This window comes from Amyelois transitella, chromosome 24, assembly GCF_032362555.1.
Source record: "Amyelois transitella isolate CPQ chromosome 24, ilAmyTran1.1, whole genome shotgun sequence".
Lineage (NCBI taxonomy): Eukaryota > Metazoa > Arthropoda > Insecta > Lepidoptera > Pyralidae > Amyelois > Amyelois transitella.
In genome coordinates, this window is record NC_083527.1 from 1,525,035 (window position 1) to 1,646,930 (window position 121,896).

At 37.9% G+C, this 121,896-nt stretch overlaps 3 protein-coding genes across 3 annotated transcripts; 2 read left to right on the forward strand and 1 right to left on the reverse strand.

The window, feature by feature from the left end:
* Positions 1–16,672: 16,672 nt before the first annotated feature.
* LOC106135895 (orexin/Hypocretin receptor type 1) lies at positions 16,673–90,515 on the forward strand. Its single transcript, XM_060951291.1, has 8 exons — positions 16,673–16,817; positions 64,786–65,285; positions 68,934–69,081; positions 71,066–71,207; positions 77,765–77,877; positions 82,136–82,235; positions 88,855–88,967; positions 90,072–90,515. Exons 2-8 carry the CDS (start codon positions 64,824–64,826, stop codon positions 90,281–90,283), a joined length of 1,290 nt encoding a protein of 429 aa, XP_060807274.1. The 5' UTR covers positions 16,673–16,817; positions 64,786–64,823; the 3' UTR covers positions 90,284–90,515.
* LOC132903342 (ice-structuring glycoprotein-like) lies at positions 38,082–40,814 on the reverse strand. The gene is made up of 2 exons (XM_060951393.1): positions 39,606–40,814; positions 38,082–39,569 (listed from the first exon to the last, which is right to left on the reverse strand). The coding sequence occupies exons 1-2, from the start codon at positions 40,812–40,814 to the stop codon at positions 38,082–38,084; spliced, it is 2,697 nt and encodes an 898-aa protein (XP_060807376.1).
* An 8,189-nt stretch (positions 90,516–98,704) lies between the features above and the next one.
* LOC106135828 (facilitated trehalose transporter Tret1-like) lies at positions 98,705–121,601 on the forward strand. The gene is made up of 8 exons (XM_060951394.1): positions 98,705–98,789; positions 105,686–105,915; positions 107,323–107,493; positions 114,873–115,025; positions 116,182–116,308; positions 117,292–117,527; positions 120,848–121,042; positions 121,338–121,601. The coding sequence occupies exons 1-8, from the start codon at positions 98,705–98,707 to the stop codon at positions 121,599–121,601; spliced, it is 1,461 nt and encodes a 486-aa protein (XP_060807377.1).
* Positions 121,602–121,896: the final 295 nt, after the last annotated feature.

The following is a 121,896-nucleotide window of genomic DNA, read 5'->3' on the forward strand; positions in this document are numbered from 1 at the left end:
TGTCTGTCACTATTTGAAACTCAATTCTATCAATAAGCCTAACAGCTGAACGTGGCCTATCAGTATTTCAAGGCTGCTGGCTCTGTTTACCCCGCTAGGGATATACATAGACGTGATTATATGTATGTATATATAATTTTGCCTTTGCCTGACTCTTCTGTCTGTCTATACAGACGGTAATAATACATATTAAAATTCGAAACATAATTACAAAAGATCAATAGTCTGGCTTAACAAACACAACGTAATTATAAGGTACGTCTGCTGATTCACTTATTATACTCACTCACAATTTGAGACAAGAACAACAAGACAAAAGATAAATTTGAAAAGACTGAATGGCCACGTTCAGCTATTTGGCTCAATGATAGAATTGAGATTCAAATAGTGACAGGTTGCTAGCCCATCGCCTAAAAAAAGAATCCCAAGTTTGTAAGACTATATAAAAAAAATATTTATATATATTTTATCTGAAAACGAAAATCGGTATCTTGATGCTGTAGAAAAATTGTTGCAGGGCTTTTGTAAATAATTGAAAGCTAATACACGTGGGATTCCCTTTTTAGGCAATGCGCTAGCAATGTGTAATTTTAATTTCAATGAATATCGGTGTTCATTCTGACACACAGTCAAACAGCGAAAAACCTAAATCACGCAAGAAGAAGAAGACAAAGATTTCACGAATTGGAGCATATATACAACCTCCGACACAACACCGTCGGAGCCGTAGTTCCCCAGGCATAACACCTAGCCTGGCGGAAGATCTTCCCTTTGGTGGCGGTCGAGCCGAATCATCACTCTCGCTACAAGTTGACAAAAACACAGAGTTCAGCTCGGTCGCCCAGGTCTGGTAAACAGACTTGAAATTTGGCACACACGTTCCTCATGTGTTCTAGGTATACCTACACTAAGAGGATTAAGTCGAAATCCCGCGGGAATGAAAATTAATGCGATTTTTCGTCACACACGGACAAAACCGCAAGCTTACTAGCATTTTAAATGAAAATCCAATACGAAATAGAATAGAACAGAAAAGATTTATTTTCAAAATTGGATACAAGGTATCACTTATTGACGTCACATCACTTAAATCTAATTATAACTACTACCGCTTCCAAAGCGCATGTGTAGAAGAAGCGGCGGAACAAACTACACTGCAGCATTTTCATCGGACGTCAATGTACAAATATAGATACACATTGTCTACATTAAAAAACATGAATGAATGTAGAACTAAATCGTTTTTATAAATTCAAAGTATGATCGTTTGATGGCATCAGTTTGAAGAAAGCATTACAAAGTTTAACAAACGCAGCGCAGGTTTGACTCGCGCGTGATTCGTGTGCTGAAATGGTTGTGAAATAATGGTAAGGATGATTTTGATTTATAAACAAGGTTCCGTACAGCTATTAAATATAAGCTTGAGCGGAGCTACGGTGAGAATATTCAAATTCAAATTTTTACTTGCTTAACATGTCCTAAATTTATTTACCAGATCTTCATGTTTACCCTTTCGGATGTTGCAAGCTTTTCTTATGTTTTAGGAAATAATTACTTATACTACAGAAGGATCTGTGTATGTTATCATCTAAATCGGTATAGTCGTCTTTGAGGTTATTAATTACAAACTAAAACCTTACTTAATGAATTAAGGTTTAAGTTTATTATGAATAGGAGTATAGAATAAAATAAAAATAAAAATATTTTCTTTTATTTATTTAACATTAGAATTGAAAGTAAAGATGGATAAAAAATGTAGTTTGATATTTATACTTACGTATATTTTAATAAGACCCCGTAAAGATCTGACCTGGTTTAACTTCTCAAGAAAAAATAGAAAATGTGCTGAGAATGAAACTGAAAAAATACTTCTAACTACTTATGATTCTTTAAATATAAATCATTTATTTGTTGCTTCAAAACACGCATAAAAGTATAAACATAATTAAGACATTATAAACATACATACATATGGTCACGTCTATATCCCTTGCGGGGTAGACAGAGCAAACAGTCTTGGAAAGACTGAATGGCCACATTATTCAGCTATTCAGCTTAATGATAGAATTGAGATTCAAATGGAGACAGGTTGCCATTATAAACAAAGATTATATTATATTTATCTTTTCGTGCCGTGTACATACATACATAAAATCACGCCTCTTTCCCGGAGGGGTAGGCAGAGACTACCTCTTTCCACTTGCCACAATCTCTGCATACTTCCTTCGCTTCATATACATTCATAACTCTCTTCATGCAAGCTCGGCGGTTTCGGGTATTTTTGACCTGACCCTTTACCAGGACGTCCTTAATTTGATCAAGATACGTTCGTCTAGGTCTTCCCACTCCGACCTTTCCCTCCACACTCTCCTTGAGTATTTACATTTTTATCATTAAAACCTTTCCCAAGGGACCCTAAAACAGTCATGACGTCACGTGACGAGCCCCAGAGGTGGCGTGGAATCGAATCTGTTTGATGGCCGACGGCGGATTTCAAACTTTATGAAAAGGAGTGAATTTATGTTTTAAGACCGGTTTTTTTTTTAATCTTGAAGGTACGGCGCAAATAAAACTGACAAATTTGTACCTACGTGCTCACCAAACCGAATTATCCCAAATTATACATTCATGCATATAATCACGTCTATATCCCTTGCGGGGTAGACAGAGCTAACAGTCTTGAAAATATTGACAGGCCGCGTTCAGCTGTTTGGCGTAATGATAGAATTGAGATTCATATAAAGTAACAGGTTGCTAGGTCTTGTTCTTTTTTCTATTGGTGCCGGGAACCACACGGCAAATTATATCTTACGTAGTCAATTTTTAGATAACTAACCCCCTATTTATTAGTTTTGGTTGTAAAAACAATTAGTGTAATTTTTCTGCCGTCTGGTTTCCGGCACCTTGGTATAAGACCACTGCATCTCATTCCCATGGATTACGTAAAAAACGACGAGGGATATGCTAATGAACTTTGGATTCTTCTTTTAGGCGATGGGCTAGCAACCTATCACAATTTGAATCTCAATTTTATAATTAAACCATACAGCTGAAAGGGTCTTATAGTCTTTTCAAGACTGTTAGCTCTGTCTACCCGTAAGGGTTCAAGACGGTGACTATATGTATAAATGTATGTAAGTAATTTTTCTCTGCATTTAAATGTAGTAGATGGAAATCTAAATAGTTTAAACGTCTTCATAAACCTTCTTGAAAAACCATTCAAAACTGTTCACAATGAAGTTTTAAAACATATTGTACAACAAAAGCGATTTATCCACAGTGTAGAAAATTAATATGTATACTTTTGAAAAAAATAACGAGCACTTTACAGCCAATTGGCATTCGAGAGTTGATTGGACGGCCGGATTCAATTTTTGTATATAAAAACAAAAATTGAAACATGGATACGCTTAAAGATTAACAGCTTTTTAAATAAACCCAACTTCTAATATCTTCTCAAAAAACTTTAACTTAAAAATAACATACATAAATATAATCACGTCTATATTCCTGGTGGGGTAGACAGAGCCAGCAGTCTTGAAAAGATTAGAGACTAGAGAGATCAAGTCAAGAGTAGGTATGGTTTTTGCATTACAGACTACATAAATCCATAATAAATAATGTACTGAAATACTAATTTGGACCCCGGGTACCGAAGCACTTCTGTGGAGGGTGCATACATACATACATAAGATCACGCCTCTTTCCCGGAGGGGTAGGCAGAGGCTACCTCTTTCCACTTGCCACGATCTCTGCATACTTCCTTCGCTTCATCCACATTCATAACTCTCTTCATGCAAGCTCGGCGGTTTCGGGTACTTTTGACCTGACCCTTTACCAGGACGGTGGAGGGCGCAATCGGGAACAAGTAGAGATGAGAGAGAGTACCTATCAATATACTCGTTAATGCACAAAGAAAATAACAAGCACTTAAAAGCCAATTGGAAACCGTGGAGAGCTGATTGGAAGGGCCGGATTAAATTTACAAATGTTAAGGCCATAGAGTTCGAATATGTATGGAGAAGACACCGACTTTTTTTGAAAAAAAAAAAAAAATTAATTAATACAATGTATTGGACTTTCATATTTGTTTTTAAAAAAATGCTTTTATTTTGTCTAAATACAAATATATATTATTTAATTATTGATCTAAAGTTCTCTGTCAGATCCAATGGTTGATTTGTAGATAATGCTTCTAGCATTAAGTCCGCCAATTGTGCTATACATTGGCCTGGGTGTGCGATGTTTATCTACATAAGTATTTATTACAAATTAAGTTAATATCTCGTAATACAATTTACTTCAAGCCTAACCCAATCTGTGTATATTTGTCTCGTTTGTATTTTGTACAATAAAGTTAAAAATATTAATAAATAAATAAGTCAACTTCATAGCTCATGTTTTAACCAGTCTGACTTTCAACTATAAATAAAATAAATCAGTACCTAAATAAATAAAAAGCATAGTTGATGTTAGTTTTCTGAATCCGACCGTCCATTTCCGATATTCTATATTTATATCAACTCTATGTAATAATTTGCATAGAGGTAACTCAATACGCGTTTCATTTCCAGCCAGTGTGCGATTTAAAAGAATTCTTTGAAATGGACATAATGAGTCTGAATTCAAAAGTAATTCAGATTGGCCGTGGCACCGTGTGGTTTTAGTGGGTTTCTACATACATACATACATATAGTCACGTCCATATCCCTTACGGGGTAGACAGAGCCAACAGTCACGAAAAGACTGAATGGCCACGTTCAGCAATGATGGAATTCAGATCTAAATAGTGACAGGTTGCTAGCCCATCGCCTAAAAAAGGATCGCAATTTTATAAGCCTATCCCTTAGTCGCCTTTTACGACCATCCATGGGAACGAGATGGAGTGGTCCTATTCTTTTTTGTATTGGTGCCGGGAACCACACGGCATGGTGGGTTCCAATATTGATTATACAAAATCATTCCCGGTAGGATAGACAGAATATCTCTTTTTCACTTGCAACCATTTTTGCATATTTCTTTTCGGTGTCTCATGTCTGCGCACAGACGAGAGCCTAACCGATTTTCATGAATTTTGGTACAGAAACAGAGTTGACTCTGAGGAATAACATAGCCTATGTTGTTTATTTATTTATTGCGAAAAAATATACCACACGGACGAAGTCGCAGGTAAAAGCTAGTTTCATATAATTTACCTATTCAATGTTAATAGGGGAAAATAACAGGATACAACTGGAATGGTAGAAATTCGTGAACAAATTGGTGTATTATGAGATTGTTACTGATTAGATTAGAATTTACTGTGTCTTTTCACGCAAAATGACGATCGAATTGGAAATAATACTTACCTAGAAAGCTTTAGAATAGAATACAATAGAAAAGAATAGATTTATTTTCACACAAGTACAACAAGGTCTTAAATTTATATACCAGATCTTCATATTTACCCTTTCGGATCTTGCAAACATTTATTATGTTTTAGTACCTAAATAATAACCTATATTACTAAAGAAGGATCTGTGTATATTAGAATAGATTTATTTTCAAAATTGGATACAACGTATCACTTATTGACGTCACATCACTTAAAATTAATTACAATTACTACCGCTTCCAAAGCATGTGTATTAGAAGAAACGGCGGAACAAACTACACTGCAGCATTTTCATCGGACGTCAATATACAAACATAGATCTCTTAAAACCAAACGAATGCATACATACATACATACATACATAAACTCACGCCTCTTTCCAGTTGCCACTTTCCAGTTGGTAGGCAGAGACTACCTCTTTCCACTTGCCACGATCCCTGCATACTTCCTTTGCTTCATCCACATTGTCTACATTAAAAAACACGAAAGAATGTAGAACTAGCCACATGTATTAAAAAATTAATGCATTACTTATGTAACCTTAGAACAAATAAACTTATGCAAATTACTGGCCAATTAGATTAAAAAACAAAATATTTGAAAAAGGAAGAAATGCGATTGTGTTTTGTTATTTTTTTTCAAAATAATTGTCATGGATTAATATCGCACACATAATTTTTTTATGTTTAAAGTTTCTACATTATAGTTATATTTTGAGTTACCAACACGTAATTATTTTGATTTGGCATAACCTCTACTTATACACCACCTACTTAAAAGGTAGGTTATAATTTTAACCGCCTACAAAAAAAAGAAGTGTATAAGCACTATTTAAGCTTGCGTGCACTACCTTAGGACTCATCTATATCTACATACATACATACATATAATCACGTCTATATCCCTTGCGGGGTAGACAGAGCCAACAGTCCTGGGCGGACTGATAGGCCACGTTCAGCTATTTGGCTTTAAGATAGAATTGAGATTCGAATAGTGACAAGTTGCTAGCCTATCGCCTAAAAAAAGAATCTCAAGTTTGTAAGCCTATCCCTTAGTCGCCTTTTACGACATCCATGGGAAAGAGATGAAGTGGTCCTATTCTCTTTTGTATTGGTGCCGGGAACCACACGGCACCAATACAAACGGCATCTATATCTATATACTATCAAAAACTATAGCTCCCGTGGGATCTGCTAAAACATGTATTCTTTTATAGGTGGCGGTAAATTCGCGCGTGTAGGTATCGCTTAATTCGCGCTTGTAGGTACGGCCAAATTCACACAGGCGAAGCTGCGGTTAGAAACTAGTAATTACAAAAGCCTACCACAATGTAACAAGTGAAATCTAGTGAATTTAACTGGAGGCCATTAATTGAAAGTTTGTGTGGGTAAACAAATGAAGTGTGATCATTAATCAAGTTAATTTATCAATTTGAGCTAGAGCTAAAAAGAGGCTAACTCAATCAGTGTAATTTGTACCGTATATATTTATTTATTTAGAACCACTCCATCTCTTTCCCATGGATGTCGTAAAAGGCGACTAAGGGTTAGGCTTACAAACTTGGGATTCTTTTTTAGGCGATGGGCTAGCAACATGGTACTATTTGAATCTCAATTCTATCATTAAGCCAAATAGCTGAACGTAGCCATTCAGACTTTTCAAGACAATTGGCTCTGTCTACCCCGCAAGGGATATAGACATGACCATATTATGAATGTATGTAATTAAACGTCACCTACACAAAAAGCGACGAATTAAGCGCTACCTTCAAAATGGTACGAGGTTTTTCGCAAATATCACGGTATCTTTAGTTTTTTCCGGGACAAAAAGTAGGTCCTATGTCCTTCTTTAGACTCTTAATTATATAAGTTTACGTAGTAGATAATTCGTGAAGAAACAGACAAATAAATAAACTTACTTTAGCATTCATTAGTTGCGAAAAGAATTCTAGTCTAGTAAACGCTCTGTCCACCCCTTAAGGGAGGAAGACGTGATATTATGTATGTGCATGCGTGTGTAAATGAAGATTAATGTGTTTCAAAGACCATTATAACGAATCCCTTACAAATCCTCGTACGAATCAACAAAAGAGGTATCTATTAGGACAGCAATTCATATTGAATGCCCCATTTACACGTCTATACATTTCCTTATAATAAATCGAAGAATTATATCATGGTCCATATAACTACTATAAAATAAAAAATAATCTCTTCATTTTTTTTATATGCCTTCTTGTTACTATTATATTTATTGATGTTACCTCCAAACGAAACATAATTAACGTTTTAAACCCTTACCTAAAAAAGGAATTGAGATTATAATAGTGACAGTTGTCTATGACACCGGAGGTCCCAGGTTTGAATTCTGGCCGGGTCTGGCTGTTTAACTATATAATTATTTAATATAAAATAGATATGTCATCACTGAGTAAGTATTTCGTCGTACAAGTTTCGAACTTACTTTCATGCTAAATCTCTCTATACAACAATAAAAAAGTTCAAAAGAAAAAGGCCCGTGCCCAGCAATGGGATACTATCAACAGAATTAAAAGACAGAGACATGAATTATTTTCACAAAAATATCATGCCAATATTTATCCTTTATTGAAAAAGTAATATTGAAATTTTCCTGTTTTTTTAAATTTAAAAATCGCACGATTAACGAAACAGTTCGAAACAACGCCATCTCTGCGTTTTATGCACCAATTCTTCAAGAAGGAAAAGCACGACGAAATAATTAAAAAGTATACTAGAAAAAAAGTACTTGAATTATTCAAAAAACGGTTGGTTTTCAGTGCATTTTAATTACGAAATAACTACATCTAGTGACACTTTCAGAAACTACCTATTTGCAAGAAAATAATAAGAGCGCCATCTAGTGACATTTTCACTAACCACTTAGTACGGAAAATATGTGTAATTTAATAACCAGCGCCACCTTGTGACATTTTCATTAACTAAATATCACGGAAAATGCATTTACTAATAGTGCCATCTAATGACATTTTCATTAACTAAATAAACTTTGTAAGGCTTAAAACATTGACCTCTACTTTTATCTAGATTTCAGTCATCTTAAGACTTTTCTCTTTATAAAACCCGTATAAATTTGAGATTCCTAAACCATTTCTTGTATTCACATTAATTTCCAAGTTTCCTAATGTTGTTTTTCGTTTCGTAAGAGACTAATTCAATAATGGATGAATATTTTATGTATTCATTCATTATTTTATTATATTATCAGGCTTCGGGTATGTTTAGGCCCAAAAGAACCTATTAAGCTCATACGACGAAGTTACTTCTTCATTTTGAAACAGATAATATATTTAATTACAATGGTATTTAGTTATATCACTGTCACTATTTGAATCTCAATTCTGATTAAGCCAAACGTGACCTATCTGTCTTTTCAAGACTGTTAGCTCTACCTAACCCGCAAAGAATAGGTATAGACTTGATTATATGTATCTATATTAGTGTATTTAGTAAAAAAAAAACAAATGAAGGAAACAGCTGAGCGTGGCCTCTCAGTCTTTTCAAGACTGGTGGTTCTGTCTACCCCGCTAAGGATACAGACGTAATCATATGTATGTATGTATGTATGATTTTTAGTAAAAAAAATATTTAGCTAGTCATTTCTGTTTTTTATAAGTAGTAAACATATCTAAACTAATGATTAACTATATATATGACATGATTTTCTGATGTATATACCTACTATGTTATGTCAAAATAACCCTTGCATTTAAATAGCCAACAAAAAAAACAATCTTTCAAAGCAAAAAAATTGTATCGCAAATTGCTGATACCTACATTTACACTGAATAAAACAAAAGTACTTATATCAAACATTGCCAACATCGATCACTGATCACACACTCACACACGCAAACTCACACACGCACACACACACACGCACACACACACATCTGAAAATAGTCGCACGAGCTCACTTGACGAGAAAAATATGCACGAATGAACAAAGTAATCCCTTTGAACGACTTTTACAAATAAGTGTAGTTTCCGGATTTTTTTTTATGTGCACAAGCGAATAGATTTATTCAAATCAGATAATATATTTCATTCATGGGAATTTAGTCAAGTGTGAGTTGGAGTGAGTGAAAAATTCTCTCTAGTCATAAATAGCACAACATTTATCTATATATACATACATATAGTCACGTCTATGTTCCTTGCGGGGTATTCAGATTCTTCTTTAGAAGATGGGATGTCACTATTTGAATCTCAATTCTATAATTAAGGCCAACAGCTGATAGTGGCCTGTCAGTCTTTCAAGACTGTTGCTCTGTCTACCCCGAATATATATACGTGATTATATGTATCTTTCACGAGATGTAAGACCATCAAACTACAATTTGGAGTAGCACCATTGAACAAGGGCGTAGCTAGGACGGGGCGGGTTTACGGGGGGGCGTTGGTATTGCGTAGATGCTGCGCAGGCACTTCGGAGTATAAAATAATTTAAAAGCTTACCGGCCGGCTGTTTTAATAGACTAGCCCGCTAATATATCCACATCCACACAAATAATAAAGAAAAAAGATTTATCGATCGACATTATATTCAAAAACTACTGAACCGATTTTGATGAAATTTGGTACACAGATAGAATAGACCTTTTGGAATAACTGGAATTCTGGAATTTATCACAATTGAGCAAAGCAATCCTGGTGAAGGGTCAGGTCAAAAGTGCCCGAAACCGCCGAGCTTGCATGAAGAGAGTTATGAATGTGGATGAAGCAAAGGAAGTATGCAGGGATCGTGGCAAGTGGAAAGAGGTAGTCTCTGCCTACCCCTCCGGGAAAGAGGCGTGATTTTATGTATGTATGTATGTATGAGCAAAGCAAAAGTTAGCTACCCACTAATCATCGACAATTGTGATTAGTTTAGTTATTGAGATAATTACAGCAATATTTTATTATTACCAGCCCCCCACTGCCCATATCTCGCTACGCCCGTGCCATTAAATCTGGCGTCCTGAAAGCGGTACATTAACCCGATCAAAGGGCCGTTGTTTGCGCCTAAGATAAAGCGATCTTTTGCATTTTTTCGTGTAAACATAGACAATAGCGTGGGCAGTTGTTTTTTTTTTTTTTTTTTTAATTAATACCTCGTCAAAAGGGCAAAATTGTAACGCAATGCCGTTACTAAATACGTGGAAAATAAAAGTTGCTGAATAATACGACGGGGCTCCACCCGTGTAAACGAAAGCCACCATAATTCCCGTTCCCGCGGGTATTTCGGGATATCCACTATTATTCAAATTCAATTGAAATCCAAAATTTTTATTCATTATTATAGGACACTTCATATCATTTAATAATTTTCATCTTTTTTTTTCACAACATTGGTTGACGTCAAATAAATTAGATGTACATTTACTTAAAACTAAGTTTACTGCCGCTTCCAAAGCGTCAAGCACAAAAATTTCATACTCAACTCACGCGGATCTTTCAATGTGAAAATAGAAATTTGCGTTCTACATTACTTTCACGGAACATTTCTAAGTAATTATTTTAAATAATGGATTCCCTGAGCCATGCGCCGTCGCCGTCTAGATAATTTATGTCTGTGTGACAGTGATAAATCAATTTGCCAGTCGCAAAAAAAGAGAGGCTGATTGATCTAACGCACAGAGAATCAATAAAACGAACTACCTGATTTGGTGGCGTTACACCTACACAGAGGACATTGCCGACCCCCATAGTATGACACGCGCGACGCCGTCTTTATCGCGCTATAAACTACCGCTGTTCCGCTTTTTATTATGTCGTGAAACGGGACAGCGATAGTTTCTGCATGGTTCTTTTTCGTATAAGTACATTCATAAAATTATTTTAAAATTTTAATTACATAAAATTCTTAAAAAGAAGTTGACTACCGCTTTCAGGCACCAGCTTAAGAAAATTGGAAACACACATGATACTGCTTGAATATAGAATAAAGAATTTCCTTTTTGGAAGTCGATAAACAACGCTTTTCCAACAAGACAGATGAAGCAATAATGTTTATCAAAAACTACTCTTAGAATTATGTTTCAGTTATTATTCCGAGGTATAACTAGCAACGCGTCTAAAGCCTGAAAGCCTGTCGATCGTTCTAGATTTATATCAAGAAAAGCTAGCTATATTTCAATAATAAATCATTCTGAATTACGTAATTTCGGTAAAACGCAACGTGAAACTGTTAATGTTCAGGGAATCGTTGACGAATCCGCCAGTGGAGCACAGAGTCATAGCAAATAATATTACAAATAGAAGGTCAACTCAACTCATTAAAACTACAAAAACTTTGAAGATAATTATATATACTACATTATAATCACAGTCTTTATTCCTTACGAAATAGAGCCGACAATATCCCAAAGACAGAAATGCAAAGTTTAACTGTAAAATGTACATAGTATTTATTTCATTTCTTTTTTATTTTTTGTACAATTTTATGCAGAACCTCATGGTTCATCACAAGAGCACCACATTATTTCAGATGAAGTAGATATTTATTATTCTATCATTTTCTTCTTTTATTAGGTGTATTTCATTAGTTTTAGTTCGTCTCTATGGGCTAGCAACCTGTCGTTATTTGAATCTCAATTTTATCATTAAGCAAAACAGATGATCGTTGCCTATCAGTCTCTTCAAGACTGTTTGCTTTGTCTACTCTATTTGAATTAGTTTGTTTAGATATATTTATAAATTCTATTCAATCAAATAAAAATTAAATATACAACTTATAAAGATTGAAACTTAGTTAGCCTCAAACTAAGTTTTATAATATTGTTATGAGATACTAACTCAACGATACTACCTATATATTAATAATACATACTTATATAAATAAACATCCAAGACTCAAGTCAATAAGAAAAAGTGCGTATCTCATCATGCCCTGGCCGGTATTCGGATCCCTCCTTTCTAATAGTTTAATAACTAATTGATAGTTGACATTCTGTCACATTTGTACTACACACATACAGTTCAAATACTGACAGAGAGCACGTTTGAACATGATTAATGCATGTATGCCTCTACCGCCTCCCCCACCCTTGCTGTGAAATCATTCACCAACGTTTTGTAAGCCGTAAAATATATGGATTATGGGAGATTGCTACATCATCACGTCTCTTTGTTTTCAAGAAGGAAATGCTAGATAGATTTAAGACAGTCTGTTAAGCTGATGATGCACGCATTTACTTATTCACTTTACTGAAACTTGTAAAAGGAAGATACAGATTTAACATACATTCATATAATCCCGTCTATATCCCTTGCGGGTTAACAAAGTCAACGGTGTTGAAAAGACTGATAGGCCATGTTCAGCGGTTTGGCTTAATAATAGAATTGAGATTCAAATACATAGTTACAGGTTGGTCCTATTCTTTTTTTTTATTGGTGCCGGGAACCACACGGTAGTTCTATGAAGTAAAACTGCACTTATTCTTAATAATCACTGCACTTATATATTTGGACTCGTTGACATTTAATGTGGTTTATACATTCCAAATTTAATATAAACTTAAACAAAAAATGTAGCACCCGTGTCATTCTTTTTTTTTCAAAATATATATTTTTTTTATCGGTGGCCAGTTCTAACCTATTTCAATTTGTTGCTTATTTCAGAGAGATTCTCTTCGAAGATCGCGGAGATCAGACGGGAGTCGCTTTTGGGTAAAATTCTGACACCCAATGCAGTTTTCTTCCTTTTTGGCTTAAGCTTTTATAAGTTGAAATATGTCATCTCGTTGTCCGTTTATAGGATCTTAATAACTATATTGACACGTGTTATGTTAAGTCGTCTACATTGACGTAAACATCATCAGAATCGGCCCACGCATTTAGATATCAGTGCAACATAGGCGCAAATGTTTATTCATAGTTATATATCATATTATGTAAGCTCTGTCTAATACATACATACATATGGTCACGTCTATATCCCTTGTGGTGTAGACAGAGCCAAAAGTCTTGAAATGACTGATAGGCCACGCTCAGCTATTTGGCTTAATGATATAATTGAGATTCAAATAGTGACAGGTTGGTATACCATCGCCAAAAAAAAGAATCCTAAGTTTGTAAGCGAGCTTTGTGAGATGGAGTGTACCTATTCTTTTTTGTACTGGTGTATATGTATCACACGGCACAATTCAAATTTCAATAGCTACAAATAATACGCCATAGGCCGTTCTTTGAAAACAACAATCCTAAATCACGCTAACGAAATAATTATAGTTCATCGGCGCGTTCGTTATATAAACAGACAATTTATTTTAAACTGTTTACATTTCCTCCATTAGTCTAATTTAATTCTCATTTCGGCATTTGTAAACAATCAGTTCAATTATTTTCCGGGAACAGATCGCTTTACTCTCCCTTTACGAGAGAAAGGTAAATAGATCAACACATCCCACTACTAGCATTATAAATGAGAAGTAAGTTTGTTTGTTTGTTGTCTCTTCAAGAGTTATCTATAGAATTAATTTTATTGAAATTTCACGTGTAATATACAAGGTGCCACGAGGCACATATATTTATATATACATATGTATATATATATATATAATTATATGTATGTATATATGTGCCGTGTGGTTCCCGGCACCAATAGAAAAAAGAATAGGACTACTCCATCTCATACCCATGGATTTCGTAAAAGGCTACTAAGGAATAGACATATAAACTTTGGATTCTCCTTTTAGGCGATGGGCTAGCAACCTGTCACTATTTTAATCACAATTCTATCATTAAGCCAAACAGCTGAACATGGCCAATCAGTCTTTTCACTGTTGGCTCTTTCTACCCCGCAAGAGATAAATACATGTTTATATGTATGTACATATATATAACTAAAAGTCGGGATTACTGGGATGAAAGTACTATGACATAGAGTACTTTCATCCCGGTAAAAACTACTACAGGATTTGCAAAAAATCCTGTTTTATTTGCAGGTGACGCTGAATTCGCGCAGGCGAAACTAGCAGGTAAAAGCTAGTTAATCATTAAATTTAATAAAAAATTTAGTAAAATAAGTTTTACAGTAACAAACAAACATGCAGTCGAATTGGGAACCTCCTTATTTTAAAAGTGGGTTAAAAACCGAACCTTATCGCGACCTATGACGCACAACTATGTCAATACGGTCTCTTATTTTTTCCTGATAAGTCTTTAGTAAACTGGCCATTATTCTTGGATTAGGAAAATGTAAAAATAACAGACTGAAAATAGTTAATGTTGTCTTTTGAAAATTGTGAATTTTCGTACTTACATACATACATACATATAATCACGTCTATATCCCTTGCGGGGTAGACAGAGCCAACAATGTTGAAAAGACCGATAGGCTACGTTCAGGTGTTCGGCTTAATGATAGAATTGAGATTTTAATAGTTACAGGTTGCTAGCCCGTCGCGTAAAAGGAGAATCTCAAGTTTATAAGCCTATCCCTTAGTCGCCTTTTACGACATCCATGGGAACGAGACGGAGTGGTCCTATTCTTTATTTCGAACATAGTGATTTATTAACACGAAAGTCTGTCTGTTACGTACGTTTCACGGTTACGATTTCCTTTATGGAAATTCCAAAGGGAATTTCAGTTCAACAAGGAAGGAGTCGCGGGCAAAAGATAATGCAAAACAAAATCGGTTTAACCAAATTTAACACGACACCTAAAGAAGTACTTAATATTTGTGATTATCGGAATTTTGAAATCCGAATATAAAGATCTGATTTCCCGTGCCGTGTGGTTCTCGGCACCAATAAAAAAAAGAATAGGACCACTCCATCTCTTTCCCATGGATGTTGTAAAAGGCGACTAAGGGATAGGCTTATAAACTTGGGATTCTTCTTTTAGGCGATGGGCTAGCAACCCGTCACTATTTGAATCTCAATTCTATCATTAAGCCAAACAGCTGAACGTGGCCTATCAGTCTTTTCAAGACTGTTGGCTCTGTCTACCCCGTAAGGGATAAAGACGTGATCATATGTATGTATGTATGTATTTCCCGAAACTCATAGAGAAAAGATTTTTTTTTATGTAGGCGAAAGCAAGATTTTTATATAAAAAAATGAATGTACTCTATCAAATGACTGTTGGTTTTTCAATACGTAGAATCATAAAGTGCCTATGTCAAAGACCTAAGATTAAAGGTTCTTTTATAAAAAGGGGATGACCTAGCGATTTGTCAGTATATCGGGATTTTTATCTTAAGAAAAACTCGACATGAAGTCAAGTAGTTTCCGATATATAAAGAAAAATGGGACTGTCAGATTGTTTTGGCGTTTTATTTGTTACTAGCTGTACCCGCGACTTTGTCCGCGTGGAATATTTATTATGGGCATCATTGAAGCCCTTAAGGATGAATAATTTTCCCCGTTGTTTTTTTACATTTTCCATTATTTCTTTGCTCCTTATAGTTGCAGCGTAATGTTATATAGCCTATAGCCTTCCTCGATAATTGGTCTATTCGACACAAAAAGAATTTTTCAATTCGAACCAGAAGTTCTTGAGATTAGCGCGTTCAAACAAACAAACAAACAAACAAACTCTTCACCTTTATAACATTAGTATACTCTTACCTAGATATGTATTGTGTCCCATCCCTAGAAGAGTTTGTGACTAAAGTGTTGTAGTAACTGATTAAAATGGACGCGGACCGCTTTGAGCGACGCAGATATATTTTCGGCTTACCAAAGACTTTTCTGGGTACCTAACATACATTAGTTTGAGTGCTAATTGTAAGTGAGGGGAACCGACGTGAAAATCTGCACATTAAGGTAACTAGATGTGTGAACATGGTCCAACAAGGGTTAGGTTCGCCTGTCATTGGGACTGGGGTTATACGAGAGTAGCTTCTTGTTAAAACCTAACTTATCCGGGATAATGAGAAGTGGGGATGTATTATTATTTTTTTTTACAATAAGTTTCGGCGTTACAATTTGCGAGCGTACAACCTATTTTATTGACATCATGTATGTATCATTTATGATGCTGTTTTTGAAAAACCCTTCACTTTGAATCCAATAGTATACGTAAAATCTGCAATTTCTATTAGCTTTTTAATATTTTTAAATCTGAATTAATTACCCATGTATGGCGAAAAACATAACGCAACATACTTAATACTAACTTACGTACGAATTAAATACAAGAATCAATCTTATTAATTGATAATTTATTTCTTTGATATAAAACCATTTACCGTTGTGCAAAACTACGTTCCGTTTTTCCGCCTACTGTCCATTCTAAATTCCCATTGAGATATTGGCGTCAGTACTAACTTGATCACCGCTCATCTCACACGAAAACAGCGCGCGCGTATCGGAACGAACGTTTGTGATTTGAAAATAAATTGAAATATTCGAATTGAGGATAAGTTTATTTGTTTATTGATTTGTGCCAGTGTTGTGTCGTGTTTACGGAATTTGAGGTGAGTTTATGAGTGTTCTTTTTTTGTTTTTATGTGGCCATTTTTTTATTTTAAATATGCGCATAGGATTTTAATCGTAATTTTTTTTAATTAAATTGTACTCTTTTTCTTCATAGAAACAGTTCGCTTACTACTTTCGAGAAGGTTTTACTATTAACTTATGCAAAGTTGCGTTAGATTAAAGAAAGTTTCTTACAGCATCGAAAATTCTTCAAAACTTGTGAAATATTTCAGTCGAAAATCTTTGAAGTAGTTTTAAATTAAAATTAAGAATTAGAGATTCTTGTAGGAAATATCTACGTAAAGAAAGTGAATGGTCTAGATCTCAAAGAACAAGTTTAATCAAACATTTTTGAACATTTTAAAATTATTCTAAACGCTTTAATAATTTATGAAAATCAACTGAATTTTTAAGATTCACTTTTTCAAATTTTATATCTCTTTTAGAAAAGTTTATATCCTTTGCTTTAGGTAGAAAGTCTCGAAAAGACTGAAAGACCGCGTTCATTGTGTGACTTCATGACAGAATTGAGATTCTAATAGTGACAACTTGCTAGCCCATCGCCTACAAGAAGTATCCCAAATTTATAAGCCTATCCCTTAGTCGAATTTTACGACATCCATTGGAAATATATGGAGAAGTTCTATTCGAAATTGCCAAAACCACACGGAACATTCAGCTGTAGTATGTATTTTTTGGATAAAGAAAAAACTCAGAGCACTCGTTTTAATGCTATATGCATTTAAATTATAAAATTACTGAATAAAGTATCATGAATAATTCGAGCCTTAATTTGCTCAATGCATAGTTAAACAAACCTTTTTAGTCAGGTATGTTGGTTAAGGTAAAAAACATATATACATATAATCACGTCTCTATCCTTTGTGGGAAAGACAGAGTCAACTGCCTCGAAGACTGGCTTAATGATAGAATTGAGACTCAAATAGTTAATTCAAAAAATTCAAAAATTCAAAATTTTTTATTCATTATTATAGGATATTATTATATCGCTTAATAATTGTCGTATGGTTTAACAACTTGGTTGACGTCAAATTACTGCCTACTACCTAATAGTTACTACTAATGGGCCAGCAACCTGCTGGCCCATCGCCTAAAAGAAGAATCCCAAGCTTATCATCATATCCCTTAGTCGCCTTTTACGACATCCATAGTAAAGTTAGAGTGGCCCTATTCTTTTTGCTATTGGTGCCGGGAACCACACGGCACCAATAAGAAAAAATCAATAAACAAATAATAGAATATTTTTTTTTATATTTGCTATTGAGAGAGTATAGTGAAACAAATGAAATCCGACATTTTGTGACGGCGACCATCTTGGATCGCTTTATCAGGAACATCGACTAGGTATTTCACCTTTAAAAATCATCTCTTTCTCATGGATGTCGTAAAAGGCGACTAAGGGATAGGCTTATAAACTTGGGATTCTTCTTTTACGCGATGGGCTAGCAACCTGTCACTATTTGAATCTCAATTCTAAATTAAAGCCAAATAATTTTCAAGACTGTTAGCTCTGTCCACCCCGCAAGTGATTAAGACGTGATAATATGTATTTTTTTTATATCATTCAGGCTCGTCAATTACGAAGAATTTTGACCTCTCACTAGAATGTTCGGGATTTGATCCCGGCGCGTCTAAGCCTACCCCTTCTTCGTTAATTTACACATTTAATAACCGTACTGGCATAATTTGAACCCCTTTCAAACTAGTTTTGATGAGAGGGTTACGTGTGAGCTCTTAACTTCAATTTCAAGTCAAAGTAAATAGTTTAACTCATTTAGTTTACGCTCTGTATTGAACCGTCAAAATTATTTAGTAATTACTCATTTCCTAGAATTATGGATTCCATACATATAATTTAAATACCTATACCTACCTAAATAAAATAGTAACTGACGTGGTAAATAAAGAAAAGCGTCGGCGTTATACAGCCTAAAGCCTCCCTCGATAAATGGTCTATTCAACACAAAAATAATTTTTCAATTCGAACCTGTAGTTCCTGAGATTAGCGCGTTTAAAAAAACAAACAAACTCTTCAGCTTTATAATATCAGGAAAGTAAATGTCATATTTTGAATCACTGTCCATCTTTGTGTAGGTATATAATCACGCGAAAACTATTTATTCGATTTATAAACGCTTATCTACACTAATATTATAAAGAGGAAAACTTTGTTTGTTTGGTTGTAATGAATAGGCTCAAAAACTACTGGACCGATTTTAAAAATTCTTTCACCATTCGAAAGTTACATTATCCATGAGTAACATAGACTATATTTTATTTTGGAAAAAAATAGGGTTCTGTAATATATTTGAATTTTTCGGACACAAACTGAAAAAAATCAACCAAAAAGTTACTTATTTTGCGTACGCTGCCTAAACTACAAAAGATAGAACCATAAAATGTTTCAATTAATTGTAGATCTTATAAATATCTACAAAAAAGTCCGCGACACACTATACCTATCTATGTCGAGTGAGGCACAACAACCACATTTTTATTTAAAAATCTTGATTTTTTTTTGGTCTACATTTAAACGCTTTTTTTACTCATGCTATTAATCCTTATCAAAATAAATAATTTCATCAATAAGAACAGTTTATGTAGATAATATTTGGTCTTTGAATGATTAAAATTGGACGTTTGGTTTTGAAGTTGTGGTGAAATTAAAATATTACGATTTCTGCTGCACGTCCCGTTGCGAAGTGAGCAAGACTTAGCCGCTTCGCGGGCGGTCCTTTAGTTAGTTCTAATAGAGATATATTTAGTATCGGCTGTGCATCCGTGCGAAGCCAGGGCGTGTCGCTAGTCTAAGAAATGTTAGGTTTGATCCTAATTAAAAACTGGTGTACCAAAATTTCTCCCCCCTCTGAGGGACATTACAGGGGGTCAGTTTTTCAGTGAACTTTTACAGCGAACGATGTCGCGTGCAACAGTTAGTTTTAGTAATAAATTGGAAAGTTTGCGAGTATACTTACGGTATACCCTTTTAGGCATGATCTGTTGAATAGCTTTGAATAAAACTTGATAATTGATAATAGGTTTGATGTACATATTTGTGTCGTGTGATTCCCGGCACCTATAGGAAAAGAATATGACTACTCCATATATTTACAATGGATGTGGTAAAAGGCGACTAAGGAATGTATGCTTATAAACTTGGGATTCTTCTTGAAGGCGATGGGCTGGCAACCTGTCACTATTTGAATGTCAATTCTATCATTTAGCCAAACAGCTGAACGTGGCCTATGAATTTATCGAGACTATTGGCCCTGTCTACTCCGTAAGGGATAAAGACGATATACGTGTATGAATTTAGTCTCTTTAACTATATCTGTGAACTTGCCATAACCCGAAACTCCATTGTGTCAGATTAATCTAATGTAACCTTTGTTCTAGCCATTAGCGATTGTAATTGTCTGCAACAGATTATAAATGACTATCTTACCAGCAACTTCGCCTGCGCAAATTTAGCGCCGCCTACAAGCGCGAATTTAGCGCCACCTTCAAAAGATAACAAGTTTTTCGCAAATCCGAAGGGAACTTTAGTTTTAACCGGGATTAAACGTGTCCTTCTTCAGACCCTTAATTAGGTAGAAAAAAGTTTAAGAAGATATTATTGGTTCTGCAGATAATGTGTAAAATATTACCTGGGACCTTCAAAATCGCGGGCACATCTAATATAATACTAGCTGTGTCCGCGACCTCGTTCGAATGGAATAGTTATTTTGGGCATCATTGCAACCCTCAAAGGTGAATAATTTTCCTCGTTTTTTTTCCACATATTTATTTTCAATTATTTCTTTGCTCCTTATAGATGCAGCGTGATGTTACCTATACAGCCTAAAGTCTTTCTCGATAAATGGTCTATTCGCCGCAAAAACAATATTTCAATTCAAACCAGTAGTTTTTGAAATTAGCGCGTTCAAACAAACAACAAATTCTTCAGCTTTATAATATTACTAAAGAATAAATCTGCCTTTAACAACGCATTGTGGCCCGCGCTCAACAAACCAAAAGGCAAGAGACACTCAAGAAACACTTGTGACAAAAATACCATTTGCACAAACAAATTAAAAAAAAAAGATACATTACACATCTCAAAACCCAAGACCCGATAAAGAATCAAACCTGGGACCTGTGATTCGGAAAGACAAAAGTGCCGCCACTTTACCAAAAGTTCAACACGCACTCGCTACGCATAACTTTAACGTCATGTTGACAGTGTGATGTAGACTTGCTATTTTGCTATGATCCTATTATTTCAACTGTCCGTCTGTCTACCACCCCAGAGCCCTTAAACTAATTGCGGCGGGAACGCTTGTTTTGTAACAAAATATTTACTTTCTCATCTCGCTAGCGGGAATAATTGCTTGTGAGAAAAAATACTTTGCGAATAAAATGAATCGATTTCAAGGATTTTCTTACGCAATTACTCGTAATGATGTTAATTTAAATTCAACGTTTGAGAAGTGTGTTACAAAGGCAAGTGGTTTTTTTTTCTTTTTGGGAATTTGACCTCGTTATTTTTTTTATTTTATTTATCGGGGCAAACGATTGCTTTGGGAGCGGTTTCAGAGTAGATTTTCACTCTAATAATTATTATTAGATCAGATTATAATCTGATCATTGATTTAAAGAAATCTTTACCATTTCTTAGAAATTTTGCGATTACACACATACATACATATGTAAAAAAAAAAGATCGCAATTTTGATAAGTCTATAACTTAGTCTTAGCTAACTTAGTAAAGTTAGCCTAGTATACTAAATTAAACCAGGTTTTGTTTTTGTCCTAATTCGACAAGATGGAAAATTATTTTGTCATTGACACGTCGATCCAACTCGTGACTAGAAACTTCTAGACTTCTCAAAGATGATAAGTTGTCGTATTAAACTGAAATCAACATTAGGTATGGGCCATACCGTTTGGCACAAAGCAAGTGTGATGTAAGTATTTATGCAAAATTATTGTAAAACATTGTATCGTCCAACTCAACCTGTGTAATTTGTCTGTATATAATTAATTTGCCGTGTGGTTCCCGGCACTAATAGAAAAAAGAATAGGACCACTCCATCCCTTTCCTATGGACGTCGTAAAAGCCGACTAAGGGATAGGCTTAAAAACTTACGATTCTTCTTTTAGGCGATGGGCTAGCAACCTGTCACTATTTGAATCTCAATTATATCGTTAAGCCAAACAGCTGAACGTGGCCTATCAGTCTTTATAAGGCCGTTGGCTCCGTCTACCCCGCAAGGGATGTAGACGTGATTATATGTATGTATGTATATTCAACATAATCCACTCTTAAGTGTCGGGAACCACACGGGCCGAAATTCATCGTAGCTATTCGTTTATAACCATCATTTATCAACTGAGAAGGATGTTTGGGCCGACAATAATCCAATATTGCTGTGACCAAGTTTTGTCTGCAAAGTTTGCACAATCGATTCTGATGGCTTAGCTTATAGCGTGTATTGACTAATGATGACATTGTTGTTCGTTTAGGAGATAGATATAATAATGGAGATAAATATTGTATTGGTGCCAATATAAAAAAGAACAGGACCGATGGAGTGGTCCTATGCTTTCCCATGGATGTCGTAAAAGATGACTAAGGGACAGGCTTACAAACTTGGGACTCTTTTTTAGGCGATGGGCTAGCAACCTGTCACTATTTGAATCTCAATTCTATCATTATGCCAATTAGCTGAACGTGGCCATTCAGTCTTTTCAAGACTGTTGGCTCTGTCTACCCCGCAAGGGATATAGACGTGACCATATGTATGTATGTATATACATATAATACCCTTCTTTTCTTGAGTATCGGTGGTCGGAGGTCGGCATGGTGCCCGGTTAATTGCGTGATACACAAAGGCACAGGTTCAAATCCTATCTCGGCCAACCAATGACTACTTTCAAAGTTGTGTACGTTAGTTTTAACACTAACCGATACTCGGTGAGGAAACCTGCACATTCAGGCAACTAGATGTGTAGGTAACCATGGATCCAATACGGGTTAGGTTCACCTGTAAAGGTTGCGGAGGGAGGTCAGATTGGAGTCGTTTCGTGTAAAAACCTGACTAACTTAATCCACGCTCCAAGGTCAAAGGCATACTCCGGACTCCTCTCTAGAGTGGTGTGGATGCAACCGGGACTAAAGCCAGGAGGAAGAAAATTGCGAAAAAGTGTTTATTCTCTTTTTCCAATATGCGGGGACTTTCTCTGACTATATATAAATATATAGTCAAATGTATAAATTTCTCTTTCTTTGTGTATAACAAAGAGAAATTTATACATTTTTTACACATACATATACACACATATAGTCACGTCTATATCCCTCACGGGGTAGACTGAGCCAACAGTCTTGAAGCAACTGATCACGTTCAACTTTTTTGGATTGATTGAATTGAGATTCAAATAGTTAAGTTGCTAACCCATAGCTTAAAAGAAGAATCCCAAGTTTATAAGCCTATCCCTTAGTCATATTTTACGACGTCCATGAAAAAGATTGAAAAGACAAAAGTCCTATTCTTTTTTTTATTAGTGCCGGGAACCACACGGCACATATTTTTTATTGATTAATTCAGGGCAATGCCCAGTAAATTTGATATAGTGACTATTGAACTGTGAATATGTACAATAAGCAAACAGATAAGCTTAATTTTCCTATTATAGATAAGTGGCAGCGAAATATTAATAAAAATATTGTTTAGCTTTCGGCTGATAATGATTTTATCTTAAGTCTGCTTTTGTTATTCGCCGGCTCTAGTCGATTTGCACGTACATTTCTTTTGGTTATCATCGATAGAGACAGAAATCAATTTTCAAAGAAAATGTCTTTCCCATGGATATCGTAAAAGGCGACTAAGGGATAGGCTTATAAACTTGGGATTCTCATTTTGGGCGATGGGCTAGCAACCTATTTGAATCTCTACCATTAAGCCAATTATGTATGTATATATGTTTGTTCGTATGTAAGTATGTATGTACTCCTATCTTATAACTATTTATTATTTCTTGTAAATTTCTGTGCAATAAAGATATAACAAACAAATAAACAAGAGTCTAGAGAAGGTCATAAAGTATCTACTTTTCATCCCGATATAAACTTTCGTGGAATTTGTGAAAATGCTGTATATTTTATAGGTGGCACTAGATTCGCTAAATTAATATAAAATTCATCTTTCCTCTCATGGGTCTACTGGAAGAGATTTCTTTTGAAATAAGTAGCACCTTTGTACTAGAATTATTGTAATAAATGCTCCTGTATATAATTTTGTGTACATAAATAAATAAATAAAAAAAAAATAAAAAATAATATACAGATAACAAATGTCCATCAACTTATAATATTTCTTTCCCCGAAATTTAATTTCCAATAGCAAAAAGAAATGTCATTAATCTACAGCTTTGTTTTCCTGTTTGCATTTTGTTTTGATACTCTTAATCGAATTTTCCACAAATTAAATATTCGAAATTATTTCCATAAATTATTTTCAAATTCCTGCTGATGTCTAATTTATTCTCAAAAAAAATTTAATCCGAGACCTGGAACGCTCATAGATATAGTTAACGATAGATACTGCAAGCGTTTTCCGGACTAAAGGTATCGGCATTCATCGGCAATTTTTCAATACGAATTAGGTTCCTTTACAAAAGTTGTGGAGATCAGACGGGAGACCCTTATGTAAAAACAACTTACTTACATAATGTAAACCATAATCGTGGTCAAATTGTGCACCCCAGGCACCTCTCTAAATACAATCAGAACTAACGCCAGGACGAAGAAGATTGTGAACTTTCCCGCGACTTCCTCCGTATTAAATCACTATAATTTTAAACTTATTCATTCAGTCCATTGCAAAGTCAGTTCAGTAGTTTTAGATTTAAAGAGAAAAAGTAACAAACTCACACGCTACCGCACATTCTTAAAAACTTTCGCATTTTAAAGAGTAGAATTCACTGAACGTTGTGAACCTAAATGGCGTCTCCATTTTATCTCTTATGTATCTCGTATGTATGTATGTTATGGGGTACTAATTGAACAATAAGATAGGTTATAATAAGTCATTTTCAAATGATCTGATTGAAAATCGAACCTGATCCCTGCAATGTGGAAGAACATACACCACTACGCTGAAGTCTATAATTTTATGTAAGTACATATCTATTTTAATCTATGTCAATGATAGCACTCAATCTTGCCGTACAAAATTGAACATTTTGTCAAGGAATTCGTATTATGCGCACAATTTACTTTGATTACGCGAAATAGTATGGAGCTTTGATGAGGGATAATATTAATTAACGTTAATATTTTTGCCGTGTGGTTCCCGGCACCAATACAAAAAATAATAGGACCACTCCATCTCTTTCCCATGGATGTCGTAAAAGGCGACTAAGGGATAGGCTTACAATCTTGGGATTCTTTTTTTGACGATGGGCTGGCAACCTGTCACTATTTGAATCTCAATTCTATCATTAAGCCAAATAGCTGAACGTGGCCATTCAGTCTTTTCAAGACGGTTGACTCTGTCTACCCCGCAAGGGATATAGACGTGACCATATGTATGTATGTATATATATATATATATATTATTCCGTTCGGAATCAATCCGATACGATTAAAGTGTCTAAAATAAGAGTAATTGAGGAAAAATAAGTTTTCATGACCGCCCTTGAGTTATTAATTGCTTCTCCCCATCAATCTTTTCAATCATTCATCATGTTCCTGCAAATAAGCGTGTTTTTTTCATGTCAATCTTAAGCCTCTTACTAAACCGAGTTGGGAATTAAACGTTTGAGTACCTTAAAAACAAGTACATAAATACATGAAATCCGTACGCCTACGTCTCTTTCTTGGACAGCGCAGACAGAGACTTAATGTAATAGCCACGATACCTGCATACTTATTTCGCTTATACATACATACATATGGTCACGTCTATATCCCTTGTGGGGTAGACAGAGCCAACAGTCTTAAAAAGACTAATAGGCCAAGTTTAGCTATTTGGCTTAATGATAGAATTGAGATTCAAATAGTGACAACTCAATTCTATCATCAAGCCAAACAGCTGAGCGCGGCAATCAGTCTTTTACAGACTGCTGGATCTGTCTACCCCGCAAGGAATATAGACGTGATTATATAAATAAATATAAATATATACGGGACAAATTACACTGATTGAGTTAGCCTCGAAGTAAGTTCGAAACTTGTGTTACGAGATACTAACTCAACGATACTATATTTTATAATAAATACTTATATAAATAAACATCCAAGACCCAGGCCAATCAGAAAAAGTTCTTTTCTCATCATGCCCTGGCCAGGATTCGAACCCGGGACCTCCGGTCTCACAGACAAGCGTAGCTGCCGCTGCGCCACAGAGGCCGTCAAATGTATATGTACATATGTATGTATCAGCTGTAAGATGTCCACTGCTAAGCATAGGATCATGCATGTTACGCCTCGCATAGCTAAGCCCTATAAATGAAACCCCAAAAATCTTAGCCTTTATATGTTGTATCCACGGTATCAAACTACATTTGTTCGTATCGTAAAAATATAACACCCCGCTGTTTGCGTGAGTGGTCTCTAATAGTGTTTCTACGCGACATATTTTTATGATTGTAATAATTTTTTTATACACACAAAACATACTAACTTTAACGCCTGGCTTTTATTATCTTGGTAATACCATACACACAGATGCATACATTCATATGTCTCTTTCTCCCGTTCACATACATTCATACATAAAATCACGCCTTTTTCCGGGAGGGGTAGACAAAGACTACATTTTTCCATTTGCCACGATCTCTGCATACTTCCTTCGCTTCATCCACATTCATAACTGTCTTCATGCAAGCTCGGCGGTTTCGGGTACTCTTGACCTGACCTTTTACCAGGACGTCCTTAATTTGATCACATTCTGACTAATGGTCGAAAGACACACCCTGGTTCCTGCACCCACATTGGGTAAGTCAAGTTTTTACAAGAAGCGACTTCCATCTAACCTGATTTGTATTAAATCATGGTTTTTTTTTAATTCTTTTAAATAAGAAAGATGGTTTTGTCACACACTGACTATGTTGCCCCCGTAAGGTTATCCAACAAAAAAAACATGAAACATTCAGGTAATTACATTCAGAGAATTATGTTACAAAACAATTTGTCCGTTTAGTAAATGGTTTCCTCGCTGTAAGAGCATCGGTTGGCACTTAAACTAATGTACTATTTAATGTATTTAGTCTTATTATTAGAGAGATAGAAATCAAAGAAAAACACATTATCCTTGCCGGATTATAACAATAAAATCGTCAAGGGTTAGGTATACAAACTACAGAATGATTTATAATATTTAATACAAAATCTTGTTTTGTGTGGGTCGAGACCGATAGCAACCCTGCATTAGCCTATGTCAAAACTCAGGCTTTTTGTAGCAAAAGCTCTCTGAATAAGACATTTACGGGTTGGGAGCTTAATATAAATTATATCAGCATCATAGTAAGCTCACAACTTTGCCCTCGTAAAACGAACATACATACATACATACAGGTCACGTCCATATCCCTTGCGGGGTAGACAGAGCCAACAGTCTTGAAAAGACTGAATGGCCAATTCAGCTGTTTGGCTTAATGATAGAATTGAGATTCAAATAATGACAGGTTGCTAACCCATCGTCTTAAAAAGAATCTCTAGTTTGTAAGCCCATCCCTTAGGCGCTTTTTACGACATCCATGGGAATGAGACGGAGTGGTCCTATTCTTTTTTGTATTGGTGCCGGGAACCACATGGCACGGTGGTACCCAGGGGCCGCCTAACAAATTCCGCTCTTCACTTTACAAATTTTCTTCTCAGCAACAGCAGCATACTTTTAATTAAGTACATATTCAACGCACAACGAGTTTCTTAAAGATACCATTAATTCCATGATTCAGTTTAACTTGTACCAAACTTTCAGTCTCGAAAGTATACTTTTGCGCATAAATTACGCTCCAATTAAAAAGCGAGTCTCATTAAAGAGTTCAGGTGACTCGGGTGTCTGTTTTGTTAGTGATAACCTGCTTATAACTTTTTTGAAATTAAGTTAAAAAAAGTCGAATTAATTTATTAATTTTTAGTATCAGTGACGCGTGGTTCCCGGCGCTTTGAAATAGGTATAAAGCATGATCGCTTCCCGCGTCTGTCCCTATGTATGTATTCTTAGATCTTTATAACTACACAGCGGATTTCGATACAGTACTTTTTCCAGGGCGTTTCGCTAGTAACATTCCTATTTTTTTTTTAAGTATATACAGGACAAATTACACAGATTGAGTTAGCCTCGAAGTAAGTTCGAGACTTATGTTACGAGATACTAACTCAACGGTACTATATGTTTTTTATAATAAATATTTATATAGATAAACATCCAAGATCCAGGCCAATCAGAAATAGTTCTTTTCTCATCATGCCCTGGCCGGGATTCGAACCCGGGATCTCCGGTGTCACAGACAAGCGAACTACTTTCAAAATAAATAACTTTTATTTAAACTAATAGAGGCCGCCCGCGACTGCGTCCGCGTAGAACCCTTATCGTTACATAACAATCTATCCCGCGGGAAATCCGGGATAAAAAGTAGCCTATATGTTATTCTGGGTCTTCAGCTACCCACATACCAAATTTCATCGTAATCGGTTCAGTAGTTTTTGCGTGAAAGAGTAACAAACATCCATACTGACATCCTGACATTCTCACAAACTTTCGCATTTATATAAGTAGGAAGTAGGATAATGAATACATACATAAAACACGCCCCTTTCGAATGGGTAGGCAGAGACCATAGCTTTTTGCTTGCCATTCCATTCCCTCATACTATCTTTATACATAGTCATTTCTCATATAATTAATAACTGTGAGAAGTATTTTAAAATCACATTTGTAGACGTCCAATACTCAATTCCATCATTAAACCATACAGCTGAACGTGGCTGACACTCTTTTCAAGACTGTTGGCTCTGTGTACCCCGTTGGGACTAAAGACGTGATGCCATATACATATATATGTAGATGTCCAAGGTCAGAACGGAAAGTGTTAATCATTATGACATGACCGAGAAACGAACCTAGACTCAAAGACGAAGTTACCACTGAGCATTAGGGGCCGATAAAAATAAAATGATTTCTAAGGACCCTCATCTGTAATACGCGCAAGGTATGTCGGTATCCATCAGCTCATATTAAATTCCTCATCGAAAATCATTTACGTCTTGGCGGTATTTAGAAAAATGTTTAATGTATGTGTTGTTTACTGGATATTTTGGGGGTCATTAGCTTCCTGTGCCGTGTGGTTCCCGGCACCAATACAAAAAGAATAGGACCACTCCATCTCGTTCCCATGGATGTCGTAAAAGGCGACTAAGGGATAGGCTTATAAACTTGGGATTCTTCTTTTAGGCGATGGGCTAGCAACCCGTCACTATTTGAATCTCAATTCTATCATTAAGCCAAACAGCTGAACGTGGTCTATCAGTATTTTCAAGACTGTTGGCTCTGTCTACCCCGTAAGGGATAAAGACGTGATCATATGTATGTATGCATTAGCTTCCTACTGGACACTGTTAACGTGGTCCAAAGGTTAAGATATACAGATTTAAAAGTGCAGTGCGCTAGTTCAATTCTAGTTCCAGCCATGTACCAACCAATGATACCAACTAGTGCTTATATCATGAAGAGAGAAAATATCGTTTATATTTGAGGAAAACTGAACATTCAGGCAATTGGATGTTTAACTAATACATACATACATACATAAAATCACGCCTCTTTCCCGGAGGGGTAGGCAGAGACTACCTCTTTCCACTTGCCTCGATCTCTGCATACTTCCTTCCCTTCATCCACATTCATAACTCTCTTCATGCAAGCTCGGCGGTTTCGGGTACTTTTGACCTGACCCTTTACCAGAACGTCCTTAATTTGATCAAGATACGTTCGTCTAGGTCTTCCCACTCCGACCTTTCCCTCCACACTCTCCTTGTATAACTAATATGTGTTAGTTTCCCTTACAAAGGTTCCGGAGGTCAGTCACCGAGTAACCTGAGTAAAAACCTGACTTTTTCTTCCTCCTGGCTTTAGTCCCGGTTGCATCCTCACCACTCTGTATAAGAGCCCTTGTCTATGCCTTTGACCATGGATCCTGGATTGGGTGAGTCAGGTTTTTACACGAAGCGACTCCCGTCTGTCTTCCACAACCTTTGCAGGGGAACCTAACCCGTATTGGATCGATAATGGTTACACATACCATTTTCTGAATGAGTAGGTTTCCTCACGATGTTTTCACTCACCGTTATCGGTTAGTATTAAAACTAATGTACATAACTGCGAAAACAGCCATTGTTACTTGGCATGGGATTAGAACCTGTGCCTGTCTGCACATCACGCATTATAAACCTTACCAATTCGACCACCGACCGCTCTCACTTTTCATAAAATTTAAAAGCGCTTTTAAAACAGATCTTCTGGATTAAATTTTGATTGATCTTTTTGAAAATGGGCAGCTACCGGAGTAAAAACGTGGACAAAGTAACAAAGAGTGGATTAACTTAATCTTGGGTATTAAGGTTATGTATTATTATGGATTAAGTATTTACACGACTAGAATCTACCGCGGCTCTGTCCGCGTAAAACGGAAACTCCTGGTTTTTTTTCCTATCCTTTCGTATCTTGATCAAATTAAGGACGTCCTGGCAAAGGGTCAGGTCAAGAGTATCTACCTGAATTTCGGCAAGAATTTTCGGAAAAAACCCCTTAGCGTGTCTAATCATGGATCTTGCACGCCAAATTTCAGATCAGTACGTCTATATTCCAATTTATCAATCAATAATATAGTTAGGTTAATTTATTTTTGTTTTATTTTATGCACTTTGGTTTTAATTAAATAAAAACTTTTTAATTTTACTGTTTACTGTATTTTTTTCATATATTCAGGTGTAAAAAATATAATAATGGATATTTTTTCTCTTCTCGTGGAGATTGTTAAAGTCGACAAAGGGAACGGCTAACGAAATTGTGATTCTTCTTTTAGGCCTTAGGCTAACGACCGGTCACTATTTGTATCTCAATTCCATAATTAAACCATACAACTGAATGTGGCATTTTAGTATTTTTGAGACTATTAGCTCTGTCTACCCCGAAAAAGATAAAAACGTGATGTGTGATACTGACTAAATGGGAATCCACTTTGACGTCACGTAATATGACGTTAAGGCAACCTTTATTTAGACGGCTATTTATTAAATGAAGATTTAATTGGTTAGGTTGATATTTATAGTACTTACATAAATCGACCTTATATACCTACACACATACATATAGTCACGTTTATATCCCTTACGGGGTAGACAGAGCCATCAGTATTGAAGACACTAATAGGCAATTTTCAGCTTTTTGGCTTGATGATATAATCGAAATTCAAATGATGACAGGTTGCTAGCCCATCGCCTAAAAGAAGAATCCCAAGTTTATATGCCTATACCTTAATCTCCTGTTACGACGTCTATGGAAAAGAGAATGAGTGGCCCTATTCTTTTTTTTTGTTGGTGCCGGAAACCACACGACTTAATATAACTTGAAAACTATTTAGCGCAGTTGTGGCATTCTCGGCTCCGAACCATAAGGTCCCGGGTTCGATCCCTTGATACCTAATTTTCGATCCCTTGATTGACTTTTACAATCAAGAAACCTTTTATTTCGATCCCAAACCAGCATCGAAGTCATTAGCACTATATAAATCAATATTCCTTAGTCGCTTTTTAAGACGACTACGGAGTGTCGGTGGTCGAATGATATAAGGTTAACCCGTGAAGAGGAAACAAACAAACAAACTGACTTTAGCATTTATAATTTAATTTTCGATTTTATTTGCAACAAAATCCATGGTTAACCCTACCCTAAAATAACAATGTACATACAGACGTCGCGTAAGTTAGCACAACTAACCTATTGTGTAACATTAAATCTAGATCAGTGGTTCTCAAAAAGTTTTATTGAAAAATATACATACATATATAATATTCACGTTTATATCCCTCGCGGGGTAGGCAGAGTCGCCAGTCTCGAAAAGATTGAAAGGCTATACGCAGCTGTATGGCTTAATGGTGGAATTCAAGTTTAGTACGAGTCTCAAGTTTAGTACGAGTAGCTATCCCTTAATCGCCTGTTACGCCATCCATGGATAAGATGTGGAGTGTACCTTTTCTTAAATGCCGTGAACCACATGGCACTCACGACAGCTTATTTTCATCAAATTCTCAATTTTTTATATTTAGCCATATAGCTGAACGTGGCTTTTAATGCTTTTAAGACTGTTGGCTCTGCCTACCCCACAAGAGATAAATACGTGATTATATCCATGTACATATGTATCTGTCAAAAGTGGGTCGTGCTATGTTTAAAGAACAGAAATCGATATATTAATTTACTCCAATCAATTATGTCTATTAAAAAAGTTTGATCGATTCTAAATAATTATATATCACGGTAAAAAACACTGAGAATATCAATCTTTCGAGAGTGGGTCGCGCCAAGTTTGAGAGCCAGTGTTCCGAGTCTATTAATTTACTCCAATCAATTATGTCCCGACTTGTCCCTGACAGCGAATTAAGGGTGAACTCTCACTTAGCGTCGTATTGCGATTGGCACAGTTTGGGAATCCTTGAATTTGAGTTTTAGTAATATTTTTCACTTAGTCTAGATTTTTTAAATTTACCTAAAAGAGGACACCGGCGGTCTAGAAATTTAAAGTTAGGCTTTATAAGGTAAGTTTCTTCAGAAAATTAAACTAACTTTGCAATATTTCAAGAAGATAGGTTCAGTAGATCCTAACGCGTGAAGAGGTAACAGATTGATTGACAAATCAACGCATAGTTCAAATCGCGGGGATTAGAGATTTAAAAAAATTATTATGTGGTCTATCCCCTGTAGCATAAAACGCGCGACGCCGTTTTCACCGCGCGATAAAAACTATCGCTGTCCCGTTTCACTTCATAATAAAAAGTGAAACAGAGATAGTTTTTGACGCGACAAAAAACGAAGTAGGGCCGGGAATGCACTAAAAGAGGGTTTTCTGAATTTGCGAGCCGTGTGGTTCCTGTCATCAATATAAAAAATTACAGAATCACTCCATCTCTTTTACCACCCAACAAACATTTAGGCGACGATTAGAGCTTATTATGTTACTTAGTGGGCTACAAAGGCATTACAGTAGCAACACTTATGACTATTGGCGATAAAGTGGCGTACCAAGTAACGTATATCACTTCTACTTATAATACAGAGTTACAAGCGCGACAATTAGGCGAGCTTAAAGGTTATGGATGTATTATGGCAAATCTTAACACTGTTGTACATGCACAGCATTTTGTGTTATAGCTTTAAGTGAATCTTAGAACTCTAAGATCTAAATAAGAATAAGAATTAGCTACTACCTCCAAAAGTGCTATGCAGGTGATAATAAACTCTTTACAAGAACCTAAAGTTGCACAATAGCGTTAATAAGCGCTACCAGCCTTACAATAGTGTTTATTTAATCTTATATAGAACCAAATGCTTGAAGTTATACAAAACTCTCTTGCATTACCTTAAGTCAAATAGGAGTATAATTTTTCGCTATAACAGATCCTATAGCGTCTATTGTTACTTTTTTGTGACTAAAGGTAAAGTAATAGCGCTTAAGGTCACTACTGTATTTCTTATATTGACTACTTGTTTTTGACAATGGCGTCGCAACCAAAATAAACAAAAATTGTTGTAAATACGTGGAAAAGTTTTCAGTAAATAGACAACATACATCGGGCGCTCGAATTATTTGCCAATAAATATGTAACATATTCACAGTGTACTTCCCTTCGCAGCAAAAATATGCTTCCTTTCTCACCATACAATATCACTTTTTTTTGTTTAATAAAAAAATCATTAGTCGTAAACTTATAGCCATTGAAAATAAAATTATTTATTATTAGATCACAAAATTAGTTTAATTATCTTGAATAGCGTTCAGACCGTTACAAAACACCTATTTACCTCCCTTTTAGCGCTTGAAAATATAATTAACGCCTTTGTATCTCTACTGTACCGCTTAAGGAGTCCGTTGATGCTTATTTACCCCTCTTGTATCGCTAAGAGATCCTGTTACCGCTATAATAACTTTCTTATAGCACTAATTGTACCTCTTAGCCAATTACCATAACTCTTGTATACCGTCATTATACAACCTTAAGTAATATAAAAATTGTGCCCAATTCGGGGGTAAAGTAGGGTTAGAGCGCGCTCTAACACTAATTTGTTACACCCATAAACCACTTTAGAATCTAGTTAGCGCTTTTATAGACTTATTATAAATCTTACTTTAGCGCCTAATTGTTACTTGGGCATGGATGTCGTAAAAGACGACTAAGGGATAGGCTTATAAACTTAGGATTCTTCTTTTAGGCGATCGGCTAGCAACCTGTCACTATTTGAATCTCAATTCTATCATTAAGCCTAACAGCTGAACGTGCCTTGTCGGTTTTTCAAGACTGCTGCAAGAATTATATAAAAAAAATAATGAATGTTTTTCGAATTTCCCGCGAGAACGTGAATAACATGATTTTTAGTTTCACGCGGGCGGAGCCACGTGTGTACATAAGTATAAGACAAATTGATTATCCGTTACATATACCGAAATCAAGACTCAGCGGCTTACTAACCTAATTACAGTTAAACCTACTTAAGACTTCATCAATGCTTAGCTATCTAAACCTCCTACATGATATGCAAATCTATATTCAACGATGCGACTTCGACCGTGTGGAATAGTTATTTTGGGCATCATTGAAGCCCTCAAGGATGAATAATTTTCGCAACGCAAAAGAATTTTTCAATTCAAACTAGTAGTTCCTGAGATTAGTGCGTTCAAACAAACAAATAAACTCTTCAGCTTTATAATATTAGTATAGACGAGCTGTGCCCGCGACTTCATCCGCGTGGAATACCTAGTTATTTTGGGCATCATGGGCATGGGCATGAAGCCCTCAAGGATGCATAATTTTCCCCGTTTTTTTATTTCACATTTTCCATTATTTATTCGCTCTTTAAAAGTTGAAGCGTGATGTTATATAGCCTAAAGCACTCCTCGATAAATGGTCTATTCAACACAAAAAGAATCTTTCAATTCGAACCAGTAGTTCCTGAGATTAGCGCGTTCAAACAAACAAACAAATAAACTCTTCAGCTTTATAATATTAGTATAGATATATATGTATGTGTAGGTCTCGATATTTAAATAAGACAAGTCAATCTTTCCCATAATTTTTGTTTAAGGCGTCAAGAGCGTTTGTGGTCGAATTCCATTCCATCCTGTCATCCTGCATTTCCGCCGTCAGGCGGAAATGTGGGGTGCTGTTCAGGGCTTGTGGCCCTCTTCAGCGACTTTCATCGCTGCCTGCAGCGGCAGGCAGGTCACTGAGCGTGGCCGTGGCGGCCACTAATTTGGTCTTCCCGCGGGGTCAACAGGCGCTGCGGGTGCGGCGCCTGCAGTGGTGCTCGCTGTGATGACGGCTTCTCTGGGTGATGGCCAGTGTCTTCGGTCCGGCGGGCGAGCGTGCAGTGGCGCGATGCCCACGAGATGCGGGTGCGCCGACCTGTCCGCCCTGCCGAACATGTCACTGGCCAGACGCGAGATGAATGCGTCCAGGCCCTCCCATTTAAGGTCCCGCTGGATCGTCGCGTTCCTCACGTACCGTGGGGCCCCGACGATGTCGCGGAGACTTTGGTTTTCTTGAGCACGGAGGCGACGCCTGTAGGTCTCCGCGACATAGGCGTACCACGCCGGGGCTGCGTACGTGAGGCGGGATCTGATGTACGTTTTGTAGATCCCGAGCTTCGTCTTCAGCGGGAGGCTGGAGGAGAGCACTGGACGGAGTCTTCCTTTGGCCGTCTTCACTGCTTGCACCACTGAGTCGACGTGGGTCTTCAGGCGAAGACCACGGTCGATCTTGACCCCGAGGTACGTGACGTGTGGCTGCCACGCCACGTCCTTCCCGAAGAGCGTCAGGGGCGGCGGTGGGGCGGCGTTCCCGGAGATCAGAGCCTGCGTTTTCGCCACGTTCACCGACAGTCTCCACTTGTGGAGCCAATCTGGCAGGGCGTCTAGCGCTTTTTGGACTTTCTTGGCGGCGTGCTTCGCGCTCATGGATACCGCGAAGTACGCCGCGTCGTCGGCGTAGAGGGCCAGCTTGGCTCCATCTGCGACCGGAATGTCGTCGGTGTACGCGGCGTAGCAGGCCGGGCTCAGGCAGCTACCCTGAGGAACGCCAGCCCGGACGGGTTTCTCCGAAGATACGGCGTCTTCGACCGCCACCCTGATCTTCCGCTCGTTCAGGAAGGAGGCCACAATCCTGATGATTCTTTTCGGTAGTTGGCTCTTCGACAGTTTGTACAGCAGCCCCTCGTGCCATACTCTGTCGAAGGCCTTTTCGTTGTCTAGGAGCACAACAGCCACGGTCTCCTTACGGTTGGCGGCGACTGAGATTTCGCCGAGAAGTCTGGCGATCTGGAGCGTCGTAGAATGTTCAGGCCGGAACCCGAACTGCTCGGCGCGCGGTGGAATGTGCGGCAGCATGAGGCCGAGCAGCAGTTTCTCAAACACCTTCGAGAGGGCGCTGAGGAGCGTGATGGGCCGGTAGCTTTCAGGCATGCGGAGGTCCTTCCCTGGCTTGGGCAAGAGGATCACCCTTCCGGTTTTCCATATGTCCGGGTAGTGGCCCGAGCGCAGAATGCCGTTGAAGAGGCGCGTCACCGCCGTGATGAATCCCGGCGGTAGGTGGCGAAGCGCCTCATTCGTGACGTTGTCTGCGCCCGGGGCTTTCCTGGGCTTCAGCTTCAGGATGATCCTCTTGACCTGGCCGGGGGTGAAGAACACCGCGTCTTCATGCTCCGGCACTGGCTCCGCAAGGTACTCCCGAAGGTGCTCGACGACGCTGTCGTGGTGGGCCTGGTCCACGACCGGGTTCGGCGTGAACTGACGCTCCAGATGTTCGGCGAAGATCTCAGCCCTGTCTTCGGCCTTAAATCGTGGGAGGCCATCGGCTGCCAGCAGCGGCCGGACGGGTTGTGGCACACCCGACAACTGCCGGCAGAGGCGGTGAACGGAGGGGATATCACCGCCCACCGATATGAGGTGGTTCTCCCACGATCTGGCTGCGTGCTCCTGTAGTTTGTCCTTTACGGTCTCCACCAGCTTGTTGAGTTCGGCTTTGAGTGTTGGGCAGCGAGTACTCATCCACAGCCTCCGCATTCTTCGCTTCCGCTCCAGTAGCGCGGTGATGTGCGCCGGGAGCGGCTCGGGTTTGGCGGTGGCCGGAACGGGCATCCGTGCGGCATCGAGAGCGTGCTGGATGCTGTGGGTGATAGCACTCGCCGCAAGCTCGACCTCTTCACTGGTGGAGACCCTCTTGAAGGCGACACTGGCCTTGTTGCCTTCAATTTCCTCTCCGTAGTAGTCCCAGTTGATTTTGGACGTTCTCCTCGGCAGCGAGACCCTCGCCGGAAGGTCCCGGAGGATGAGAAGAACCGGCCGGTGATCTGATGGCAAGTCCGGGTAGACGTGCAGTGTTGGCAGCGCTGTCAGCCCTCTGTGGGCCACGATGTCGATGATGTCGGAGCCTCCCCTGGTGTCGGTGTGAGTGGGTTCGTCCGGCCCCAACAGCTCGAAGTCGTGGTCCACAGCGGCCTGGTGAAGGCGTCTTCCGCATCGGTTGATCTTCGTGGAGTTCCAGGCTGTGTGCTTGGCGTTGAAGTCGCCAGCCACAAGCGTTGGCGTGGTGGTGTTCAAGAGGGACCACAGCTCGTTGGTTTTGAGTGTGATCCCTGGCGGAATATAGGTCGCAAACAGCCGCAGCTCGCGGCCGGCGACGCTGACGAGCACACCAAGGGCGTACATCGTCTGGAACTCCACGTGTGGGATGGGCTGGTGGATAACGTTGCGCTTCACCAACACTGCAAGTCCCCGGTAGGCTTGTCCATTGACCGGGCTCTTCTCATCCTTTCGGTAAGTGATGAAGTTCGGGATGCCAAATTTTTGGTCATCCCGCAGGTGGGTCTCGCTGACGAGGAGGACGTCTATGCGCTGCTCCCGGAGGAAGTTGGCCAGCAGCAATTTTTTCCCCTGGAGCGATCCCGCGTTCCAATACACTATCCTCAGAGACGTACCATCCATAATTAGAGGTTAGGGGTGGGTACGCCTCTGAGGGGGGCCGCGGGGACGAGGGCGGCCAGTAGTGCCTGCATCTGTTGCACCGACTGCACCAGCGCGTAAAAGTGCTCTGGTGGGATCGGTGCAGCCGGGGCAGGCGCGGGAGTGGGTTGCGGCGCCGGGGGAGTCGGCACGGCCGCTTCTTCTTCCGCCACGGGGGCAGAGCTCACGGCGGCGGCATTCTTCTTCTTCTTCTTCTTCCTTTTCTTTTTCGGGAGCTCTGCTCCCCTGACGGTCGGTGGGTTGGCGGGGGCCATCAAAGAACCCTCCGCTGCCTCGGTTGTGGTGTTACGGGGCGTGGGGGCGGTACCGCTGCGAGCGACTGGGCCAGCCCGTCTGTTCCTTGCTTCGCGCCGCAGCACCGGGCAGGACGAGTGGTTGGCCGGGTGCGGTCCTCCGCAGTTCGCACAGGTGGCGGGCTGGTCCAAGGGCCGCTCGCATTCCGTGGCCTTGTGGGGCCCGCCGCAGCGTACGCAGACGATTGATCGGTGGCAATTGACCGACGAATGCCGGAACAATTGACACCGGTGGCACTGGGCGGGTCCCTGTTTGCCCCTCCACGCCTCGATCTTCAATGTTGGCCAGTGGAGAAGTTCCTTCACGGTGTACACCTCCTGGCAATTTGGAGTCCGTGCCAGGAGGGTGAAGAAAACGCATCCAGGGCGATCTCCCCTGCCCCGGATGGCTTTGATGGCCTCCACCTCATAGCCCTTCTTTTCCAGATCTTCTTTTAATGCGGCCTCCTCGGTGTCTGGCGGCAGCCCGCGGATGGCCACCTTCAACGGTCGGTCTGATGGCAACGAGTATGAGTGCCATTGCACGTCCAGCGTGTTCATGTAGCGCTGGACAACTCGATACTCGTTGCCGTCCCTCGGCGTGAAGTGGACGCCTCTTCCGCGCGCGACGGCGGCCGGCGAGCGTCCCAGAAGGCGGCTTATTTCCTTAAAGTGGGCCACCCAATTGGGTAGGTGGTCCACACAGATACGAGGATAGCGCGGCTCCCGGGGCGCTTGTGCCGGCGGCGGGGCGGCTGAGGCGGCGGCGGTGGCGGTGAAGGCGGCTGCGGTGGCTGCAGCCGTGGTGGAGGCCGCAGCTGTGGCTGAAGTGGAGGCGGCGGGTGCCGAGGTGGTGGGCGGGGCGCGGGGCGCTGCTCCCCGTTGTGCCCCTTTCCTTTGAGGCAGCGGGGCTCCGGTGCCGGCCGCTACCCGGGCAAATGATACCGCGGGAGCGGCCAGCGAGGGCGGCGCGCGTTGGGCGGATGCGTGGGCGGGGGCCTGGGCGGGCGCCTGGGCGGGCGCCTGGGCGAGCGCCTGGGCGGGCGGGCGAGCGGCTGCTTGAGCGGGCGCCTGGGCGGACGGGCGAGCGGCCGCTTGGGCGGGCGCCTGGTTGGGCGGGCGGGCGGCTGGTTGGGCGGCCGCTTGGATGGGCGGGCGGGCAGCTGGTTGGGCGGGCGCCTGGTTGGGCGGGCGGGCGGCCGGTTGGGCGGGCGCCTGGTTGGGCGGGCGGGCGGCTGGTTGGGCGGGCGCCTGGTTAGGCGGGCGGGCGTCTGCTTGGGCGGGCGGGCGGGCGGCTGCGTGGGCGGCCGCCTGTGTGGGCGCCTGGGCGGGCGCCTGGGCGGACGCGTGGGCGGGCGCGCGATTTGAGTCCGCCCCCGCTTGGGCGCGGCGCGGGTCCCGGGACTGCCATCTCGGGATCGCCGATCTCCCGGCCGGCGGAGGCTTCATCTTCGCTTCGGCGGCGGCGGCGGCGGCGGCGGCCTCCGAGCCGCGCTCCGACGCCATCGTAGCCGCGCGCTGCAGGGGGCGGCGGCTTGCTTCCGTCACCGTCAGGTCCGCCATAGACCCCGACGACGACGGCTCCTGTGTGGAGGAGCGGGACTCCTCCTCCCCCATGTTGATGGCGCGCGGCTTCTTCTTTTGGCCTTCTTCATCAGGGCTGGCCGGCCTCTTCAGGAGGGAGGTAATTACCCTCCCCCTCGGCGTTCCCATATCGACGGGGGGCAGTGCAATCACCCCCCGCCTCGCTGAGTCCAGCGCCGTCAGGTCGGCGACCGACGGGGCGACCCCCCGCACCTCATTCTCTTTGAGGCGCAGGTATACGGCCATCCATTGGGCCAGCCCCGGCGACAGCCAGTTCCCCTTCACTAGCCGGACGAGAATCTCCGCGTCCCTCTTCATCCATCCCTTTGGGGACAGGGACGCGAGGGGCGCGGGTGTGGATGCGGCGGCGAGGGCGGCGGTAGCGGCGAAGGCGGTCCTGACTGCCGCGGAGGCGGCGGTGGCCGGGGTGACGGCGCTGGCGGCGGCGGTGGTGGCGGCAGCGGCAGCGGCGGCGGAAGAAGTGGCGGCGGCGGCGGCGGCGGCGGCGGCAACGGTGTCGGCCGCGGTGGCGGCAACGGTGGTGGTGGCGGCGGTGACGGTGGTGGTGACGGCGGCGGTGACGGCGGCAGTTACATTAGATGCTGCTGCGGTCGTCGTCGTCGCCGTGTTGGTGTTCGAAACTGCGGCGGCGGGGGCCGCGGCGGCGGCATCGGCGGCGGTGAGCGCCGCGGCGACAGCAGCGGCGGAGACGGCGGCGGCGGGCGCGTGAAAAACGCCCGTCGGCGTAGCATACGCCGCTGGTGGCGTATGCGCTAGGGCGATGTCGGGGGAGGGGTGCGGGGGACCCGCACCTACCCCTTCCCGGGGGGGGGGCTCCATTTCGGAGCCCGGACGACGCGCGGGAGTGGAGTCGCTCCCGTGCAGCCGAAGGAACAACGGGGCCGACTACCCAACCCCTTTTCGCCGGTGAGACCCGCTGGTGGGAGGCCGGCTACTAGGGGGGTGCGAGCAAATCAGTCCCGCAGTCCTGGCAGTAGTTTTCGCCGGGAGCTATCCCCTCCTACGCAATAAGAATTGCGGGGTGTTGGGGGGCGCGTGATGATCCGTTCCCCCAAACGATGCGAAAACTTGTGAGCGGCTCGTACACGTTCTTCACTGTGGAGCGACTGGCGAATCCTGGTCGAATTGGTAAGATGTTTGGTTAAAATGCGTAATGCAGAAAGGCAACAGGTTCGAATCCCACCTCGGCCATGTACCAATGACTATTTTCAAAGTTATGTACATTAGTTTGAATACTAATCGATGCTCTAACGGTGAGGGAAAACATCGTGAGGAAACCTGCACATTCAGGCAACTGGATGTGTAGGTAACCATGGATCCAATACGAGTTGGGTGTACCTGCAAAGGTTCGTCGTTCGTCTGACATCAGATGCGAGTCGCTTCGTATAAAAACCTGACTCACCCAATCTAGGATCCATGGTCAAAGGCTTACCCGGGCTCCTCTCCAGAGACGTGAGGATGCAACCGGGACTAAAGCCGGGAGGAAGAAGTTGTAAAAGGTAACTAAGGATTTATTTTACATACATACATACATATAATCACGTCTATATCCCTTGCGGGGTAGACAGAGCCAACAGTCTTGAAAAGACTGAATGGCCACGTTCAGCTATTTGGCTTAACGATAGAATTGAGATTCAACTAGTGACAGGTTGCTAGCCCATCGCCTAAAACAGAATCACAAGTATGTAAGCCTATCCCTTAGTCGCCTTTTACGACATCCATGGGGAAGAGATGGAGTGGTCCCATTCTTTTTTGTATTGGTGCCGGGAACCACACGGCACTAAAAGGCACGGTAAAAGGTAACTAAGGATTTATTTCATTTCAAGCTATTTATACTCCCATCATAATTGCCCTGGGCATCATAATAATAGAGGCCCAGGGTGCGGCCGGCTCCTCATACTTTATATGATGTGAAATTATTTGTGTCCAAATAAGGTCGGCCTTACAAAATTTTGCTCAATTTGCTCTGATGATGTTTTTGTATCATAACCGACTTAAAAAAAAGGAAGTTCCTCTTTGGCCTCGTCCTCTGTGGCGCAGCGGTAATCTAGTCACGCCTATATCACTTTACATGCCATGATCTAATACATACATATAATCACGTCTATATCCCTTGCGGGGTAAACAGAGCCTACTGACTAGAAAAGACCGTCACAGGCCACGCTCGCTCAGCTGTTTGGCTTAATGATAGAATTGAGATTCAAATAGTGACAGGTTGCTAGCACATCGCCTAAAAGAGGAATCCCAAGTTTATAAGCCTATCACTCAGTCGCCTGTAACAACATCCATGGGAAATGAAATGGATTGGTCATATTCTTTTTTATATTGGTGCCGGGAACCACACGGCGATGCTGTTATCTCAGCATATTGTTATTTGATTAAATCGAGACACAAAATACTTTCGCAAAAAAACAAATATGTAATAATAATAAAGGCCTTTCACACTCATTCATGTCACAAATATTATAATTAAAAAAAAATAAATAAAAAAACTAGCAAATAAACGTGAAGCACAAACGGACGCCCGCGCAGTCCCATCCATTACAGCGGCTAAACCGAATTGGTATAACACAAACAAAAACATACTGATTTACAATCCGTGTAAACTACTATAAATATAGCGGTCAATACTAACGCAGCGGTCGGATACCTTGAGAAATCATTTATGATAGTACTGTTTTTTTTTGTAAGTGCCGTGTGGTTCCCGGCGTCAATACAAAAAAGAATAGGACCACTCGCATGTCTTTTTCATGGATGTCGTAAAAGACGACTAAGGGATAGGCTTATAAAATTGCGATCCTTTTTTTGGGCGATGGATTTGGATCTCAATTTTCGGGACTGTTGGCTTTGTCTACCCCGTAAGGGATATAGACGTGACTATAAGTATGTAAAGGCGTCCAAGCTCTGGAGAAGTTCGCTACTCACGTCTTTTGTCGGGGTGCCGTGTGGTTCGCGGATATCGTGAAAAGAGACTACGGAGATGGGCTGATGAACTTGGGATTATTCAATTTATAAGCTACAATTTGGACACAATTAAAGTTACGAGTGGAAGCTAGTATTGCGTAATTTTGTTTATACCCAATCAGAATAAAGTTCTCTAATATTTCGTCCCATACATATATATTCACGTATATATCCCTTGCGGGGTAGACAGAGCCAACAGTCTTGAAAAGACTGATAAGCCACGTTCAGCTGTTTGGCTTAATAATAGAATTGAGATTCAAATAGTGACAAGTTGCTAGCCCATTGCCTAAAAGAAGAATCCCAAGTTTATAAGCCTATCCCTCAGTCGCCTTTTAAAACATCCATGGGAAAGAGATGGAGTGATTCTTTTTTATATTGGTACCGGGAACCACACGGCACCCTTTTTTGTTTTAGACGTGATTATATGGATGAATGAATGAATAAAACATAAAGAATTTATTTTGGCATAATGTCCCATCCCGCGCTTAACGCATAAAAGATTGCGGAAGTATTTTTAAAACTATTAAACGAAAATAATAAATTGTCTTACCAAAAAAGAAAGAAATTTGTGTTAAAGTAACATTGAATTTGCATTTGCCGTGTGGTTCCCGGCACAAATAGAAAAAAGAATAGGATCACTCCAACTCTTTCCCACGGATGTCGTAAAAGGCGACTAAGGGGTAGGCTTATAAACTTGGGATCTCTTAGGCGATGGGCTAGCAACCTGTCACTATTTGAATCTCAATTATATCTTAAAGCCAAACAGCTGAACGTGGCCTATCAGTCTTAACAAGACTGTTGGCTCTGTCTACCCCGCAGGGGATATAGACGTGATTATATGTATGTAGTAACATTGAATGAATAAAGATTTGTCTTTTAACGCGTGAAAACGGTAATTTGTCTGTAAATATTTCTAGTAGTAGACAATTAGTCACTGCCCCGCAGACTTGGAACAAATTGTGAGATGTCAACGCTTACCTACATTAAGATGGGACAAATGAATCGATTTGTCCGTTCGTTTATACAAATGAATTTCGTTTAGGTATATTTAATGATATGCCGTGTGGTTCCCGTCACCAATACAAAAAAGAATAGGACCACTCCATCTCTTTCCCATGGATGTCGTAAAAGGCGACTAAGGGGTAGGCTTAAAAACTTGGGTTTCTTATTTTAGGCGATGGGCTAGCAACCTGTCACTATTTGAACACCAATTCTATCATTAAGCCAAATAGCTGAACGTGGCCATTCAGTCTTTTCAAGACTGTTGGCTCTGTCTACCCCGCAAGGGATATAGACGTGATTATATGTATGTATGTATATTTAATGATGATATATAATAAGTAACGGTTACTGTTTGCCCTGAAAAGGGAAGTTTATCAAGCATGGAGCGTGGAGTAAATATAAGGGCCAAGTGTTCTTATCAAAGCCCATACAATTCTGATTCGTATATATTTTTTTATCAATTAAGCCAATTATTTTAATTTCAACACCAGTTTTATCAAGTTTTTTTTATCTGTTTATTACTTTTTCATATAAAAAATATATATATATCGACAGTGTCTTATTGAAATCTGGTTCTATTTAGGTGCGATGTTAAAAATAGAATGTTACATTACCGCAAAGCTTTTTGTTCTGAATTTATTTCGAGAGGTAATAGTAATAACGTAAGTCTAAACGTTGCTTCGGAAAACATAAATATATCTGAAGAGTTTTTTTACGTTTATCTCCAAGCTTTCAAACAATCGACATAGTTTAAAAAATTGTTTATTATTGTTATGAAAAATGGATTTTAATCATATCAGACTTTAAAGGTCGTTAGATTTTGTGTGATATAAAACTTAGTGCCGTGTGGTTCCCGGCACCAATAGAAAAAAGAATAGGACTACTCTATCTCTTCCCCACGGATGTCGTAAAAGGTGACGTAGGGATTTGTATATAAATTTGCGATTCTTCTTTTAGGCGATGCGCTAGCAACCTGTCACTATTTAAATCTCAATTCTTTCAAAAAGCTGAACAGCAGAACGTGGCCTTTCAGTCTTTTCAAGTCTGTTGGCTCTGTCTATCCCGCAAGGGACGTGGACGTGATGTTATGAACAAAATATCGAATCTCTTGAAAAAGGGAGGTGTTAGGAGTATCCGTAATCGTCGAATATGCATGAAAAATGTAATGAGTGTGGAGGAAGCGGGAGAGGTCTGTAAGGATCGTAACGAGTGGAAATCCATAGTCTCTGCCTACCCCAATGGGAAACAGGCGTGATGGTATGTATGTATAAATAAATAAATAAATATATACCTACGGGACAAATTACACAGATTGAGTTATCCTCGAAGTAAGTACGAGACTTGTGTTACGAGATACTAACTCAACGATACTATATTTTATAATAAATACTAATATAGATAAACATTCAAGACCCAGGCCAATCAGAGAAAGTTCGTTTCTCATCATGCCCTGGCCGGGATTCGAACCCGGGACCTCCGGTGACACAGACAAGCGTACTACCGCTGCGCCAGAGAGGCCGTTTTATGTATGTACGTACATGTATGTTCACACAAATACCAATTAAATATACCGCAATCAAAAGAAATATCGGTATTTCTAACGTAAACCACGCAACCAAGAACCCCTAATCCATTTGATGTGGGTACAGGCGAGATTTTAATTAGTATGTTTTACGAGGAAATATACATATGTACATATGTATATACTTACATTTTGATAACTGTGTTTCAAAATTCGATAACATTTTTTAAAAAGAGAACTGCCTTCAATTGATATCCTCCTTTTATGAAGTCCTTAAGTGTAACAAACACTTTCGTTACATACTTTCCATCCATACCACACCGAAATCGGTTCACCGAAACGCGAGATGATTGCGGACTGACATATATACATAAATGCGTACATACATTACATAAGTACATACGTACAGGTCAATTGAAAACCATCTTTTTTTGAAGGCGGTTAAAAATTAAACCAGAAAAAAGTCTGTGAGAAAGGACGACTAAGGGTAGGCTTCTAAACATGGGATTTTTCTTTTAGGCGACGCGCTTGCAACCTGTCACTTTATATGAATCTCAATTCTATCAGTAAGTTGGCTCTGTATACTCCGCAAGGGATATAAATGTGATTATACGTATGTATATATTACAGTGCCGTGTGGTTCCCGGCACCAATACAAAAAAGAATAGGACCACTCCATCTCTTTCCCTTGGATGTCGTAAAAGGCGACTAAGGGTTAGGCTTACAAACTTGGGATTCTTTTTTTCAGGCGATGGGCTAGCAACCTGTCCCTATTTGAATCTCAATTCTATCATTAAGCCAAATAGCTGAGCGTGGCCATTCAGTCTATTCAAGGCTGTTGGCTCTGTCTACCCCGCAAGGGATAGAGACGTGACCACATGTAAATGTATGTATGTATGTATATATTACAGCTACGTAACACACGCTCCATTGCATAATATTTATTTATCGAACACTCCACTTTTACGGTTATCATATTGCATAGAAGTGTTTATGTATGATAAATTCACACTGAACTTCAATACGTGCGCCTAATATAGGAAAATCCTTTAATTAGGAGACTAAGTATAGAAGCTTATTTGGAAGCCTTTATGTTAATACGTTTATGATATTATATTTGTATACATACATACATATGGTCACGTCTTTATCCCTTGTGGGGTAGACAGAGCCAACAGTCTTGAAAAGGCTGAATGGCCACGTTCAGCTTAATAATAGAATTGAGATTCAAATAGTGAAAGGTTGCTAACCTATCGCCTAAAGAAAAGAATCCCAAGTTTGTAAGCCTGTCCCTTAATCGCCTTTTACGACATCCATGGAAAAGAGATGGAGTGGTTCTATTCTTTTTTGTATTGATGCCGGGAACCACACGGCACATACATAGGGTACATCCCGCTAAAAGCTACAGTTCCCGTGGCATTTGCGAAAAACCTCTGTTTTAAAAACTCGAGGTCGAAGTCGCGGGTAAAGCCTAATTTTATATAATCAATGGCTTGGTTGATGATTAAACGTAATGTGATACAATGATGATACCGTAAAGGGTTAATATAATTGCATGTGTAACACGAACTTCAATATGTGGGCTATGAATTATGATACGTAAGTACGTATACTGTCAGAAATTGACAGGGTCACGTACCTACAGCTGTATGGCTAAATGATGATGGATGCTGGTCGCCTCTAACAGAGCGAGGTGGAAGTCATTGTGGGGGGGGTGGGGGGGCTCCCCCAATGACCCTATGTTTTTGATGACCCAAGTTTAAGACTGAATGTCTTTTCAAGACTGTTGGCTCTGTCTACTCCGCAAGGTATATAGACGTGACTATATGTATGTATGTACCATATGTCCTTCTCCAAACTTTCAATTATATGTACGCGAAATTTCAAAAAGATTTGACAGCCTCTATGGCGCAGCGGTAGTACCTACGCTTGTCTGTGACACGAAATATCCATTTCATTTCCGTTTCCATTGGAATTTTTCATCGTTGATTCCTAGAAAATGCAAAATGCATTTGTTATACTACATATTTACTTATACATTCATATAAAATACGTCTTGCCAAGCCAACAGTCTTGAAAACACTGATAGGCCACGATCAGCTATTTGGCTTACTGATAGAATTGAGATTCATATAAAGTGACAGGTTGCAAGCCTAAAAGAAGAATCCCAAGTTTATAAGCATAGGCTTATAAATTTCGGATTCTTCTTTTATGTATATCATATATAATATGCGACTCAGGGATAGCCCTTAGTCATATTTAACGACATCCATGGGAAAGAGACAGAGAGGTCCTATTCTTTTTTACTATATATATTTTTGATGTTTTTTATAAAATTAACTTTAATGTGAAAAAAAAATCCTTTGAAAACACGTTCCCGTGAAAAGCCTTCCGGAACAGTAGCCAAATGATTAATTTAATTTTGTTTATTTATTTAGCCGTGATAGGATAAACATGATCGGTATGATAGGATGCCGCACGTGGAAATATGGTTACACGAGCGAGCCTACAAAACAGGAAAATGGTCGCTAATTCAATCAAATATAATCATAATCGGGTACGCGAAAGCTCATCACTACATAGTATAAAACAAAGCCGCTATTTTAGTCTGATTGTCTGTATGCTTAAATCTTTAAAATTACGCAACGGATTTTGATGCGGTTTTTTGTAACAGGTGGAGTGATTCAAGAGGAAGGTTTTTATGTATAATAACATTTATAATTTTGCACCCGTGCGAAGCCGGGGCGGGTCGCTAGTTAATCGATATGTCTGAAAGTCCCTCACGATGTTTTCTCTTACCTCCTCATGTCACATGTAGATTGTATGCTACATGTGGCATGAGGTTCTTGACACTTAAGAAGAATTAAGGACATTTAGCTCGCAAAAAAACCTGGCCTGGGATGGGGCCGAAATGTAAATTTTAAAAAATGTTATATTCATTCATTTATTCATATAATCTCTGTGCCTCTGTGGCGCAGCGGTAATACGCCTGTCTGTGACACCGGAGGTCCCGGGTTCGAATCCCGGCCGGGGCATGATGAGAAACGAACTTTTTCTGATTGGCCTGGGTCTTGGATGTTTATATATATAAGTATTTGTTATAAAATATAGTATCGTTGAGTTACTATCTCGTAACACAAGTTTCGAACTTACTTCGAGGCTAACTCAATTAGTGTAATTTGTCCCGTATATATTTAATCACACGTCTATATCCCTTTCGGGGTAGACAGAGCCAGCAGTCTTGAAAGACTAATAGGCCACGTTCAGCTGTTAGGCTACATGATAGCATTGACATTCGAATTTTCGAGCACGCGGGCGAAATTGAGTGCAGAAGCTTGTTATTATATACCTAAGTACCTACGTAAATAAACTCAAGTTTCAATGCCGGGTAAATATAACCCTGCTTCTAAACACTCCTTAACCCGTCACAGAGATCAAGTTGCGGATTCAAACTTAAGTCTTTCGGGTTAGGAAACTTGGGACAAGCTGAACATTTCAGCCCGCGAGCGTTTGTGGTACGAATAATTTACGTAGATAACTAACTATACGTATAGGACATGTATTTAGTATATACATACATATAGTCACGTCCATATCCCCTACGGGGTAGACAGAGCCAATGGTCCCGAAAAAACTGAATGGCCACGTTCAGCTGTTTGGCTTAGTGATAGAATTGAGATTCAAATAGTGGCAGGAAGGTTGCCCATCGCCTAAAAGAAGAATCACAAGTTTAAAAGCTAGTCCCTTAATTGCCTTTTACAACAAACAAACATATAGAGAGGTCCTGTTGTTTTTCTATTTATGCCGAGAACCACACGGCACTTATAGATAGAATGAGAACCTAAATAACTGTTCCACTACCTGTATCAAATAACAGTTGTAATTCTTTCTGGCAATGTTTATTTGAAAACGTTAAAATTCCTTAGTGTTTTAACTCTTAAAGCCCACTCGTGTGGCGTGTTTTCTCTCAAAGTACAGTCATTTAGATATATATAGCCACGATGAGCATACAACATTCATAGTTACTGCTAAATAAATGTGAAAGTGAGTAACCTTTCATTTAAATTAATACATACTTATATCACGTCTATTTATTTATTTATTTAAACTTTATTGCACAAAAATGTACAAAAGGCGGACTTAATGCGTGGTGGTGCGATAAAGTGCACATGCATACTGACAAAATACATACATTACAAAATAAAAAATGCGTAAATACATACAAGATACATAATACGGGGTATATCTATATCCCTTGCGGGGTAAACAGAACCAAAAGCCTTGAAAAGCCTCAAAGGCCACGTTGAGCTGTATGTTAACCTGTGTCTTGGATGTTTATCTATATAAGTATTTTTTATAAAATATAGTATCGTCGAGTTAGTATCTCGTAACACAAGTCTCGAACTTACTTCGGAGCTAACTCAATCTGTGTAATTTGTCCCGTATATATTTATATTTAACTAGCTGTCCCGGCAAACGTTGTTTCGCCATATAAATAATTTTTAAGTCATTTCTAGGTAAAAAAAAATGTCAAGTGTGGACAACCCTTATGAGGTACCAAGTACCCAAGAGGTATGAAAAATAGATGTTAGCCGATTCTTAGACCTACTGAATATGCATGCAAAATTTGGTTGAAATCGGTAAAGCCGTTTCGGAGGAGTACGGAGACAAACATTGTGACACGAGAATTTTATGTATAAGATTTATATTGTATGTTTTTGTAGCTCAACACGACTGTACACCAAAACAAGAAGTATGCGCAGTCTGCGAGTGAAGATGACTAATGAATGAAAACCTATTTAATTTGGTATTTCAGAGGAAATAGGTTGTTTGTTTGTTAGTCTAATTGCTAACTGCGTTGGTTCATACAGGAGAGTAAAAAGAAGGGGGATGTCATTTCAGCGTTCTGTGTGTTTTGATTAGACTATCCGATTTAATTAAAAATAATTACCGTTACCGAAATTCTAGAAGAAAAAGCACACAAGTCACTCCCGAAGTCACTTCTATATTTGTGCCAAATTTCTTGAAGATCAGTTGGAAGTTTTTTGAGTTTATTCGTTACAAACATACAAAAATGTTTTATGTCTATAAATAGTTCTGTGTATGGAATACACGCGTGTCATCCTTTCCATCACGTCTCCTATCTCGGGTCTGCCGGAAGAGATTTCATTTGAAGTAAGCGGAATCTATGTTATTATTTTTGTTGTGTTTTTCATTTTCGATACTTTTTATTTCTATTCATTCATTTATTTATATAATCACGTCTATATCGCTTGCGGGGTAGACAGAGCCAGCAGTCTTAAAAGACTGACAGGCCACGTTCAGCTGTTGCTTAATTATAGAATTGACAATCAAAAAGTGACAGGTTGCTAGCCCATCGCCTATAAGAATCTATGTATACTAATATTATAAAGCTGAAGAGTTTGAACGCGCTAATCTCAGGAACTACTGGTTCGAATTAAAAAAAATCCTTTTGTGTTGAATAAACCATTTATCGATGAAGGCTTTAGGCTATATAACATCAAGCTGCAACTATTAGAAGCGAAGAAATAATGGAAAATGTGAAAAAACGGGGGAAATTATTCATTCTTGAGGGCTTCAATGATGCCCAAAATAACTATTCCACCCGGACGAATTGGCGGGCACGTCTAGTATAAAAAAAGAGAAAATAACATTAGAGCAAAAATACGTTAAATAACTACTCCGGGGCAAAAGACTAACTATAATGTGAGAAATATTACCTTCCTACGTGATGTACAGCTACCAGCCACACAAAACGAGTGAAATAATGGCTGTAACAAATGACACGATAGAAAGAAATGAATTTTCATGGGGAAAACGTTTCATCTATTTATTTTAACAAGTTATAAAAATTAAGATAGATAGATTTTTTTATTTGTTAGCTACACACAATTTAATTTTACTTTGATGACCTGAAGAAATGAAGTCTAGAAAAAAAAACAAAATGTTGAAGAACCTTTGTAGTGTAACCTATTTAAAATTAGACTTTTTATTGTGCCTGGCAGTAAATAAAAAAAAATATTGAAAATTTTATTTCCGAATAGCTGTTGCCCGCGACTTCGTACGCGTGGAGTCGCAAATCCCACAGAAATTATAGTCTTTGTGGCATTTATGAAAGTACCCGACGGCATTCTCCAGACTGTTAGTTGACAGAGTTAGTAGACTTAGTCCACGCAAATAATAAAGAGAAAATATTTGTAGTTTTGTATGTTGGTAACGAATATATTCAAAAGCTACTGGACTTATTTCCACGAAATTAAAATTTTGAATATGGTCTTAAAACTGAAGACTCTGCAGACCTGTTTCCGTATTATGGCACGCTCGACGCCGTATTTATCGCGCGAAAAACTATCGCTCTCTCGTTTCACGTCATAATAAAATGCGAAACAGCGATAGTTAAAGACAGCTCCTTTCTTCTTTTGCTTAGTTTCATATTTCATATCCTTAATACAAACTTATCAGTTTAGGGCACATTCGACCTGACTCCGGCCCGATAATTATAATCAAGGTGCGTTCAAAGGCAACTTTGAACGTCTACAATATTAAACGCCTTGTGTAACTTGTATTGCTTTAGTTTTGTTCATTTAATTATTAGATCAATTTAATAAAACGTTCCTAAACTATTTTAGAGCAAATTTTGTATTTTCTTATACGCAAATAGGTATTAAGATTAATTATAATTTTTACAGACCGACTATTAGTAATAGACATACGATATAAAATTTACAAGATCTATATCGTGTACCATAAAGAGGTCCCGGGTTCGAATCCCGGCCAGGGCATGATGAGAAAAGAACTTTTTCTGATTGGTCTGGGTCTTGGATGTTTAATTATGTAAGTATATATTATTACTAGCTGACCCGGCAAACGCTGTTTCGCCAATTATTTTTATATATTATTACGGAACCCTATTTTTTTTCCAAAATAATATATAGTCTATGTTACTCGTGGATAATGTAGCTTTCGAATGGTGAAAGAATTTTTAAAATCGGTCCAGTAGTTTTTGAGCCTATTCATTACAACCAAACAAACAAAGTTTTCCTCTTTATAATATTAGTGTAGATAAAATATAGTAGGTATCGTTGAGTTAGTATCTCGTAACACAAGTCTCGAACTTACTTCGAGGCTAACTATAATATGTGTAATTTGTCCCGTAATTATTTATTTATGTAAAAAAAAATAAAGTTTAATATCAAAAAATTCTCTCGCATAACAGAATTAAATTTTGTTTTTTCTTATAAAATTCATAGTCAAACTTGGAACCATTTGTTATAAAAAGTAATATACAAATCATACGTTTAATCACGTCTTTATCTCTTATAGAGTTGAAAATACCAACAGCCTCGCAAAGACTAAAAGGTCACATTGAACTGCATGGCTGAATGATGGAATTAAGATACAATTGTTAGCCCATCGCCTAAAATGTCAAGTTTATGAGTCCATCCCTTACTCGCTTTTTACGGCATCCATAGGAAAAAGATTGACTATGTAGTAATTTAGGATTGGAATGTTTTCAAAAAACATAAGAATTTGGCACATCGCAAAGCTGACCCATCTAACTCTCAAATATTACTCGGTAAATATTTTGAAATGGAATATTTCAGTAATTCGATACTTATTGCGTATTCATCTCACTTTACTCAAGCAAATTAGGATTGATTCACGACGCCAATCTATTTATTTAGTGTAATGGAATTACTAAGGAAAAATAAACAGTTTAATTCGACCCATCTTTTGTGGGCTAATCAAATTTTGCCAATTCATTGGTATATTTGGGAAAATCGCCCTTTCTTTTTGTTTGTATATCTTTCTCATACACACATATAATCACGTCTATATCCCTTGCGGGGTAGACAGAGCCAACATTCTTGAAAAGACAGATATATTTTTCTGTTCATAATAATGGTTGACACTTTTTGTTATTTTGTTGTTTGACGGTCTCTGTGGTGCAGCGGTAGTGCGCTTGTCTGTGACGCAGAAGCCTCCGAGTTCGAATCCCGGCCAATCTTTTGGGTTGCGCCTTTTTAGTTGCGCCTTGTAATCTGCGCCTTTTAGGGTTCGTTTCTTGAGAACTTTCGTATGCCCTTACTCTCTGCGTAACTCTTACAGAATTTAAAAAAAGAAGAAAACCATTGTTGGTCTAACATACCTAAAGCAATATACTAACTTATATTATAAATTGCGAAATTGAGTTTATTTACTTGTTTATTTGTTAGCTCTCCACGGGTTATTTTATGAATTAATCTTCATGAAATATCACGTAATATATAATTAAGAGTCTGAAGAAAGACATACCTACCTCTATACGATATTTGACGGCCTCTGTGGCTCAGCGGTAGTACGCTTGTCTGCGACACCGGAGGTCCCGGGTTCGAATCCCGGTCAGGGCATGATGAGAAAAGAACTTTTTCTAATTGGCCTGGGTCTTGGATGTTTATCTATATAAGTATTTATTATAAAAAAATATAGTATCGTTGAGTTAGTATCTCGTAACACAAGTTTCGAACTTACTTCGAGGCTAACTCAATCTGTGTAATTTGTCCCATATATATTTATTTATATTATTTATTATTATTATAGTTCCTGAGGTTACGAAAACCTGCTCTTTTCTTACAATGAGTTATGAAACATAAATTCGACATTTTTTGTAGTTGTAGACCTTAATTCACGCGTGTAAAGCTACGGGTAAAAGCTAGTCTAACATAAAACCTAAACTTGTAATGTGTAAAAAAATATAATGTTTCTACATTACAGTTAGACATTACAGAAGTTTAGGCGTTAAAACTCGCTGTGATAGCAACAATTAGCATAAGTAAATGGAAACTTCAACCCTTCTCAATGCCCTTGCGACTGTCGCGTGTAACTTCAATAACAGAATAACGAACATACAGAAACAAGATTTTGCAGAAATTTTCATACAACGTAGTTATGCTATAATATATACAGTATTAACTCTTTATGGGGTAAACAGAGTCATTGTTGGCTCGCATTATATTTTTCCTCGCTTAAAGACCAGATTGCACCGGATTAATGTTTTCCTGTTCCCTTAGTCGCCATGGAAGAGAAATTGTGGTCTTATTCTGAAGTGCCGGGAACCAAACGGCTATCATAAGGATGTTTATTTTTTATATATCTATACTAATACTACAAAGCTGAAGGGTTTGTTTGTATAAACGCGCTAATCTCAGGAACTACAGGTTCGAGTTGAAAAATTATTTTTGCGTTAAATAGACCATTTATCGAGGAAGGCTATATAACATCACGCTGCAACTACAAGGAACAAAGAAATAAAGGAATATGTGAAAAGAACGGGGAAAATTATCCATGAGGGCTTCAATGATGCCCAAAATAACTATTACACGCGGACGAAGGCGCGGGCATAGCTAGTCAAATATATTTAAATTCAAATTATGGGACATTTCAATCACTTATTATAATAATTGTCATATCATTTGATTTGTCACAACATTGGTTCACATCAAATATATTACTAAAAACAGTGCGGAAAAAGCGGTACCTAACAAAAAACTGCAGCATTTTCTTCAACAACGTCAACTCAACAATTTGACGTTGAAACTTAGAATAGAAATGTGAACGAGAGAAAACATTGTTATGATTATTTTACTTTATACGAAATTTTATATTTTTTAGAAATTAATGAACAGAATGATGGATGATTTTTTTTCTAAAACAAATAAAATCTCATAGAACTAGTTTTCTACACCCTCGTCATTTTACAGTGATACATATTCAATGCTTCTGGAAATTGCTGTCCTCAATAACATTTATATCGCTTACAACACTAAGATCGCTCTCAGTTGTTGATTTACATTCGCCCTACATTAAGGGTCAATATTGTGTTTGAATGTCATTGTCCTTCGTCTTAGCGATACGACAATGGCCATAAATTTGGAATAATACACTACTAACTCTCGCAGTGGAAATGAGAGCGTTAAGGAGTATGATGGGTGTGAAATTGAGTGACCGGATAAGGAACTGCGTGATAAGGGAATGTTGTGATGTGAAAGAAGATGTAGTTACAGGAATAGAAAAGGGTATGTTAAGATGGTTCGGTCATGTGGAGAGGATGAATGAAAGCAGTTTGACTAAGCAGATATACAAGGAGAGTGTGGAGGGAAAAGTCGGAGTGGGAAGGCCTGGATGAACGTATCTTGATCAAATTAAGGACGTCCTGGTAAAGGGTCAGGTCAAGAGTACTCGAAACAGCTTGCATTAAGAGAGTTATGAATGTGGATGAAGCGAAGGAAGTATGCAGAGATCGTGGCAAGTGGAAAGATGTAGTCTCTGCCTACCCCTCCGGGAAAGAGGCGTGACTTTATGTATGTATGTAACTCTCGCCCGCGGCTTCGCCCGCGTGAAAATCACCTTAACTGGAGACATCGAGGTTCGGATTCAATTAATACTTCTTACTTATTGGATTTAATTGCCGTCCATCCATATAATCACGTCTGTATCCCTTGCGGGGTAAACACAGCCAGTAGTCTTGAAATTCGTTCAGCCGTTTCGCGTAGGCGAGTATCCTATCTAGATCCTAGATTGTCGATACTAATCGGGGTTTTTAAGGAGGCCGATGTAAACTCCTCGCTATAACCTAACAAAGGTACCGACAGTACACATTTAGGAAACTTTGTAATGAAGAAAACAGATTTTGCGCTTGACTGTACATAGCCTAACTAACGACCTGTGAGTTACAGCACATAAAATTTTATGCCAAATAAAAGCATAAACAGACATTCCGCCATTTTGACACCAAATGGCGCCGTAAAGAAAGATGGCCGCCGCTTTTAAACATATCGGAAAGTGTCTACTTTATTAGCAGCCATCAAATGAAACCTACATCAAAAATATGCCATTCAAGTCTGGTAACAAAGCATATTCCTAGTATGTGGAAGCTGTTTCTCTTCTCGCGCATATTGTAAAATATTGCGCATATTGCATATTAGAAAACTACATATATCAATTGTGTCGTGTGGTTCCTGGCACGAATCCAAAAAAGAATAGAACTACTCCATCTTTTTCTCATGGATGTCGTAAATGGTGACTGAGGGATGCGCTTACAAACTTGGGATTCTTCTTTTAGGCGACAGGCTAGCAACCTGTCACTATTTGAATCTCAATTCTATCATTAAGCCAAATAGTTGAACGTGGCCATTCAGTCTTTTCAAGACTGTTGACTCTGTCAACCCCGCAAGTGACAGGTTGCTAGCCCATCACCCAAAAAAGAATCCCAAGTTTGTAAGCCTATCCCTTAGTCGCCTTTTACGACATCCATTTGAAAGAGATGGAGTGGTCCTATTATTTTTTGTATTGGTGCCGGGAACCACACGGCACTTTATTTATGCTTGAAAATGTCTTAATTAATTTTGTTGGTGTTATTTTCCATTGTAAACAAGTTTCAAACATTATGTAGGATAAGTGTAGACAAAAAGTTCTTGCAACGCAACGCCTCGAACTAAATTTCAATTAACACGAAACTTGTAGAACATAAATTATGACAGTGCTCTTTGAAATATTAACAGAAATTTACTAATTTACATTGAATTATTAACCGTTATTCCTGTCCGGGTAATTGCTGGCATTTCCACATTGAAATTAGAAACGTAATTTCATTCAGCTGAAACCATTCTTGAACTGTCAAAATCAATTCATACCTGCTTTTAATTTGCATGGGAATTTCATAGATATTGTATTATTAAATAAATAAATAATAAATATATACGGGACAAATTACACACATTGAGTTAGTCTCGAAGTAAGTTCGAGACTTGTGTTAACTCAACCTAACCTAACTCAACGATACTATATTTTATAATAAAAACTTATATACATGAACATCCAAGACCCAGGCCAATCAGAAACAGTTATTTTCTCATCATGCCCTGGCCGGGATTCGAATCCGGGACCTCCGGTGTCACAGACAAGCGTACTACCGCTGCGCCACAGAGGCCGTCAATTCATTATTAATTCTGTCTTCGAATTAATCAAACTTCTCTTTTCTGCCTACAGTACACACGTGTTCAGTATGAAATCTTCTTTCTCCTGGCTTTTAGTCCCGGTTGCATCCTCACCACTCTGGAGAGGAGCCCGGGGTATGCCTTTGACCATGGATCCTAGATTGGGTGAGTCAGGTTTTTACACGAACCGACACCCGTCTGACCTCCGCAACCTTTGCAAGGGAACCTTACCCTAACTAATGTGTACAGTATGAAATGTCTAGTTTAATTTCAATTAAATAACTTTTTAAAGTATCTCGTAGTGCCTCTACGACGGAGAGCTTCTACGCCGTAGAGCCTCTACGAGCTTTAGAGATACTACGAGGAATCAAATGTAAAAAATATTAAAACAAATTGTGTGCTTGTTCTTGATACATACATATGGTCACGTCTATATCCCTTGCGGGGTAGACAGAGCCAACAGTCTTGAAAAGACTGATAGACCACGCTCAGCTATTTGGCTTAATGATAGAATTGAGATTCAAATAGAGACAGGTTGCTAGCCCATCGCCTAAAAAAATAATCCCAAGTTTGTAAACCTATCCCTTAGTCGCCTTTTACGACATCCATTGGAAAGAGATGGAGCGGTCTTATTCTTTTTTGTACTGGTGCCGGGAACCACACGGCATTCTTAATGTAAATGTAAAAGCCAATCAAGGGTAAGATTAAACATGTGATTGTTATTTGAGGCGATGAGCCAGCAACCTGTCACTATTTGAATCTCAATTCTATCATAAAGCCATACAGCTGAACTTGACCTTTCAGTCTATATTCAGACACCGACGTTATAATATTCTATTAAAATTTTATGATACAAATGAAAATGTTATCATAAGCTCCCCTTCATTACAGTAGGCGTGATAAACCGTGGATTTAATTCGATATCACTTCACATATCAGTTTGTTCGTCTATCTGACGTAAGCTGACCACTTATTATAAGGCAGTAGCAACGCGACTCTAAAAATAACCTCATTAGTCTAAATTAAGGTTTTAAATAGTTTAATTCTTTGGTGCTAGACATTTGGTGCCGTGTGGTTCCCGGCACCAATACAAGAAAGAATAGGAACACTTCCATCTCTTTCCGATGGATGTCGTAAAGGCGACTAAGGGGTACGCTTATAAACTTGGGATTCTTCTTTTAGGCGATGATCTAGCAACCTGTCACTATTTGAATCTCAATTCTATCTTAAAGCCAAACAGCTGAACGTGGCCTATCAGTCTTTAAAAGACTGTTGGCTCTGTGTACCCCGCAAGGGATATAGACGTGATTATATGTATGTACATGCTGGACATATCTTTTTCTGCTTATTTAACCTTACAAAACAAACAATCTAATCATTATGAAATAAATAACAATACGATTATTTAAAACAAGTTCATGTTAAGATCAAGAAACTTATGTTTGTTCACCAAAATATCTGACACTAATTAAATAAAATACCGATGAGCTTCACAGAAAAGCAGAAGAATAAAAAGAAATATGCAGAGATTGCGGCAGGTGACAGGATGTAGCCTTTGCCTACCCCTCCGGGAAAGAAGCGTGACTTTATGTTTGAACTAAAGGCCGCCCGCGACTTCGTCCACGTGGAATCATTCCCGCGGGGACTCCGGGATTAAAAAAAGCCTATATGTTATTCTGGATCTTTAACTACCTACATACCAAATTTCATCGTAATCGGTTTAGATGTTTTTGCGTGAAAGAGTAACAAACATCCATACTGACATCCTGACATACTCACAAACTTTCGCATTTATAATATTAGTAGGATGCCTATCCTGTCTTCTTCATCCTGCCTTTAGTCCAAGTTAGATCCTCACCACTCTGGAGAGAGTATGCCTTTGACCACGGATCCTGGATCGGGTGAGTCAGCTTTGTACACGAAGCGACTCTCATCTGTTCTCCGCAACTTTTGCAGGGGAACCTAAACTCTTATTAGATCATGGTTACACAAGTGCTGTGTGGTTCCCGGCACCAATACAAAAAAGAATGGGACCACTCCATCTCTTTCCCATGGATGTCGTTAAAGGCGACTAAGGGAAAGGCTTACATACTTGGGATTCTTTTTTTAGGCGACGGGCTAGCAACCTGTCACTATTTGAATCTCAATTCTATCTTAAAGCCAAATAGCTGAACGTGGCCTATCAGTCTTTAAAAGACTGTTGGCTCTGTCTACCCCGCAAGGGATATAGACGTGATTTTATGTTTGTATGTATGTATGTTACACATTCATTTGCCTGAATATGCAGGTTCTCTTACGATGTTTTCCCTCACCGTAAGGGCATCGGTTAGCACTCAAACTGATGTGTTTTTTATGTTTGAAAACTGAAACCTCATGTACCAGCGTGGCAAAATAAACAATACTAACTTTTTATAATATTCTTACTAATATTGTAAAATTTCACAGCTTAACTGCTGGACCGATTTTGATGTTTGTATAAATATCAGAGCTCAGAGATCAATTATAAGAGGCCAAGTTTTTCTAACATTCCCTCTGAGACGGGAATGTTAGTTTAAAGACGAAGGTTCCGGCAAAAGTTAGTATCATCGCGTAAAATCAAGATATTTTCAGTAAAAACCACGGGAATGAAGCCTCAGACAAAAGCTAGTGATAACAAAACACACTCTAATTAAAACGATAAGGTAACTGCTATAAAGCAGATGTTAACTTTACGATCAGTGTAATTAAAATAATGGTTCTGCCACAAGAGATTTGTACGAAAATGTAGCTTTTCATTACGACTTTAACCCGAGTACAAAAGGAGGGTGTTAGTTTAAGTGACCGTCTTAAAACGTAGTAGTCAATTAAATCAGTCCGAATTCAATTTATTTTTTAACAAGATATTTTATAACCGAATCTATATCTACTAATATTATTAGCTGAAAAGTTTGTTTGAAAGCGCTAATCTTAGGAACTACGGGTTCGAATGCGCTGAATAGACTATTTATCGAGGAAGGCTTTATATATAACATCACGCTGCAACTATAAGGAGCAAAGAAATATGTGAAAAAAAAACGGGGAAATTTATTTATTATCCTTAACGATGGGCTAGCAACATGTCACTATTTGAATCTCGATTCCATCATTAAGCCGTGTAGCTGAACGTGACCTTTCAGTATTTTTGATATTGCTGGCTTGTCTAACCCACACGGGATATAGAAATTTGTAAAAATGTATCTTGAAATACCTATAAACGTTAATAATTTGATAACGTTTTATGACACCTGTGGCGACATCTCTACGTCACAAATCATAACAGCCTATCTCGCGACGCTATCAGCCAATAACAGCGAAGAGTCTGAATTGCGCAAGCAAAGATTTGACGGATTGGAGCATGTATACAACCTCCGACACAACATCGTCTGTCGCGCGGTTCCCCAGGCATCACACCTAGCCTGGCGGAAGATCTTCCCTTTGGTGGCGGTCGAGCCGAATCATCACTCCTGCTACTTACACACCTCTCTTTTTCTAAGCGGTTGAAAACATCTGTTATTGTAATCATGATAAAAAAAAAATAATTTTCATTTTGCTAAAGACCTCTCGATTGTACAAATAAATCGATCGTTAATGAACGAACGATGTAAAGCCACTCGTAAAAGTCAAACATTGAAATACAACCATGTTTGATTTTATCAAGGTTGGGAATAAATTTGGCCTAATTTTATGAGGCCTAATAAATAAAACAAGCAGTTTCAACTGACTTGTATAATTAACTAGATTTCGCTCGGGGCTTGAGAGAATTCAGGAAATTTTTACATACATATAGTCACGTCTATTTTCCTAGCGGGGTAGACAGAGCTGCTGCTGCTGCTGTGCTGTGTGGTTCCCGGCACTAATACAAAAAGAATAGGACCACTCCATTTCTTTCCCATGGATGTCGTAAAAGGCGACTAAGGGATAGGCTAACAAACTTAAAATTCTTTTTTTAGGCGATGGGCTAGCAACCTGTCACTATTTGGATCTCAATACTATCAATAAGCCAAAAAGCTGAACGTGGCCGATCAGTCTTTTCAAGACTGTTGGCTTTGTCTACCCCACAAGGGATATAGACGTGACCACATGTATGTATGTATGTAGACAGAGCCAACAGCTTTGAAAAGACTGAAGGTTCAGTTGTGTGGCTTAATAATGGAATTGACTTTAAATTGTGACAGATTTCCAGCCCTTTCCAATTTAATAAGCCTTTCCCTTGGTTATTTCTCTTCAATCATAATAAATATCTTTTCTTCTTCCCTCTAGCGTCAGTGCTTAAATCCTTGTCTCTCTGGACAAGCCTGTGTCCATGAACATGATCCTAATTGGGTTAGTTAAGTCAAACCATAAAAAATAAAGATATATAAAAAAAATGAAACTCCAACTAGTGAAAGTCGACCGCTCTGACCACTGGACTAGTAGTAATACACCGGTGGGACCGAGATCATTGTAACCGTTTAATGTGGGAAAAATATTTTTTTTTTAATACGAAAAAAAAAACGAATTATCAAAGCTTATTAATGTTTTTAAAAAAAAATTAACTTCAATTAATTTCGATACAAGATATATTTTTCACTGATGATGAGGAAAAGAAGAATCAAAAGTAATAAACATTATGTATTTTATTTATTATTCTGTATTGCCAACTGTTTTCTTTTTTTTAGGTATTAAAATGAGTTAAAATTAGATCGTCGCAAAATAAGAAAAGAGACAAGAATAAAGTGTAGACTTAAAATCGGCTTAGCATTGAGCCAGGCGATTTATATTTTTAATCAGATTATTTCAACGCCCTCTTGGAAAATAAATGAATTTTGGAGCTCATGTCTTATGAATTTATAGGCAACGATGTCGGAAACACTAGCACGTTCATCTGTATAGATAAATCATAGCTGATGAGGACAACTAGTCCTGATTTATAATTTTTTGACGAAATAAAACTCAAGACACGATAAACAGATGTGTATTCGGTCAGCGATCGAAGGCGGGAAGATGTTTCTTTTTTTTTTCATTATGGAAATTGCACACAGATAACTAATTGGCGCAAACATAATAGCATTGAGATTTGAATAATGACAGGTTGCTCCATAGCCTAAAAATTAATCCCAAGATTATTGGCATTTCGATTTATTGACTTTACGCAGGAAGGAAAGCAGTTGGCGTATGCTATATATTTTAGTCGATACCAGCTAGCAGCTAGCGATAAACTAATGCCACCTCGTTTCACTAAAATGTTAATTTATCCCGCGAATAAAACGTCGTCACTGCGATGCTATCCCTGCAGACCAGCATCATATCATATCATCATCATCATCTCAAGCTGGAAGCTTGCACTAAGATGAATGTGCGCCTTTTTCCTTAGTGACATTTTACGTAATTGTCGAATATGCATGCACAGAGTAATGAGTGTAGAGGAATCGGGAGAGGTCTGTAAGGATCGTAGCAAGTGGAATTCCATAGTCTCTGTCTACCCCAATGGGAAACAGGCGTGATGGTATGTATGTACATTTTACGTTATCCATGGGAATGAGATGGAGTGGTCCTATTCTAAAGTGCGGGAATCCACACAACAGTCTTCTTCATACGAAGAATCTTCTTCTTCTTACATTGTGAATAATTATCTGTTCCGCATTACAATTCGGAACCAAACATGTTGTTCTAAATCCATTAACGCCAGTTTTCGTAAACATTCCACATGTTGATTTCATGGTTTGAGATGTAAACATAATTATAGATATGGCGTTTGTTTTTTTTATTTATGTAAACCACATAAATTTCAAGATACGAGTGCTATAGGCATTTAAGTATTTACAATTTTAAACTATGAAAATGGATTAAATATTGTTTTAAATTTATATTGATGCTATTTATTCCTTTTTCATCGCTTTTGAGACAAATATAAATGAATGTGAATAATACATGTCATATATTGTTTGCATATATTTCTTATCTTTCCTCTCACTCTATCTTTCAGGATTACCATAAATAAAGAGCTACAAGACAAGATATGAATAGCCTTTCAAGTTTATGAGGGATGGCGTATCTACTCTGATTTTTTATCTATGGATAATTTTCAGTTGAAATGTTTGAAAATTTTGATTGATTGGTTTATATTGAGGTGTAAACAAGTAACCAGATGAAGTAATTAGCAATGTTTCTCATTACAGTTAAATTTAAAACCGCATAATTATATTTGAACGCCTAATTACCGTGGGGGAAATATTTCTGATAGAATGTATACGATGTAGGTACAATTAATTGGCAAAAATTTGTTCTTGAAATGCCAGATCGATAAAAAAATTGATAATTACGTAAATATGTACGTATTTTTTTTCTGTTTTTCTTTTTCTTATGGTGCAATAAAGAGTCTACCTATCTATATAATATCAAAAACAAACTTGGTAAAGCGTATAACATTAACAAAAGCCGTGAGATTAATTTATAGCACAGCAAATAGATGAAGTGGTCTAAAATTGTTTTTGGATTGGATTACGTAAAACACCCTTAAGGATAGACCATCATACAGAGCAAACGCTTTAGGGACCCTTTGGACAGAGCAAATCCCTTACTGGCACTTCTTTGCTCTGTGTATTGGATAAAGGACGAAGGACCTACAAGTATCGTTAATATTATTGAAGTTATAAAGGGCTCTTGTTTGGAAGCAAATTTATAAATGACTACCTTTTGCGCGGGGATTCGTTTCCGTGGGAAATTTCAGAAAAAAAGTGACCTTTGTAATTCCTGAAGGTCTATTTTATATTTGTACCAAACGTCGTGAAAATGTGTCAGGTACCTAACTAGTTTTTGAGTTATTTCGTTACAAAAATACAAATCTATTCTCTTTTTAATTGTATGGATGTGGACTTACAAGTACTTTTTTACAAGCTTATGGTTCCGGCTACATATTTTAAATACAGATTAAGAGAAGAATCCTGTAAGAATTTATGGACATTCTTTTAAGATTTTAAACAAGATTTCAACTCTATACATCTTACGACTTAAATTATGACAGAAATAAATTTAAAACCTTTTTTTTTTCTTTCCCCTGGTATTAAATCCGGTAACATCCTCATTTCTCTGGAATGACGACCAGGGTAACGCCTTCTGACCATGACCATCTATTGAGTAAGTCACGTTTTAACACGTGACTCCCGTTTGACCTCCGCCATCTTTGCATTGGAACCTTGTTGTATCATGGTAAAACTAGATAAAGTGCAAATTCCCTTAGTTGCCTTTTACTACGACAAAATATTGATCCAAATCAATTTGAATAACCATTTTTCGTCTCTTGTTTCAGGATGCCATAAGAAGCAGCAAAAAGCATCGCCAATCAAAATGTTTGAACACAAAAACGTATTGATTTTAACTATTCTAATAGTTCAAACGAATTCACTAATTAACGAGAACAAAACGCGAGACGAAGACGTACCAAAAAACTTAGAAAATGACACGAGAAAATTCGAGAACGCGTGTATAGGCGATGAAGAGTTCTGCAATTTGACTAGGGAAGATTACGAGGCTATGTTGTACGAGTACATTTACCCACACACTTACGAATGGGTGTTAATAGGCACACACACTTTGGTGTTCGCAATGGGATTGGTCGGGAATGCTTTAGTATGCGTTGCAGTGTACAGAAATCATACCATGAGGACTGTGACCAATTATTTCATAGTGAATTTAGCGGTGGCTGATTTTATGGTGATATTGTTTTGTTTGCCGCCCACCGTGGTGTGGGACGTGACTGAGACGTGGTTTTTGGGGGATGCACTGTGCAAAATACTGCTCTATTTCCAGGTGAGTACGGTTCCTATTTGTTTATTAATTCGTGTACACCGAAAAAGAAAGAATGATAAACACAAAAAACAGCAGCAAGTTCTCATTTGTTCATTTTTTAAATTAAAGTTTAAGATAATACAGTACTAAAACAAGTGTTATACGGTCAGACAACGTTAGATTTGGTTAATTCCTTAATTGTGCCGTGTGGTTCTCGACACCAATAAAAAAAGAATAGGACCACTCCCATCCCTTACCTATGAATGTCGTAAAAGGCGACTAAGGAATAAGCTTATAAACTTGGCATTCTTCTTTTAGGCGATGGGCTAGCAACCTGTCACTATTTGAATCTCAATTCCATTATGCCAAACAGCTGAAAGTCGCCTTTCAGTCTTTTCAAGTCTGTTGGCTCTGTTTACCCCGGAACACTTAAAACCAAAGTCAATCACAAATTCGTTTTTCATCATGACCTCGCCGAGAGACGAACCTATACCAATGAATCACCATTTAGATATCTTTAAGGTTTAATTCAAAGTTTACATTTTTTTTTCTTTTATTCATTTTTGTCTCTGAATATATGCTTTAAATTGTACTTATTTAAAAATACAAGAAAAACAAGACAAAGTTTCTTAATAAGTATTATTATAAAAAATATAGATTTAAATCTTTAGTTTTTTCGATCCAATTCCCTAAATTCATCTCACTAATCTTCTCTTCTCTAAGATTTAACGTAAAAATATCTAAAACTAATTTATTTTTGCAATTTCACATAGATTTTTCACTCAATATCCGGTATCGAATTAATTAATTTTAACGGGAATTAATTAATCTGTTTTATTTTACGAACCAATTTTCCTACGAGTTCATTGGAAATTTATAAATTACACAATCAATAGCTTTAGCCTGAAATGTGTCGAATAAATACATACAATAACGTGTTTATCCTATACGGGGTAGGCAGAGCCAACAGTAAGACTATGTTCAGCTGTATGGTTTAATGAAGCAACTGAGATTCATATTGAAAGGTTGCTAGCCTTAGTCCATCCTCTAAATTAGCCTGTCCCTTAGTTGACTTTAAAAACCTGCACCCGAAGCAGCTCGTAAATACTAGATTATTTTTCCACCAACAACATATCAGCTTTATTTTTACAAATACAATAAGTATTATATATCTAGGTTAATTGCGCTTTAAATTTATTTGAAGTTTCAAAGCAACTTCATGACAAAATAATTAATTATAATTAAATAATACGCAAAGACTCAGCAACGATATAATGTCTTACATACAGAGACAGCAGTCTTGAAAAGACTCACAGGCCACGTTCAGCTTTTGTTTGGCGTAGGTAATAATAGAATTGAGATTCAAATAGTGACAGGTTGCTAGCCCATCGCCTAAAAGAGAATCCCAAGTTTATGAGCCTATCCCTTAGTCGCCTTTAACGACATCCATGGATAAGCCGATAAAGTGGCCCTATTCTTTTTTCTATTAGTGCCAGGAACCACACGGCACATTAAAATTTAGTAAAGAACATAAGTACGTGGACCTTTATTTAGCTCTTACAAATTAGTGCAAAACCGCTTAATAAATCTCTTGTTATTTGTACGATTAGACCCTATACTTGACGAAGGTACTGTTAAATTAAGATCACAGTTGGGATAGATGGAAATTATTTAAAATAAAAACAAAAAACTGTAGTCTGTTCTTTACTGTTCCTTTTATAACTATGTACTTACTATTTTCTTGTTACTGTGTAAATTTCTTTGCAATAAAGATATTAAAAACAAACAAAAACATACCAGAGCTGTAATTATCAGATTTTATTTGATGAGCAAGTAATTTATAAATTTGATCTATCGTTTAAAAGAAATATGAACGGAAACGTGTCATTTGTAGGTGGCCTGAAATTCGTCACTTTTAACTTCATCATTAAACTTTTTTTTGTTTTTTCTCATTTTGTTATAATATTTAACTTAGTTAAACTGAAACAGTTGTAAAATTAAGCAAAATAAATAATTATATGATAAACATTCAAGACCCTATTAACCCTAAGAGAAAGTTCGTTTCTCATCACGCCCTGGCCGGGATTCGAACCCGAGACCTCCGGTGTCACAGACAACCGCATTACCACTACGCCACAGAGGCAGTCAATCCTTGTTAAAATCCTTATTAAACCGTTTGCATGGTAATAGTAGGGCTTTGAGTCTGACCCTTTCATCGTTCACGACCTTGACATCAATAGGGTTGGCAGAATTCTATCAATTGTAACGTTGACAAATTGAGACCTCATTACATCATCAAAGTATCATACATACATACATATAATCACGTCTGTAGGAAGTATAGTTATAAAGATATTTAATTCCTACAGAAGATAGAAGGAGAAAAGAGGAGAGAAAATTATCAGTTAAAAAATAATTATACATATTATGAACATTAAAATTAAGAAGCTTTTACAATAAAAAATATTTTTGACATCTCTCACTAACAAAACCATGGCAACCGTTACTATGGCGTCTAGCAAGAAGGTTGCCTGCACGTCCATATCCCTTGCGGGGTAGACAGAGCCAACAGTCTTAAAAAGACTGATAGGCCACGTTTAGCTGTATGGCTTAATGATAGAATTGAGATTCAAATAGTGACAGGTTGCTAGTCTGTCGCCTAAAAGAAGAATCCCAAGTATCATAGCGCGATTTATCTTCTTTCTAGTTTTTACCAGCAGCTTCGTACGCGTAAATTTACACGAATTTAACGCCATCTTACCTATTAAAGGTTTACGAAATGCGACGACATTAGCGCCCCACCTTTAAAAGAACATAGGTTTTTGCAAATCTCACGGGAGCTATAGTTTTAACTGGGATGAAAGGTAATCTATGTCCTTCTCCAGACTCGTAATTATACTCGTATATACGTAATATTTCAAGGAGATCAATTCAGTTGTTAACGTGTGAAGAAGTATCAAACAAACAAATGAACTTTCTACGAGTATATATGTGGTTGTCTGTCTGTTACACTTTTATGGCTAAACAGCTGCATTATTTTTATAAAATTTTGTATCAATATTGTTTATTGCCCGAGGTTGAACATAGGTCGCTTTTTTCGATGAATTGGCACGTGATTGGAAAGAAGCAAATTTTTTCATAAACATTGAAATATTTTCTAAATACCTCAATTCTGTCATTAACCCATACAGGAACGTGGCCTATCAGTATTTTCAAGGATGTTGGCTCTGTCTATCCCGCAAGGGATATAGACGTGATCATATGTATGTATGTACTTAAATATCGGTGTAATTTATCCCGTATATATTTATATGAGTGAATCTATAAGTTTAGTGTTCGTACAATCAAATCATACAATCAGAAACATGATCCAATAAATTTTCCTCCGCTACCATTTTCACTCTATGTGTTATTCTTCTATATACTTTAATATTATAAAGCTGAAGAGTTTGTTTGTTTGTTTGAACGCGCTAATCTCAGGAACTACTGGTTCGAATTGTAAAATTATTTTTGCGTTGAATAGACCATTTATCGAGGAAGAAAGAAAAAATGGAAAATGTGAAAAAAACGAGGAAAATTCATCCTTTCAGGCTTCAATGATGCCCAAAATAATCCACGCGGACGAAGTTGCGGGCACAGTTAGTCATCTATAAAACTCTTTTGTTCCAGTCAGTCTCCGTGTCCGTGTCAGTGCTAACCCTCACGTTCATCTCGGTGGACCGCTGGTACGCGATCTGCTTCCCGCTGAAGTTCAAGTCCACAACAGGCCGCGCCAAGACCGCCATACTCGTCATCTGGGCAATATCGCTCACATTCAGTAAGTTTCTTGTCAGCATATGGCGTGGCGTTTGACGGCCTCTGTGGCGCAGCGGTAGTGCGCTTGTCTGTGTCACCGGAGGTCCTAGGTTCGAATCCCGGTCAGGGCATGATGAGAAACGAACTTTCTCCGACTGGCCTGGGTTTTAGATGTTTATCTATGTATATAATAAGTATTTATTCTAAAATATATCTAGTATCGTTGAGTTAGTATCTCGTAACACAAGTTTCGAACTTATTTCGAGGCTAACTCAATTTGTTTAATTTGTCCTGTTTATATTTATTTATTATAAAAAAAAAATATATATATAGAGATCGTGGCAAGTGAAAAGAGGCAGTCTCTGCCTACCGCTCCGGGAAAGAGGCGAGATTTTATGTATGTATGTGTGTATAACCTAGAGAAAGTAGCGGCGGACGATTCGGGCTCGACCGCCACCAAAGGGAAGATCTTCCGCCAGGCTAGGTGTGATGCCTGGGGAACCGCGCGACAGACGACATGACAGATGTTGTGTCGGAGGTGTGCATACATACATACATACATACATATGATCACGTATATTTCCCTAGCGGGGTAGTCAGAGCCACCAGTCTTGAAAATACTGATAGGCCAAGCTCAGCTGTTTGGCTTAGTGATAGAATTGAGATTCAAATAGTGACAGGTTGCTAGCCCATCGCCTAAAAGAAGAATCCCAAGTTTATAAGCCTAGATTTTAGTCGCCTTTTACGACATCCATGGGAAAGAGATGGAGTGGTCCTATTCCTTTTTTGTTACTGAGGTGCGAGGTGTGCATATATGCTCCAATCCGTGAAATCTTTGTAATCGCGATTTAGACTCTTCGCAGCTATTGGCTCGGCGCGTCAATTTCTTCGCTATGATGTGACAGTGATGTCTCCACAAGGGTATTAAGAGAAGAAATAAAATTTACCTAGAGTCATAAGGCAGACGCCTTACCTAATCACGAAGGCAGCTAACAAAATCATTGTTCTAAAATTAATCACTAAATTTTCATAGGATGTTACTGAGGAAAGTTATGCTTATTCAATTAAATTTCACCTCACTTTCCTCATTAAAAGTTTAACAAAGGTGAACAATAAATCCTTGCTGAACAATGGAAACATAGATTTATCAAGCAATGACAGCTTGCCGAAAATATATCAATAATAATTCAACAAATTTTACACCGTTAGAAAATGTTAAACTTCTTTGTGGCCGAAATGCGAAGCGATGTTTGTTAAGTGGTAAAGATACTCGAATATGTTTTTTAATGTAGACAATGTGCACGAAGTAGTTTTAAGAGATCTATATTTGTAAATTGACGTCCGATGAAAATGCTGCAGTGTAGTTTATTCTGTCGCTTCTTCTACACATGCGCTTTGGTAGCGGTAGTAGTTATAATTAGATTTAAGTGATGTGACGTCATTAAGTGATACCTTGTGTCCAATTTTAAAAACAAATCTATTCTATTCTATTCTTTTCTAATAAAAACATAGGGTTCTTACATGAGTCACCCAAAAACATAAGTTATATTGATCAAATACGGGTTAGGTTCTGGCAAATTTACGGAGATCAAAAAGGAGTCTCTTTATGTAAAAACCTGACTCGCCCGATCCAGGGTCATGGTCAAAAAGCGAACCCCAGGTTCCTCTCCAGAAAAATGAGGATATAACTGGAACTAACGGCAGGAGGAAGAAGATATTAGTTCAAAATTCAAAAATTCAAATTTTTTATTCAGTACTATAGGATACTATATATCGCTTAATAATTGTCAAAACGTATGGTTTAACAACATTGGTTGACGTCAAATAAATTACTTAAAAACCAAGTTTACTGCCGCTTCCAAGGCGTCAGTGCAGAAGAAGCGGTAACAAACTGCACTGCAGCATTTTCTTCTTCTTATATAAGTATGATGATAGTAACCACGATTTTATACCTTACCGATGATGTAATAAAGTATGTTATTAATTTCCTTTTATTTTCCCAACAGACGCCCCAGAGCTGGTAGTCCTTACAGCTCTGAAGCCGGTTCCCCTCCGCTTCGATTTGGAACTGCTGATGCAGTGTATGCCCACCTGGTCTTCCAGCAGCGACCTCATCTGGCATCTCATGAAGGTCGTATTTATTTACACGTGAGTAGATAAAATTAATTTTCAATAGGCTCCAAAAAGTGAGAAAATTATCGAGTCGATTCCAAATACTCGGCCGTATTCTAAAGATTATATTTTAAACTAGCGGACCCGACAGACTTCGTTCTGTCAAAAAGATTTGTAATATGACAGTTTTTGTTCCTATCTATTAGACCTACATTGCTTAGACAACAGTAAACTTTATACATTAGCAATAAAGCTCAAATTGTCTGTACGTATTAGTTAGAAAACGTTTGTATGTGATAAAGAAAAGGACTGTTTTTAAAATTTTTTAGGCAATTATTTGATATTTTTTCGCCTTAAAAACCATCCTTGAGATTCGACGAATATTAAAAAAAAAAGGCGTTCTTGAGTTATGCGCTTACCAACACATTTAGCGATTCAATTTTATATTATAGATTTGAGTGGTAATCGACGCTCTAACGGTAAGGAAAATGTTGTCAGGAAAACCACGTAATCAGGCAACTGCGTTGTAATCGGTGAAAACTATGTTAGTAGGTAATCAAGTAAATGTTCATTACACAAAAAAGTCATTTGTTTTGTAATCAGGCACATTTTCGACCACCAAAGGTCATCCTTTTTATATTTATCTGAGATTAGGACAACATTTGTAATTGGGACCTTGACGAAATCCAGGGATTACACGAAATTGAGATTAATTTAAAATAATTAATCGTCTTAAACACTATCGCAAAAAATCAAACTTCGTAGAACTTATCCCCAGTGTCGCAGAAATCTGAAACGTTTCATTGTTATTCTATGCCCAGAATAATTTTGTCATCTTTCAACACGAAACGTTTCATTATATCAACAGTTATTCTGTGACGATTTGTCCACGATTTATTTTCTCTGGTCACTTTACTTTGTAATATCTTTATTGCATACAAATTTACACAATTACAAGAAATTGTACGTTGATGTAAAATAAATAAATCACTTGCAATGGCGGACTTATCCCATGAAGGGATCTCTTCCAGTCAAACGGCAAACTAGATATAAAAGCGGCCTTTCAGTCTTCAAGACTGTTGGCTCTGTCTACCCCGCAAGGAATAAAGACGTGATGATGCGTATGTATATAATTTTCAACTCAATCCGCAGACACCTTTCCCTTTGATATATAAGTACAAAAGAATATTAAAATATATTGATCGTTTTAGGCATAAAGGATCGTCGACACGTGAAAGTTGTAGCAAACTGAATATTGGATAATATTGGGTCTAGTTCTGAGGATCTTGTTTAACTTATATGGAAAAGGTATCTAGGAGCTTTGCCTGTGATCTAATATAACGAAAGTATAATAAGTAGTTAAAGAATTTTCTGATACATTTTAATGTCTATCAACAAAGCGTTTTCTATTGCATACTCAGCTGTTGAATTTTAAGATTAAAGATTAGGTCTTTATAGTAAATAAAGACGTGATTAAATGTTATGTCGTAAAAGGCGACTAAGGGATAGGCTTACAAACTTGGGATTCTTTTTTAGGCGATGGTCTAGTAACCTGTCACTATTTGAATCTCAATTCTATCATTAAGCCAAATAGCTGAACGTGGCCATTCAGTCTTTTCAAGACTATTGGCTCTGTCTGCCCCGCAAGGGATATAGACGTGACCATATGTATGTATGTAGGTAAATGTTATGTTATAGAGATTCAAGGCGGACGAAGTCGCGGGCAACTGCAAGTAGAATATAAAATGGATGTAAAAATAAAGCTCAATGGTAATACAATAGGTACTTGGAATTTACTCTCTTAAATGATACATGAGATATCAATTACGTGACAACTATTACGTATAACTTACTAGAATTTGTAGCTCGTCGTTAAATTATTAAAGACGTAGGTATATAGTTTTAGGTACCTCACCCACCTATAACTACTTTACTCATTCTTTTGTTTTTGAATCTTATACACAAATTTTTTAGTCGATAATAATTGCCTCATACCTAATAATTATTCCGTTATAACTGAATTACGCGCGTAAACTTCTTTTTTTTTAATTTGAATGCTACTTATTTACATCGAACCTTGTGGTAAATCTTTTTGGCCTCACCAGTGTCTATTTTTAAAATTATTCTTTTTTTAAAACGGTCTTTTTATTTTCCCTGAGCCCGTGGATACTCTGTGTCCGCAACCCGCCAGTTATTTTTAATCAATTGTTTTTTTTTTTTCTTTTTTGCGACATTTAAATTGTAATCGACAGGCGACATCTAAATAGGCGGCCTGATACAGTTGTTTAACATATCAAAGAACTTTTTCAGACAATCGTAATGGCGCCCTTGAACCTTTAAAAATAATTTGGTTACTTTCCCCCTCGCGCCAAAAGATTTCGTCTCCATTTTTGTGACACAATGCTGTGAAATAATACATTGTATTGAAGGAATATTGCGTCATTTGAAAAGGGTTCCGCGCTAATGGATTTAGCAGTCTGTTACAGAACCCCAAGCTATCTGACCTTTTTGAATGGTTAAATGTTTTTTTTTTAAACTGACCCTTCACGAGTAACGAATTAGTCTTAGCAATTACTTTTCGTTTCAAGTGAAAATTTTCTGTCTTTGTTTGTTTATTTTCGGTTTTCAATGGCTTATTTGGAAAAGGTGAAGCTGTAAATTAGTTTTACAGAACTTTATTGACTTGGTAGTTGACATGTAAGAGTGAGGAATAACCTTTTTTCACGACTTATTTCGAACTGTAGATGTGAATGAAAAATATTAGGATTCCAGGAAACGAATTTCCGTATGTATGTGACTGGCCTTACTACAGTGTCATGCGTGGGGTTTCAATCACTGTCACTCAAACATCTTTTTTATGTCAGCCGAGATTTTTGTCACTTCCCTTGAGAAGCGGGCGAAAACTCGTGCACTATATCTATATCTAAGTAGTATATTATAAAGGTTAATTTCTATTTATTCATTCATTCATATAATCACGTCTATTTATATAGCCATTAGTCTTGTAAATACTGATAAGCCACGTTCAGCTGTTAGGCTTAATGATTAAATTGAGATTCTAATTGTGATAGATTTATCCATGGAAATTAAGCTTATGAACTTGGGATTCCTCTTTCATGCGATGGGCTAGCTACCTGTCACTATTTGAATTTAAATTCTAGCTAAACGTGACCTTTGAGTCTTTTGTGTATTGGCTCTGTCTACCCTGTAAGTGATAAAGACGTACTATTTATATATATATATATATATATGTATGTTTTAGCAAGGATACTAATTATATCATTGAGCCAAGCAGCTAAGCGAGGCCTTTCAGTCTTTTGACAACTGTTGGCTCTGTCTACCCCGCAGGGGATAACGACATGATTATATGTTATATTAACAAAGATACTCGACGTCTAAATAAGAAAGTTTTGAAAAGAAATTACCGAAAAGTAAATAATAGCTAACACTTCCGCGTAATGGCGGTCAAAATGGCCTCAACTTATATTGAAAATGCAAAAGTAAGTTTGTTTGTTTCCTCTTCACGCGTTATCTATTGAACCAATCTTCTTGAAATTTCTCGTATGTATTACTGCTATTGCCCGCGACTTCGTCCATGTAAATTTCGAGTTGAATCTTAATTATATTTATTTTTTCTATTTATTAAATATTTATGCTTTCTATTATTCATTCTATGTGTCCCTCTATCCATTTCAGTCAAAAATATTAAATGTACAGACAAAATATTTTTACTGTTTTATTATATGTATAGATTAAGAGTCTGGAAAAGGACATAGGGTAGGTTTTACCGGGATATGTACTTACTCCTACTAAAGTTTCCGTGGGATTTGCGAATAACCTATAGTCTTTGTAGGTGGTGGTAAATTCGCGCTTGCCAATAAAAGTTAGTATCTATCAAATCTAAAATTCATTTAATTTGACACCTTTAATTATTGACTTTAACGACAAATTGACTTTCAACTCAAATTAAATGTCGCAGAGGAAAAGTTTGTTTTAACTTGATGTGTAAGGGATGATTCTCATTAGAACGGTGCCCTTTGTAATAAATACACTTGCTTATAAATTTATTGTAATACCAATGGCCGCCCGCGACTTCGTCCGCTTTATAACCGTATCATAACCGATGTGTTATTCTGGGTCTTCAGCTAGCCACATACTAAATTTCATCGTAATCGGTTCAGGGTAAAAATTTATTCTCATAAAGAATCTACAAAAAATTCACTTACAATGAGAACTTCAAATATTAACATTTAGTGGACGCGTACAAATTGTCGGTAGTTAAACAATAAAATATATGGGTTATTCACTCCGTGCTGGCTGCGCGCGGAACTACTTAGGCCGACCAGATATATTTATTTATTTCTATACAATTAGAGCTCGTTTGCTAGTATATAGGATAGAGGCCAAATTGAAATGCGACAATATCACTACATAGTATAAAACAAAGTCGCTATTTTAGTCTGTTTGTCTGTATGCTTAAATCTTTAAAATTACGCAACGGATTTTGATGCGGTTTTTTGTAACAGGTAGAGAGATTCAAGAGGAAGGCTTTTTTGTATAATAACATTTATAATTATGCACCCGTACGAAGCCGGGGCGGGTCGCTAGTATTTATATAAATGAATGAATTTTAGAAGGATCACTGAATAGAAATATAATTGATTTTTCTATTACACCGCCAGACAATTTAATCTCCTGATTGTACATAATAACTTACATAAAATAATGCCTCTTACCCGGAGGAGTAGGCACAGAATTATACAGACAGCGTGAGATTAAGCTACGGCCTGTCCTAATGAGAACCAACCCTTAACTTGACGTATTAATCTGCTCGCTTTAAATTAAAAGTCCCTTTCTCGGGATACATTTTTATCCCAAGTATATTTTGTACGAGTTTCCTCGCCTTTGAAGTTCGACGAATTTCTTCTGAAGTGCCACGTAATTTCCCTTGGAAAACTTTTTTGACCTAGTTGAAAGAAAAAGTGTCGCCATATTTTTTTTTAATTTTAATTGTTGGCAACTTTCATGGTGAGCAGTGATGTTTAATAATTATGCGTGTCACTCAAAATTGACGGGACGAGTGATTCGCCTTGTTTTAATCGTTCGCCGTCGAATTATATTATACTAGAGGCCGCCCGCGACTTCGTCCGCATGGAAACCCTATCAATCCCGCGGGAACTCTGGGATAAAAAGTAGCCTATGTGTTATTCTGGGTCTTCAGCTACCTACATACCAAATTTCATGGTAATCGGTTCAGTAGTTTTTGCGTGAAAGAGTAACAAACATCCATACAAACTTTCGCCTTTATAATAGTAGTAGGATATATATTACTCTTTGATTTTGAGTTGACTGGTCAAATAAAGCTTTAGTAGAAGAACGGTTATAAGTAAGTAAGTAAATGATTTATTTTTCACTAAAGGAGCACATTACAAATATAAAACAGTAGTACAGTACAAAGGCGGGCTTATCCCTAAGTGGGATCTCTTCCAGCCAACCTGTTATAGTCAGGGCTTGGAATACCATTAAAAAATGGGTAACATTATTACTGACAAACGGGGTTAACGTTATAAACACAGGTAACGTTATTTATGCCGTCATTTTCCGTTATATTCTTATAATTACCGGTTAAATTATCGGTAAGGCTGTTTTCGTTAGTTTAATGACATAGACTCGAGTAAAAAAGCGTGAGTTACTCGTTCAAATCCTGACACGACTATTTCATAATATTTCTTTACCGGTTTTTTGCCTTAGTTAATTCTAAAATACCCATCAGATACAATCTTCATCTGCTCTGACTAAAACGTCATGACTTTCGTGACCTTTACGCCCACCAACACACAAAATGTTACTTTAAATGATGTTGCTTTAGTCTCTGTCTACAGTAAGGAATAAAGACATTATTCTTTGTGTGTATCTATATAGGTACCATATAATACTTAAGCCGTGCACTTAATTACATTCTGTGACTGTGCCAAAATTTCATTAAAAAGGACAAATAGTTTTTGAGTTTTAAGTTTATTAGATTAACTCTTAAACTTCATCAAATCTTAAATTCCGAGAATTCAATTTATTAGAGTCATTGTCTTCATCATGATAAATTTTAGAGGTCCTAGTGAAAGGTCAGGTCAAGAGTACTCTAAACCAATATGCTTGCATGAATCCCTTCCTATCCTTGCTAAAACCCACTAATAATAAAGATAGTGCCGTGTGGTTCCCAGCACCAATAAAGTGCCGTGTGGTTCCTGGCACCAATAGAAAAAGGAATAGGACCATCCATCTCTTTCCCATGGATGTCGTAAAAGGCGACTAAGGGATAGGCTTATAAACTTGGGATTCTTCTTTTAGGCGATGGGCTAGTAACCTGTCACTATTTGAATCTCAATTCTATCTTAAAGCCAAATAGCTGAACGTGGCCTACAAGTCTTTTCTAAACTGTTGGCTCTGTCTACCCCGCGCGGGATATAAACGTGATTATATATATGTATGTGTGTAATAAAGATAAAAGATTTGTATGTTTCAAACGAATGAACTCAAAAACTAGTGAACCGATTACAATATACGAATTAATCAAATAATTTGAACGTTTGTTTCAGAATCCCCCTGTTGCTGATGACGGTGGCTTATTACCAAATCGTGAGGGTTCTGTGGAAGTCAGACAAGATTCCCGGTCAAGCGGAAACTATCAAGTTGGCGCCGGCAGAACAGAGTTAGTATTTAAACACTATTTTTAAAGCTGATAAGCCATACAGCTGAACGTGGCCTTGCAGTCAAGACCGTTGACTCTGTCTACCCCGCAAGGGATGTAGACGTGACTATATGTATGCACATACCATAGCCAGAGCGTCGGTGGTCGAATCGGTAAGGTTAAAATGCGTGATGCGCAAAAAGGTACAGGTTCAAATCGCACCAACTAACTGATGCTCTTATTGTGAGGGAAAACATCGTGAGGAAACCTGCACATTCAGGCAACTGGATGTGTAACCATGGATCAATATGGTTAGGTTTACCTGCAAAGGTTGCGGAGCTCAGATGGGAGTCGCTTCGTGTAAAAACCTGACTCACCCAATCCAGGATCCATGGTCAAAGGCACACTCCGGCCTCCTATTCAGAGTGGTGAGGATGCAACCGGGACTAAAGCCAGGAGGAAGAAGAAGTTTAACCATGATAAAGTGATTATACCGTAGCTAAACACTCTTGGACACTGAGAGACCACGTTCAGCTATAGGTAAGGCTTCATGTTGGAATACATTCACAGGATCATATCTTAATAAACAAAGCTGACGAAGAAATGATGGGATCGAAATTCAAATAGTGACAGTTTGCTAGCCCATCGCCTAAAAAAAGACATACATACATACATACATACAATCACGTCTATATCCCTTGCGGGGTAGACAGAGCCTACAGTCTTGTAAAGACTGATAGGCCACGTTCAGCTATTTGGCTTTAAGATAGGATTGAGATTCAAATAGTGACAGGTTGCTAGCCCATCGCCTAAAAGGAGAATCCCAAGTTTATAAGCCTACCCCTTAGTCGGCTTTTACGACATCCATGGGAAAGAGATGGAGTGGTCCTATTCTTTTTTGTATTGGTGCCGGAAACCACACGGCCTAAAAAAAGAATCTTTATTTTATTAGTTTATTAACAGCCACTGTGGCGCAGCGGTAGTACGCTTGTCTGTGCCATCGTAGGTCCCGGGTTCGAATCCCGTTCGGGGCATGATGAGAAAAGAACTTTTTCTGATTGGCCTGGGTCTTGGATTTTTATCTATGTAAGTGTTTATTATAAAATATAGTATCGTTAAGTTATAGTATAGTATAGACATAGCCAACAGTCATCCCATGGGATAGGCATATATACCTAAAGAAATTAAGTTCAATTAATTAGAAGCCTACGAAGCAAATTGAAAAATCACTGTCACGTACTCAGTAAGATGTCAAAAGTACCGTTAATTTAAAAAAGTAAAGTTAATTTTAGTTTTTTATATTTTTCGCGAGTAATTTTGTTTGTAAACTCTTTATTGCATAAAAAAATGAATATAACAAATTACAAAATAGATATTGGATTTAGAAAAATACGTACAATGGCGGACTTATCCCAATTCCAAATCCCAAAAAAAAAACCTTAAAACCAGGTTTCTAATTTCCTACCTTTTACCACTCGACCCTCGCCATATTCAACTAATATAAACATATACCAAAGTCAGTAGGTTAGTAAGTCAAGAATCAACATTCGATTTACATAAAAGGGTCTCCCGAGGGACACACAAATTGTAAATGGATCAAAAGGAACTAACCGGTTCTAACGCATAATAAAACTCAGCATGAAATCTTAAGTGTTAGGAATAAATTACGCGTAAGGTTTTGGTGGCCCAAGGGTGCTTTTAACATAGCGAGTATAGGAAAGGTTTTTTACTTTCTGATCTCTATGTAATTTCTAGTATCACATAATCTAGTACCTGGTTTACCGGGCTGTGCTCGGTGGGCGTGTCAAAAAAATAACCAAATAAGTAAAAAGAATAAAAAAAAAAACATTCGGTGAATATACATTTGAAAATAGTAAGAACAAAAAATATCAATAAAGAACTACTGAATTGGTATTCAGTAGTTCTTTATTGATATTTTTGTTAATATCGTTAAAAAATAAGGTCTGTCTGTCTGTCTGTAAGTCTCAATGTTTGTACACGTGTTTCAAAAAAAACTATTGCTCAGATTTAAATTCGGATTTCTTAGACGTGTTCGCCTTATATACGAAAACAAATGTGGAACTTGATCACCCAGGTGATATCACCTGGAAAGTGTAATTAACCTTAAACACATTTAAAGTTATTAGCTAGTATAAGTCTTAAAAGAAATTGACTGACTAACTTATCAACGCACATATCAAACTGCTGTGTCTATATTTATAAAGTTAAGTATGATAGATGCTTAACTGGATTTCCAAAAATCACGTGCGACCGTTTATTTTCGAATTTTGTCATAATTATAATTATTTATTTATTTTTGTTATTTTTCACGCGGGCGTACAATCTTACATACTGACATTAATCCAAATTCTAAAGTATTTATGGCGATGGTCTATCAACCTGTCACTGTTTCTAACATTAAGCCAAACAGCTGAACGTGGCCTATCAGTCTTTTCAAGACTGTTGACTCCGTTTACCCCGCAAGGCATTTAGAAGTTTATACATAATACGTCTAAATGCGTATGTATCTCTATGGTTTTTTATAATTCCATCGCTTGTTCCGATTTTTTTATAACAAGAATGTATTTAAAAAGTTACAATATTTGAAAACATGTTCAAACACTGGCCGCTTATAAATAATAGAAAAATAAACTATGTAGTCTACGTAATCGTTCTATAGTTGAATCATCATCTACTAGAATTCCAAACTATTACAGTCAACAACAGGCATATCAACCTACCCAAATTCACTGTAAATTCGCCTCTATTATGAAGTGGGTAAGTTAGGTTTTTACACGCCTCCCATCTAACCTTTGCAGGTAAACCTAACCCGTATTGGATGCATGTTTACACATCCAGGCAAATGTGTTGGTATCCTCACGGTGTTTTCCCTCACCGTAAGAGCATCAGTTAGTATTCAAACTTATGTAGATAACTTAGACAAGAGTCATTGGTACATAGCCAGATAGGATTTGAACCTGTGCTTTTCTGCGCATCAAGCATTTTAACCGGGCACCTTAGAATAGAATAAATTTTCTAAATTAATTACAAGGTATCACTTATTGACATCACATCACTTAAATCTAATTATAACTACTACCGCTTCCAAAGCGCACGTGTAGAAGAAGCCGCGGAACAAACTACACTGCAGCATTTTTATCGGATGTTAATTTACAAATACAGATACTTACCGAATCGACCACCGACGTTCTATCAAGAAAATTTTCAGCCTATCTCGTCGTATTTTTGTGGTTTTTGTTATAAAAGTCAAATCAATCATGAGCGGAATTGCCCTAGCAACAACAATGGATATTGTTTAAGAGTTTGATCCATCGCTCATAAATATGCCTGTGGAAAATAAATAGATGGTTTTTCTATAGGAACGTGATATAATAATGTGAGAATTTCACCCACGCATACTGTAAAATATGCTGTATGAAGTGACTAAGGGAATATGCTTTTTTATAAACAAGTTTCCCGGTAAAAAATCAATAAAAAGAATAGGACCACTCCATCTCGTGCCCATGGACGTCGTAAAAGGCGACTAAGGGATAGGCTTATAAACTTGGAATTCTTCTTTTAAGCAATGAGCTAGCGACCCGTCACTATTTGAATCTTAATTCTATCATTAAGCCAAACAGCTGAACGTGACCTCTAATTCTTTTCAAGACTGTTAGCTATCTACCCCGCAAGGGATATAGACGTGATTATATACATGTATTGTTTACCCGCCGGCAAGGACATCTATGTATGTTATTTTCACAAATAAAACTGTTTCATTATCTATTTATAACATCAATGATGATTAATCACGTTATTTATTGAAATGGATATCCCAAAAGTATTATATTACAGTACAATGACGAATATAGGTCGAAAACGTGACGAAGAACAATATCATTTTTTGCGTCTTATTTTTTGTGACGAAATTATTTTTTATTTTTGCCTCCGATAAAAATCGTTTATTTGTTTAGTATTATCGAATTTATCCTACGCTAAATCTTGTATTTTTGTCTGACCTAACTGAATTATTGACCATGATACGTAATAATAATTTTAGTCCATTTATTATGCTACGAGTACTCAAATAATACATATAGTCACGTGTATATATATGCCTTACGGGATAGACAGAGCCTTGAAAAGACTGTTGACTCTGTCTCAATTAGCTGAACGTTGCCTATCAGTTTTTTCAAGACTGTTGGCTCTGTCTACCCCGCAAGGGATATAAACGTGATTATATGTATGTATGTATGTAATAATAATTATTTGTTTTCAGCACAACTTCGCTCCCGCAGGAAAGCGGCAAAGATGCTGGTGGCTGTGGTCGTTATGTTTGCAGTCTGCTATTTCCCTGTACACCTTCTCTCTGTGCTGAGGTGAGTTATTCTTTAATAAAAACATACATTAAATCACGCCTTTTTCCCGGAGTGGTAGGCGGAGACTATACCTTTCCACTTGCCACGATCTCTGCTTAGTTCCTTCGCTTCATCCACATTAATAACTATAATCATGCAAGCTCGGCGGTTTCGCGGTACGCTTGACCTGACCCTTTAACAGGACGTCCTTAATTTGATCAAGATATATTCGTCTAGGCTTTCCCATTCCGACCTTTCCCTCCACAACCTCCTTGATAATTTATTTATTTTAAACATCATGAAGTTAGTTTAGTTTCTATTTTATATTTATTTTTGTTGAAGGCAAGTATAAGACCAGTGACGCGGCATATATAAATCATTTCTAATTTAAGACTAATTAAATTAAATTGCTTATAAGTTATCGATCACTATTATTCGCCTGGAACATAGAAGAAAAAAAAAAGAAATCATTCACTGGAGACTTTCAATACATATTAAAAAAAAATTAACATTCTTCCTACCTTTGATCGAAGTGAAATTATCCCACCGATAAAATATTGTTCTCCCCAGTTTAATCTCGTTGAAAGACCACCAATTTTACCCATGTCGATAAGGCTTTTAACCTAACAGCCCGTAATCATTCAAAAAGTTTTCGACGTAGCCCCTCAAATATTCGTGATGACGCCATTTTTTATCACTCTTAATCAGTTTCATTCAAGCTACCTATCAATTAAAATTTAGAACGTTTTGAACTGCCCGCCCGCTGTGAAATGAGGTTATTTTTTTTTTTTTTGAAAAAAAAAATTGAGGGCAAATCTTCTGACAGATCGTTGTAAATTTTTTTTAAAGCTTTACAACTTTTCATTCTTTTTAGTATTGGTGCCACACGGCATGTATGTTTATGTATCTAAGTGTGTATTAAACACTCATTTTCCACGAGGGGTATCACCCGCGTAGACTTACATGCCCAACAGTAAGATACAAAGTATTGTTGCTTATGTTACTCCTTAAAGTCAGAATCTATCTTTGTGGTAAATTTTATCAAAATTGGTCCAACATTTTTAAGTTGGTCAGTAGATTCCCTTTAGTTTATAAGTATAACTAAGGGAAATGTTGATAAACTTGTAATTCTCCTTGTAGGCGATGAGCTAGCAACCTGTCACTATTTGAATCTCAGTTCTGTCATAAAGTCAAACAGCATAACGTGGCCTTTCAATCTTTTCGAGACTGTTTGCTCTGTTTTCCCCGTAAGGGATTAAATGTATGTATCTTTGAGTTTACCTGTCACTATTTGAATCTCAATTCTATCATAAGTCAAACAGCTGATCGTGGCCTATCAATCTCTTTATGACTGCTGGCTCTACCCCGCAAGGGATATAGACGTGACTATATGAATGAATGAATCTTTGAGTTCGTTCATTATAAAAAAATATATAAATTTTCTCTCTTTATAACATTAGTATGAAACTCATAGCATCATTTGTAAGGCCCGCATCCTTTCAAATTACATAGAAACAAAATAACAATACACCATTACAAACTTTAGACGTAGTTTTAACAATAGGGATTGCACAATACACTCCCTGGCGATCTAGATATAGACCTAAAAGGGCCCAGACATTCCACAGATAATAAAAAGGGCCGAATTGAACGCTTTTCGTTGCTATTAAAAGATTTTCAGCTGAAGCTAACTAAACAATAGAAGGTACATTTACAAAAGCCTACTTAACTGATTGAGCTTAGGTACTTACATGTTAGATTTAATATTTTCCAAAGGAATCAAAGAGAATTCCACTTTGAATGTGTTATGTGAAGCGCTGAACGAGGAAATTTCTGTTCAATAAAAAATTGAACGATGTGCACTTAAGATTTCTTTTTGACCTAAGTCATTTGAATTTAATGCTCCCAGGTGAATGTGGCCTTTGTCAGTCATGGATCATTGGCTCTGTCTACCCCGTGAGGGATGTAGATGTGATTGTGTACACATTAAAGTCGTATTTCATGCTTTATTATTTATTGTTTTTGGCAACCTTCTTTAATTCATTAAATTTATCACACATTGTTTTAATTATTTTATTTATTAGTCAATTATTTTATTTATTTATTGATTAATTATTAATTTTTACCTTCATTAATTATTTTATTTATTTATCAAATGTAGTTACTACATACGTTTTATTTAAATTACTTATTTCTAAAAGCTTGCATGGACCTTAAGAATGACTTTATAACGAAGAGTTATTGAACTTGAACACGGGACTTTTCATCTCATGTGTATAGGAACAGGTATGATTTACATACGAAATTGTCGTTTTAATTAACACTCAGAATAAGTACACAATAACGTAACTAAGCAGAGTAAGTATAAGGTAAGGCCTCCACAGCTGCGTAATGCGCTACGCTAACAAAAATTAATAAAAAATGAATAATATTCTCGTATACTAAGGTACCTTAGTATACGAGATATCTTGTCAGTTTGAGGTGTTTAATTTTTTGTTATAATTTTACAAGCGCTATTGACTTTTTTTTTTAAATATTATCAGCCTGAATGAAGTAGATTTGATTTCCTTTATTTAATTCATAGTATGTCATGTATTTCTCAGGATGAGTGGTTAATGGTCATGTCAAGATGAAAAGTCTTGTTAATGAAGCTCTCCTTCTTACTCCTGGCTTTAGTCCCGGTTGCATCCTAACCTCTCTGGAGAGAAGATCGGGTTATGCCTTCGACCATGAATTCTAGATTAGATGAGTCAGGTTTTTACACGAAGCGACTCCCATCTGACATCCGCAAACATTGCAGGTAAACCTAACCCGTATTGGATCCATAGTTAGTCATTCAGTTACCTGAATGTGCAGGTTTCCTCACGATGTTTTCCCACATCGTAAGAGCATCAGTTAGTATTTAAACTGATGTACATAACTTTGAAAATAGACATTGTCACATGGCCAAGGTAGGTTTTGAACCTGTGCCTATCTGCGCATCACGCATCTTAACCGGGCACCTTACCGATTCGGCCACCGACGCTCTCCTTTAATACACCTCACCGTATTATATAAATACAAACCTGTATGTATATAACACCGTATTATATACATACAAACCTGTATGTATACAATACGGTGAAATCTGTATGTATATGATACGGTAAAAAAATTAACAGTCATAGTCACGTCTTCATCCTTTACAGGGTAGATAGAATCCACTATCTTGAAAATACTGGAAGGCGTTCAGCTGTACTATATATTTTGACACGATAAACGACAGTGGATGACAATCCTATAAACATTAATCATAAGTTGTTTAGCTTCGCTTGTATTTTTGGAACGAGTGACACTTTTCACACGCACATGCTACTGGGATGTGATTTTGTGCTGGTTTTTATAAATAAATATAGGTCTTTGGTATAGTCATAGAGGAAAACGATTAAACAGAGCCTCAAAACAGTAGTTCATTAACTAAATAGTGAGTAAGCATGTAAAAAGGTTTTAAGTTGATAAAGTTACTTAATTTTTTTTCCATGATTACATGTCCAATTAAACGAGCAATATTTTTGAATAAATATAAGTATGTATGTATACATATACATATATTTGTAATAATTATTGAGTAGGTACTCCAAGTTTGAAACGGTAAAAAAAATCAGAGCGATCGGGTTTCAATTCGAATGTCGATAGTTCTTTTTGTTTTTATTATTTTAGTTTTATTGATCACTGCTCGGTCAACCAGGTACTTGTTACTTTTATGCTAAAAACAGTCAATCAATCTTATATTTTACGGGTAAACCACAAGGCCGATTTTGTACGAATTTGCCACGGTCACACATAGGGTAATTGTTTTATTCTTCTAGAAATTTAAATGAGTGAATCCCAGGAAAACAGCTAGTAAATTTATTAATTAAAGTTAGTTTCAAAGTCATTGAACCTTGCACAAAGAGAATTCGTATTTGAAAAACTTTAAATTCAAACCTTTTTGAATCGCTTTCCACTTAATGACGGATAAATTAATTTGCCTCTCTAAGTAAGGGCGTTTTTACACTACAAGGAATTTTATCGGCAGACCGATTTTTTACGGACAGATCTGCAATGAAAAACGGGTGATGACCTTGATCATTTATTTACATACGTAGGTACATAATGTAGTGACGTCTATATCCCTTGCGGGGTAGACAGGGCCAACAAACAGTCTTGAAAAGTCTGACAGGCCACGGTCAGCTACCTACTTGGCTCGATGATAGAATTTAGATTCAAATAGTGACAGGTTGCTAGTCCATCGCCTAAAACAAGAATCCCTAGCTTATAAATCTTTTGTCCCTTTAAAATGGCAATGAACCTACTAATTAATAGTCATAGTAATTGTAAAAAAAATGCGTATCTCCAATTCAGTTAATTAGTCAAATTATCCAATTAATTAAGCAAGTTTTCTTTATGCCTGAATGATTCCTTAAAAGGTTATTTACTTAAGCCGCAACTTAATTAGGGTCCAACATATTATGTATATTTGAGGTAAGTTGTTAATTACTATAGAATAGGACCACTCCATATCTTTCCCATGGATGTCGTAAAAAGTGACAAGTTGCTAGCCCATCGCCTTAAACAAGAATCCGAGGGTCATAAGCCTATCCTTATCCTTACCTAAAAAGTAAGCCTTTCCCTTAGTCGCCTATTCTTATGCTTACCTAAAAAGTAAGGTAAGCAAATAAAAAAAATAATTTCCAATGAACATTTTCACTAAAGAGATACGTGTGATACTTACAAAATCACTTTCTTCTCGACTCGATCCAAATAAATCGAATATCGCCAGAAAACAAAAAACATTATCTTATTTTCTCCAAGTTAAACGATCAAGTCGACTTTAAAAAAAAAAGAAAAAAAAACAAAGCGGTATCATTTTGAATTCCGAACACGTTTTGTCTGAAGGAAAAAGGGCCAATATTTGCCCACATATCTATGTATGTATGTGCGTCTCAAACGTCAGGACACAAATTTGGTTAAGATAAATATTCGTATTCTGATGAAATACAAATAAGGCTACAAATCGGATTATATCTAGAGTGGCCTGTGTTATAAAATATCTTACTTACACACACACGCATTTATACGTCACGTCTATATCCCTTGCGGGGTAGACAGAGCCAACAGTCTTGAAAAGATTGATAGGCCACGTTCAGCTTTTTGGTTTGATGATAGAATTGAGATTCAAACAGTGATAGGTTGCCAGCCCATCGCCTAAAAGGAGAATCCCAAGTTTATAAGCCTATCCTTAAGTCGCCTTCTACGACATCAACGGGAAAGAGATGGAGTGGTCCTATTCTTTTTATTGATGCCGGGAAAGACACGGCACTTAAAAAACCTTGAAAATACACATATTAGTGTATTGTCGTAAAAGACGACTTAGGGATAGGCTAATAAACTTGGTCTTTGAGACAATGGACTAGCGACCAATCTACCTATCTTTCAATCTCAATTTATCACAAGCCGAACAGTTCAACGTGCTTTCATTCAAGACTATATTGGTCTTGTCTTATACACGTGATTACATACTTATCTTATATATAAAATTCTCGTGTCACAATGTTCGTCTCCGTACTCCTCCGAAACGGCTTTACCGATTTTAACCAAATTTTGCATGCATATTCAGTAGGTCTGAGAATCGGCTAACATCTATTTTTCATACACCTAAGAGTTAAGGGTTGTCCACCCTTAACATTTTTTTTAATTTTAAATTATTTACATGGCAAAAGTACGTTTGCCGGGACAGCTAGTAGACATATAAATGTATGTCACTAAAATCGTCGACATGTCCATGATTTATTGTTAAAAAAAAAAGAGAAGAAATTCCCGCGTAAATCCCTAAGCGTTTGTCGATGTGGCTTTGTCACACCCTGTCCAACAATGGCTGATTGACGTGTCAAAATTGAGTTTCCTACTGTGCTATATGTTAATTTCCTTGGGCGACCTTTTTTGTATGTATGTATGTTATTTTCATAAGATCTCACCTTTGGTTTTTGTTGTTGAAGTATTTGATCATCTTAATGTTTTTAGATCAATAAATACATACATACATATGTAATCACGTCTATATCCCTTACGGGGTAGACAGAGCCAACAGTCTTGAAGAGACTGATCGGCCATGTTCGGCTTAATTATGGAATTGAGATTTAAATAGTGACAGGTTGCTAGCCCATCGCCTATAAGAAAAATTCCAAGTTTATAGCCTATCCCTTAGTCGCCTATTCTTATCCTTACCTAAAAAAAATCATTTCCAATGAACATTTTCACTAAAGAGATAGGTACGTGTAAAACTAAAATACAAATAAATATACAAGATGTAGACAGAGCCAACAGTCTTGAAAAGACTGATAGGCCACGTTAAACTGTTTGGCTTAATGATAAAATTGGGATTTAAATAGTGACAGGTGCTAGACCATCGCCTAAAAGAAGAATCCAAAATTTATAAGCCTATCGCTTAGTCGCCATTTACGACATCAATGGGAACGACATGAAATGGTCGAAGAATCTAAATTTTATAAGCCTATTCCTTAGTCGCTTTTTTTCAACTGGTGGTTTTATTCAGAAAAAAGGTCATCGCATGCACTTTTTCACTACATTGATTAAAGATGATTTTTCTTGTCTGTTACAGATACACAGTGGACATGGAACAGACAGACATACTTTCAACCGCCGCGCTGATATCACACGTCATGTGTTATGCCAACTCCGCTATCAATCCGTTAATTTACAACTTTATGAGTGGTAAGTTTCATTTGAAAATAAATCATATAAAAAAAAGAATAGGACCACTCCATCTCGTTCCCATTGATGTCGTAAAAGGCAACTAAGGGATAGTCCTGTTGGTATGCGCGTGACTTACCACTCATACATACATACATACATAGATATGATCACGTTTTTATCCCTTGCGGGGTAGACAGAGCCAACAGTCTTGAAAAGACTGGTAGGCCACATTCAGCTTTTTGGCTTGATGATAGAATTGAGATTCAAATAATGACAGGTTGCTAGCCCATTGTTTTAAAGGAGAATTCCAAGTTTGTTAGCATTTCCCTTTATTGGCTTTTATAATAAGTCTGGGAAAAATAGTAGCTGATACAATTTATTTTTTCTTTGCTATGAGACCAGCATGAGAGCTAAATCTCTTACCTATTTACCCCAAATCTCCTTAAGGTCCTTACATATTACGGAAATGAAATTTATTCCATTTAAATGCAAATCTTAATAATATTCTCAGATTGAGATGAAGGTGAGATGGTACCATTTATCGCTTCGACACGCTGGAAAAAGAATAACGTATCTACGTTTAATCACGTCTATATCCCTTGCGGGGTAGTCAGAGCCAACAGCGTCGAAAAGACTAGGCCACGTTCAGCTGTTCGGTGTAATGATTGAATTGAGATTCAAATAGTGACAGGTTGCCCATCGCCTACAAGAAGAATCGCAAGTTTATGAGCCTATCCCTTAGTCGCTTTTTACGACATGCATGGGAAAGAGATGAAGTGGTCCTATCTTTTCTTATTGGTGACGGGAACCACACCGCACAAAGAATAAACAGATTTTTAAATTCTTACTTTCTTTATACGTCCACGCTATTATTATAAATCTGTCTGTTAGGCTTTCACGATAAACCGCTAGAATTTTTTTTGATAAAACTTCCTACAATTAATACTCAGCTATTCGAGGTGAACATAAGGTTACCTTATTTCAATATCGTGGGTCAGATTCCCCTGCAAGGATGAGAAGGTCAAACGGTAGTCATTTCGTTTCGTGTAAAAACCTGACTATGTTGAAAAGTTATTTACATTTATTTATTTTCTATTGAATAAACATTTTCAAATTTCGCAGGGAAATTCCGTCGAGAATTCCGTCGGTCGTTCTGCTGTTCGACGAGCCCCGTGCCCGACAATTTTACCACTCTGACCCGCATGACCACGTCAAAGTCGAAGAGACCGTGTGAGTTCGTCACGTTTGAATGTAGGAATCACGGATACGGGTATCGCAATGTATGTAGTACAACCTTTATCGATAATAGATGTAAGAATGGTTACGTCACTTAGGTTTTAAAATCTAATAAGTAACTTTCGTAAAAAGAGGACCGCCTCAAATTGTTATTAAGTCGCTTGAATTACTTAAGTGTAACAAATGCTTTCTTGAAAACCGCTTCAGAATCGGTTGAGCGAAACGCGAGATAAACACGGACAGACATACATACAGTTCAGACTGAGAGCCACCTAGAAGGTTAAAACGGCTTTTGAATGTGTGTGAGTGAATGAAACGATGGAAGGACCAAGGGGGGGGGGGGGGTCAGGTCAAGAATACCCTAAACCGATGGGCATGTTTGTATCAATATAGGAGCGGTAACTAACTTGTAAATATATTTATTAGCTTACATTACGTAGTCTTAATTTTAAGCTTATTGTACTATTGCATTTCAAGGATTTTTCTGTATAAAATGTAAGAAGGATAGGTGTAAATATATGTCAATGTAAAAATATTATTTGAATTATAAACTTTGATGTACATTTTATTGTTTTATTTATTCCATCCTAAACTACAGACGTAGAAAAAAAGGCAGACGTAGTGTGGCTTGCAAAAAAAGTGAAGCATTGACTGTCACACTTTTGGTGAGAGTGTGTGCGTGAGGCGTGTATATATACAGTGGGCGATACTATTAGAGCTTCATTTTGCCGTATAGGAACACCGCCGTCTATGTTAACTGCCGTGGTGTAACCCTTGCGCACGAATTAACATAGCAGCGCTTTAATTTAGAACATGCTAAGTTAGAATACTACTCGTATTAATTATTAATGAAACCAGTTATATTATTACTTAGCGTCGTTGTGTTGTCTTTTTTGTAGAATAAAAAATAACTAACTAGTAGACAGTAGTATGCATGTGGTAATGAATAAAAGATTTTGCTATCACGTCTTAGATCAGAAAACCCTCTTTCCAACAAACTAAACAGAAACAAAATCAGTCCGCAACTTTCCTAGATTAACGCTTACATACATACATACAGAAAAATGCCGTGTGGTTCCCGGCACCAATACAGTCCCGTGTGGTTCCCGGCACCAATACAAAAAAGAATAGGACCACTCCATTTCTTTCCCATGGATGTCGTAAAAGGCGACTAAGGGATAGGCTAACATACTTGTGATTCTTTTTTAGGCGATGGGCTAGCAACCTGTCACTATTTGGATCTCAATTCCATCATTAAGCCGAGCAGCTGAACGTGGCCATTAAGTCTTTTCGGGACTATTGGCTCTGTCTACCCCGTAAGAGATATAGACGTGACTATATATGTATGTATGTATACAGAAAAAATACGGGGACTTTACTTTCTAATATGTAGTGACTAAACTCTTGTATTTTTCCGCGACATTGAAAACGATCATCAAGCGATATATCCAATATCAGGCCGGCGAAATGGACAAAGGGAACTGCTATTTATTCTGCACAGACTTCGTTTTGTGCCTCGTTTACTGTTTACTATGGTCAAACAGTGAAATATTGGGACCTTTTGTAGTTTGTGGAAATTGCTATTGAATAGGGATGAATTATTAGAGTCCGATGAATCATGTTCAACTGAAACATTAATTTTATTTATTTAAACTTTATTTGGGTCGTAAGGTTTTCGGCACTTTAGAATAGGGCCACTCCGTACCTTTCCCATAAGTGTCGTAAAAGGCGATTAAAGGAAAGGCTTATATAATCGGATTTTTTTAGGCAATGGGCTAGCTACCAGTCACTATCTAAATCTCAATTCAATACAGCTGCACGTGGCATTCCAATCTTTATTGAGCCCTTAAGGTAAACTTAATGCTAAAATTATTCTGTACCAGCCTTTACCTTCAGAAAAATATATTTTAGTGGATCATTTACATAGGCTCTCTTTGATACGATGAGAAAACCTGTACATGTTGTTTATTTATTTTATTTATTTATTTATTTATTGTGACAAAAACGGTTTACACCTATTACAATTATCACACTTTACAATTTGAAACACAGGTATATCATATTAAGTTAACCATATTAAATCATATAAAAAATTTGAATAATGAAATTAAATTTGAATACACATAAATTAAAAACAACAAAAATAATATTTTAAAAATTTTGTCAATAAAAGTTTTGTCCGTCAGATCTTATATTTAATACAATAATTAAGTTAATCACTTTCGTCAGTGTCAGTGTTATTGGTATTAAACCACTGGTCACTCAAATTTTCACAATATATTAGTAGTGCTCGTGCAATGGTTGGCCAGTTGTCAAAATAAGGGTCAAAATCAGTGTTGGCGCTACGAAGTGCATTGAGGTGGTTTAACGGTCGAACTAGTGGCGACATCGCGCGGGATACCGTGTGCCCTTCGTCTGGGTAGAATAATTTAGGGGGTCTACTACGGCCACGCCTATCCACTGGAATCTGAAGCTCATCAGAGACGAACAATACACACAATAAGTTGTGTAATAGGAGACAATCTATCGATCCTTTCAACACCTTAAGACAGACAGTTATTTGCTGCACCATTCTACGTACTTCTAGGGAGTTGTACCCTAAATGACCAAGCAAGAACTTAGTGGGATACAAATAGGGGTAGTATCCAAATGATTTTTTATACAAGGACCTCAAGAAGACCTTTTGGACCTTTTCGATCATCCTTGCATATGTAACATAGCCTGGTGTTAAAACTAGTCGTAGCTAAATTATAATATATGATATCAATTTTCAAGAGCAACATGTCAGTCAAAACATAATAATCAACGTTACATACATACATATGGTCACGTCTAAATCCCGGGGTAGACAGAGCTAACAGTCTTGAAAAGACTGATTAATCGCCTCTTACGACATCCATGGGGAAGAGATGTATTGGTCCTATTCTTTTTTGTATTGGTGCCGGGAACCACACGGCACTGTACATGTAACATTGTCTAATATGGGTTGAAGGTTCCCCTGCAAAGGCTGAGGAGATCAGACCGTGGAGCCGTGGACGAAGCCTCGTACAATGTACCTTGTTGACCGAGCCAGCGAAGCTTATGAGAGGGAAAGAAAGAAAGAAAAATTGTTAATTCGGTACAAAATACAAAGAACACATTAAAAATATGACAATTTACATCTAAAAATGTACCAAAAAGGTCTCCGCTCAGCTAATGTTACAGTGTGAGCGCGACAAACGCGACCAATCAACAGGAGTTACAAACATACATACATACAAAAAAGGTGTATTCGTTGCAAGTTGAGTGGTAACTTGAAACGAAAACACATTTTTTGTATGTATGTTTGTAACGCGATAACTTTCGAACCGTTATTGGTCGGATTTTGATAAAATTTTAAATATATGTAGAATCTGTCAATAGAATGAGAGACAGTCGTCTTGAAATATTAATAATATTGTAAAAAAAAGAAGTATTTGTGCGGTCTGACATCCAGGCGAATAATAATTTAGATAAAGACTTAAAGAAGAAGACCAGTAAATATCTAATCTCGCTAGATTTATGTCTGTGCTTCATTCATACCAAGAGTTCATTATTTCTCTTATCAGACCCCCTGCGGACTGGACCTTAATTAGGTAAAACCTAATTATATCTTAAGAAAACAACAAATCTATTGATTCGCTATTACGTCTATATTGCCTTGATATAAAATCATTAGTTGCTGTCTTCATAGAAACGTCTTAACCTAAAGTTCTCTGTCAGACCCAATGGTTGACCGGTAAATAATGCTTTTAGCGTTTAGTCCGCCAATTGTGCTATTTGTATTTTGGACAATAGTTAAAGGTTAACTAAATAAAAGTCACAAACAGAAACAAAAATAATAGTTATTTACACACGCATATAACATTACCTTTTCCCCCTTAAGTGGTAGACAAAGCTGAGTTATGTACATTAGTTTGAATGCTAACCAATGCTCTTATGGTAAGGGAAATATTAAAGTATTTTTCACAACTGGAAAGGAACTCTTCGGTCTAATTAACCTTGAAATTTCGAAAACATTTGCAACACGTGCTTTCCTGCATTTTAAGAAGACCACTCCATCTCTTTCCCACGGATGTCGCAAAGGAGACTAAAGGATAGGCTAATAAACTTATGAATATTCTTTTTAAGGCGATGGGCTAGCAACCTGTCAATACTTGAATCTCAATTCCATCTTTAAGCCATACAGTTGAACGTGGCTTTTAAGTCTGTTGGCTCTGTCTACCCCTCAAGGGAAAAAGATTTGATTGTTATGAAGTTCCTACAAATGCGCAAACGGAACAGCAGGTAAAGGTAAGTAAGGCCAGCTAAAACGACCGCGCAAAAACAAAACGCAAAATCGCGAATAATCAATTTTGCGCTATTGTCTGGATGAGAACAAAACGCTTAGTGTTACTGTGATACAAAACGTTTCAGATAACAATTGTTAAGTGCCCTTTGATTTTAGCACATTTATATTAACCGTTTTATTAAAATATAGGTGCATAATGTGGATAACTTCTCGTTTTTATTTAGGTATATGTAATACGATGCAATTTATTTGGCAAAATGGCGTGGTTCTTACCAAATTTTTAAACATCGTACATACGAAATATATATTATACTAGAGGCCGCCCGCGACTTCGTCCGCGTGGAATCATTCCCGCGGGGACTCCAGGATAAAAAGTAGCCTATATGTTATTCTAGGTCTTCAGCTACCTACATACCTAATTTCATCGTAATCGGTTATGTAGTTTTTGCGTGAAAGAGTAACAAACATCCATACTGACATCAAGACATACTCACAAACTTTCGTATTTATAATATAACTAGAATTTCTGCCTTATAGGCTCTGTCTTCCTCGTGTTATAAAAATTAAAAAAATAGGCGCTTTTGTTGTATGCGGGAGGAGCCGCGGGCGTTCTTTGATAATAAATAAGGAAGTTAAAGTAAAAAATAACCTTTGAATTACGAGTTAGAAAGAATAGCGAAAATGTAGGCATCACAAACATTTCTCCAAAACTTTGTATTCAAAGTTCAAATGTCAACTTTTAGACAATTCACATTAAAAGTCAAAGAGGATTTTGTCAAAGAATTCATTTTAACGATGTAGCAGTAGCTACCTAAATACTTTTTAGGGCATCTTAGTCAGACGACAAAAACCGACTCTATAGTTTTGTCATGGCTGCCTCCCCGTCCGTATTTCACAGTTATTTTATTGTGATAGTAATAAACGTCCTCAGCTGTAACTGCGTAAAATTTGTTCCCGCGGGAATTTTGGGAAACCTCTTCGTAATACACTCCTAGATCATATAAGGAATCTACACAAATTTCAAGTCTCAAAGCCTAGCGGTTTGGGCGGTGCGTTGTATGTCAGTCAGTCTAGTCAGTCATTGCGATAGTAATAAACGTCCTCAGCTGTAACTGCGTAAAATTTGTTCCCGCGGGAATTTTGGGAAACCTCTTCGTAATACACTCCTAGATCATATAAGGAATCTACACAAATTTCAAGTCTCAAAGCCTAGCGGTTTGGGCGGTGCGTTGTATGTCAGTCAGTCTAGTCAGTCAGTCACTCTATAGCGGAAGAGTTTATGTAGGTATATTATTTCAATGAATTATATGTATAAAAATTGTGCAGCAGGTACAGGTAGGTAGGTACCTTACAACATTACAACATTGAACGAAAATTAAATAAAATAAAATCAATACTAAATTAATATTTGTTTAAATACACTTCAGGGAAAACGGTGTGATTTAATGTAGGTATGTATGTATCTACAAAATCAATAAAAATAAATAAATAAATATATACGGGAAAAATTAGGTAGGTACACAGATTGAATTAGCCTCGAAATAAGTTCAAAATTTATGTTACGAGATACTAACTCAACGATACCATATTTATAACAAATACTTATATAGATAAACATCCAAGACCCAGGACAATCAGAGAAAGTTCTTTTCTCATCATGCCCTGGCCGGGATTCGAACCCGGGACCGCTGCGGCACAGAGGCCGTCAATCAGTAATTTTGGAGATACTTTTGCAATGTAAGCATTTTCCGCCTTGTGGCATTAGGTCCACCTGTTCTACATTTTATGTGCATAAAGTTTAAATAAATAAACAAAGAGTTTGACTTAAAAAAAAATATCAATGACAAAGTACGGAACCGTTGTGCGCGAATCCGAATCGCTCTTTTAGGCCATTGTTATAATATTCAACCTACTTAGTATTCATTAAGTTATGAATAAGCTTCTCCTAGTAATGTGAACCTGCGACTTCTCAAATCAGTGCTGAGTATATTCATCGTAACACTGAACCAGGACCTATTGTGCATTCATACTTTTAGGTGTATTCATCAAAGACGTCATACTTTATTTCAATCATGACCTTTCAGTCTTTTTAAGACTGTTCGCCCTCTCTACCCCGCAACTTAATTATAATGTATGTATCATACTTTATAAAAGTAGTATTAAAAGATATTATTGTAAAAACAGGTTATGTTTACGCTTTAGAATGTTATTTTCCCTGACAGTTGACAGAAAAAAAAGACTCTCAGTTGATTAATTGAAGCTAGCAGCAAAAGGCTACGGTATGTAACTAACTTCACGTCACAGCTCTTATATTACATTTTATTAATTTTCTCAAAAATAACCCCCTAATAAAAGTAAAAGAAATTGTTACATTTGTTTTGAAAAAAAATCCTGTACTGAATCAATTGATTTTCTTATAGTATGAATATAATAACATCTTTGGTATTATTATATTGTTATGCCATAATAAATAAAATTCACGGAATCCAAAGATGTGTATTCGTAGTTTGTAAAAACCCCAATCGAAATATGTATGTATGTAAGAACATATCTTAAACAAAAAAATATAGATTCCAGCGATTCAATTAGAATTAGGATTCCCCGGTCCCGATAATTTTTCCTTATGATCTAAGTATGTTCTTACCAAATATCTATACTGATATTATAAAGCTGAAGAGTTTGTTTGTTTGTTTGAACGAGCTTATCTCAGAAACTACTGGTTCGAATTGAAAAATTCTTTTTGCGTTGAATAGACCATTTATCGAGTAAGGTGGTTTAGGCTAACATTACGCTGCAACCTTAAGGAGCAAAGAAATAATGGAAAATGTGAAAAAAAAACGGAGAAAATTATTAATCCTTGAGGGGCTTCAATGATGCCCAAAATAACTATTCCACGCGGACGAAGTGGCGGACACAGCTATTATAAAATAAGGAAATAAGTAAGTATAGAGATGCGGTCGCCTCTTTTCAGAATATCTGTACAGAATCATCATTTTGATTAGTTGGGAGATTGAAACCATTATTTACACAAGATGATATGTGAATAATTTATAACTGAGTGTTTAAAAAAAGTCAAAGCCCTGTACAAACTGTTCATTAATTTATGTTTCTGTTACATATTATTATAAATCCTACTAATATTATAAATGCGAAAGTTTGTATGTCAGGATGTCAGTATGGATGTTTGTTACTCTTTCACGAAAAAACTACTGAACCGACTACGATGAAATTTGCTATGTAGGTAGCTGAAGACCCGGAATAACATATAGGCTACTTTTTATCCCGGAGTTCCCGCGGGATTGATAGAGTTTCCATGCGGACGAAGTCGCGGGCGGCCTCTAGTTATGAAATAAATTCTTAAGGGATAAAGAAGTGATGGGTGTGGTACAACGTGAATCCTTCAATTTTTTCCGACATATTTTCTTTTAAAACTTCTGCTCGGTCTTTGGCATCCTAAGTGTTCAGTCAAATAAAAAGTTTTATTTGTAAATATCGTTTAATTCATACGAAGAAAACATTAGAACACATGTCAGATTGTCAACAAAGTATAAAACCAAATATATTTTCAATAACCAAATAATACATACATATATATAGTCACGTCCATATCCTTCGCGGGGTAGATAGAGCCAACAGTCTGACTGAATGGCCACTATTTGTTCAGCTATTTGGCTTAATGATAGAATTGAGATTCAAATAGAGACAGGTTGCTAATCCATCCCCTAAAAAAAAAACCCAAGTTTGTAAGCCTATTCCTTAGTCGCCTTTTACGACATCCATGGGAAAGAGATGGAGAGCCACACGGCATAAATAATAGATAAAATACATATGTATATGTCAAAGGGAATTAACAAATCAATTGGCATATAAAACGAGAAGGCATGTTTGTTATGTCAGTACAATTGCGTTTTGCCGTCACGCGACGAACGCCGAAGTGCAAGGGCGCGAAATATTTATTAATTCTCTTTTTTTTTGTATTTATTATCTGTGTGATCAGTGTTTTTTTTTCATTCCGAATCGTACCTCCTTAAATGAAAGTGTAGGGAAATACAATAAAATTTAAATATCGGACTTTCATATTATTAAAAAAAAACAGAAAAATAAGTTCTTTTTTGTGCCAGTACCTACATATTAGTTCTTATTTTTGTAAATAGTTAATTTTTTTTAAGAAGTGTTTTTTTATCTGTGACGTACATACTTAGTGTTAAAAATGGTAAATAAAATGTACAAAGTTACATCGAGCAAAGAAATGAAAGTTGGGAGTAAACACAATCAAATTTTGATGTCCATTGTCCGTAAGTCACATTATTTTATTAATTACATTCTACTTATTGAATTGTATTTATATGTTTTTTTATTAATGGCCTCTGTGGCGCAGCGGTAGTATGCTTGTCTTGTACCGGAGGTCCCGGGTTCGAAACCCTGCCAGGGCATGATGAGAAAAGAACTTTCTCTGATTGGCCTGGGTCTTGGATGTTTATCTATATAATTATTTAATATAAAATATAGTATCGTTGAGTTAGTATCTCCTTACACAAGTCTCGAACTTACTTCGAGGCTAACTCAATCTGTGTAATATTTAAGTATTTATATTTATTTATATATATTTTATACTTTCCTGTATATATTTAAGTATTTATATTTATTTAATTTGCAATATAATTACAGAAACCGAATATTATTAGCTAGGTACGCGTGTAGGAACTAAATTTTTTGGCAAGCGATAGACATGCTCGACAGACGTTGATGTATATAGGATGAGCTACAGAAAATCGAACAGTTCTTAATTTGTAGGCACAAACTATAAAAAAAAGGTTAACACCTTGTATACTTTCCTGACTAGATGAGTAAGGCGACTAAGGGACAGGGTCTGGTAGCAAAGAAAAACATAGTGTGTACCAGCTGCTTCTCTTCGCGCGGAGGTTGTAAAAGTCAAGTAAGGAAAAGACGCAAAAACTTGAGATTCTACTTTTAAGCCGATGGGCTAGCAACCTGTCACTTCATTAATTAAAATTCCATTATAAAGCCATACACATATCATATCATTAAGATATACACATGAACCTGATGTTTCACTGTTTTCAAGACCGGTGGCTCTGTCTTCCCCATAAGGAATAAAGACGTAATTATCTTTCTATTTATAATATTTAAAAATTCGAATAATTGCCGGAAAATCCCTAACAGCCCTTTTCTTTCTGCCATACAAACGTTTTCTAACTAAAACCTAGCGTCAATTTGAGCTTTATTGCTTTTGTATAAAGTCCACATCCTGTCACCAGTGTGACGGTTCTGTTCAGCTGAATATAAGTGCGACTTTCGCAAAAACTACTGAATAGAAAAAGAATAGGACCACTCTATCTCTTTCCCATGGATGTCGTAAAAGGCGACTACGGGATAGGCTTATAAACTTGGGATTCTTCTTTTAGGCGACGGGCAAGCAACCTGTAACTTTATATGAATCTCAATTCTAACAGTAACCTCAGCTTAACAGCTGAACGTGTCCTATCAGTATTTTCAAGACTTTTAGCTCTGTCTACCCCGCAAGGGATATATATGTATGTATGTATGTTAATTTCGGATGAAACTATACAGCTGTTAGCTATCATTATTGAAATTAAGCTGAAGGTGGCCTTCAAGGCTTGTTACAATTACCTCTGTCTAACACTGAAAGAAAAGACGTGACATATGCATAATAATTATGGTTTACTTACTAAATCTATTGTTTAAATGACATTTTGCAACAAAAGGGTAAGAAGTTATTATTAGACTCTCTACATCTGTGTAAATAATTTTAGCGAAACTAAATTAGTAACAAAGTAAGGTGAGAAATGATATTTTTGGACTTAAATAATTTAAAAAAAAAACTATTTTTAGGTACAGTAGGCCGTTGCCCCCATCACTAATATATTTTACACTGCGGCATTTTCATCGGACGTCAATTTACAAATATAGATAGATCTTTTAAATCTAAACCGTGGACGAATGTATCATACCTCATCCAATGTGCATCAACTTTGTTGTCGGGAATCGATACAAATCGATTCTCAATGGGCTGAAATATACTTACATTCTTAGGGTTTTCTCTAAGCCGATTGTCGCTATTGTTTAATTAAAAAGATTACTTCAATTATCGCTATTGATCTAACCGTGAGAACAACGTGCTCTTGTTTTTTTTTTTAAATGTCTTCGTGCATATGAAATATATGGTGACCTTGAATATACTTACTTAGTCTTGTCGTAAATATTGTTACAAAGGAAAAAAAATATTTTTTTTTGTTACAAATAACATTAATAGAATACCATAAAATATATACAAATATTCTATTAATATGTAAAATTAAGCTATAAGCTTTCTATATATACAGCTACAAATTAATAAGCTTATTCAAAATGGTCTCTATTGGGTGCAAACCAAATTTCACCACAACTTTATATAACTTTCCCAAAATAAAATACATTTCCATTATTTCTTTGCTCCTTATAGTTGCAGCGTGATGTACGGTCGCGTTCATAATTGCAGTCATAGTTCGCAAAACTTTATAGCTTGCAGTCACCGCTGTCACTCACACATTCACACAAATAACACAATAAACAACAAGCGGTGAAGCTTGGGTAACGCGCCATCAAAAAGAGGGTAGTGTAAAAAGTCGCCGCGCAGCGGCCGTCGTCCGCTTATCAACACAGCGACACGCCACACAGCGGAGATCCATGGTGGAACAGTACGAAAATAATGGCTTCATACCGACCAGAACATTTGCGGAACAGTTCGACACATCAGTGGTTACTGTTCGTCGAGTTTGCACCGTGAGGGACTACACCACAGACACCCAGCAAGAAAGCCGTATTTATCCGAAATAAATAAGCAAAAACATTTAGAATTTGCTTGGCAGTATTTGGATTTTGACTGGAAAAAAGTTCGTTTACGTCATCGCAACATTGTAGGCTTCATTTATGGCGTAGAAGTGCAAATCGGTATGAAGAAAAAAATATTGTGCCAAATATGGAGTCTGGACGCATATCTGTAAATATGTGGGGTTGGATGAGTGCTGCTGGACCTGGGGAACAGGTGTGGATAGCAGGACGCGCTACAGCTGCTCATAATGTGCAAGTGCTGGAAGAAACCATGTTACCAACTGTGCGGTGTATTTATCCGATTGATGATATGCCAACAATATAAATTGTGCAAGACAACTAACTACCCTGTGCATCGAGTCCATATAGTGCGTGAAAGGTTCTGCCAGTTTATATTAAAACTACTTATTACTTAGATAGTATTTTAAGGACAGCTTCAATATCTTTTCTTTATGAAAACGAATAATTAAGCTGTAACCTTAATAACAGGAGATAAGTAGATGATACAATTAGTGTAATATGCTATATGTATAGCTTTATATATATAATCATCAATATGTAAACAAAACTATAGGTAAACTGTTTCAATAAAATTTACTAATTTTAATTATTGAATGTTTTATTTTGCTCCCTCTTGTTTAATATTTCTTGCTGATTTCCGTGTTTGAAGACACGGGTATTGTAATTCTTAGATATCAGTTAGTTAGTTAGTCAGTCAGTTACTTAGTTCAAATGGCACCTTGAAACATTAAAAATTGTCAGTAACACAATTTTTTTTTTTAAATCGACAAAAAATACTTGAATAACTTCGGAATCCAAGTAACGCTAGTAACTAGAACTAGCGAGTGTGAGCAAGCGAGATTATCTAATATATCTTAGATCTCACTTGCTCACACGAATTAATAAAATTGCTACCCAATAACTTTCAAAGGAACCACTACCTATGTTAGGGTCGTGTGCAGACAAACTTTCAACCTTATTGAAATGATATAAGTCTGGCAGTCGCAGACTTCCCTCTATAGGCAAATCTTATGCAAATAATAAGAGACGACGATATCTCGATCGACAATTATCGGGCCCAGTTCGGCCATAGTTGATTACCGTCTCTTTCTGTTTTGTTATGTTATATGTCATAGAATAATAAACTGTTTTACTTAGTAATCATTGGTATTAAAGACCGTATTCATTTGATGGAATATTTATTATTTTTAAAGATGCATGTGTGTGTGTATCTAGTGGAACCACAGTGCACGCTATTTTAACCCGTAAGAATTTTAAAACTATGACTGCAGATATGAACGCGATCGTACTATAGCCTAAAGCCTTCCTCGATAAATGGTTTATTCGACGCAAAAATAATTTTTCAATTCGAACCAGTAGTTTCTGAGATTAGCGCGTTCAAACAAACAAACTCTTCAGCTTTACAATATTAGTATAGATTCGCGAACTATACACTATACTTCCTCCAACTTGAGTCGATGTTTTGCTTCCGTTTTCCCAAAAAAAAATATGGCCGAGTCACTCCTTCATAGCTAAGACCCGGCCAAAACTTCACTGAAGTCGAAAAACGCCCAGGTTTAACTCTGACTAATTAGGAAGCTTCTTTATAAATGCTACCAGAATAAATACGATCGCTTTGTTTATTAAAATTTTGTTCAAATGTAAAAATCTTCTCAACTGTAAACAAAATTATTCTGTGACCTCTTTCGTCCCCCTGTGTAGCGCTTAATTAGTTGTATTGATATTACGACTTTATTCTTTTTGAAATTATTAGTTAAGTGAATAAATAGGTACGTCTCTTATAGGCTGCAAATACAAAGTCGTCATTTAAAAAGCGCGACATTGTTCTGTTTTTAATGTCGCGACATAAAAATTTTATTTATTTATTGTTCATTTATTTAAAACTAACTGTGCCCGCGACTTCGTCCGCGTGGAATTGTTATTTTGGGCATCATTGAAGCCCTCAAGGATGAATAATTTTCCCCGTTTTTTACATGTTCCATGATTTCTTTGCTCCTTATAGTTGCAGCGTGATGTTATATAGCCTAATGACTAATAAAATTGGAATTATTTCTGTTCGCGATAAGCGACCTGTCACTGATTGAATTTCAATCCACTGAGCGTAGCTTTTACAGTCTTTTCAAGACTACTGGCTCTGTCTGGCCCGCAGGGGATATAGACTTGATTATACTTAGATATGTATCTGAATGACTGAACGTGGCCTTTCAGTCTTTGCGAGATTGTTGGCTCAGTCTACCCCGTAAGAGACAAAGACGAAGTTATATGTACGTTTGCGTGTAATCCTAATCTATTTTAGGCATTAAAAAAGTTTGTTCATGCCGTACCGCAAGTGTCCTCTTCAATCACGTTGGAATTAAGATGCCCGCTATGTCTCGTCCTTAAATCCACGAAACACAAATTAATCTTAGTACCATATATACAAAATATAAAAAACACAGAGACTTACATCAGAGACTTATCTATCAATACGTATAATAAATAGTACAGTAAAAAAAGTTTGCCTGTACATTGACTATTTGTTCAAAAAAATAATTTATAACGATGTTTAAAAAAAAGTAACCAGTCATGAATTTGAAAAAATACGTCTGTCTGTTTGTATGTTTGTTTGTACACTGTAATAAACCGCTCAACTTGTTGATTCAATAATTTTAAACAATTTGGTATGTACAAGATTAACCATTGCAAAAAAGAATCTAAATGCACACTTAAAAATTTTCTTTGTTTTATAACTGGCCAGTTACACATTCTGAATAAAACAGAGAAGATTTTGCACATTACAAATTATATTAAACAATTCTATTCGACCGAAATATCCCATCACTTTTCATTAAGTGGACATTTGGCCCACTCAACCAATTGGTTCGGGCTTTTTGGAAAATTGACATTTCGCCCGCAGGCCGGATTTATTGTGGGCGAGATGTCACATTTATCGCTGGATCATAGTAAAAGCTGCAGTAAATGAAAATGTCTATTCCCTTAGTCGCCATTTACCTGAAACTGTCACTATCAGAATTTAAATTTCATTATTAAACCATATATGTATAACATTTAATCACTTTTTTGTGAAAATGCTGCAGGCTGCTTCTACACATAGTACGCTATGGAAGCGGTAGTAATTATAATTAGATTAAAGTGATCTGACGTCAATAAGTGATACCTTGTATCCAATTTTGAAAATAAATCTATTCTATTCTAAATACTCGAGACTAATGACTGTTTGTACCGTAAGGGTTAAACTCATATGTTACCACCACAAATTCTACACTACACTTTTCTACACTACTCTTACTTCTTCTACACTCTCAATATTTTATAGCGTTATTTATTCGATCTGCAAATCGGTGCTCCATTTTCGCCTAAAATTGGCTATTAATAAAAGGTAGCGGAGAGACCTCCACTCGGTGGTTTGAAATGGAATTTTGTGAAGAATGTTCCAAATAGGTATTTCCAATTAAATGTTTCTTGGGAGAATACCTTTGTTGCGCATCAGATGTTTAATTTAGGGTTTGATTTTGCGCCTACAAGAATTATGGTCATTTGACCTTTCAAAGTCTTCTGTCCCCGTAGCATGGGGAAGGAAGAGGTTGCACAAGGTTTTTTATCCGCGCGAAAACCCATAGCTGTGACTTTTTACGCCATAAGAAATACTCGCGATATTTTTCCAGTTTTTTACGCGATAAAGCCTATTTCGTTTGTTTGTTTGTAATATCTTTATTGCATAGAAATTAACACAGTAACAAGAACATAGTACATAGTTATAAAAGAAACAAATCAATTGCAATGGCGGAATTATCCCATGAAGGGATCTCTTCCAATCAACCGGCAATTACCGTCTATTTCTTTAAGGAGATCAGAGGCAACATGTTTCCACTTGCCTGGATACCTGCTTTATACTACTTTCGCCTCATCCACATTCATTACTCTGTTCATGCAAGGTCATCGGTTTAGGAAACTATCGACCTGACCTTTCGCCAGAATGCCAGATTTGATCAAGATTTTTTTTAATTCGCTGTCAGACCAGCATGTTAATATAGAAATCGAAATATCCCAATATTTCGCTAACAGTACAGCATAACAAATATAATATACATAAATATATATATATATAAGTTCGAGACTTGTGTTGCGAGATACTAACTCAACGATACTATACTTTTTATTAAATATTTACAGAGAGAAACATCCAAAACCGAGAACAATCAGAAAATGTTCTTGTTTCATCACGCCCAGACCGGTCTTCGGACCATTCACAGACAAGCGCTCCAACAACAAAGGGTTTGGAAGTTAAAATTTTCATAACAGTCTCTTCCTTTTTCAGTATGCATGCCGATCTTAGCCTACGGCACAGCCATGGGTTGGATCTCCCCCCACAAGGCGCTCCTCATGAGTGACGCCTCCCCATCCGGCACCTCGTTGTCTGAAGAAGACGTGTCCTGGATGGCATCCATCATGTTCATCTTCGCGCCGATAGCCGTGTTCCTCTATGGAGTTGCTGCTGATAAGTTTGGACGAAGGAGGGCTTTGCAATGTGTTACTTTGCCAATTGTTGTAAGTACATACATACCTACATACATACATAAATAAAATCACGCCTCTTTCCCGGAGGGGTAGGCAGAGACTACATCTTTCCACTTGCCACGATCTCCGCATACTTCCTTCGCTTCATCCACATGTTGTAAGTAAAATATAAGTATTCAAATAAAATACGAGCATTTCAGGTAAAGCTAACCTAAAAGAACAGCCTCTCTTTTAGTCAAGCTTTGGATGGAAACCAAAAAAAAGATTGATACAGGCGCTGGTTATCTCTCCTGTGTTTATTTCAAGTGCATCCTTCTTAAAGATGAGTACAGTTTCCCTTTGGTCACGATCTAGAAGAAGAAAGGTCTCAAGGAGTGACTTCCAGCTGACTTACATGATAACATTAAGATGCCACTTATTTAACTCCCAGCATACAACTCTCATGGGAGTGAGAGCTTTTATCAACATAACTACATCAGTTGCCAGAATGTATGAAACCAACACAACGCCGTTCTCATGAGTGATGCTTCCCCATCCGGCATCTTCCCCTCTGAAGAACACGTGTCCTGGATGCATTCCATCATCTTCATCAGGATAAAGAGGGCTTTGCAGTTCTTCACTTTACCTATTGGATAGTTGATATCAATAGAAAAATTAGAGGCAAAACTAGAAAATATTATAAACATACATAATATATAACCCAACTTTATTACACTTTTCCTTAGTCGCCTTTTATGATATCCATGGGAAAGAAAAATGGACTGGTCCTATTCTCAAGTGCGTGGACGGGCCTTTAGAATATCTATAAAAATGGAATAATAATTGCTTAGATGTCTTTCTCAACCTTTAAGTGGAAAAGAACTATAAAAACCAAAGTCCGTCAAAGATACGCTCGTAATTGGTAAACTGGCGATCCTAACCCTGGAAGCAGCTCTAAATATAAAACATTTGGTCTTTGTCATCAAGGAGAAGCAACCAGGACAAAAGCTAATAACACCCCTCTTTTAGTCTGATTTATCACTTTTATAAAACAAAATCTCCGTCGCAAGCGCATACAAGTAACTTATGGCCGGAAAAGTTCTGGACTTGCAGGATATGCAATAAATGACAATGTGCGCAAGCGAATCCGCGTGCAAAAGCTAGCCACAATTAAATACATACATACATATGGTCACGTCTATATCCCTTGCGGAGCCAACTGTCTTTAAAAGACTGAATGGCCACGCTTAGCTATTTGGCTTAATGATAGAGTTGAGATTCAAATAGTGACAGGTTGCTAGCCCATCGCCTGAAAAGGAATCACAAGTTTGTAAGCCTATCCCTTAGTCGCCTTTTACAACATCCATGGGAAAGAGATGGAGTGGTCTTATTCTTTTTTGTATTGGTGCCGGGAACCACACGGCACTCAATTAAATAATAAATAAAATTTATTAACAGTTGGGCTGGGCTGTGAAACTAGCGTGCGCGCACCCCGTAGCGCTGATCTGCGCGCGCGCACTCATCGGCTTCGGTTCCGGTGGGGGGTTTGTGGTTGTCCCTCTCTATGTCAAAGAGATCAGCGAAGATAGCATCAGAGGAATGACAGGCACTTTCGTTATATTTTCCCAGGTATGTTATCACTTTCAATAGTGAATTATTTATTTATTCATTCATTCATGCCTTCATTCATTCATTTAATTATTATATAGGTACACCAACAGGTTACATGAACAAAATTTAGGAGTTACATTCAATTTATGTGCTAGCATGCAACCCAATTACAGGTGAACACAACTTTCAAGCAAAATGGCCGAGTGTTAGTTATTATTATTATTACAACAATATTATTAGATAAGATCAGGTAACTATTACTAATAAAATTATAGTCTAGAGAATACATTTCAGATATTAATTAATAATTATTATTTGATACATGAATTTATACCTTATATTTGTTAAATACATTACATTATCCGCACTTGCTACGCCATATCTTTACTTTTTGCTTCTCAATGGTTTACGATTATTAAACCGCAATATGAATGAATAAATGAATGACTAACTTCTATCGGTAACAAACATAGAATCACGCATCTTTTCCGTAGGGATAGGCAGAGATTACATCTCTTCGTGCAAGTCTTTTCTCTTTGCCGTTATAAATTAGAATTTTGACTTTGATAAATACTTATATTTATTTGTGATTGAATCATTCCCGTTTATATTCATCTATATACATAATCACGCCTATAGGCCTTGCGGGGCAGACAGGGCCAACAGTTTCGAAAAGACTGATAGGCCACGTTCAGCTGTTTGGCTTAATGATAGAATTGAGATTCAAATAGTGACAGGTTGCTTGCCAATCGCCTAAAAGAAGAATCCCAAGTTTATAAGCCCATCCTTTAGTCGCCTTTTACGACATCCATGAGAACGAGATGGAGTGGTCCTATTCTTTTTTTATTGGTGCCGGAAACCACACGGCACATTCATCTGTTTGTCGAAAATAAAATAATTGAATACTTACAAAAATAACTTTCGAGACCTACCTATTAAATGACTTTTAGGCTTGAATGCCCCAACTTTGAGCAGACATTATTTGTATCAAACCGCCGGGGTGGAATAGAAAGAGTGCATTGAATGGAAAATCAAAAGAACTTCCTTGACCCTTTCTAAAACCTTTAAGAATTTAACCAACGGGTGATGTCTGTCATACAAATGTATAACTAAAATAAAAAGTCTATTGATATAAATTAGTACAAAAGGTGAACTTAATGCTAATGCTACATACATACATATAATCACGTATATATCCCTTGCGGGATAGACAGAGCCTACAGTCTTGTAAAGACTGATAGGCCACGTTCAGCTATTTGGCTTAAGATAAAATTGAGATTCAAATAGTGACAGGTTGCTAGCCCATCGCCTAAAAGAAGAATCCCAAGTTTATACCTACCCCTTAGTCGACATCCATGGGAAAGAGATGGAGTGGTCCTATTCTTTTTTGTATTGGTGCCGGGAACCACAAGCCACTATATTATTTTATTTTATATTTTGTGTAGGTATAAATAAGTATATTTATTTAGTTTGACCCCACATAAAGTTCTCTGTCAGACCTGTAGGGATTTTTACAATTTATTAATTTTAATAGTTTTAATTGTAAATATGTACATCAAATAATAAATAAAATTATATTTTAGTAATAAACGGACAACCTATATCACCTCATACGCGGAACTCTTTCGTCCTGCCATAAATTCGGCGGACAAGTAAAATGAAAAAATGACAGTTTGACAAGTGTCAATCTTATTGCATTTCTAGGCCCGTTTATTGCTTTACGTTTAAATATTAATTTTCAGATTTCAGATTCAAATCTTTTATTTCATCCTATATCCATTTCCCTATTCTCTTACTCTGACTGCGCTTCACCTTCTATCAAGTAAGCTTTGAATCTATCGCTACATTGGTGACCCCGCTTTAACACGATGTCGCAATCAAGGAGTGAGAACAAAGGAGCCGGAGAGCCGCTTTCCTTGGATCGCGTAGGCGTAAGAGTACCTCCTTTTTATCCATCGAAACCCAAGCTTTGGTTTGCTTCGCTGGAAAGCCAATTTGTTCTAGCTGGAGTTACGTCAGAGGCGACGAAATACCACTATGCAGTATCGCATCTAGAACCTCAGTACGTGGAGATCGTCGAAGATACTATCGAGGCGCCAGCTACGGCAGATAAGTATGAGACGCTTAAATCGGAGCTCGTAAAGAGGTTGTCAGCTTCCCGCGACAAGCAGGTCCAGCAACTACTTCATCATGAAGAATTAGGAGATCGCAAACCATCGCAGTTCCTGCGGCGGTTAAGGGGATTAGCTGGTTCTGAGGTGCCAGACGATTTACTCAGAACTCTCTGGGCCAGCCGTTTACCCAACAGCGTACAACCCATCATTGCGTCGCAGGCTAGGATGAAACTCGACGAGGTCGCCGAGCTAGCTGATCAAGTGCTGGATGCAGTATCACCGAATTTGCAAGCAGCAGGAGTTTCCACAAAACACGATAGTGGGTCGAGTGAGATTGCTGCGTTAACACGACAACTCGAAGCGCTTGCTGACAAGGTCGACCGTATGTCGCGGTCAAAGTCAAGAACCAGGCAGTCTTCAAGTCGGCGAGGTCGCTCTACGTCAACAAGATCGCACTCGAATTACAGGAAGTTCCCGACATGCTGGTATCACTACAAGTTCGGTGATAAAGCAAAAAGTTGTGTCAAGCCGTGTGACTATACGGGAAATGCGTAAGGCAGTCGATAATGGCGACCGACGACTGCCCAAGTACCGGTCGCTTGTTTGTTACGGACAAACGGACGAAATTACAATTGTTAGTAGATACAGGTAGTGATTTGTGTGTATTTCCTCGCAAATTTTTAAAAGATTATCGTGCGAAAACAAATTTTGAATTGTGTGCCGCTAACGGGTCAATCATAAACACGTACGGTTTCTATCATTGCGTACTAAACCTAGGGCTGCGTCGTGACTTTGCTTGGCATTTTATTGTAGCCGACGTAACGAGGGCGATAATAGGCGTGGATTTCTTATCACATTACAATATTATAGTAGATGTCCGAAATCAACGCCTTATCGACGGTAACACTATGGTCGCGACCGTGGCTTCGCTTGCCTTTAGTAACGAAAGTATTTCTTCCGTGAAGGTGGTTTCTGGTAACTCTGTCTATCACAACATACTAGCAAAATTTCCCGAAATCACTCGCCCACATGGAATACATCGTACACTGCACCACAACACTGTCCATCACATCCGCACTACACCTGGGCCACCGGTCTCTTGCACTCCCCGTAGGCTTGCGCCTGATAAACTGAAAATTGCTAAATCGGAATTCGAGTCTATGTTACAGAATGGTACTTGTCGGCCTTCCGAATCAGCATGGGCTTCACCCCTTCATCTTGCGCCCAAGAAGGACAATGGGTGGCGTCCTTGTGGGGATTACCGCATGCTGAATGCCCGGACAATACCCGACAGATACCCCATTAAACACATTCATGATTTTTCCCACTCTTTATCAGGCTGCACCGTATTCTCTACCATTGATTTGGTGAAGGCCTACAACCAGATCCCGGTCAATCCAGACGACATAGCGAAGACAGCGATCACAACGCCGTTCGGTCTTTACGAATTTCCGTTCATGACGTTCGGACTTCGTAATGCCGGACAGACGTTTCAGCGATTTGTCGATGAGATGCTGCGGGGCCTTGATTTTACCTATGCATATCTGGACGATTTTCTGGTCTTCTCGAAGGATCAGAAGACCCACGAAGAGCACCTTCGTCAACTCTTCGAAAGACTCAAGCAGTACGGCATGGTCGTCAACACGGCGAAGTGTGTCTTTGGCGCGTCTGAGGTAACCTTTTTAGGCTATAGAATTTCAGGTAAAGGTACCACACCCCTACCTGAGAAGGTCGAAGCCATCACCAATTTCCCTGTCCCAAAGACGGTAAAGGAACTACGCCGCTTCTTGGGTATGGTGAACTTTTATCGTAGGTTTATTTCAGGCGCCGCTAAACAACAAGGTCCTCTAAACGCACTGCTGACAGGATCAGTGAAAGGTTCACACCCGGTACATATTACTGGTAAGTCACTTGAGGCTTTTGAAGCCTGCAAAGAAGGTCTATGTCAGGCCGCCTTGCTGGCTCATCCCAAGTGTGACGCAAGGTTGGCGCTTGTTACTGATGCGTCAGACAGAGCTATCGGTTCGGTGTTACAGCAACAGTCTGATGGTGAGTCCTGGGAGCCATTGGCATTTTTCTCTCGTGGGCTGAGTCCTTCCCAGCAGAAATACTCACCCTACGATCGAGAATTGCTCGCCATTTATGAGAGCATAAAATATTTTAGGCACATGCTCGAAGCTAGAACTTTTACGATCTACACCGACCACAAGCCCCTGACTTTTGCCTTCCAAAGTCGAAAGGAAAACTGCTCGCCAAGACAGTTCCGACACCTGGATCTGATTGCGCAGTTTACCACTGACATACGTCACATCTCTGGTAAGGACAACGTGGTAGCTGATACCCTCTCGCGAGTTGAGGAAATTTCCCAGCCAATCGATTCAGAACAGCTGGCTGCTGCTCAACGTTCTGATCCTGAGCTTAGGCAACTTGCAGAAGGTACGACTTCACTGTGCCTTAAGAAAGTCAAGATTCCAGGTTCCAACACAGAGCTGTTTTGTGACACCAGCACGCACATGGTTCGACCGTTTGTTCCCAAGCTGTTACGGAGAAGGGTGTTCGAGAGTCTACATTGTCTCAGCCACCCTGGTGCCAAGGCAACAGCCAGATTGGTCTCTGAACGTTATGTTTGGCCGGAGGTGAAAAAGGACTGTAGGAACTGGGTGAGAGCATGCATAGCGTGCCAACAGTCTAAGATCACGCGTCATACTAGTGCTCCTCTCAGCAACTTCAAACTTCCTTCAGCTCGCTTCAAATTCGTCCATATTGACCTGATCGGACCATTACCTTCATGCCAAGGTTACAAGTATTGTCTCACAGCCATTGATCGTTTTACGCGTTGGCCTGAGGCAATACCCTTAGAAGAAATTACGGCCGAGGCAGTTGCAAAAGCCTTACTCAGTGGCTGGATTTCTAGGTTTGGTTGCCCTGCTGATATCGTGACAGATCGTGGCAGACAGTTTGAATCAGCGTTATTCGGAAATCTTTCACGCATCGCTGGATTTACTCATCGCCGAACAACCGCCTATCATCCCGCCTGTAATGGCCTCGTGGAAAGATTCCATCGGCAGCTGAAATCTGCCATAATCTGCCACAGTAACACAAATTGGATCGAGTCTCTCCCTCTTGTATTGTTGGGTGTCCGCAGCGCGTTCAAGGACGACTTACGAACTACCTCAGCAGAAATGGTGTATGGCGAACCATTGCGTCTGCCAGGTGAATTTTTTGATTCTGTAACTGACTATCCCTTAGATTTGACGGAGTTCACTTCAAGACTTAGGGATATAGTCCAAAGCCTGAAGCCCACACCAGCCTCTCATCATGGCGGAAAACGTCCAACATTCGTTTTCAAGGAATTAACCACTTGCACTCACGTATTTTTGCGTGATTGCACGGTTGGTGGCGCCTTGAAACCTGCGTATTCCGGACCATATGAGGTACTTCAGCGAGATAATAAGGTATTCACTATCTTGGTTAGGGGTAAAAGAGTCACGGTATCGATAGACCGAGTCAAGCCGGCCTACATACTGTGTGACCCAGACACCACTCCACACATACCTTCAGATCACGCATCAGACAAACATACTTCACAAAAGCATGACAAACACGACACCGATACACGTCATGTACCACAGTCAGAGAATCAGAACCCACCTGATCGAGAAGTAAATACTAAAACTAGATCAGGTCGTAAGGTAAGATTCCCCGACTATTATCGCCCTTGACGGTCTCAAGGGGGGGCTGATGTAGGGATTTTTACAATTTATTAATTTTAATAGTTTTAATTGTAAATATGTACATCAAATAATAAATAAAATTATATTTTAGTAATAAACGGACAACCTATATCACCTCATACGCGGAACTCTTTCGTCCTGCCATAAATTCGGCGGACAAGTAAAATGAAAAAATGACAGTTTGACAAGTGTCAATCTTATTGCATTTCTAGGCCCGTTTATTGCTTTACGTTTAAATATTAATTTTCAGATTTCAGATTCAAATCTTTTATTTCATCCTATATCCATTTCCCTATTCTCTTACTCTGACTGCGCTTCACCTTCTATCAAGTAAGCTTTGAATCTATCGCTACAGACCCAATGGTTGACTGGTAGAAAATGCTTCTAGCATTAAATCTGCCAATTGTGCTATACATTTGTATTTTGTGCAATGAAGTTTAAATAAATAAATAATCTACATATGTTCTAAAACCACAAACACTTCAGGTAATTCTGTCAAATCAAATCTTTAACGTCTATTAGACAATATTAGAAACTGTGACTGCCTAACATTTAGTGTAAATTACTATGTACCGTAATCCGTCTATTTTCGGAGACAGGCCTAATTCAATATGCATGAGAATTAAGTCAGTTGTCACAGACAAAATGTATATTGATCACCTTATCCTCACTACATACATTAGTTATACTCTTACGGTGAACATCGTGAGGAAACTTGAATATTCACTGTATGTGGTACAATGATCCAGGTTAGGCTATCATGAAACGATAGATATTAGATGAAGATCATAGGTTAGGTTAGGTTAGGACTCATAATGAATTCCACAAATTAAAGGAATATTTAATACTTTATAGATCAGTTTAACAATTGAAAAAGCGAGATTAAAAATTAATAACGTTTAATATGAAACGTCAAAAACGCCGTCGTCCATTATGTGACGTCACACTTATTGTAAACAAATACTAACCTCAAAAAGTCTATTTTTTGCAATCAGCCAATGCAGTATTCCACTTCAAATTAAGCTCGGGAATTATTTATCCTAGTAGTCCTTTGGAAATGGGCCGGGAACCACGTGACACCTTTTTTATAAGCAATAGAATAGATTTATTTTCAAAATTGGATACAAGGTATCACTTATTGACGTCACATCACTTAAATCTGATTATAACTACTGCCGCTACCAAAGCGCATGTGTATAAGAAGCGGCTGAACAAACTAAACTGCAATAAATAATTTAACGGCAGTGCCGTGTGGTTCCCAGCACAAGTACAAAAAAAAATTGGCCACTCAATCTCCTTCCCATGGACTCGTAAAAGGCGACTAAGGGATAGGCTTACAAACTTGGGATTCTTTTTTTAAGGCGATGGGCTAGCAACCTGTCACTATTTAAATCTCAATTCTATCATTAAGCCAAATAGCTGAGCGTGGCCAACCAATCGTTTCAACGCTGTTGGCTCTGTCTACCCCACAAGGGATATAGACGTGACCATATGTATGTATAAATAATTTACAAACAAACAAACTATTTAACAACCTTTTTTGTTACAGACAGTAGGAAACTTGTTCGTGTTCATACTGGGCGACCAGTTTCCCTTCAACACGGTGCTGTGGATATTACTGGCGATCCCCCTCGTCCACTTCTGTATTCTCCTGAGGCTGCCGGAGACACCTTCGTTTCTGATCAAGTGTGGGAAGAACGAGGTATTAACAAATAATTCCTTTTGTTAATAACGAGGTATTAACAAATAATTCCTTTTGTTAATAACGAGGTATTAACAAATAATTCCTTTTGTTAACACCTCGTGCTGTGTGGTTCCCGGCACCTATAAAAAAAAAAGAATAGGATCACTCTATCTCGTTCCCATTGATGTAGTAAAAGGCGACTAAGGGATAGACTTATAAACTTGGGATTCTTCATTTAGGCGATGGGCTAGCAACCTGACACTATTTAATTCTCAATTCTATCATCGAGCCAAAAAGCTGAACGTGGCCTGTCAGTCTTTTCAAGACTGTTGTCTAGCCCGCAAGGGATATAGACGTGACTATATGTATGTATGAATGTATGAAATTCCTTTTGACAGCTGTAGATTTCATTATATCTTCTTCCTCATGACTTTAGTCCCGGTTGCATCCTCACCACTCTGGAGAAGAGCCTGGGGTTGACTTTGATCATGAATCCTGGATAAGTGAATCATGTTTTTACACGAAGCGACTCACATTTGACCTCCGCAACCTTTGCAGGTAAAATCTGAGCTTATTGGATCGATCGTGGTCACACATTCAGTTGCCTGAATGTGCAGATGTTTCCTCACAATGTTTCCTCTCACCGCAAGAGCATCGGTTACTATTCAAACTAATGTACTTACATAAATTTATAAAAATACTAATTGTTACATGGTCGAGGTGGAATTCGAACCTGTGCCTTTTATGCGCATCACGCATTATAACCAGGCACCTTACCGATTTGACCACCAACACTCCGTCCGAATAGATTCAATTGTATGTTGTGTATTAAAATTAGAATACCTACAATTTTTTTTTTAATTTTTTAATTTTTGTGCCGTGTGGTTCCCGGCACTAATACAAAAAAGAATAGGACCACTCCATCTCTTTCCCATGGATGTCGTAAAAGGCGACTTAGGGATAGGCTTACAAACTTGGGATTCTTTCTTAGGCGATGGGTTAACAACCTGTCACTATTTGAATCTCAATTCTATCATTAAGCTAAATAGCTGAACGTGGCCTATCAGTCTTTACAAGACTGTTGGCTCTGTCTACCCCGCAAGGGATATGGACGTGACCATTTGTATGTATGTATGTAGGTACAATTTAAAAAAAGAAACAATAAATTTTGAAGGAAACAGCCAAAGTCCTCAGCTGGCTCCGGTCTCTACCACCAGACGATATACAGATCAAGGAAGAAATAGACCGGTTGATCATAGAGCAGACAACGTGCGATCCCAAATTCTCACCCAAATTACTGTGTAAGTACCCTTCGTCGTGTTCATTTGTTTCTTTTATACATTAGTGAGCCGTGTGGTTCCCAGCACTAGTAGAATAATGAATAGGACCGCTCCATCTCATTCCCATGGATGTTGGTCAAGAGTACCCGAAACCGTCTTGCATGAAAAGAATTATAAATGTGGATGAAACGAAGGAAGTATGTAGAGATCGTGGCAAGTGGAAAGATGGAGTCTCTGCCTACACCTCCGGGAAAGAGGCGTGATTTTATGTATGTATGTATTATTGTTTACCAGACTATTTACTCAGGAAGCGACATCAACATTAAATGATCAATTCCAACGGAGACGAGTGGGTCAATCAATATGCCTTCTTTATTGTTAAGTTGACTTTCCACCTTTTGACACCATGCAAACTTCAGAACACAATTATTGGTGAATTGAGAGTAATGTGCGGGCCAGGAATCAAGGATGGGGCTTCAATTCTGTCAATAAATCTGTTTATTCCTCCTATTTGTGAGTCATGAGATAGATTTTTTGCCGGTTGGTGCTAAGATATTGCTTGACTGCTAGTTATGTGTACTCACAAGATATTGAACAGTTACTTACTTATATATATAATGCATACATACATACATATGGTCCAACAGTCTGGAAAAGACTGAATGGCCACGTCAGCTATTTGGCTTAATGATAGAATTGAGATTCGAATAGTGACAGGTTGCTAGCGTATCGCCTAAAAAAGAATCCCATGTTTGTGAGCCTATCCCTTAGTCGCCATTAACGACATCCATGGGAAAGAAATGGATTGGTTCGATTCTTTTTTTGTATTGGTGCCGGGAACCACACGGCACATATATAATGATATGGTTTAAATAGTGAAAGGTTGCCAGTCCATCGCATACAAGAAGGATCCCAAGTCTATTAGCCTTTCCCTCAGTCGCCTTTCACGACATCTATGATCAGATATTGAGAGGTCTTCAAAAGCGTGACTATTTTTCTTTCAGTTTCGGATAAAACAGCAGTGAAAGCGTTTTGGGTGGCGCTCATAGTGAACCTGACGAGGGAATTCTGCGGGTGCATAGCGGTTCTGGTCTACGCCAGTCACATCTTCAAGGAGGCGGGGAAGGATGAAGGGACCAGTATAGCGTTGTCCCCGAACAAGCAGTCGATTTTGCTCGCTGCGGTCCAGATAATTGGGTCGTTTGTTGCTTGCCAGCTGGTCGATAGAGCGGGGAGGAAGGTGGGTTTATATTAACCTTTTGAACGCCGCAAGTAAAATTATGATTCTTGCCCACGTCGCCACGACGTGCCGTGTGGTTCCCGGCACCAATACAAAAAAGAATAGGACCACTCCATCTCTTTCCCATGGATGTCGTAAAAGGCGACTAAGGGATAGGCTTACAAACTTGGATTCTTTATTTTAGGCGATGGGCTAGCAACCTGTCACTATTTGAATCTCAATTCTATCATTAAGCCAAATAGCTGAGCGTGGCCTATCAGTCTTTTCAAGACTGTTGGCTCTGTCTACCCCACAAGGGATCTATATCCCACGTCTATACGTGACCATATGTATGTATGTATGTCGCCACGACCAAGTTTTTGTCCATTTGAGCTACTTCAATGATGGGTTTATGAAACAGTTTCACTAACTATATTTAAAAGTGTTAATTTACTAAGCCATCATTGACGTTGGCGTCTTGGCAAAATTTCTTATAGACGCCTAAAAGTGTCCATGGCGTTCAAAGGGTTAATTAACTAATTTTGATCATTTCTCATACTCATACTGAGCCAACAGTCTTGAAAAGACTAAAAGGCTTTCAGCTTTATATCTTAATGATGGAATTGAGATTCAAATAATCACAGTTGCTAGCCCATCGCCTAAAAGAAGAATCCCAACTTTATTTACCTTTGCCTTCTTTTGCGACATCCATAGGAAAGATATGGAGCCGTCTAATTTCAAAGTCTCGGTAAGCACACGGCACATAGATAGATATATATTGCTTTCACTAGCCAAAAGATACCGTCGCAAGCAGAAACACCTGACAAAAGAAAAGCTACAGAATACAGTTCGGGTATTCTGCTCCCAACTGTACTGTACATAAATACACACATAAAATCACGCCTCTTACCTTTAAAGGTAGGCAGAGACTGCATCTTTCCACTTGCCACGATGCCAACATACATTTTGCGACAGTACTTAACGTCTAATTTGAGGTTACCAATTTTTCCACGACAAAACGCACAGTCAGTCCCATGGACAGAACAGTATATTAACTGTAATTATGTGAGACATCTTGATAGAAATCTGCTAACGTGTTCAGAAAATGCGTGTACAATTATCTACTTAGTGCTACAATACAAAGAATATGACAATGACACGATGTGGTGTTTTGTACGAAATTAGCGACAAAAGGAATGATACTTACTTAGTTGTTTCGCAAAAAACTGGATTGGTTTTTTTTAAATAATCATACTACATACATACATATAATCACGTCTATATCCCTTGCGGGGTAGACAGAGCCAACAGTTTTGTAAAGACTAATAGGCCACGTTCAGCTGTTTGGCTTTAAGATAGAATTGAGATTCAATAGTGACAGGTTGCTAGCCCATCGCCTACAAGGAGAATCCCAAGTTTGTTCGTCATTCCTCCTACTAATTCCTATTCTATTAATGTGCCGGGAACCACACGGCACTCCCGTTTCACGTCATAATAAGGCAAACAGCGATAGTTTTCGCGCGACAAAATCATTTCAATCAATCAACCATGGGTATTGGTATAGTAGGTAGTTATAGCCCGGGGTCGAGACATTTCATAATTACATAGGTACATAATCCAGGTTCGTGATCTATACATATAATAAAACAGTAAAAATATTTTGTCTGTACATTTACTATTTTGTTTGTTTGTTTGTAAACTCTTTATTGCACATAAAAATAAATAAAACAAATTACAAAACAATTATTGGATTTAGAAGAATATGTACAATGGCGGACTTATCCCCAATGGTATTATTTTATGGTATGGTAGTATTTTTGACTGAAATGGATAGAGGGACATTTAGAATGAATAATAGAAAGCAAAAATTTTTATTTTTAATTTTATGTCTTTCTGCATGTATGATCACGCTTATCTCCGAAAGTACTGAACCGATTTACTTAAAACTTTCACCAATTGCTTTGTTTTAATTCGTAAAAAACATTTAAAGTTTGTTTCATCAAAATCGGGTCTCAAAAAATAAGGTATCGTCATTTGAATGAACTGAAGGCATGAATTTTCCTGCAAATAAGTTTATGCGGAAAAATTCGAAATTAAAGCGGACGAAGTCGCGGGCAAAAAGCTAGTCATATAATAATACGATGGATTGTGACGTTTATACACGAAGTGACCTCCGCAAACTTTGCAGGGAAACCTATTTATACATATTGGTACATAATTATACATCCAATTGTTTGAATATTTTTATTCTTTTTTAGGCGATGGGCTAGCAACCTGTCACTATTTGAATCTCAATTCTGTCATTAAGCCAAAAAGCTGAACGTGGCCATTCAGTCTTTTCAAAACTGGGCTCTGTCTGCCCCGCAAGGGATATAGACGTGATCATATGTATGTATGTATGATTAACGCATAACGCGTTTCATTTTTATATAGATAATCGGGAAATTGAAACGTTTGACCAACGACTAAAAATTAGGTACACAAGTTATAAAAAAGTTTAAGCCGAATTAGTATCTCAGGCATGGCTTTGATCTAATTGGAAAACTTTGACATATATTTTCGAAACACCCAAAACTTTGTCATATATGTATTTTCACAACACGTAAAAGGGTCACGCATGTTTTTGGATCCAAGTTTAGAAGATACAGCTGTGAAATAAAAAAGGACTAATCAGGTTTATTATAATGCTAGTACTTAGGTAACAGCTTCTGATGTATAAGAAATATAACTGGAAAATTTCATCCAAATTCATTCAGAAGTTTAGGAGTGAATAAGACAAATATAGGTACACATTACAGGGAAACAAAACTCTTATTAGATCAAGTTTATACACCCAGGAAAACCATTTCTTACCTCTCTCTACCTAAGTACTACCCAATTCTATTTGTATGAATTCAGAGTTCATCACTAAGACTGTTGGACCTGCCTACCCCGCAATTGATGTGATTATATTTATGTACATATGTATGAATGCAAAAAATAAAATCTTTTTGGCAGATATCTTTGGAAACGGCTCATCATCCGAATCTGCCATCGAATGCGATTTTATTCCTAACAAATTATTTTATAAAATTTATGATCAAGCCATAAACGAAGAAAAAAAAGGCTGACGGAGTTTTACTATACGGCAAAATTAAGCACCAATAGACCATATATATGTATACACGCCTCACGCACACTCACCAAATCACTTCAATACGTCAAAGATTATCTCACGAATTCAAGTCTTCTGTCACTCACACATGCGTATACCGCCGCCATTACGATGCTTCACTTTTTTATAAGCCGCACAATGTCCGCCTTTTTTTCTACGTCTATAGCTAACAATAGATCTTCTTCAGCCCCTTCTAGCTGTGACGAGCGTGCTAGCCGGCTTCAGCATGTGCCTGCTAGGAGTGTGGTTCTACCTGCAAAGCATCTCCGTGTTCATGCCAGGATGGGTGCCCATCGTGGCTCTGTGCGTGTGCATCTTCGCAGACGCCTCAGGTCTTCAGCCGCTCCCGTTCGTCATCATGACTGAGATGTTTAGCTTTCAAGTAAGTTACAATAGAGGTGTTAGGGTTCAGGTCAAAATCTCAGTGTACACTTAAAATGGACTGACTATTTATTGACTTGATCTATCCCGCAAGGGATATAGACTATATGTTTGTATTAAATCTATTAAGATAAATAAATATATACCAGACAAATTACACAGATTGAGTTAGCCTCGAAGTAAGTTCGAGAGTTGTGTTACGAGATACTAACTCAACGATACTATATTTTATAATAAACACTTTTATTGTATGTATTGTGTCTATATTCCACGGCTTTGATATTATTTTGTTACAGCTGCGAGGCACAGTAGCCACACTCATCATGGCGATATCCCTAGGCACAGACTTCGCCCTTTTAAAACTCTTCGCGCCCTTAAACGACACGATTGGCTACCATTCAACGTTTTGGATCTTCAGCATAATTTGCCTCTCCAACGTGTTTTACCTAATATTCTGCGTGCCGGAGACCAAGATGAGGAGTTTAGAAGACATTTACGCCGATTTAGAAGGAAGAAATAAGAGTAAAAAAGTTAAAGAGAGCAATGAGAATAATGCGTGATTTTCATTACCTATGCCTGTTTAAATTGGGAATCGCATGGATGCAAATTTTTTGAAAGAGCACCTAAATGGCGGCGATGGTGTCCGCACCCCATCACGTCTCGTTCCCGGCGGGAGCGGTATGCGGTCTGCTGAAAGCCGCTTTGCGACGATGAATGTAAGAGGAGGAATGAAGGATAAAATTGAGGAAGTATGTCAGATGATGGGTGAAAGACGGTTGGATGTGTTGTGCGTGAATGAAACGAAGCGGAAAGGATGCGACGCGACGCAGCACGGCCCTTACACGGCGTATTGGT

Coding starts and splice junctions, on each gene's coding strand:
- LOC132903342 (XM_060951393.1), bottom strand. CDS start 40,814: ATGGAGCCCCCCCCCCGGGAAGGGGTAGGTGCGGGTCCCCCGCACCCC. Junction 39,570..39,605: donor CCGCCCGCCCGCCCAACCAG/GCGCCCGCCCAA, acceptor CCGCCCAACCAG/GCGCCCGCCCAACCAGCTGC.
- LOC106135895 (XM_060951291.1), top strand. CDS start 64,824: ATGTTTGAACACAAAAACGTATTGATTTTAACTATTCTAATAGTTCAA. Junction 65,286..68,933: donor AAATACTGCTCTATTTCCAG/GTGAGTACGGTT, acceptor CTTTTGTTCCAG/TCAGTCTCCGTGTCCGTGTC. Junction 77,878..82,135: donor GTTGGCGCCGGCAGAACAGA/GTTAGTATTTAA, acceptor ATTTGTTTTCAG/CACAACTTCGCTCCCGCAGG.
- LOC106135828 (XM_060951394.1), top strand. CDS start 98,705: ATGGTAAATAAAATGTACAAAGTTACATCGAGCAAAGAAATGAAAGTT. Junction 116,309..117,291: donor ATTCTCACCCAAATTACTGT/GTAAGTACCCTT, acceptor TTTTTCTTTCAG/TTTCGGATAAAACAGCAGTG. Junction 121,043..121,337: donor CTGAGATGTTTAGCTTTCAA/GTAAGTTACAAT, acceptor ATTTTGTTACAG/CTGCGAGGCACAGTAGCCAC.